The sequence below is a fragment of the Pelophylax lessonae genome, assembly GCF_965119305.1.
Source record: "Pelophylax lessonae genome assembly, chromosome: 5".
In the NCBI taxonomy this organism is placed as follows: Eukaryota; Metazoa; Chordata; class Amphibia; order Anura; family Ranidae; genus Pelophylax; species Pelophylax lessonae.
In genome coordinates this window covers 327,710,349-327,827,215 of record NC_138772.1, presented here as the reverse complement: position 1 = coordinate 327,827,215, position 116,867 = coordinate 327,710,349, and the positions used below count along the sequence as shown (strand labels likewise).

Genomic DNA, 116,867 nt, shown 5'->3' with positions numbered 1-116,867 from the left:
CGGATCTACATACTAGATCCGTGTGATCAGTGTCTTTACAGTGAGGAGAATGACAGGTGGCTTGTTTACACAAGCTGCCTGACATTCTCCCTCTCCCCCGCCGATCGCCGAGTGACCGGCGGACATCGGGTCCGCTGGTCACACGCGCGGGGGGTCCGTGACCGCGCGGGAGCGGGAGCGCGCCTCCGCGGGCGCGCGCTCGCTCCCCAGAGCCTCACAGGCGAGCGACGTAGACCTACGTCACTCTGCCTGTGAGGGGCTGACTACCGCAGTAAATATACTGTGAGCAGTCGGCAAGCGGTTAAGGGGGTGTGGCAGTGGGTATGTCCTATGCCTACATACTTTTCCTAATAGGTGCCCTTCGTTCCCATCTCAACAGTTGTGAGGTATGTAAACATGTGCAGCTTCTGTACTCCTGTACTGGAATACTATCCAATCCTAACCATCACCCCAGGCAGATATCATTAAACAGATGGTAAATCAAACAGATCTCCTCATCCAGGAGATGGTCAGAGAGTGTGCAGACATGATACAGGGGATGGTCAGAGAGGAGAGGGTGCGGACATGGTACAGGAGATGGTCAGAAATGGTGTGGACATGGTACAGGAGTTGGTCAGAAAGGGTGCGGACATGGTACAGGAGATGGTCAGAAAGGGTGCGGACATGGTACAGGAGATGGTCAGAAAGGGTGCGGACATGGTACAGGAGTTGGTCAGAAATGGTGTGGACATGGTACAGCAGTTGGTCAGAAAGGGTGCGGACATGGTACAAGAGATGGTCAGAAAGGGTGCAGACATGGTACAGGAGTTGGTCAGAAAGGGTGCGGACATGGTACAGGAGATGGTCAGAAAGGGTGCGGACATGGTACAGGAGATGGTCAGAAAGGATGCAGACATGGTACGGGAGATGGTCAGAAAGGGTGCAGACATGGTACAGGAGATGGTCAGAAAGGGTGCGGACATGGTACAGGAGATGGTCAGAAAGGGTGCAGACATGGTACGGGAGATGGTCAGAAAGGGTGCGGACATGGTACAGGAGGTGGTCAGAAAGGGTGCGGACATGGTACAGGAGATGGTCAGAAAGGGTGCGGACATGGTACAGGAGATGGTCAGAAAGGGTGCAGACATGGTACAGGAGTTGGTCAGAAAGGGTGCGGACATGGTACAGGAGATGGTCAAAAAGGGTGCGGACATGGTACAGGAGATGGTCAGAAAGGATGCAGACATGGTACGGGAGATGGTCAGAAAGGGTGCAGACATGGTACAGGAGATGGTCAGAAAGGGTGCGGACATGGTACAGGAGATGGTCAGAAAGGGTGCAGACATGGTACGGGAGATGGTCAGAAAGGATGCAGACATGGTACAGGAGATGGTCAGAAAGGGTGCGGACATGGTACAGGAGATGGTCAGAAAGGGTGCGGACATGGTACAGGAGATGGGCAGAAAGGGTGCAGACATGGTACAGGAGATGGTCAGAAAGGATGCGGACATGGTATAGGAGATGGTCAGACAGGGTGCGGACATGGTACAGGAGTCGGTCAGGTAGGGTGCGTACATGGGACAGGAGAAGGTCAGAGAGAGTGCAGACATGGTACAGGAGACAGTCAGGTAGGGTGCGTACATGGTACAGGAGTCGGTCAGGTAGGGTGCGTACATGGTACAGGAGTCAGTCAGGTAGGGTGCGTACATGGTACAGGGGACGGTCAGAAAGGGTGCGGAAATGGTACAGAAGAAAGAGAGGGTGCGAAACTGCGAACATTGTACAGGAGACGGTCAGAGAGTGTGCAGACATGGTACAGGAGACGGTCAGAAAGGGTGCGGACATGGTACAGGAGACAGTCAGAAAGGGTGCGGACATGATACAGGAGACGGTCAGAAAGGGTGCAGGCATGGTACAGGAGACAGTCAGAGAGGGTGCGGACATCGTACAGGAGACGGTCAGAAAGGGTGCAGGCATGGTACAGTAGACAGTCAGAGAGTTTGTGGACATGGTACAGGATTTGATGTGCACCTCCAACCCCAACACACAGAATGTCCACAGCAGATCACCCCATGGCCACTAACCTGAAACAATTGGTGCCTGCAGCATCTCTCCCTGCACCCCTGGCAATTGAGAATGGCTCTAAAAATTGAGAGGGGGGGGGCAGATGGCAGCTCTGTGGTGCTTGCGGGATCACCCTCCGGCTACCAGGTCACTTACCTGTGTATGGTGGAGAGGCGCCTCTGATCCAGCCAGCTAATCGGCTTCAGTGTACAAGTGAATTGCTTTGCTTGTACACTGAAGAGAGAAGCCGATTAGCTGCTCAGGTCAGAGGCCTCTCCACTCTATACACAGGGAAGTGACCCATGGCCATGTTTTCACAGCCAGAAGCTTCGACCGTCCCGGTGATCTGACGGGTCACCCAAAGAACACCACGACAAAGCCAATTTCCTGTGATTTTTCCCGACACAAAGACAGATTGTATCTCTTAGGAGCTGTGTTGACGAGCTTTGAGTTTGTGCATCAGTTGGACATCCATATGAGACACTTAGGAGATCATTTAGAACTAATTGACAGGTGCATGTGACCTCCTTCTGATCTGCGTTTGTCCTTCCTCAGGCAGTTTTTGCTTTATTTATCACATATTTGTATGTGAATGCAAAACCTGCTTGAAGTAAACTAAAGCCCTTCAACATTGGTGCCCTAAAATACAGTACTGCATTGTACAAAAAATTCCCAATAAGTGTTTTATTGATCGGTTTACGCAAAACATTATAGCATCTACAAACTATGGTATATATTTATGGATTTTGGCCGAGATCAGTGACTTATAGCAGGACTGCGGTATTGCGGCAGGCATTTGAACACTAACTGACACTTTGTGGGAACCAGTGATACTAATACAGCGATCAGTGCTAAAAATATGCACTGTCACTGTACTAATGATACTGGCTGGTAGGGAGTTAACATCTAGGGTGATCAAAGGGGTAAATGTGTGCCTAGCCAGTGTTTTTGTGTACTGTATGTGCTGCTTTTACTAGGGGAAGAGATGGATTCCAGTTCCTGCTTTGCAAGAAAACAAAAATCCATTCCTTCCCCCCTGTCAGAACAGAGATCTGCCTCGTTTACATACGCAAGTCCTTGTTCTATGTGGTTTATTGACGATCAGTCGCAGATCGGCTTCTTCTGTGAATAATCACAGCAGAAGTGGCCCGCCAGCAGGTGGAAGTGCAGGATCACTTATATATACTGTATGTGATCCTGCGTAGAGCTGCTGCCCTGTAGCAGTAAAACTGCTATTGGGGGGTCAGAGTGTGGTTAAAGCGATCGGGACATTAAAGTGGAGTTACGCCCAAATGTGGAACTTCCGCTCATTTGCTTCGTCCCCCCCCCCACCAGACTTGTATAAAGTACTCAAAATTTCTACTTGAGTAAAAGTACAAGTGCTCGATCAAAAAGTGACTTGAGTAGAAGTGGAAGTGCTCGCAGAAAAAGTTACTTAAGTAGAAGTACTAAAGTATTCAACATTTTTTTTACTTAAGTATTGCAAGTAGTTTTTTCAAAAAAATTGCTACTTAAGTACTAAAAGTAAAAAGTACCAGTAGTTTTGAAAAAAAATTTCTACTCAAGTACTGAAAGTAGAAGTACAAGTACTGTGTTATGTAGTTATTAAAGAAAGAAGTCAAAAGTTTGAACATCATATTGTTTTTTATTATTTCAAATGATTTATTCAAATGATTAACCTGTGTTTGTTAGTAGTTTCTTGATGCACTTTAAGCGCTGTAGCACCATTTATTTGTTTGTTTCATATTTTCTTTTTATTGGAAAGATTTGGTATAGCAGCTTTTATTATACACAGCCTTTATTTTCGTATGCGCTGATTTACAAATTACATTATACACATTTTTTTTAACTTCATGAAACCTGCCATCTACTGTTCTGGCAGTGGTAATTTTTTTAAAAGTAACGAGTAACTATGCAGCACAAAAAAAAAATACTTGAGTAGAAGTATCAAAATCATCGAAAAAATGTAGTGAAGTAAAAGTAGAAGTAGGAGAAAAAAATTCTACTCTAGGAAAGTACAGATACCGCATTTCGGTACTTAAGTACAGTACTTAAGTAGTTCTACTTCGTTACTATACATCTCTGCCCCCCACCCCCCACCCCCCCCCCTCCGGTGGCACATTTGGCACCTTTCAAGGAGGAGGGGGGAACAGGTACATGTTTTTGACAGGTACCCTTCCCCAGTTCCGGGAACGGCACCGCGGCGAAGTGAGAACCCCTCCTCCTACCCTCTGCCGCCGAGCAAATAGGAATGCGCAGTGCACTTCACGCATGCGCAGTAGGGACCCGTCTGTGAAGCCGCAAGGCTTCACTGCCGGGTTCCCTGACTGGCAATGATGGCGGGAGCACCCAACAGCCGATGGAAACATCGGCTGCGGTGCCGACATCACTGGACTCCAGGACAGGTAAGTGTCCTAATATTAAAGGTCAGCATCTACAGTATGTGTAGCTTCTAACTTTTAATTTTTGGAGGGGGGGCGGAACTCCGCTTTAAATTATTAATTTCAACAAAACTAGTTCAATCACTTTTTTTTTTTAAAAAATTGTCGGTATGTTTTTGTTTATAGCGCAAAAAAATATAAACCGCAGAGGTGATCAAATACCACAGAAAGAAAGAACTATTTGAAGGGGAAAAGGACATAAATTGTATTTGTGTACAGCATTGCAAGACCTTGCAATAGTCAGTTAAAGTAACGCAGTGCTGTATCGCAAAAAAAATGGCCTGGTCATGAAGGGGGGTACATTTTCCAGAGGTCAAGTGATTAAACACACATGCGCACAAAAAGTGCTTGTGCACACTGCACCTCAAGGAAGCTTAAACTGATTGTAAAGTCTCGTTTTAAAAAAAAAAAAAAATAACAAACATGTTATACTTACCTCCTCTATGCAGGTGGTTTTGCACAGAGCTCTTCTCGGGTTCCTCATTCCTGCTCCTGGCCCCTCCCTCCTCTGCCTGTGATCCTCCTATTTAGAGTCACAGGTCTCTGTGTTGATTTCACAAGCCCATCCCCCTCACAGTTAGAAAACACCCCCTAGGCATACACTTAACCCTTTGAACGGCCCTGAGTTAACCCCTTCCCTGCCAGTGACATTATTACAGTAACCGTGCATATTTTTAGCACTGATTACCATAGTAATGTCACTGGTCCCCCCAAAAACATCAAAAATGTCAGTTAGGGGTCCGATCTGTCCGCGGCAATGTCACAGTCCCGCTAATGTATTGCCATACATTTTTTGTTTATAGCGCAAAAAATAAAAATCGCACAGGTGATCAAATACCACCAAAAGAAAGCTCTATTTGTGGGAACAAAAGAACATCAAGTTTATTTGGGTACAGCGTCGCACGACTGCGAAATTGTCCATTAAAGTAACGCAGTACCGAATCGAAAAAAATGACCTGGTCAATAAGGGGGGTAAAATCTTCCGGTCCAGAAGTGGTTAAGATGGTTGTTATTTCAAGTTACAAGAAGAAATGGATAAACATGGACTGAGCAGGTTCACACTGAGGCGATCCGACTTCGGGGGGGCGACCTGTGAAGTCGCGTGCACCGCGACTGCGGCGCGACTTGCAGGGACTTCACATAATGGAAGTCTCTGCAAGTCGCTCTGAGGTCGCCCCAAAGTAGTACAGGACCCTTTTTCTAAGTCGGAGCGACTTGTGTCGCTCCTATTAGAACAGGTCCTGTGCTAATCAATGAACCGCGACCGAGCGCGACTTGTCAGGCTGACAAGTCGCGCTAGTCTGAATGGGCTAAGGCACTAATAATAAATTTAAAAAAATAAATAAATAAAAAATCACAAATTTTTATTTATACAAAGAGTAAAAAACACATTAGATAACGTAAAAGATAAAAAAAAATCACTGCTTTTTATCTTGTATGTGATATGATGTGTTTTTAATATTTGTATAAATAAAAATTTGTGATTTTTTTTATTATTATTAGTGCCTCAAATGTCTATGTTTATCCATTTCTTCTTATAACTTCAGTGATGGGATGTGTGGCACAAACTACTATGTTATGTACACTCGTGGTACCACCCCACGGTTTTGTCTAGGACTAGGTTGTCATTTCACAACAATACATAAAACTTTGAGTTTCCCTGCGTATCAATGACCACAATTCAGATGTGAACAACGTGTAGAAATACGATCTGGTGCCGCGCGAGGGCGCTATATGAAACACTGCAGAGAACTTAGAGCGTCGTTGTCCTAACTCTATAGCAATTGTACGTGGGTAGTGGCACTTGGCGCATGCGCAGAATAAGGGCAGAGCGGTAATCGAGGAGGATTTGCTAAGATGGCTACGTCCCTTGGATCAAATACTTACAACCGGCAGAACTGGGAAGACGCGGTAAGTAGAAAGGTGTATGTGAACTGACGGTGGTCGGTCAGGCATTCTTGATAATAGGAAGTGGCATTGTGAGGCGCTGGGCTCGGTGAAGCCTGAGTTGTAGGCCCCAGCTTGTCTGTGTGCACACATTGTTGCCAGTATGATGGAGCGAGTAGTGTGCATTACATGTGTGGTGCTGAGCAGTCCATGGTTTTCTTTTCTTCTACATACTAGGTGTGCAGGGACCTTCAAAGTCCATGTGTGCTTTATGTGGGTATGGACCCATAACAGGGCTGTGATTGCTTCACCTTTTGACCCATAATCTCAGTTATCGGTATGCAATGATGTATGCTGCCATGATTTTCCCAAGTCCTTACTATTTTAATGAGGAACTTAAGTACCCTGATGGTTTTGGTCTTGCACCACCTTCTTTGAAAATCTCCCATCATCTTTGGGATCAGGTGTTCCGTCAGAATCGGCAACCCGTCAGATTAGGTAACGGTAGTGACGTTCACCGTCACCAGAATACTTACTGCGCATGCACAGGTTTACTAATCTGACTGAACATCTGCAGTCATAAGGCGCCAGCGGACATCTTACTACACCCAGCTACGTCTTGAATTTCACAGTCATTTAACGAATAAAGGCAGCGTATATAAATCAATATAGCATATTGAAAGGCAGCGTATATAAATCAATATAGTATATTGAAAGGCAGCGTATATATATCAATATAGTATATTGAAAGGCAGCGTATATAAATCAATATAGTATATTGAAAGGCAGCGTATATAAATCAATATAGTATATTGAAATGGAGCGTATATAAATCAATATAGTATATTGAAATGGAGCGTATATAAATCAATATAGTATATTGAAATGGAGCGTCTATAAATCAATATAGTATATTGAAATGGAGCGTCTATAAATCAATATAGTATATTGAAATGGAGCGTCTATAAATCAATATAGCATATTGACATGGAGCATATATAAATCAATATAGTATATTAAGATCTGTCAAGCTGTAGTCATGCTACATTTTAAATGCCCAAAGGTTTACCTCTGACCAGTGCGGGGTGTACCAAGATGGCCTCCGCCACCTTCCTACTGCTGGCGTCCAGCTTCTTCCAAAGTTTACCATTCAAAACAGCATCACGGATGTCCATATACTATATCTGTTCAGTTTATTGGTTAAATGACTGTGAAATTCAGGACGTAGCGGAGTGTAGTAACATGTCCGCTGCCACCTTCTGACTTGAGGTGTGCTGTCACATTAGCAAACCTGCGCAGTAAGTATTCAGGTGATGGAACGTTACTTCTGTTACCTAATTCTGACGGAACACTGGTGTTCTGCCGAAAACTCTAACTGACCAAAATCTCGAACCACGTCACTTCCAGGGACTCTCCAGCAGCAATATTTGGAGATTTCGTCGTTGGTGTTTTCACAGAACAGCGGCAGCGTATACACTGTGGTACATGATATAATGAGTGGACATTGTAAGTCCACTCGCTAGTAACAAACAACATGGCCGCAGCAACTTCTCTTCCTCCTTACCCAGTGTTCTGTCACCGGAAGTGACGTGGTTGTAGATTTTGGCGAGTTTGAGTTTTCGGCAGAGATCTGCAGCACTTGTGTGCAGGGGAGGTGTTTCCGGTGTTGTGTGAAAAAACCATAACCGTAAAAATGCCATACCCTCGTCACTTCCGGTGCACCTACATCAGCACCTACGTCATTTAACCAAACAAAAACAAGGTGGAAAAACCACCTATCTCCTGCGCTCAGAAAAGCCGACTCCTTGACTGCTCTGTCCGTGGGACTTTCAAAATGGCGTCTTGGATGGCTAGGATCCTGCTGCCTAAAAGGACTGGGGCAGTCCAACAATACTGCAAACAAGAAACACAAAGAAAGGTGCATTTTACGTCATTTAAAAGCTGAGGAGCTCACTAGTGTGCATGCTCGGAAGGTAGGGAATATTCACAGTAGTGTGTTGTAACGTTACACCGCATCAGCTGTTGCGGCGGTTACATTAAAGGTTACATGAAAACAGCTCGGCTGCAACATGAATCATCTCCGCTCCTACCCCTGTCACTTCCCTGATCTCGGCTACTAAAGGTAAAAGTGGTGGCGCGTCTATGGAAAGATAAATCACGGACCTGAGATCTCCGTGATTTAGATTCATAGACCCGCCGCTGCTTTTTCATTTAGTAGCCGAGATCAGGGAAGTGACAGGGGTAGGAGCGGAGATGATTCATGTTGCAGCCAAGCTGTTTTAATGTACCCGCTGAGGCGGTGTAACGTTACAACACACTACTGTGAAAATTCCATACCCTCCGAGCATGCACACTAGTGAGCTCCTCAGCTGTTCAATGACGTATCCGGAGCTGTGAGCATGCGCACTGCTACGCTGCTCAGCTGTTCCATTACGTTTCTGACAGGAAGTGACTTGGGTATGGAATTTTCACGAGGTATAGTTTTCTAACGTTACACCGGCACATGTGTACTACACATAGCTGGTGACTGATACCTTGATATCTGTGCACATATCTGGTAAACCCTACCCACCGCGCTTCACAGAAATGCTGCAGGTCTCTGCTGGATCCTAAAGACTTGAGCATATCTGTGCATGTGCAGAATCCTACAGCTTTCCGGTATGACCATGGGGAGGAATGAAGGACTAAAAACCTTTAGAAAAAATGAGGAAATAGTTCCAATTTGGGGAGCTGCTTGGAAGAAAAAAAAAGGGTGAAGGTTCCTCTTTAAAGTGGAGTTCCATCTAAAAGTGGAAGCTCCGCTTATCTGACACCCCCCCACACACACACACCTACACCTTCCAGTGCCAAATTTGCTGCTCAAAATGAGAGACTCAGAGCATCAGCCAACATCTCCCCCGGATTGGGACAAACCACCAACTTTTGATGCCCCTGCCTGGAGGGATCCTTCATACTTTGGCATACTCACGTTATATTTATCTGGCCATTTGTCGCTTGTGACATATGCATTACCCGCTTTGGCTCTTATTGGCATCGTTTATCAGACTCATCACAGCACACTCCCTCGTTATGATTTATTTCGTTTTTTACCTTTTCTTGCTCCCATACATGGGCGCGAGTTTACTGTGAATCATCACACGTTTCTATGTGGAGTCTTGTACACCAGTAGCTCCAGAAGAAGCTTGATCTTTCAAGCCAAATATGTAGGGCATCTGGCTACATGAATTTTCCATCGCTCCAGGGTCGCATGAACTGAACTCAGGGACGCTAGTAGCCTTTTTCTGGCACCGTCTTTGAGATTCTCAGGATGTGATATATATTATTATTTCTCTATCACTAACTACTATGTGATATGTATTTATTCACCATACCACTGATGTTTAATGATGCCTGTAATGTCCAGTTACACTTAGGCACTATTTTCCATGTATTGTATGTTTATGCGCATTTATTTGTTTATGCGGGTTTTGCCCTGTTTTTGTTTTTAATTGTTGATCATTAAAGTTTTTTACTCTAAACTCCCATTTGTGCCTATAAAGTCCACTTATCTCCTTTCAATTTTTGACCTCGAATTAGGACGTGGCACATAGTTCTAAAAGCATTGTTGCGCCCTTTTTGTTGCTAAATGGTTGCGCACTCTTTATTTATTCAAGGTGAATATGTGGTTCATCTTCTGTCATTTTCATTGCAATATATTTTATTAGTTGTACTTTGTCAAAATAACTGATAATACATAAATTAGTCATACATAATAAAAATGAAGCAGGGCTCACAGCCCCAGGTTACGGCAAGTGTTAAAGAGGAGTGCCCCCCCCCCCACACTAAAAAATTAAGTCTTCAGCTACAAATACTGTAGCTGGTGACTTAATATTAGGACACTTACCTGTCCAGGGAGCCAGTAATGTTGGCACCCAAGCCGGATTTCCAGTCAGCTCTCGGATGCTACTGCCGCTATTCGTTTTAAGGGCTTCCGGCTTCACAGCTGGTTCCCTGCTGCGCACGCGTGAAGCGCCATGCACTTTGTGAATGGCCCAGCAGCAGGGGGAAGGAGGAGGGGGGCTTAACTTCCACTGACTTCGCCGCAACGATGTCTCCCGGAATTGAGGATGGGTACATGTCAAAAAGCAACAAAGCAGAGCTTCCCCTTTTGTGTGGAGCTACGCTTTAAGACAAAAAAGCGTAAAACATAAAAAACATAAAAAACAAAAACATATATTTATAGTTTAGTATGGTACACAAGACAGACATTATGGCTTAAATTGTAAGGCCTGCGGTGGTCAAAGAAATGGTGTCAGCTCAAAACCAGCTGACGGGACACGATCTGAAAAGGAAATCAAAAAAGAGGAAAAGCTAATAACCAAAAAAAGCCATAGCTGTATGATAGGGTAGAGAAGGGGGTGACAGGTTGCTGAGGACTCCCAATCACCATATGGGTTCCTGACGGGCAATCAAGTGCTATACTGAAAGGGCAGGATGGCGATATCTGATCCATAAATACCAAGTCTTGAGAAATTTGGCATAGTTATTTGTGAGAATGTTCATCAGTTGTTTATGAAGAATCCTTCTAATCTGGTTTCAGCTTTGGATAAACAGGTAGGATGTACTGGGCCCTGTGATGTGTAACAGCAGCCCTGCTAGAAGGCACCAAGTATCATCTAGTTAGGACCGTGTATGCCGACTCAAGAATAGTAGCGTTTTCTGTGATTCTAAAAATGTGTGGAGTGTGTCCTTCCCATATCCTCAAGGTTGGAGGACCGTTGGTTGATGTCGGTGAGCACCAGAGGCTGAGATCGTCCAGCCTCTGCTAATGTTCATGCCATCCTGCATTGTGAACAGGACCATTTGACCACATACCACTAATAATGTTGAACTTAAGGCAACTGAAAGATAGGATGGTCCTGGCCCAGCACCCAGTCACTGCATTCAGAATCCTGGGAGAAAGGTACTTGGTCATTTTTCTGCCACATTGCTAATGTGACACTAAATTCTAGTTAAAAAGGAAAAATATTCAATTTATGTATGGCCTGCTTTAGTGACACTTAACCCCTTTGCCACCAGGTCTGTACAGACCTACAGCACCGTTTCCATTTGGCCAGATCCGTACAATGTATCTACCTGGCATTCCTCCTTTTGCTATAAGCTTGTGGTTGAAGTGACCATGAGCTTACAGAAAAAATGTTCAGCAGACTGTTGAACAACACAATAGCTGATGAGAAAAGGTATTTAGCAGTTTATATTTCCTAAAATAATTGCGTTTCCATGTTCTGTGTACTGTGGGAGACCAGATACAGTGAATGCAGGGTCCTGGGTTTAGTAACACTTTAAGGCAGGGATCCCCAAACTACGGCCCTCCAGCTGTTGCAGAACTACACGTCCCATGAGACATTGTAAAACTCTGACATTCAAGGACATGACAAGGCATGATGGGAATTGTAGTTCCTGAACAACTGGAGGGCCATAGTTTGAAGACCCCTGCTTTAAGGTAACAAAACACTTTAACCATTTCCTGACCGTGCTATAGCCAAGACAGCTACAGTGCTGTCCATGGACATCCTCCCATAACCGTGCGCATCTAGCGTGCCCTGTGATCGCAGCCTCAACTCTGCACATCAGCAAAGAAGAAAAACTACTGCATAATTGTATGACAGAGACTAAGACTTCTTTGTTTAGCAAAAATGATAAAAATGTAAAATGGGTACAGTGTAGCATGATCACACAACTTTCATTCAAAGTGTGATAGCACTGAAAGCTGAAAATTTACATGGGCAGGAAGGGGGCAAAAGTGCCCAGTATTAAAGTGGTTATTTATTTTAGTAAGTGTTGTCACCCTAGTAGAAGTGTGTTTCTGACAGGATCACTAGGTGAAAGTAATGGAGGAAAGGCATGGAAAAAGAAAACTAACGCTGCCACTACTTCTAAAAACTGGAATGCTGCTATGTATTACATTTTCATTTTTATGTTTTATATAAATTAACCTATCATCTATTTCTTGTTGGTGTTTTCTTAGGACTTCCCAATTCTTTGTCAGACATGCCTGGGAGAGAATCCATATATCAGAATGGTAAGACCTTACTAAACATTTGGTGATATTAACTGTGTGACATTGAAGGAATCAATACAACTTCTAATAAAAATTCCAGAAAATTTAGACTATATTCCAGATTTGGCTATTTTTACATAGTTTCATTCAGGGCTCGATTCCTGCGGGAACGCATGGGAACGGCGTTCCTGTACTTATTCTACAGCATGAACGCCGTTCCCGTTCCCCCGAGCCCCGACACAATCCCAGCACCACCTCCTGCTCTGGGATGGTGGGTCGGTAAGCCCAGATTGCGGGTTCCCGACCCATGATCCTGAGCATCGCTGTAAACATAGCCGGCACTACAGCAGAGCCGATGCTTCCTGTATAGCTCTGGCTCCTGTCACAGGCGGAGTGACATCAAATGTACTCTGCCTGTAACAGGGCATAGGAGCCATAGAGGGACGACTCTGCCGATGAGAGAGAGAGGTATATACAGTATACACGAACACACTTTTTTTTTTTGGGGATGGTAATCTTGGGTGAGTTCCCACACTTTATTTCCCAGTACTTGACCCCTGGTTTCATTGATCTAGCTTGGATCAAACAAAGTATTCATGTGCCATCACGAGCCAATTCCCGTGGAAGCTGGAGAACTCTGTAGTTCACGCTGTTATTACAGTGTTTACCCCTGTCTTCCAGGCACCATGCTGAGCGCCTGCCCTGCTGCTTAGTGAATACAGGCAGTCACTTCTGCATGGGCACCAGAGAACACTGCATTTTTTGGCTAAACATCTATGACACCTGCAGAAACATGCAACTGGAAAAGGCAGCCTTCAAATATGAGACAGCTGGAGCAGTTTACTTTAAGAATAGCGGGTCCAGCTATCTGTTGGTAAATCCAGAAGCCTCCTCAACAGCTACAGAAATTGCTTGTTTATAGTCTCTACAGGTCTTTTAAGGTGAAGGGACCTATTATTTTTGTCCATGTCATTTTCATTGTTTTATTATTTAAAATATAAAAAAAATCTAAATAAAAGCAATTCTGATTTTAATAAAGTGTTACTAAAAGCCGTTTTTTAAAATTCAAATAATAAATGTGATCCTCACAAACTCTGTGTAATGGTACCTGCACAGGCACCTGCAGACACTTCCTAAAGGACTGTGTTACTGAGCTGCAGGAAGTATCAATGGACTACAAGCGTACTGATCGATGCAGTCATTGATGAGAATCGACGATGTCACACTGATGATGGTATTGATGGGGCCATTGTCATCACTGATGAAGTCAATAATTATGACAGACGTCATCGATGATGCGTCGCGGAAAATGTAATGGATGTCATCGACAATGGTGGTGTCACCAATTATGCCAATGATGTAGTTGATGGGGTCATCGGTGATGTCATAGATGAGGATGTAATTGTTATGCCAGTGATTTCACCATTGATAATGTCAGATGATGTCACAATTGGTGTCATTGATCACGTGACAGATGACGTCAACTTCGAAGATGTCACCGTTGATGGTGGTGGCATTGAGGAGGATAATGTCATTTATGCTTTCATTCATAACAGCTGTGCTTCCTATAGAGTAGTGCTGTGATTGGCCCACAGCTATCGCAAGGTACCTGGACAATCACCCAGTACCATGTGATAGCTGTAGGCAAGCAGAGCATGTTAACAATAGGCCCAACTGTTATGAATGTAACCAATTCATGAGAGTTCAAACAATTGCTGTTAGTGATATTTACAGTAACGGCAATTACCGTGTAAAAAATCAAAAGCAGCTTACTATGGGGGCATCCGAGCCGAGCTGCAGCTCCGTGGATCCATTCAGATGGAGCTGCCATTCAGTCCCGCCCCCTCTCTCTCCTGATTGGGTAACTGACAATGGTGCCACTGTTGTGTCTCAGCAAATCGGGAGAGAGAGTCCCGGACGGCTGAGGCACTCTTGGGCATTGCGGGATAGAGATGGGGCTCAGGTAAGTATGAGGGGAGCTGCGACACACAGACTTTTTATCTTCATGCATAAAGATAAAAAACCTTCTGACTTTACAACCCCTTAAATATAAAACACTGATTTGGATTATTTATACCAAAGAAATGTAGCAGAATACATTTTCGCCTAAATATATATAAAAAGATTATATATATTTTTTTTTTTCTTCAAAATCTTCGTTTTTTTTTTTTTTTTTTTTAATTTATATAGGAAAAAACCCAGTGGGCCTCAAATACACCAAAAGAAAGTTCTATTTGTGTGTGAAAAAAAAAAAAAGATACAAATTTCATTTGGGTACAGTGTTGCATGTCCAAGCAATTTCCAGTTAAAGTAGCAAAAAATTCACTGGTCATGAAGGGGGTAAAACCTTTGAGGTCAAGTGATGTAAATATGGAATAAACAATGATGAATGCCAATTACTTTGGTCAGTTTCAAGTTATTTTAGAGAAAATAAAAAAAAAAAACCTAAGTGGTTTATCCTTTGAATTGTGTAAAAAGGCTGTTTGATCTTGTAAAAATTGTGGGAAGGGGGGATGGCGCACTGCGGTGTAAAAATTAGCCATACTGCATAAATGAAAATTACTGGCAAAGTGTTAATGAAAAATAGTCATCAAAGTTTTAATGGGTGGGAAAAGGAATTAAAATAACAGCCCAACCAGTCCTGGAGTCTCCGGGACGGTGACGTCATCCAGGCGGCAGTTCCGGCGATTGCGGTGGATCCGGCTCCTAGTCTGTGTAGCGGCCGCACACAGTACCTACTAGGTCCTCTCCAGCCGCATTGATGCCCCCCTGCACCTCCGGGGTTTCACATCATCTCTCCCCTTCTGTTCACCATCTTTGGGTATGGATCATCCTGCTTCCTACAGCATGGGATTCCCACAGCACCCCAGGGAGATACCGGAGACTCCAGGACTGGTTTGGCTGTTATTTTAATTCCTTTTCCCACCAATTAAAACTTTGATGACTATCTTTCATTAACACTTTTTTGCCAGTAATTTATATTTATGCAGTATGGCTAATTTTTTCACCGCAGTGCGCCATCCCCCCCTTCCTACAATTTTAACAGTTTGTACGTCATCCTGTGTTAGGGATTTGGCAGCCTGGGTGTAACAGTATTTATTGGTTTCATTTATCTTTGGCTTTATGCCCCTACAAGAACTTATCCAAAGGACTAGCGCCTGGACCATTTTTTGTTTGTTTGATCTTGTATACTCTTCTTCCATTGACTCCAGAACAGGTCCGGATAAGACAGAGTTACTGGAGTCAGACTAAACATGCTCAGTTTGGTGTATTGCTAGAGAGAGTGCATGTGATCAGCACTGTTCAGAAACATGGATCCTGGATCCTGATAGGACTGCTCAGTGCAGTATGAAAACTCCTCCTACCAACTTTAACCAAAAACTGATAGAAGTCACAAGGCTGCTATATACTGCTGATGAGAAAACGTATTTAGCAGTTTATATCAAAATAATTGCATTTCTATGTTCTAAGTACTGTGGTAGACCAGATTTAGTGAATGCAGGGTCCTGGGTTTAGTAACACTTTAAAGCAGAGCTCCACCCAAAAGGACTCGTCCCCTGCTTCTCTTGCACAATTGGCACTTTTGAGGAGCAGGGGGGAGCTGGTACCAGATTTTGACAGGTACCTGCTTCCCACTTCTGTTCCGCAATGGTAGTTCGCTTTCCCTCCCCCTGCATCCACCACTCAAGATGCGCAATGGGACTTGTGCATGCACAGTGTGCACCTGGCTGTGAAGCCCCAAACTGTAACAGCCAGGTGCCCATAGTGAAGATGCCAGCGCAGGGGACCGAAAACAGCGGGTGAGACCGCCTGGTGTGAGCTCACTGCTGGATCCTGGAACAGGTGTGTTTTTTTGCTTTTAAGTCAGCAGCTACACTTTTTGTAGCAGAAGAATACAACATGCTCGAATTTAAGGTTTGCCACATCATTTTCCCAGAAAAGGTAATTAGTCCTTCATATTTTGGTTTGAAATGGGAACGGCGGCTCTGAAATTAAGAGTTCCTTGTACAGATCCATTGTTGTAGTAAACTCAGGGCTGTATAATTGTAGTTGTTTCTTCAATCTAACCTCATTAATTTCAAAGTGGTTTTTTTTTTTTTTTTTTTTTTTTTACAGACCAAAGAGAAGTATGGAAAAGAATGCAAGGTAGGATACAATCCACTCACAGATTATGAATGCATCCTGTGTGTTTGATATCCTGATAATTACATGCAGCAGGTTGTCTTAATATTGTTGCTAAATGATGAAATTATTTTGGTGAAAGTATCACTTTTTTTTTTTTTTTCCTGTGTGTGTGTTTTTTTTTTTTATACTTGACCTTTTACTATGGGAATTTCGTTTATTTAATATAATCTCTATTTTTCTCGTAAAATACAAAAGTATAAAAAACAATTCAGTGAATGCGTCCCCCATTCAGCATAACCCTTCAGAAAAGGCAGAAGTAATTGTTATCGTACATAAAGTAAGCATGAAACAAACCTATTTCTCTAAGGAGAAAAAGTGCAAATAGCATCTGTGGGTTCTGGTAGTTTTTACAGGCATGTTCATATAGTACACTTCTTAATATAATAAGATAATGTCTCCCATGATGTACCTTTCTCACTCTGGCGACAGGTAGAAACACAGCACAAATGGGATGCAGACCTGTTTATGACTAGTGACCTTTTTGTTACTATAGTCAGCTTCCACAGACAGCAATAGAAGTAGAAAAGAAGGGGTAGGAATCCACCATTGAAGCAAATTTGCACCAGCTGCCTTTCTCCCTGTGTGTTTCTTTTATATTTTTTTTTTTATTTCACAGCGTGAAAGCTACAGAGGATGGAAGGAGGGGTGGAGGGAAGTTGTGGAAGAGGGTGGAGGGAAGTTGTGGAAGAGGGTGGAGGGAAGTTGTGGAAGAGGGTGGAGGGAAGTTGTGGAAGAGGGTGGAGGGAAGTTGTGGAGGGAAGTTGTGGAAGAGGGTGAAGGTCCGCTTTAAAGAGGAAGTAAACCCTCCTCTGCAACTTGTACCTAATAGGTAAGGCTTACCCATAGGTACTGTAAATATCTCCTAAAAATGCACCGTTTAGGCGATATTTACTTTGCATGGAGCCAGTGACATTACTGGCTCATGCGCTCCTTCAGAGCCCTGTGCCATGAACGTTGGCTCCTATGCGCATGCGCGGGAGTGAAGTCATCAGGGCTCCAGCCAATCAGATGGCCGGATGCCGCAAACCCGGAAGAAGGGTGACCGAACATGTCACCCGTGAGACAGGTGAGTGGTCGGCACTGCGGGGCTTCATTCTAAGGTAAGTATTTCCTAATGAGCTAGTATGTGATGCATACTAGCTCATTATGTATTTGTCTTTCAGGTGTTTGTTTTTTTTTGTTAATTTCTGAGGTTTACAACCTCTTTAAACTGATGCACTACGGTCAGCATTCGTTGTGGGAGTGGTGGGCATACGAGAAGACGTGGTAGAGACCCATGGAATATGGAGCTATAATAAATCCTGGTGGCCCAGACTGCATAAAACTTTTCATCGTTCACTTTACATGTAGCCGTCTTTTCCTCAGCACCTTATATATCTGCCACCATCTTTTTTTTTTTTTTTTTTTAAATCAGAAAACATCTTTATTGAGAGAAATTCACAGCACCACAGTAAACAACAATACATGGTACAGGCATAATAGCAAGAAATCACCATCACCATATAGAACAGCATGCATAGCAAATACGTCACAACCCCCCTCAAAGCAGGCAACCCCCAACAACAATGCCAGTTACAGTATTACTTCCCTTCAATCCACCCCCAGAGCATCAAGCAAGCATCCCTCAGCAGCCCCAATCCATCTCCACACATTTAAGATAGTAAACGGTCCAGGATGAGGTCATTAGGAGCCATTCCCGGGCAATTTAACCAAGCACCCCATATTTTAGAGAACTTTTGCGGAGATCCCCTATGTTGGTATATAACCTTTTCCATTCTGAGAGTGCCCCCTATTTGCTCTAGCCACATCCTAAAAGTCGGAGGTTCAGGTGCAGTCCATTGTCGCAATATAAGTAGGCGAGCTTGGGACAGGGCGCGTGAGGCAGCCTCCCGCAGGTATCTGTCTTCCACTTGTTGGTCTAGGATGCCCAGAAGGCAGTGTTTAGGGTCCCCAGGTATATCTATTCCCAAGGTTCTATTAATAGCAGAGCGTACCTCAGTCCAGTACCTGTGCAGCTTTGGACAGTGCCATAGCAGGTGAATCAAGTCACCCACCTCCCTTTGGCAACGGCCGCATATGTCGTCGTCCCGGACACCCATAGAGTACAGGTTCAGAGGAGTATGGTGGACTCTAAGTAAAATGTACAATTGAGATACTTGATGCGAAACATTCAAAGAACAAGTGCGGACCGACTCTTAAGGCCTCCTCCCACTGCTTACCCAGGATCTCTCCCACATCAATGCTCCATTGGTCGCAGGCCCTGCTAGGGTATTTTTCTAATTACGTGCTCAACAGGGAGTTAGAGCAGCTAGATATGAACCCCTTGGTGTCAGTAAACTGTTGCATAAGGTAGAATATAGGAGTAGGTGACAGGCGAAGCTGTCCTGTGGCAGCCTGAGCCCGCAGCGCATGTTGTAACTGTAGGTAGTAGAATTCCATGTGGTCGGGTAAGGAGAATCGCTCCTGTAGCTGCGCAAATGATAGCAGGACCCCTCCGCGGAGGATGTGCCACAAATGAGTCACCCCCAAAGCCCGCCATCTATCTGCCTGATCTAATTTGCACAGTTCCGGGTAAGCGCGGTTACCCCAGATCGCACCATCTTAATCCATGCTAATCAACTAGGCACTTTTGGATCTTTTCCAATAAATTTGGTCCAGATGTCTAGCAGCGTTTAAGAGGTGTGGCAGCACACATTTTTTTTATAATGACTGAGAGGAATAGTGAGGACATGGAGTGGGAAATTCAGGTATGTCCAAATCTAGGATAGATTTAAACTGGGTTCTAATAGCTGACCAACAGGGACAAATTCTGGGGCATTGTCACCATGCAAATTAATTTTTAAGGTCAGCTACACAGTTACTTTGATACACATATACCTTTGCCAGTTATGTTGATCACTCTGCTACTGACTGTTCATTGGGCAGAGATGATATTATTTGATTGCTCAATTGGGTAAACAGGCTGGATGTGGAGAGATGACATAAGCTGCTTTGCGAAACCAAGAAACAACCATGCCGCTGTTAGACTGTTTAGTATGGCAAATGTGTATAATCATAAAGCTGGCTCATCAGAATTGCAAATCTTTGGCAGGTAAAATGCTAATTGTTTGACTCTACTATGTATGTGCTGTTTGCCAAAAATTCCACTTCAAGCTGTGCCAGCCATTTTCCAATAATTTACTACAACTGCCAACCATTACTGCCATACAAATATGTGTGTTTTCTATTGGAACAGTTCAGCTTTTAACTGCCTTATTTCTGCCTTTTCAGATCTGTGCTCGACCATTTACAGTTTTTCGCTGGTGTCCAGGGGTGCGAATGCGTTTTAAGAAGACAGAGGTATGCCAGACATGTAGCAAATTGAAAAATGTCTGTCAGACCTGTCTACTAGATCTGGAGTATGGTGAGTGGCACTTTGGCAAGATAGTAATTGAGTATTTATATATAATCTGCAGTTACTTACTTTGGCCATATAAAAGGAAATTATGGTTTCTGAGCTTTATTTATTCTGAGCATGCAAATATGAAAAATATAGTATTGTGATAATTGTAGGTGCTTAATACATGTATTTAGTATATGAATGCCTATTTCTTCAAATTTAAGTTATCTATACATTTCTTTTTTCGCTCTGCTTTTTTTTACACGCAGACCAAGTGGTGACCTTTTTATTCGTGTTTTATGCTGGGTTCACACTAGTACAAATTGGATGCGGGTTTCACCGCATCCAATTCGCATAACAGGAGTGTGCGCCCAGCTCTCAATGGAGCCGGTTGACAGATCTCTGTGGCGGCTGCGGAGCGGATTGCACAGGGCTTCTGTGCGTCTTTGGCTCTGTTTCAGGTCTGAATTTAGTAAAAAAAATAGCTGCATCAGTATTGGGTGTGAACCCAGCCTTAATCATCTTTTAAATAAACTGCTACTTCAACTTCACAGGCACCTTTTGAAATACTAAGCCTTCATGTGCTTTGGACCAAACAACATAAAATTCAAAGTATTTCCCACTAAAGAGCCACAGGTGCTGCCTACACTCCCCCATAGAACTTAATAGCTGTACGTTGTTAGGCGCTGGTATTCGTGTAAACTTATCTATAGATGTACGAAAATGCATGTCTGTAAGTGTTGGCGTATACCTATGCACAGCCATTGATTTCTGTGACTAGTTGTAAGCAACACTTGTCCATTTGCATAGGACCGTACAATTTGTCCAAAGTGACACTTTTGCTGCACTTTGATCTGTATGTAAATGTAGGGAAAAATAAAGACATGTGAGATAGTATGCAGTACATGAATGAAAATTGTCATTACAACTATGAAGTTTTTTAGAGTTGGCAAAGCTATTTCATTTTGTGTAGCTGCTTCAATATAGATTTACAATGGCATACGTTTATACTGTATATTTTTAAAAAATATTGTAAAATGTTATTCGCTTACAATAAAACGTCGTCGTTTTTTTTTTTTTTTTACAGGACTGCCAATCCAAGTACGCGATGCTGGGGTTTCCCTAAAGGATGACATGCCTAGGTCTGATGTGAACAAAGAATACTACACTCAGAACATGGAGAGAGAGGTAAGTTGAGAGCCATCCTTGAAATTGGCATATATATTTATAACTTTGTGTTATAAAAGACTGAATCAAATAGATTAACTTATGGAAATATGCTAATATAGTAAAGGAAAAAAGAAATGCAGTGCTTGTGCATAACCGATAAAATTTTTTACATATTATTAGCTGTAGGCACACTGAGATTTTTATCACAGAAAATAGCATTTGCAGCACTTTGTTTATAGATGCTAAAATATTAACTGTAGAAAAATATATACAAAGTATATTCCCTGCGCCAAGTTTAGGGTAATCTAAAATTGTGAGGAAATGGAAAGGCAGTATATTATTATAAAATGGGTGAAATAGCTAGTTCAGCAGCTGCTGTAAAAATGAGTAAAATGCCAAAGGAATGGTCTTTATAAAAAAGGCCAAATACAGCGCTTGCTACTTAAATGACAACTAGGATACTATAAATACAATTACCAATAAAAATTAACCTGTGCTTATAAAGTGCCAATGTGTCTCCATAAATACCACTTGAATGGTAAAATCGTATTTAAATAGCATAAAATTGAATATAATTGAGTATTAGAAACATAAAACGTGACGGTGAATCATAATCTAGTATGCATAAGTGACTGTGATTAGAGTAAATAACATCGACCAACAGTGATCTTTAAAAGAGAAAAAAAATATATATGAGTCCAACAGTAAATTGAGGACATTAATTGCCTGAGCATCAATCACAATGAGTGGTTTATCCACAAAAAGTGCAAGTGCTCTGGCTTGGTAGTTCAAAATATCGATTGCTTGTCCCAACAAAAAATAGGATGGGTCACTTACCAGATAACGTGGGTCTTATGTGTCGTATGACACTAAGACCATTCAGGCTTAGGTGGCCCCCTGGGCCAGGTGGCTTTAACTTTTTCGGTGGTCCTGTAGGCTGGTAAAGGCTCCTCTGGACTCCGGAATATAGTAACCAAAAATAATGGAAAGGAGAAAAGAAAGGCTCCAAATAGCGTGATAAAGTCTTATTAAAGTTTTATTACTCATCCACCGGGTTCAGACAAGGTAAAAATCAATTGCACACTATCCCTGGTGGTCAGCGGTGCGGGCTGCGCGTCCTCCTCATGGAATAACGGCTAACTTCCGGCTTGCCAAGTTGTCTGAACCCGATGGATGAGTAATAAAACTTTAATAAGACTTTATTACGCTATTTGGAGCCTTTCTTTTCTCCTTTCCATTATTTTTGGTTACTATATCCCGGAGTCCAGAGGAGCCTTTACCAGCCTACAGGACCACCGAAAAAGTTAAAGCCACCTGGCCCAGGGGGCCACCTAAGCCTGAATGGTCTTAGTGTCATACGACACATAAGACCCACGTTATCTGGTAAGTGACCCATCCTATTTTTTGTTGGGACAAGCAATCGATATTTTGAACTACCAAGCCAGAGCACTTGCACTTTTTGTAGATAAACCACTCATTGAGGACATTAATTGCCTGAGCATCAATCACGATTTTCTGTTGGTTTTATAATATATAAAACATTTTTTTCTCTTTTAAAGATCACTGTTGATCGATGTTATTTACTCTAATCACAATCACTTATGCATACTAGATTATGATTCACCGTCACGTTTTATGTTTCTAATACTCAATTATATTCAATTTTATGCTATTTAAATACGATTTTACCATTCAAGTGGTATTAATGGAGACACATTGGCACTTTAAATACAATTACCAATAAAAATTAACCTGTGCTTATATAGTATCCTAGTTGTCATTTAAGTAGCAAGTGCTGTATTTGGCCTTTTTTATAAAGACCATTCCTTTTGGCAAAATATTAACTGTACCTTAGAACCCCTAGACAGATGAGCTGCTTTAAACAAAGTTATGGTGTGTTCAGTGACATTTGAGAGTGAGACCTGTTTTATGCTAAATCCGTTTTATTTCCTGATAGATTTCAAATTCTGATGGCACTCGCGCAGTTGGAACTTTAGGCAAAGCCACATCAAGCAGTGACATGCTCTTAAAACTGGCTCGTACTACCCCTTACTACAAACGTAACCGTCCACACATCTGTTCATTTTGGGTGAAAGGAGAATGTAAAAGAGGAGAGGAGTGCCCATACAGGTGAGTACAAATGTCAAGCTGTTTGTTTACCGGTAAATACCTTTTTTCTGTCTTTTTTAAAAAATGTGTTATGTTTGATCATCAGTCATACTGCTAATGTCTATAAACATTGTAGCACTTCAAGTCTAAGTTAATTTTCCAAAAGGTAGAACTAAAACGTGTTTTATTCTATTTTATTTTCCCTTAAAGTCTTTCAGGACAGCACCTGAGAGATGGCTCCTCCCACTTGCCAACAGGAAACACCACTTCCACCAAAGCTTCTCCCCACAGCTCATTAGTTTTTGTTTCTTCCAGCCCAGGAACACCTAGTGGAGAGTCAGGAGTTCTTAGGTGCTGTCCTGAAAGACCATGCTTCTTGCTACTCCATAACTGTTGTTCTTTAAGGGAGTCCGTTCCTCCCATACCTCACAAACAGTTAGGATGGGATCCCTCTCCCTCTTCAGAGCTCGGGGACACCCTGTACTGCTCATGGACGCTGCTCCTAGGCGGCGGCTAAAACCGGCGGTGGACATTTCTTTTTTTTCCTGGTCCCGCCCGCCGGTCTATTTGCACAGGTGGCGCCGCCATTTTATCGGTTGCTGAGTGCTAACTCGCTCGGGCAGAAGTGAGGTATCCGGCAAAGGGCAGCGCTCACGGAGCAGGCGCGCAGTGCCACTTCTGCCGGAAAAAACACAGGGGGAGAGGGGAGGAGCAGATCTGGTGCCTAGTTCCCGGTGCAGCGCAGCAGCACTATTGGAGACCGGAACCGGCACAGCCACAGCAAGGCCCAGGTAAGGGGTGGATTGGTCATCTTGCCCTGATTAACTTTGGGGTCTCTCCCCTCCTTTCTTTTTCCCCCTGGTGACTGGGGCCTTGTCTGGGCACATGGAGTTTTATTTATGCTTCCTGTGCACCTGGGGTGACCCTGATGATAACAGGTTGACTCACTGGGATGGTTTGTCTTGTGGTTTTTTTTTTTTTTTTCTGGTTATGGCAGGCTAAGAGCTCTGACCTGGCGGTTATAAAGAAATGCCCTTCATGCAAAACAAAGTTACCTGAAGGTTGGAAGAAAACAAAACACTTTTTTTTTCACTTTCTGCTATATAACATTCCCCAAAAAAGATTTAAAAATCAATTTTTCATCCTTTTTTAGGCCAATTTTGTATTCTGCTACATATGTTTGGTAAAAAAAAAAATCGCAATAAGCGTATTTTGATTGGTTTGCGCAAAAGTTATCGCGTCTACAAACTAGGGGAAAAATTGATGTTGTTTTTATTTTATTTTTTTTAGTAGTAATGGTGACGATATGTGATTTTTAGTGGGAATGCGACATTGCGGCGCACAGATAGGACCCCTAACTGACATTTTTTATGCTTTTGGGGGGGACCAGTGACATTACTACAGTGCTAAAAATATGCACTGTTACAGTAATAATGACACTGGCAGGGAAGGGGTTAACCATGGGGTGATCAAAGGGTTGTGAGCCTAGGGGGAGTGTTTACTAACTGTGGGGGGAGGGACTTGTGAAATTATCAGAGACCTGTGTTCCTATATAGGAGGATCACAGGCGCTCTGTGATCATTTCAGAGAGAAAAACGGTCAGCTGTATTTACAACAGCTGACCAGTGTTCTCTCTCAGCGGGGAGTGATCGTGGGTGCCCGGCGGCAATCGGTGCCACCGGTCCCGTGGATCTGCGTCCCCGCTGCCCAGCAGGGGTGGGAGCGCGTACGCTCGCCCCCAGGAGCGCTTCCGCGGATCACCATACAGGTACGGCAATTCACGCAGCCAAGCCAGCCTGCCGCAGTATATATGCAGCGGGCGGTTTGGTCGGCAAGCGATTCAAATCATGAATATGAATTTGTCGGCCATTATTGGCACCTTTAGCGCAAGAACAGCTCAGGAAAAATTCATCCCTTCAAATTCTATGTAGAGTTGTGCTCATAAGTTTACATACCCTGGCAGAATTTGATTTCTTGGCCATTTTTCAGAGAATATGTTTTTGTGTTACCATTCATTTCTTTCACTCATGGTTAATGTTAGACTGAAGCCATTTATTTTCAACCAACTGTGTTTACTCTTTTTAAATCCTAATAATAAACTACCCAAATGACCCTGATCAAAAGTTTACATACCCCCAGTTCTTAATACCGTATCAATGACCGCTTGAAGTCTTTTGTGGTATTTGTGGATGAGGCTCTTTATCTTAGATGGTAAAGCTGCCCATTCTTCTGGCAAAAAGCCTCCAGTTCCTGTAAATTCTTGGGCTGTCTTGCATGAACTGCACGTTTTAGAGATCTCCCCAGAGTGGCTCAGTGATATTGAGCTCAGGAGACTGAGATGGCCTCTCCAAAACCTTCTCTTGATTCTGCTGTAGCCAATGACAAGTTAACTTGGCCTTGTGTTTAGGATTATTGTCATGTTGGAATGTCCAAGTACGTCCCATGCGTAGCTTCCGGGCTGATAAATGCAAATTTCCCTCCAGTATTTTTTGATAACTTACTGCATTCATCTTGCCATCAATTTTGACCAAATTTTCTGTGCCTTTTTATAGCTCACACATCCCCAAAACATCAGCGATCCACCTCCGTGTTTCACAGAAGGAATGGTGTACCTTTCATCATAGGCCTTGTTGACTCCTCTCCAAATGTAGCGTTTATGGTTGTGGCCAAAAAGCTCAAATTTAGTCTCATCACTCCAAATGACTTTGTGCCAGAAGGTTTGAGGCCTGTCTCTGTGCTTTTTGGTGTATTGTAAGCCGGATACTTTGTGGCATTTGTGTAGTAATGGCTTTATTCTGGCGACTCAACCATGCAGCCCATCATTCTTCAAGTTCCTCCTTATTGTGCATCTTGAAACAGCCACACCTCTTGTTTTCAGAGAGTCCTGTATTTCACCTGAAGTTTATTTGTGAGTTTCTCTTTGCATCCCGAACAATTTTCCTGGCAGTTGTGGCTGAAATTTTAGTTGGTCTAACTGACCGTGGTTTGGTTTCAACAGAACCCCTCATTTTCCACTTCTTGATTACAGTTTGAACACTGCTGATTGGCATTCTCAATTCCTTGGATATCTTTTTATATCCCTTTCCTGTTTTATACGGTTCAGCTACCTTTCCCCGCAGATCCTTTTGACAATTCTTTTGCTTTCCCCATGACTCCATGAATCCAGAAACGTCAGATAAAAGATGCATGGGTCTGTCAGGAGTCCAGAAACTCATTGACCTTTTTAGCGGAGGATCACAGGCGCTCTGTGATCATTTCAGAGAGAACAATGGTCCTCTGTGTTTACAACAGCGGGGAGGGATCGTGGGTGCCCAGCTGCAATCGCGGCCGCTGGCCCCATGGATCAGTATCCCCCTGCCTAGTGAGGGCGGGCACATGGTGTGCACTCGCCCCCAGGAGCGCTCTCACAAACCATTTGCGCAGCCGTGCCAGCCTGCTGCAGTATATCTGCGGTGGGTGGTTGGCAAGTGGTTAAAAATATATGTGCTGCAGCACTTAAAAAGGTTGTAAACCCATACAAAATGTTTTTTTTTTTTTTTGACCTGAAAGAGAAACACATAATGAGCTAGTATGCATCGCATACTAGCTCATTATGAAATACTTAACTTAGAACGAGCCCCCGCCGTGCCGTCCGCTTACCTGTATGATGGGCGACATGTCCAGTAGCCTGTCTTCCGGGATCGCGGCATCCGGCCATCTGATTGGCCGGAGCCGCGGTGATGTCACTCCCGCGCACGCGCGCGGGAGCCAATGGTCACGGCGCGGGCTCTGAAGGAACGACACCAGCGGCCGTTCCTTCAGAGCGCATGCGCCAGTGACGTCACTGGCTGCATGTAAGCTAAATATCTCCTAAACGATGCATGTTTAGGAGATATTTACAGTACCTATAGGTAAGCCTTATCATAGGCTTACCTATAGGTAAAAGTTGCAGAGGAGGGTTTACTTCCTCTTTAATTTGCTCTTAATCTGCTTGCAAACTCCCACAAAATCTGTTGAGTCTGCCCCTGGAGTCCACCCAATGCAGTCGTTATTAGCATTGTCACTGCTGATTCACGAATCCTGTAGTTTGCTAATCAGCGGGTGACAACACCTAGTCCTGCCCACTGCTTTCTGAATTGACAGAACTACCTCTGTTGCTGAAACCCTCCCAGTGTGAGCTGCCTTGAGTGGGATCATGGAATACACAGATGAAGTGTGGAAAGATCTAGATTTTACTTTGTGCATCATATAGTAAATGGATTTGGGATTTGTTTAAACTGTTATACAGAGGTCGTTCTAATTTACTTATAACTATTTAAAAAAAAATATATATGAAAACTTTTTGTTTGTGATTTCTTTTGCAGGCATGAGAAACCAACAGATCCTGATGACCCTCTTGCAGATCAGAATATCAAAGACCGTTATTATGGTATTAATGACCCTGTAGCAGACAAATTATTAAAACGGGCTTCTACAATGCCCCGTCTAGACCCTCCAGAAGACAAAACCATCACCACTCTATATGTTGGAGGGCTAGGTGATAACATCAACGAGTCTGAGCTTAGGTAGGTGTTTGTTTCATCTTTGTCTGTCTTAGATTTTATATAGTCTGGTGGTTTTCTATAGCTGATGAAAAAAATAATGAACACTTTCTTCCCTCACATAGGAATCACTTTTACCAGTTTGGTGAAATTCGAACAATTACAGTAGTTCAACGACAACAGTGTGCCTTTATTCAGTTTGCTACCAGGCAGTCGGCAGAAAGTGCAGCAGAGAAATCCTTTAACAAACTAATAGTTAATGGTCGTCGACTCAATGTCAAGTGGGGAAGGTGAGTGACCTTGGAATGGACACATTAACATTTTAATAACATGTAATGGAAATTAGATATAGGAGATGGCGCTCAGTGTGCATATAGTAACAAACCCCAATATGGACTTAGATGGATAGTCTCATAAACACTTTATTATGATGATCCAAGGGTAGAGCATATTGTGAATAAAACAAGGTCAGTCCTACCGCCCTTTGTAGCCTCTGGACATTCACACCGATGGTAATGGAATCCTGTAGGAGACCGGTGGATAATGTTAGGAGCCGGTTGTCAGATGGGGTCACAGGCAGGAGAGCTCGGTTGGTCTGATGTGCGGCCGCTTCCTCAGACCGGAGCTTCTGTGTCACACTCCCTCGGCACCCGACAAGAGCCTCGGGAGTCGCGCTTTGATGACGTCACTGCACGGGACCGAAGATCCACAGCCAGCCGGCTTAGAGGAATACTAGGATGTCAGCACGGATGGGGGACTGATTGAGTTTGTTTCTGAAGAGCCTCCCGATCGCCACAACGACATGTTTCGCTACAATAGTAGCTTTATCAACTTTGAACTTGATAAAGCTACTATTGTAGCGAAACATGTCGTTGTGGCGATCGGGAGGCTCTTCAGAAACAAACTCAATCAGTCCCCCATCCGTGCTGACATCCTAGTATTCCTCTAAGCCGGCTGGCTGTGGATCTTCGGTCCCGTGCAGTGACGTCATCAAAGCGCGACTCCGAGGCTCTTGTCGGGTGCCGAGGGAGTGTGACACAGAAGCTCCGGTCTGAGGAAGCGGCCGCACATCAGACCAACCGAGCTCTCCTGCCTGTGACCCCATCTGACAACCGGCTCCTAACATTATCCACCGGTCTCCTACAGGATTCCATTACCATCGGTGTGAATGTCCAGAGGCTACAAAGGGCGGTAGGACTGACCTTGTTTTATTCACAATATGCTCTACCCTTGGATCATCATAATAAAGTGTTTATGAGACTATCCATCTAAGTCCATATTGGGGTTTGTTACTATATGCACACTGAGCGCCATCTCCTATATCTAATTTCCATTACATGTTCTATGCTGTCTTACATCAGGAATTGGGCGAACAGTGTTGCTATTCCCATACATCTTCAACACATGAACTTTACAGGTTTTTGTGTATTCTCTGTGAAGGGACATTCCAGGACTTCATCATCTTGGAGTAGCGCCAGAACTTTTTGGTAATAGTTAACATTTTAATAAAACTGTTTTATAGTCAATGCTTTTTAGATGCGAATTTGGGTACAGTAGAGTCTGTTTCTTTATTTCCTCCATACATATTTATTTACACCAATTTAAACGTTTTTCAGCAACAAATAAATATGGACACGTGTCTTGGGTAACTATAGGAGATGCTCTTAACCCCAAATTTTTTATTTAGATATGGATGAAGTAGCCTTAAAGTAATTGTGAACGATCACCTTGTAAAACAACCCATTCCGTTTAAAATAGAAATGAAAGTCAAAACATTTTTGTATAGATCTAAAAAAAAAAGCTGAATAAGAGCTGGGGGGAGGAGAAGCCGCAGCACACTGAGCTTTCCAGTGAATGGCTGTGCAAAGGGGACATGTCAGAACAAGTCGAATCATTGGAGGGGAGTACACATATCAGCGATATGAAGTGTTGGGGTAACAAAAGCTTTAACATTTAATCTGGAATCTTTCCTTTCAAAGTGCAGTTTAAGGTGTTTTTTTGTTTTTTTTTTTTTATTATTTTATTTATTATTAAACTAAGACTAGTCAGCACAGTGGGAAATGTATCAGAATAGATAGCCTGCAATAAACACATTTTTAAAAACTTAACAATAATACTTGTTCACAAAAACAAAGTGATATTTTATTGTGAAGATGATTATAAGGCTCCATGCACTGTAGCTTTTTTTTTTTTTTTAGCTAAAAAAATGCTTGATAAAAATGCTGCTAATAGCTTTTTGTAGTAGTGGTTTAGGAGCAATAAAAAGCATTAGTGTTTTTTGTTTCTTTTAAAAAAAAAATAAAATAAAAAATAAAAGCTCAAACGCTATTAGTAGCATTTAGGGGCGTTTCTGCTGGAAAAATGCTTCAAGAAACTCTACAAACATTTTTTTTATTTTTTCTGCTCCTAGACGTTCAATTAATGCCAATAGCCTAAAGTAGTGTGCATGGACACATAGGATAACATTTATTTAGCTACTAGGAGCAGAAAAAAATAGCTTCTAGGAGCTTAAAAAAAACACTAGTGTGCATGGAGCCTAAATGTGTTTTACGTCATGAGCCATTTTAGAATAAAAGACTGAGAAAATTTAACGTTTTCAAAGATCAAAGGGATGGGTAATTTAGAAGTTAATTGGGTATACCAATGATAAATTGTTTTCAGTCAATGCATTTCATAGGCAGTGCCTCTGAAACATATGTGTACTCCAGTAATTAATAATAAAGCGGTATTAAACCAAAAAGCTAACATATTGCAGGTTACCATTTCTTAGATGCGATGGCTGCATTCGTGTGTTTTGGTTTTTTTTTTGCCTTTCTTTCTTTTATTTTCACCTGGTGATACGGCCAGTATGTCTCTCAACCGAAAAAGCTGTTATGCAGATGTAGCAGTTAGAGGTTTAAGGCAAACCATTTGCCACTGATGGGTGCTTACAATGAACAGCTTTTTAGTTATGTAAAATCTTTTATCCTAAGGAAACATTTGCTGTAATGGATTAAAATGTGTTAGCTGGAGTTCAGCTTCAATTTCTTAAGGCCCGTACACACGTACCGATCGTCGGCATACAAACGTCGGTGGACGAAGGATCTGCCGATTGTACGCGTGTTAGTATGGTGCCTCCGACAGATGTCTGCGCACAATCCGCGGACAAAAGTCTTTCGTGCAAACATGAAAATATTTGTATGCCGACACCAGAACGGACGATTGTTCGCCTGTCAGTACACAATTCGGCCGACAGACCGCAGATTTGCAAGACTGGGCATGCTCAGAAAATAGAAAACACAGGGAAAGTTAACCATTACATGACATCACTTCTGCAGTCGGCGGACAAAATTCTTGTGCTGTCCTTGTGCTGTCTTTGCACTTTTCAGCAGACACCGACATCCCGGGGAGAAAAGAGGAACATTTGTAAGCCGACCATCGGTACGTGTGTACGGGGCTTTAGTGTATATAAATCTGCTAGTGCATCTAACACTCCCCTGCTGTCCAAAGGTTCCCTTGTGCTCCTTCAGTGGAGGCACTACAATACTGAAGGTGCTACTAACCAGATTATTAGGTGAAAACATAGGGGGAAAAAAGCCTAAGAAAACAAATGCAGCCACCACATCTAATGTACATTTTTGGTCTTGGGTTTATTACCGCGTTAAGTTTGCATGGCACTCCATCAGCAGCTGGTTCAAGTATCCTGGTTTTGGTTAAAGTCACACATTCTGATTCACTTTGTTTTTATATTGTAGATCTCAGGCTGCCAGAGGGAAAGAGCGAGAACGAGAAGGTGTTGCGGATTCTGGATTGAAACTTGAACCTGTCCCTGGTCTCCCTGGAGGTATTATTTTGATCAAAATCTTGTCAGTATTTTATTTTTTTTTTTCCTTTTTTTCGCTCATTTTATACTTTTTTGTAGGGAAATGAGTAAACAATGCTGCTGGGGATACTGAGAACAGATATATATTGGCTTTTCCCTTGCAGTCTATATAGAGTACATGTAAGATTGACAGCCTGATACTCATCAACATAGGAACATTGCAACATTAGTTTTCAAGGTAGTAGATTATTATGTGGTTGTCTAATCGAGTATATACACTTGACCGAGTTAGTGCCACAACAGGCTGGATAGAGAGCTACGAGAGCTATAATCTGCAGGAAGGAATGAGAACCAGAGCTATTTATTTGTTAGAATTGATTTTGTCGTGGGATATTGGTGCAGTAAAATCTCAGTATAGATAATGTAAGGAGTTGGGTGCAGAGCCATCAAGCATAGAGGGTAGGTATCCATGTTTAGGGAGTGTTAAATTTGGGGAAGGGTGTTTTTAAAAAGGTTAATGTAGCGTGTTTAGCTAAATGTTCATTAACCGCTTGCCGACCGCAGCACGACTATTTACTGCGGCGGTCAGCCCTGTACAGGCAAAGTGACGTAGGACTACGTCGCTAGCCTGTGAGCCTCTAGGGGGCGAGCGCTCCCGCCCCCCGCTCGTTCCCTAACAAGTCCGCGCGTGTGACCAGGGGACCCAATGTCCGCCGGCCACTCGCAATCGTCTGGTGCAGAGGGAGAAAGGCAGGCGGCTAATGTAAACAAAGGCGCCTGTCATTCTCCCTTGTGTAACTGCAGAGATCATACGGTCCTGCTATGTGGGATCATACATCTCTGTGGTTACACGAAAAACCACGCCCCCTTTACAGTTAGAAACACGCCCCCAGGGACACATTTAACCCCTGCATCTCCAATAAAGTTAACCCCTTCCCTGCCAGTGTCATTTTTACAGTAACAGTGCATATGTATAGCACTGGTTACTGTAGTAATGTCACTGGTACCCCCAAAATTGTCAAAAACGTCAGTAAAGGGTCCGATCTGTGCGCCGCAATGTCGCAGTCCCGCAAAAAAAAAATCACATATCGCCGCCATTACTCGTTAAAAAAAAAAAAAAAAAAAAAAAAAAAAACACCAAAAGTGATAGAAATCTTTCCCTTATTAAACGCAAAAACTTTTGCGCAAACCAATCAAAATACGCTTATTGCAATTTTTTTTTTTTTTTTTTTTTACCAAACATATGTAGGAGAAAACAAATTGGCCAAAAATGTTAAATTATTGATTTTCACTTTTTTTGGGGGGGGGGGGGGATTTCTGGATTATGGAAAATATTGTTATTTTTTCAAAATTGTCGCTCTTTTTTTGTTTATAGCGCAAAAAGTAAAAATCGCACAGGTGATCAAATACCACCAAAAGAAAGCTGTGTTTGTGGGGAAAAAAAAGGAAGTCAATTTTTATTTGGGTACAGCGGCGCACGACCGTGCAATTGTCCGTTTTTAAAGTTTATTTCTTAGTGTTTTCAACCCCAAAAACAAACTAAGATCCTGTTACATTAAGGCAGTGGTTCCCAACTCCGGTCCTCAGGACCCACTAACAGGCCAGGTTTGCAAGATAACTGAAATAAATCACATGTGATATTGTTTGCTGCTCAGTGATTGCAGTACTCTAGTCTGCATCTCCCCTGGGTCCTGAGGACTGGAGTTGAGAACCACTGCATTAAAGCGGAAGTATACTCCGCCATTAAACTTTTACCTACAGGTAAAATTAATATCTCCTAAACCTGCATGCAGCCGCTGACAGTAGCAGCGCATGCCCTCCGAAGGTGCGGCAGACCTTCAGCGCTCTTTCCTGACTCCTTGCTGGAAAGTAAACTCCCGTGCGCATGCGCGGGAGTGACGACATCGCGCCACTTAGCGCCGGAGCCGCCAAACCCGAAAGACGTTGAGGGAACATGACAGCTCCACCAGGGTTGTCCGGGCGACCGTGTCGGGGCTTCGTTCTAAGGTAAGTATTTCATAATTAGCTAGTATGCGATGCATACTAGCTCGTTATGCCTTTATCTTGCAGGTTTTTTTTTTTTGTTTTTTAATGTTGTGAGGATACAACCGCTTTAAGGCATGCTGTATAGCATAGCGCTTCTGCTGTGTCATTTTTCCCTTCCAATCGTGTAAAAAAAAAACCTGGTTGATCCTGCCAGTTCCTGTGTCCCCCTACCTCTGCTGACCACAGTAATTATGGTTGCTGAGCCCTGATTATTGTGGTCCATTTACGTGCCTCCGTGATCCTACTCTCCTCTGACAGTCTTTCCCCTCTCCCCTTTCCTACCTGTCATCATGAGAGCGGCTCTCCTGCCCGCCGCTATTCAGCTGCATAATGCAGCTAATATGCAAGTATCCCCTTCCGGGCATGCTGCCATTCACTACAAATGGATTTGTTTTTTTAGAAATGAAAAGGCTAAATACCTTTTGTCACTCCGCAGCTGTGTGGTCACGTGATTCCCCCTGTGCTGGCTGGCACCAATCTGTGGAGAGAAGCGGGAGAAGCTGAGATTCCCCTTTGCTGGCTGGCGTCACAGGGGAATCTTGGCCCCTCACACTTCTTTCCATAGATGGGGACCGGCCAGCACCGGGATCACGTGACCACACAGCTGCGGTGTGACAGTATTTAGCTATTTTGTTTTGTAAAAAAAACAAATCCACTGTAGTGAATGGCAGCATGCTCAGGAGGGGATACATGTAAAGTCACATAGTGACTTCATAATCACTTTAAGTTGCTTTTAGTGCCTTGCATTAAAACCACTGAAAACTAGGGTACTGCAGTAACCTTCTTCCGTCTACTACAGCACACATTTTTTTTTTCCTGTCACAATTATAGAAGAACTTCTCTTCAGGAATTACTGGCAGGTATCTTGGCCACTAGATCGGTATAACTGCAGTTGTACAACATGTATCAAAATAAATTCGATTTTGGTAGATACCGCTTTGGTGGCTAATGCTGCTGACCGTTGGCTTGCTCTTGTCACCCCCGTTCTTTTCAGTCCTTTATATCTAGTATAAAAACTTCTTTGGGCGAGTTGAATTCAGTCCCCTCTCGTCTACATAACGTTTTCCCAGAATATTTCTCAGGCCTGTACAACTGCCCCCCACTATCCACAGGACGTTACCTCTGAATCCTTTGATGATCGCTTGCATGTTTACATTCACGATACAGCTTTGTCGATGCCCAGGTTTGGGTAGTTCTAGAAGACCTTCAGGGATACTTTAGCTTCTTTTCTATTGCTCATCTTCAACTCTATCTGCTGACACCCCCTTACCTGCTCAGACCCTTGAGGCATATGTCTCTTTGCTTCCCAAACCAGATAAGGTAGATAAATCTTTGTTCTAGCTACTGTTCTGTCTCCTTGGTTGGGGTGGACGTCAAACTCTATGCCAAGATAATTGCATCCCGTCTACAGCCTCTTCTCCCTTATTTGATCCATATAGATCAGGTGGGGTGTGTGCAGGGATGGGAGTCCCGAGAAAATGCCCTGAATACTCTGCTGGTAATGGAACGGGTGCGGTCTGCCAATATCCCTGTCTGTCTGCTCCCCATCGACGCCAAAAAGGCGTTCCATAGAGTGAGCTGGCCGTTTTTTTCTTTTATTTTTCAAATATTTTTTATTAAAGGAATTGCAAAGGCAGAAGTTTTTTTTTTTTTTTTTTTTTTTTTTTTTTTTTAATCTTAATTCATTCTATGCATTAGGATAAAAAAGCCTGTGTGCAGCAGCCTCCTAATACATACCTAAGCCCATCTTTATCCAGCGATGTTGCACGAGTTTCTCAGCTGCCTGGGACTCACCTCTTCATTGGCTAAGACACCAGAGTGGTGCGATTTGGCTCCCGCTGCTGTCAATAAGTCAGTCAGCCAATCGGGAGAGAGAGGGGGCAGGTCCGGGTCACGCCACCGTGTCCAAATGGACACAAGCTGTGACTCGGCTCGGGTGCCCCCATAGCAAGTTGCCAGGAGCACAGAAGAGGGACCTGAGAAGAGGTGTGATGGTCAGTGGGATGAATGCTCCCTAATCTTGTGGACATTGGGAAGAATCCCCTTCTTCCAGATAGCTAAAAAGATCAATTGTGTCATTGGGAACTTATCTGAGAGGCAGAAATTTCTCATTGCTCAAGGAACCCCTAGCAACCTCTGGAGGAACCCTGGTTGAGAACGACTGAGAGGTATAAATTTATTAACGAGAGTTTACAATCAGTTTGATCATACTTAGATATTTGATGCAGTAGGAAAATTGGTGAGGTGCCATTTCTGGCCCAACCGCAGTCAGATTACAACAACAAATCGTGGCACTGTATTCCAATCTGAATGCCTGGATTAGATTTAATGGTTCCATAACCCCTCAGATTTTCTAGAGATTTTTTATGTATTGGCCAGCACTAAAATCGCAGCTGTTACAAAAATCCAGTCCTGAGCCTTGCAATTTCACATCCGAACCGCATCGAAAACGCACCTGAACCGCTAAACAAATGCTTTTTGTTTTTTATTCGCTTTGAAAACTGACATACAATTCACATTGTACATGTGTGAACCCAGCCTAAAAGATCTGTTTTGGATTTATTGTTTATACTGTAAATATTTGTTTTATCTACAGCTTTGCCACCTCCACCAACAGAAGAAGAAGCCACTGCTAATTACTTTAATCTTCCTCCAAGTGGATCTCCTGCTTTAGTTAACATAGCACTGCCACCTCCTGGCTTAACTGGACCACCTCCAGGTAAAATTGTTTTTTTGGTTGCTTCTATTACAGTATGAACCAGAAACCCATCAGTAATTTTAATAACTAGTTTGGTAAATTAAGACAAAGTTTAGGTTATATGAGTTATTATAGTATAAGGTTGTAAAGGTTTTAAAGGGTAATAAAAGAGCTGACATGCTTCACTTTTCTGTAGAAAATGCTCCCTTATCTGCCTTAGTCATTGTGGATTGACCGCACTCAGTTTTTTTGTGGACTGAGAGTTGTCAGCCCTACCAAGTATCTTTTGCTAAACTACTGAACCACTCCTCTCAGATATCCATAGCATAAAGGCTAATCATTCTGTAATCCAGGATGAGAACAAGGAGGACTCTTTAAAAGTGATAAAGTTTTTTTTTTTCTGTTTTAAAAAAGCAAACATGTCATACTTACCTGCTCTGTGCAATGGTTTTGCACAGAGTAGCCTAGATCCTCCTTTTCTAGGGTCCCTCGCTGGCACTCCTGGCCCCTGCCTTTACCAAGTGCACATCAGCAGGCAGCTTACTATGTGGGCATCCGAGCCGAGCCGATGCTCTGTGTGTCCATTCAGAAACTCAGCTTCTGCCCCTCCCCTCTCTCCTCATTGGCTCACTGACTTTGACAGCAGAGGGAGCCAATGGTTCCCACTGCTGTCTCAGCCATCGATCAGGGAAAGTCCCATGCAGCCGAGACACTCGTGCAACATCGCTGAATCTAGATGGGGCTGAGGGGGGGTGCTGCACAAAGAAGATTTTTTTATCTTCATGCATAAAAAGCATGAAGATAAAGACTTTCTGCCTGTAGAACCACTTTAGGATAACAGTCGTAATTGCGTGATGATCGGACAGCTCTGTATTTTTCAGAAAATCAACATTTATTTATTTTTTTGCTCTTTTGAACAGGTTTAACAAAATTCTTCTAGTGGTATATTTGGCAGACTAAAAGGGAGCAAATAAGTAAAGTTAAATGTTAGGGTTTATATACAATTTAACATAACTTTGTGTTGACATATGAGTGTCGTCCACTTTTAGGGTACACCTTAGTCAAATATACTAAAATGCATCTAAACTGATTTAGGAGACACATCATAAACCATTTAACACTGAGAAGGGGTAGCTTACAATGGTCAGCTTGCTTTTTATTAGAACCTTCCCAAAAGGGGAAAAAAATATTTCTGTAACTGCTTAAAAAGTGTTAGCACACTGAGATTTGCATACACAGTGGTAAGAAGCTTTTATTGCAGGAGAGACATAGTATGTATTTTCTGCAATTAAAAGAAATAAATTTCACGTCGTCCTGTGCGTTTTTACAAAAGAATCTATTGAAAATTGAATTTTTATCTTTTTTTTTCTTTTAACAGGATTTAGCCCACATATGTTCCCTCCTATGGCACCCCCTCCATTCCTCCGAGCTCCTGGTCATATTCATTATCCATCTCAAGATCCCCAACGGATGGGTGCACACTCGGGCAAGCCCAGCAGTTCCTAGATATAAGATCTTTTTCTTTGATTCAACTGAATGATGGCTTGGTGATCGAGCATCTGTGCCATTGCAAGCACAGACCTATTCCTTGTAATATAATATCCACTGATGGTGCTGGTGTATTGTCTGTCAGTGTACCACTCTAATAACAGAAGCAAAATAGTGACTTATTTGGGATGCGATGAGCTTTTAAATTTGTTTTCACATCAAGGAGATGCAGAAATTGGAAAACAAGCAGGATGTATTACAGTTGTTGTATTTCAACCTCCCTACTTTGTTTTTTCTCTTGTAATAAATTATCAGAACTTTCATGTCATTTATACTGTTAGTCAATGATCATGCATCAACTTAGTCATTTTATTAAAAAAATACAAAATATGGTTTATCTCAAACTGTTATCTATAGCTAGAATGCACTGTTTTTATTTTTGAGTGTCACGTTTAATGTAGTCATTATTTTTTTTTTTTTTTTCATATTACTTTTTAATTTACATACTTAGTTTTGATTTTTACAAGTAGTTCCTTATGTCTAGAATGTTCTAATATCAGGGTTTCATGACTAAAGGTCACCAAAGCTTCAATGTCTAGACTAAATATCATTGTGTCTGTATGCATAGATGAATTTGACAATAACTGACCTATTAGCCTACCTAAATTTAATTTTTTTGTTTTGTTTATTGGTGGGACACTGGTACACTAACAGATGCTTTTTGCACTTGTATACTTTGACAGTTGTTGATCGTCTGATGTGCAATGGAACACTACTGCAGATGTTTTTGTACACTGGTACACATGTTGATGGGACAGTGATTCTTGGACTGTGTGAGGACTCCTGCAGTTTGTGTGATCTGTGATGGCTCTCTGTGTAAAATCATCCCTTTCACACAGAGCTTTTGGCACAGACTGCAGTCCCCCCCCCCCCCACTTCCCCGTGTGATAGGAGACAGCCATCACGTGATCGGAAGGGCCAATCACAGTGCCCATATCCCGATCTGTTTTTGGCTATTTCAGAAGATCACAGGATCACGTGGGTACCCGTTCTGAGTGATGTATGGGTGCGTTAACTCAGAATGATGTGATAAACTCCACAGACACGACGTGGTTCTGCACTCAGTACTTTCTCCTACACACTAAACAGGAAGGGGAAATACATCATAGAATAGGAGGGAACACTGAAAAAGATGCAGTAACCGAAATGACCACAAGATGGCAGTATATTAAACAACTATATCCCTTGTACATGAAGTTAACAATCTCACTCTCTTCTTAAGATAAATAAAAAAAGAACGGGTGAGTTTGACATAAAACATTGTCACACAAAAATGATTTTCAGAACACAGTAGCATTCAAGTGAGTTTGCGTATTTAAACAAACAAAAAAAATACCAAGATATATGCTCAATGGACCAGATTTTACAGTTTCCATACACCCTCATACAGCGCTTTAAGAAGCATAAGAGAGGAAGCACCTTTTTTTGTCAAACAGTCAGCAAGTTGTGACTTGGCTGTTGACCAACACACTTCTTTGATTTTATTAGCATGTATGAGCTCTTTGACACCGCTTATTTCTAATCTTAGTCTCTTCTCTGTGACCTGTTTTGTAGACTTAAGAGCGTCAAACAGGGAATGGTTATCAGTAACACAGATAAGAGGAAGAGCATTAAGATCAGCAGTAGTGAGTTCAGAGTAGAGCATAGCCAAGAACATAGCATTGTCAATACCATCTGACATGGCAAGGGTTTCTCCTGCCAGTGTGCTTCTTACCACACGTCTAATTTTTTTAGATTGCCAAAACAGTGGGGAGAACTTTCCTGATTTTTCCATGAGGGCAATTAGAGCCCCACCCTGTGTACCTCCATCTGGAAGATTGCCCAGTGAAGCATCACTGAATACTACCAAACTCAAATCCTCACTGTTACCTAAGTATTGAAACTTAAGTGTTACCTTCTCTGACTTAAGTTTACGGAGCACTTTGTTCACTTCATGTATGGATTGAACAGTAGCATTCTTAACGTTGGATGCTAGGCTACATGTGTCAAACATAACATCTGGTCTTGTTTGTTTAGCAACCCACAGAACTTGTCCTATTTTGGATCTGAGTTCTCTTTCTTTCTCATTCAGTGGGGCCTCTCTCTGTACAGCACGTGTTGCCTGCAAATGAATTGGTTGTAGGTTTTCAATATAACTGCTGATGCACCTGTACTACACCACCCACAGTAGCAATGTTCATCCCCACATATGAAAAACTCTCACACTCTTCACGACCCACGTGAAATGCAGATTTAAGCACAGGGATGACATTGGTTACAAAATGCTCTGAACCTGCCCAAAAAAAATCATCCACATGGCATGCCAGTACTCCTGTTACCTCAGACTGCTCATTCTGCCAATAAAACACTGCAGGATCAACCCGTGACATTTTACCCCCACTTTTCAGCATGAGTTCTTTGACCTTGTTGTACCAGTAGAGGGAAGCATCTGCAAGTCCATACACACATTTCTTTAGTTTCCACAACACATTGTCCACGCTCGCTTCTGGTGGGGGACGAATGTAAATGTCTCTTGAGAGTTCCATTCCCTGCAAAAAAGCAGACTTAATATCCATAAAGTTCACTTGCCATTTGTTTTGACAAATAACAGCTAACAGGAGCCTGAGTGATTCTGATGCACATGTGGGAGAATTTTTCTGTAATTCATGCATATTGACTTCTTCAAAACTTCTCGCCACAAGGCGGGCTTTGGGAACAACACCACTAGAAGTTTCCTTTAACGTACAGACCCATCTAGTAGAGATACATTTCTGACCTTTGTGACTTCTTCGTAAACATTATTTTCTCTATCGCTCATTGACAGACGTAGTCCTCGGTGATTCAGCACCTTCGGGTTATGCTGCCCTCCACAGGAGTAGGACTAGACAGGAAATAAAATGCTCTGGCCACACCCTAGGGGCAGTCCCCGAGGGTATATCCTCTCTCTCTCTCTGCCACAGCAAATCATTTTTTTTTCTGTCTAGTCAGGAGTAAGGACCTAGATACCTTGCTGGGATCTTCGGTCCAGGCAGGATTTTTTTCTTAAAAAGATTTTTTAGACAGCTTTTTTTCCCTCCAGTGTTCCTGTGAGATCTTCAAGCAAGAAAGCTGAACTTGGCGACGGGCTGGATGTTTAGATCCGGTGGTCACCCCAGTTCAGCCTACGAGCGCGTGCAGGCCATAGCTCCGCGCTGGGTCGGCCGCGACATAGTCCCACTGGAGGGACTGACCCTGCGAGTTAAACGTCTCGCTGAAACGCCAAGGACCATGAGTCACGGCGTCCGTATTGGTCGACAGCCCTCCCGCCCCGGTGGAGAGGGGTACTGTCAGGAGTTGGTGCCCGCCTGGTTCCGGTATGGTCAGTAGTATGTTCCCCCTTTCCCCTGACGGGTCTTGTGGTGAACACGGGCCCCTCTCTGTATGGTAAGGATGAGTTCCCCTCTATCCTATAACATGGCACAGATCCCCCTACTTTGAGTGTGATTTTTATGTGCAAAAAGCCAGGAGGCTTGGTTTGGGAGCTGACAATCTAATTGTAAATATGTTAAAAGATTGTAATCACTGGCAGTATGGGAATCTTACTGTGATAATATAAGTATCCTACCAGTCAGAAGCCACGGACATGTAGACTGCTTTCCAAGTCAGGTCTCCCGCAATAGCAGGCCTTCCGACGGCCATGCGGTCCGCCAGGGTCCGGTACCGCCGACCAGGCTAAATCCCCATGTAGAGAAGGTGTTGTGATGCTCTGCAGTCACGCCGCTATTCGGTACAACCGCCGCCATTGTTTGCTAGATTGCACGAGGCCGCCATTTTGGCGTAGCCTCGTGTCTCCAGCATGGGGGTGGCCATGTTTGAGGTGACCCAAACACCTCGTGGAGCTAGGGGAGGCGCCGGAAGGCGTATGGAGGGGCGGAGCCGCCTCCTTTCTTCCCGGGCAGCCAGCCAAGAGACTTCCTGTCGATTCGAGACAGTGCTGAGACAAGTGCAGTGGAAAACTCTGAGCATCAAGGATGAATTTTGTTTTTTTACTTCTGTTTTGCTGAGAAAAGCTTAACCTTCTTTTTTTACTAGCTATTTTTTCTTGAATTAAGATTTCTTCCATCATTGCATAGGTGGTCTCTATATGGATCTATCTCGATCATTCTTTTCTGAGCTTCATTTTAGAGTGCCATACCTGGACCCCACTTAACTACATGATGGAGAGCTGGTCTACAATGTGACCTTCAAGCCGTGGGTTTCACTTGTGGCACTTTCCAAACATTTGTGTACTCTTAATAAGTGTTTTCCAAGTCCAGAGTTGTGGCATTGTCTCAGCTCTTGCCCTGTATATGAAGACTAAAGCCCCGTACACACGATCAGATTATCGAACGATCTGTCTTCCGTTTTTTGTGGCATGCTAGTCTTATGTGGAAAGTGAAGAGGTTATTTTCATACGAATTTTCCCATACAACAGAATTCTACTTCAGAAGTGATGTCATGTGCTGGATTGTTTTGTATGTGTTCTTTCGTCTCTGAGCATGCCTAGTCTTGCTCTTAAGATTTTTTCCATCGAAATCTGTACTGAGTCGAAAATCGTACGTTGTTTTGACGGACGACAAAAAATTATATAGCCTGCACATCAGGATTTTGTCCGAAAAGTCGGAGTCGGCTGTCGAAAGCACCATACTAACAATCCGTAAAATCGGCAGATTGGTTGTCGGACGATAGGGCTGCATGATAGGTGGCACAGAGAGGCGGAACTGATAAGTGACACTGATGATGAGGCACTAATGGTTCCTGATTTGCAGTTGGCACTGATGTGCACTGTGTGGGACTGATGTCCCTCTAACAGAAGCTAGTTAATGGCTTTCTTCTTTTCTTCACGTTGACAGCGTGAGGGGAAAAAAAGCCCATAACTGGCTTCTACTTCCGTGATTAGCTGTCATTGACTGACAGCTGATGATGTGGTAAGGGGCCCGCTGTGATTGGGCTTTTAACCCGATCACGGATCAGTTAATCCGATCTCGGATCAGTTGAGTCCCTAGGAGTGCAAGAACGTAAGGGCATCCATGTATGCCCTCCCGACATTTTTCGGCTATAGCGTGGGCGCCAAGTAGTTAAGGGGAGCACAGACCGCAATAAAACCTGGCAGGTGTTCTAATCCTCCATTCCATCCGAAACTGAAAAAAAATGTAGTTATACTTTAAAATCTTTACAAGATTTCCAAAAGTTGAATTCTAAAGATAGTTGGTTGTGCTGCGTTAATTCCTGTATAAGCATTATATGAACTATCAAATTTAACCATGCAATAAATGACAGGGCCATCAGAGTCTTACAATATTAAGCAAAACTATGTGGGAGTAAAATATTCCAATAATGCTTATATGGAATAGTTGAGCAATAGAACCAGAAACACTCATCCAGTGTGTTTGGGTATCAGGGCATAGCCATCTCATATGTGCAATGATCTTTCTCCAACACAACCGCTCAAGCTTTTTAATAAATAGGATATAGAAATAACAGTTAATTAGGAGGGGTAAAAGTACCATATTGTGAACTTTTACATATTTAAAACTCATTTTTAAACAACTGTTGGATTCCTCCTCTAAATGCTATACAATAACTTCATAGTGCAAATGAAATTCTATGTTTACATCATATACTGTACAACTCATGAATGTATGGGGAATTTTCCATCTAAAATTTTTTTATTCAAATATACATACTGTAATTCTTACTCAAGGATTGGTTTGATATTTATAGTCCGTATTCATATGGATCTATTTTAACAAGCAAATTGTTACAACTATGCTAATTGATCATTCTCCTGTGTCAGCCCTCTTCCTTCACGCATCGAACACCACCAAATTGGTGGAAATGGAAATTGAATGAAGCTTTAATTAACTTAATTTGTTTAATGCTCTATTACTACAGACTTGGAACTGTACTTCCAAAATAACACATCAGGCCTAACAGTTGCAATTGCCTGGGAGACACATAAGGCCTTTATCCGTTTAGGAATCCAAGGCATGTTATGTAGAGCAGGATTGCCTAAAGCACATTCTAGATTAACCAACAGTTTATAGTTTCAAACCTATTTCTTAGTCAGTAGTTCTAGTCAAAATTGCTGCTTGGTAATAACCCTAAAATAAGGCAGTGCCGGTCCACCTGTCTGTTTGGACCCTAATTATTTAGTATGGGAGATCACTGGTTTCCTGTAGCTGCAAAATTGTATTGACTAAAGATTGTAGTAGGTACACTCATTGATATCATTCCGAACAAGAATAGTACCCACGGAAAATTATTCATTTTAATCATATTTATTTTGCCAAGCCAAGAATGGTGAAGATGGGCTCAACGTTGGAGATACCTTTTGGATACGATTTAGTAAATATTGGTAACTGATGCCAAATGAATCTGTCGGTGGGTGTGAGAAAAATCCCTAATATTTCCAAGTTTCCAGGTGAGTGGTATGTGGGGTTTAAATTTCTGGACTTCAGAAACAGGCAATATGAAATTCAAAATTAGAATTTGAGTAAGTTAGAAATTCTAAAGTATGGGATATTTCTGAATGAGGTCAATACCATCAACAAATTTGGAAGGGATGTAACATGTTGTACAGTGCCTTAAGAAAGTATTCATACCCTTTGACATTCTGCACATTTTGTCATGTTCCCCATCAAATCTGACAGAGCTTGAGCTATTTTGCTTAGAAGAATGAGTAAAAATTACACTTTCTAGATGTGCAAAGCTGGTAGAGACATCCCCAAAAAGACTTGCAGCTGTAATTGAAGCGAAAGGTGGTTTTACAAAGTATTGACTCGGGGGGGGGGGGGGGGGCTGAATCTAAATACACGCCACGCTTTTCACATTTTTATTTGTAAAAAAAGAAAACCATTTATAATTTTCCTTCCACTGCACAATTATGTGCCACTTTGTGTTGATCTAGCACAAAAAATCCCTCCCAAAAATGTATGTTTTTGGTTGTAACATGAAAAAATTTGGAAAATTTCAAGGGGTAAGAATTACTTTTTCAAGACACTGTATTTAAAGGAGGACATAATCTGCATATGAATTACAAAAGGAGACACAAGCGCACAGCCGCCCTTGCATAATACAGTTTTAATTGGACAACTCTTCTAACAGATACACTCAAATGTTCCAAGATGATAACTGGCACATACAATGATTGATTCCCATTTTCTCCTCTCCCCTGGATGGCCCCTTCAAGTGCTATGGAGCTTGATCGCCGCTCCTGAAGTCTCTGATGACCCGAATCCTCCTTGCTACGGCCCATGCGTTCACAGCCCAGCGCACCCAGATCAGCCGGCTAGTCACCACTGCGCATGGGTGCTGCAGCCCTGCTGGAAGGCTATAGATGGAAGGGGAGTAAAGAACGGGACAGAGCTGCCTGGTTGCTGTGACAATGCGTTTTGGAGGCAGAGCCTCCTTCCTCAGGTCACGCCCACACTATTTCCTAACCTCCTTTTATTTGAAGTGACCCCTCCTATGCCTCTCTACTCAAAGGGGCCATACCAGGAGGAATTTAATCACAGTGGGATGGGGAAAAAAGGGATGAAAGGCAACCTTACAAACAAAGATACAATCAACTATCATAATAGATTATCATATGGATTATCATTATAGATGAATTCATTTTAAAAAAACTTTAAAATAATATTCAAAACATTTTATAAAAATTATTTTAAAAACCTTTTTGATGGCGAAGAATTAGTCCCTCTGATTATAGAATTTATATAGTACTTTTATGTTTGCAAATGATAGAAAAAAAAGGAAAGGCGAATCACATTTTAATCATTATTATTTAAGGATATAAAAACACAATCATTTTCAGATGAGGGTACTGACCTCTAGTTCTTTATTCAACCTCACTGGAGACATGGAGTTGAGTGTGAAGATCCAAGAGGTCTCTTGCCTATATAACAGTGAAAACCTCTCCCCCTCAGGGAGAGACATGGGTATGGCCTCAATACCAAACACTCCAGACCTTCCGTATTGCCTCCATGCACCTTATTGAAGTGCCTAGAAACACTGTGTGTACTTTTTTTGCTCTATATAGCGACGGTGTTCACCAAACCTGGTACGCATGGCCTGGACTGTCCTCCCTACATAGAGCAGACCACATGGGCACTTCAGACCATAGACTACGAACTGAGTACTGCAACAGATAAACCGTTGGATTTTAAAAGACCGTCCATCCTTCAGAATGAACGTATGTTTGCCCTGGTCCATGAAGGAACAGGCCTTACATCTACTCAGCTTACACTTATAGGATCCTGACATATTCAAAAACATGGGAATATCTAACCTGTTGTTGTTGGACCTTAACTCTGCTTGGTGCAACTATGCTCTTTACATTATTAGCTCGTCTGAAGACAACCTTGGGCTTCTTTGGAAGTACTTGGCTGAGGGCAGAGTCCTGTTCCAAAAGGGGCCAATGTTTCTGGACGGCCTTCTTAATGGCCCAGTGTTGGCCATTGAACCCAGTGATAAACAATATATTACGAGGGCCCCGACCAACACTTTGTACCTAGTATTCTCACAGCCATCCAAATACCGATCCCTGGCTCTCTGGATGTGCTCTTTTTGTACCCTTTTTCTATAAATGTATTCATTAGGACTTCTGCCTGAGACAAGTACTCCATAGTATCTGTGCAATTCCTACATAGCCGAAAGAATTTGCTGTACGGAATGTTATCCTTCCACTTGGGAAGATGACAGCTCTTTCGATGTAGGTAGGAATTGCCCGCTGTCTCCTTGAAGTGCGTCCTGGAAACTATCTTGCCATCCACACTTGAAGGGGACGGCGGGCAATTCCTACCTACATTGAAAGAGCTGTAATTTTAATTATTTTTTTATTCATTTTTTTTGTTATCATTTTCTAACGTAAAAGTAATATATATTCTATTTCTATAATCAGAGGGAATAATTCCTCGCCAGCAGAAAGGTTTTTAAAATAATTTTTAAAAAAAAGTTGTGAATATGATTTTAAAGTTTTTTTAAATGTTTTTTGAAATGAATTCATCTATAATGATAATCCGTTATGATAATCTAGTATGAAAGTTGATTGTATCTTTGTTTGTTAGGTTGCCTTTCAGCCCTTTATTCCCCCTCCCACTGTGATTAAATCCCTCCTGGTATGGCCCCTTTAAGTAGAGAGGTATAGGAGGGGTCACTTAAACTAAAAGGAGGTTGGGGAATATTGTGGGTGTAACCTGAGGAAGGAAGCCCCGCTTTCAAAATGCATTGTCTTAGAAACCAAGCAAGCATGCAACATTGTCCTGTTCTTTACTCCCCTTCCATCTATAGCCTTCCAGCATGGCCACAACGCCCATGCGCAGTGGCGACTAGCTGGCTGGTCCGGACGCAGGCGCACTGTACTGTGAACACTGGGCTATAGCAAGAAGGATTTGGGTCATCAGGCACTTCAGGAGCGGCGATCGAGCTCCATAGCACTTGAACGGGCCATCCAGGCGGCTGGACCAGAGTCTTGTAGAGTGGGAGAATTATTGTTTTATCTCTGGAGTGAATCCCCTTTTTAATACATGCCAATATTCTGTTGGCTTTGCTTGCAGCAGCTTGGCATTGCATGCCATTGCTGAGCTTGTCATCTACTAGGACCGCCAGGTCCTTTTCCATCTTTGATTTCCCCAAAGGCTCTCCCCCTAGTGAGTAACTTGCGTATTTCTGGCACAAAAATGCATTACCTTACATTTTTCAACATTAAACCTAATTTGCCATTTAGATGCCAACCCCATTATTTTGTTCAGGTCGTCCTGAGAGATTACCACATCCTTGCGTAGAAGTTATTGCCCTGCTTCATTTAGTATTGTCCGCAAATACGGAGATTGAGCTGTTTATCCTATGCTCTAGGTGGTTTATAAATAATTTATATAGGATTGGTCCCAGGACCGATCCTTGGGGTACCCCCACTTTCCACACCAGACCATTCAGAGTACTCCCTTTTTATCACCACCCTCTGAAGCCAGCTTTTAATCCAGGTACTCACTCTATGGTCCATACCTACGTAGCTTAGTTTGTACAGTGAACATTTGTGAGGAACTGTATCAAATGCCTTTGCAAAATCCAGATACACCACATCCACAGGCCTTCCTTTATCTAAAAGGCAGCTCACTTCTTCATAGAGGGTTAATAGATTGGTCTGGCAAGAGCGATTTTTCATGAATCCATGCTGATTTCTACTAATGATACCATTTTCATTACTAAAGTCTTGTATATAGTCCCTTATCATCCCCTCCAATATCTTACAGACTATTGATGTTGGCTAACTGGCCTGTAGTTCCCCAGGATATATATATCTTGGCCCTTTTTTAAATATTGGTATCACATTGGCTTTTTTCCAACCAGCTGGTACCATTCCTGTAAGTAGACTATCCATAAAAATCAGGAACAACGGTTTGGCTATCACCTGGCTGAGTTCCTTAAGGACCCTCGGGTCCCGGTGACTTATTTGTGTTAAGTTTTTCAAGTCTAGTTCTGAGTCTGTCTTCTGTTTTTTTTTTAATTTATATCTTTATTGGTGATTTTTTATATACACATACATTTCAAACAAACATTGTCATGATCTGACCAAACCCCACCCCCCTTACCTCCCCCTCCCTCCTCCCCCCCACTTAAACCGAAAAACACAAAAAAAAAAAAGTTTTTATACTTTTATGCGCTCATTGCCAACACATCTTCGAATGAAAATGTATTACCGTACGCCAGGAGGGGTATGGGGACCGTCCCCCCGCAGCCCGGTCTAGGCTCCGCCCAGGGTGACCCTCTCTTAAACTCCCTTTAAGAAGAATTGGCTTCCAAGTATTGCACCCAGGGTCTCCATCTCAACTTAACTTGATCCTCTGAATTTCCCAATATGGCGGACAGTTCTTCCATCTTAAAAATCTCGTTGACCTTCCCACACCACAACTCGTAAGTTGGGATCACTGTCTGTTTCCAGAAAATAGGTATGCATGCCCTTGCTGCATTCAACAGACGCAGAGTCATGGACTGCCTGTAGCTCCGCACTGAGCTTCCTGTTAAATGCAGCAAGCACAACGCGGGGTCCTCTAGTATATCCACGTTGGTTATATGTTTTATAGCCACTGCTATCTTATTCCAAATTGGCCGCACTCTTTTACATCCCCAAAAAATATGCACCATATTTCCATCCTCCAATCCACACCGCCAGCATTTTCCTGAGACCGCCTCTTTTATTCTGTGTAATAGTGATGGGACTCTATACCATCTGGTTAGAATTTTATACCCTGTCTCTTGGATCTTACAATCTAGTGACGATTGATGAACTAATCTCAGGATCTTATTTATCTGCTCTTTTGACCACACGGTATTTAACTCCTGCTCCCATTTTTGGATAAACGGCAATTGTTGGTCTCCCTCATCTTCTGACAATTGTGTATAGAACCTTGAGATCAGATGGCCCGTCGCGTTACCTGCGGGGATAAAGGGCACCCCTGCCGTGTGCCATTAGAGATAGGGAAGTAACTTGACCTCCATTCATTTACCCTAACCGCAGCCGTAGGGACTGTATAAAGTGCCAGTATAAATTGCAGCATTTGTGGTCCCAGGCCTATGTATGACAGGGTGGCCCGGATAAAATCCCACGCCACCCTGTCAAAGGCCTTTTCCGCATCTGCTGCGAAGAGAACCATCTTTTCTTACTCCCTATTTCCGTTAGGTTATATAGTGACCGATAGAAAGAGCAGAACTCTTCTGCTATGTCAGCTGAAGTGTGAACCTCCCCACCTTTTGTATTTCTAAGACGTAAAATTTGAGTTCATCTTTTTGGGCCCCTCAATGCTCATGCCAGCATCGCCCCTGGTTTATTTGCATATTCATACAGGTGTCTTTTCAACCATAACATATTTCGTACTGTCTTTTGGAAAAGTATCTGATTCAATTCCTCTCTTACCCGCTTGAGAGGGATCAAGTGAGCTTCCGCAAGCGTTCTCTTATGCTGTCTACTCAGCTGTTCAATTTTAGTTAGATATTCTTTAATTTTCGCCTCCCGCTCTCTTTTACGCTGTGCACCCAACTGTATCAGTACCCCTCTTATCACGCACTTGTGCGCTTCCCAGATCGTGGAAGGTGAGAGCGACTCCGATGTATTTTCTAAAAAGTAGTTATGTAATGCCTCATCTATCTTCCCCTCCGCTTCCGAGGATTGTAATAAGGCCTCATTTATGCGCCATGATCTTGGACTACAATTTTTTGATTCCCATTCTATACTCACATACACCGGAAAATGGTCAGAGATTGAAAAATCTCCGATATCTGAGTCTGTCACTAACGGCAGGTCTGCCTGGGTAACCAGGATTCTGTCTATCCTACTATATGCCTTGTGGATTGGAGAATAGAAAGTGTAATTTCTCTCTCCTGGGTGCATCAGCCTCCATGGATCGATGAGGCCCAGGAGGGAGATCTCTTTTTGCAGCCTTCGTAGTTTAGCAAATTACATATATGAGCTTCTTTTGGAGGTATCTAACAGAGGTTCTGGGGTATAATTAAAGTCACCTCCCATCAGTAAGTGCCCTTCCCGGAATTCCAAGACAACTGGGATCATTTTCTGTAAAAACATTACATGCTCATAATTGGGAAAATAGACATTTACGAGGGTTACCTCGACCCGTCCTATCCACCCCTTCACCAACACGAACCTACCCAGTGGGTCAGCCAATTCCTCTTTTAGGGTCCAATTCATAGCACTTGATATTAAGATGCTCACACCCTTTGATTTAGCAATAGGGGATGTAGCGTGGTAAACCCATGGAAAGTCTTTATTGTACAATTTTGGTACTGCATCTTTACGGAAGTAGGTCTCCTGAATGAAAGCTATTTGTGTAGCATCTCGTTTTAGATCCCCCATAAGTCTCCTACGCTTCTGTGGGGTTGATAGTCCCCTCACATTATAGGTCGTAATCTTACATCCTGCTGTCCCCCCCTGGGTCGCCCCACCTCCAGCCGGCATTGTGGACGGTCCCCCGCCCCCCACGGCCACACAACCTATGTGAGGAAAGAAAAAGAAAAACACATAAAAAAAAAAAATGACAAGAAAAGAAACCCCCCTTCACCCACACAAGTATGTATATACTGTTTAATACCCACTACCCCTACCCCCCTCTAATGGTTATCTAAACCAGCGCAACCAGGCGCTATCTACTGAGGGGGCCGTGGTTCCCAAAACCCCGCGAGCAAGCCACTGTACCTGGACACTCTCCTTCAAGAACAAGAGAGGAAAAAAAAAAGAAAAGGCTAGGCTCCAAAAATTGGAGCTAAGAAAATGGGCTCTACTCCCTCTCACCCCTACCGTGGTGTAAGGATGTAGTCCCTATCTTATCACTGACAGACAGTAAGACTATAGATTTTAAGTGTCCAGCTAGAGGAGCTCTGACTCGGCGGACGATCGCCTCCCTTCACATAATGTCAATGTCCTACTCCCCCCCCCCCGCCCCAGAGACCCCCTCTTACACCTCCCAATCTAATGGACCCTAAGTATGATAATGAACACACTCTAGGTTTGACTTTCCCAGCCTTCCTCCTACAAAAGGTGGCGCGGCCCTGTACGCCCCCAACGTCACCCCTCTCCCCTAGGGGAGCGGTTCTCTCGAGGCCCCGGGGCCCCCTCACCCCCCCTTCTGCAAAACATTTACCCTCCCCTCAACTCCATCTTAACCCTTCAGACTTGAGCTAGGTCCTGGGAGGATCTCTCTTACTCACTTCTAGTTGCTATTAACCATAACTATTCCCTGAGTCACTATACCCTCTGTATACACCCTAATAGTGATTTAAATTCGGTATTATTAAGTCTCACATATCTTCTTTTTTATGTCTTAAGCGTGTCCCGCACGAAGTGAGGGAACACTCTCAAATTACCTCTACCTCAGTGCCCCCTTCCCTCGTGACCCTTAAGATCGTGCTCCGGCCCTCCATGGCTGGCGGGGACAGAAGCAAAAAAAAAACACCTTGTGAAATTATAGTTGATCTCTACAGATACAAATATATAATATCCAACTTTCCTGTGAAGCAAAAATCCAAAAACACACACCACAATGCCCCCATAAGAAAAACACGAAAAAAATAAAACAAATCACACTAAAGGTAACCCCCCCCCCCCTTCCCCTACGAGGGTGACTCAGATAGTAAGGACATATAAAAAATAAAACAGAAAAAATGCAGAAAAAACGCCCATATCTTGACAAAGCAAATGTTCGAGGCGGGTGTGGGGATACCAGGGACCTCCACACATCTTAACTTTCCCCCCTCCCAGAAAGAGAGGGAGAGGAGGAGATAGGGAGAACCCCAAAAACAAAAAAAGGCATGGGAAAAACCGGGAAGATAAATAAAAAAATAAAAAAACATGGAATAGGCCAGGAACCTGTGTGCAGCACTTTTAGGTTCATTATATTAATGTCTCCTTGTCCTGAGCATCTGTTTTGCTCCCACACCTATCTACTCCAAATTTCACCCATGTTGTATGGCTTAATTCATGTAATAGTTCACGGAGTTTCCTAGGACATCTATCCAGTCACTCACATGGATCGGGGCACATCCCAAAAATGTAAAGAGCCCGGGGAGCTGGTCTGGCCATTTCAATAAGAACGTTTCTCTGTCTTTCACCACTTTCAAATGGAAGGGGTGTCCCCAAAAATAGGTTGCTCCCACTTTTCTTATGACCTCTAGGAGGGGTTTAATTGCGGCTCTCATCTTTAGGGTCCCCCGTGAAAGATCTGGCAACAGTTTTAGCTGAGAACCTTCATACTCGATCTGCCCTTTTGCCCATGCTTGTTTCATTATGCCTTCGGGGCGCTTTAACCCTGTGCACTCTGTCAATTTCCATTTTTTCCATTTGGGGTCTCTCCAACAAACCATTCAAAATACCCACTACCGTGGTTCTGAGCTCTGGGCCCTTTACGGATTCCGGCAAGCCCCGCAGTCGAATATTATTCCTCCGGCTGCGGTTCTCACCATCATCCTGCTGCAGCCGCAACCAGGTGACTTGTTTTTGCAGCTGTGCTCGTGAGCTTTCTAATTCAGAGATTCTGACTTCAAAATCACATTGTACTGACTCTGTATTCACCAATCTGCCTTCAATTTGATCAACTTTTTGTTTTAAACCACATATTTCCATTTTAATGTCACTCACGATTGCTGCAGCCATATCTTGGATATCCTGTTTCGTCGGGATCAGCTTTACAAACTCACCCCACTCCGCTGTTGATGATATTTGGGGCTGTTGCGGCATAGTCAGGGACTCTTTGGGCTCTTTGTTTCTTTGTTCCTGCGATATATCCATTACTAAAGGCTTCTTCCCACCAGAAGAGACCCCAATAGATTGAGTGTTTGTAGCTTTGGGCCCTTTCTGCTGAACTGCCATTCCTGAGTTTGTTTGGCGTTTCTGTGATGCCTTGGTCCCAACAGTAATTCGTGATGCCACTGTGTGTCTCAGAAAATATGAGGTAATGTCTGTCCTTCTCTCTAGGACTTGTTTCTGCTCCGGGCTGGCTGCTTGAGTCATATATACAGGGGAGACCAGCGACCTCCGCATCTACTGTCCCAGCTGGCACTCGACCCCGGCTCTCCTCCTCCTCAGCCTCTCAGCCCCGCGCCGACCTGCACGGTCTTTCACCCTATGCTGTACCTCTCTCACTCTGAGGCAGGGTCTCGCACATTCAGCGTATGACCGCCTGCTTCCTTGCCACCACCGCTGCTTTATGGCTCCCCGAGCCTGAATTTCCCCATTACCGTCCTCCGTGAGCCTCGGGCCCCGCTCTGCACCTAGCGGGGGAGGGGGGGGAGCCGACTCACTCACTACACGGCGCTCTCCTCCACCACGCAGAGCTCCTCACTGCTCGGCCTCTCACGGCGCCATTGACGAACCACGCCTGTCTGTCTTCTGTTAACCATGAAGGTGCTTCCTGTGACATGTTATTAACTTTAACGTTACAAGCTGGGTTGATGTAGCCCCCCCAATTCCTTTTTGAAGACCGAGGAGAAGAATTTATTTAGCACCTTCGCCTTCTCTCTTCTCTATGTGCTTTGTAGCCAGATTCCCTTCGTCATACTTTATGGGGCCAATTTGTTCTGGCCTTACTTTCTTACTATTTATATTTTACTATTTATATACTTAAAGAGTTTCATGTGTTTTTTAATCACTTTTTTCTGCTATGCGCCTTTCATGTTCTGTTTTAGCCACCCTAATTTCGCTCTTACATTTCTTATTGCATTCTTTGTAATTTTGGAATTCTGCCAATGACCCCTCAGCATTGTATTTTTTGAAGGCCTTCTCTTTAGTTTTTATATGCATTTTTATGTTAGAGTTTAGCCACCCAGGGTTTATTTTAGCTCTTTTAAACGTGTTCACCGTTGGAATGCACTAGCCAATACCATTATTTAGTATCTTTTTAAAGCACTCCCATTTTTCCCCTGTGTTCTTTGTTCCTAGGATTTTATCCCATTTTATATTGTCTAGCAAGGAGCGCAGTTTAGGAAAATAGGCTCTTTTGAAATTCAGTGTCCTTGTATTACCCTTGTGTTTCCTATTTCTGATTGATACTGAAACGAAGCTGTGGTCACTGTTGCCTAAGTTTCCCTGTATTTCTATATCCGCAATCAGGTCTGTATTGTTAGTAATCAGTAGGTCTAGTAACGCATTGTTTCTTGTTGGTGCGTTCACCATCTGACTCATGAAATTGTCCTGCAAAACATTTAGGCAATGGCGAGCCTTAGATGAATGCGCGGTTCCTTCTGCCCAGTCTATATCCAAATAATTGAAGTCCCCCATTATAAAGACATTTCCCATCCTTGCTGCCATTCGGTACCTTGTCTACTGAAGTTCATCAACAGTATGCCCCAGCTCCAGTGAATCTGAACAGAAGAGGATACTCCACTATTCCTTTAAATAAGAGATATGCTAGAACCAAAACAGTAGAGAATAAATTAAACATTTTTGTGATAAAACAGCGCAGTAACGAACATTGGACCAAGTTGATCTTCTGTTGTGTTAAAACAGAAGGTAATCTAAGGTTTAGAAACCATAACTGCATCTGTTGCTTCTCAAGCAAATACAAGATGTTATACAACTGGAACCAGGAGACCAGAAAGATCTATCCGGTTTTGTGAGAAGCTGGATGGGTCCCAGCATCTCTTCGTGGATGTTTTCTGCCATTGACACTGAGCAAGAGTGATAAAAGTTGGCACTGTGTCATGCCAGCCAGGCAGTGAAGGCAGATGGAGGTGAAGATCAGCACAGAAGGAATCAAATTCCTTAGGAGTTAGAAAAAAATATGATTGACAATCATTGCAAGCATACAGGTAAACTGGGAAACCCCAGCAGAATGGGATGTTTGCGATAAGAAGACTGTCCAGCAGGGGTCACAGCGCTCTATGGCATTCTAAGGTCTCTGACTGGTTCATGAAACAATGCATATGCCCTCAAAATTATTATTGGGATTGTCTCTGAACTTATGCATGACTTCTTTAAGTAGCGGACTTTGGGTTTCCATTTGGATTTTTTCTCCCATTTTTGGGGTAAGCTCTAAAACAAGCAGGGTACTGCCAAGAGACAACCATAGATTGCCAAATGTCTACTAGATAGAACAAAGCAGTAACAATCAAGGTAGTAATTAGTACAATAACCACACTAGAGCAAAAGTCATAGTATTTTCAGCCAAACTCGCACTGACAGTAACTAGCTGAATAAATAGACAGTTGAACAGCCATGCAGGCAGCAAGCCAAGCAAGAGTCATGAGAGCACTGCATTCAGAAGGCAGTGCACTAATGGAGCAGTGGCAAAAAGCAGGAGACTCACAAAAGATTGCTCACACAGTTTGCGTCTGCAGTTAACATTTAGCAGTAGCAAATAATGGTAACGTGGTAGTGGTACCAGATAATTTAGAAAGCATCACTTTAAAAGAAACCTATTATTAGAGATGTTTGTATGCTTCCAATGCTCTCCTCTTCTGAACCTGCATCGTTCTGGCTCAGGCTGAATCTCTTGCTTAAAGCTCAGCTGATTTTTAACCCAGTTGTATGCATCAAAACAAAAGGTGTTCAAAATCCTACAGTACGATTTCTTTAGCAGACACAATCTGAGCAGGATTCCTATTTTCTGTGTGGGGACAGTGGTCCCTCTGCAGAGGTCTGATATGCCCCTTTGTGAATCAGAACCAGAGCTGTCCAATCAGCAGATAACATGAGCTTTAATAATTGCAGAGCTATAGGTATGACTCAGTAGAAGGCATTGGACCTCTGCAAAAAGACCACTGCTTCCACACATAAGATATGGGTCTTTCTCTGCCATGTTCTGGCTGGGGACAGGTGTTTCTACTAAGGCTGTTAAAAAATATATATATATATATATATATATATATATATATATATATATATATATACACAGTATATACCGCAGCAAAAATTATACCATCTGGCAAGATCAGCAGGCAGTTCAGCTTCTGAATACAATCCATTCACGTGAATGGGGCCGAGCCACAACTGCCCTGCAACTGCGTACAATGCATATAGTTGCGACATGGTGGTGTGGGGTTAAAGCGGTGTTCCATCTGGGGAAAAAAAAAATAAAAAATCAGCAGCCACAAATACTGTAGCTGCTGACTTGTAATATATATATATATATATATATATATATACAGTGCCTTGCGAAAGTATTCGCCCCCTTGAGTATCTCGGTCCTGCCTGGTGTGTTCCTTGTTTTTCATGATGCTCTCTGCGCTTTAAACGGACCTCTGAGACTATCACAGTGCAGGTGCATTTATACAGAGACTTGATTACACACAGGTGGATTCTATTTATCATCATTAGTCATTTAGGTCAACATTGGATCATTCAGAGATCCTCACTGAACTTCTGGAAAGAGTTTGCTGCACTGAAAGTAAAGGGGCTGAAAAATTTTGCACGCCCAATTTTTCAGTTTTTAACAAAGTTTAAATATCCAATAAATTTCGTGATTGTGTCCCACTTGTTGTTGATTCTTCACAAAAATTTACAGTTTTATATCTTTATGTTTGAAGCCTGAAATGTTGCAAAAGGTCGAAAAGTTCAAGGGGGCCGAATACTTTCGCAAGGCACTGTATATATATATATATATATATATATATATATATACATACACACAGTATCTCACAAAAGTGAGTACACCTCCCACATTTTTGTAAATATTTTATTCTATTTTTTCATGTGACAATACTGAAGAAATTACACTTTACTACAATGTAAAGCAGTGAGTGTACAGCTTGTATAACAGTGTAAATTTTCTGTCCCCTCAAAATAACTCCACAAACAGCCATTAATGTCTAAACCGCTGGCAACAAAAGTGAGTACACCCCTAAGTCAAAATGTCCAAATCGGGCCCAATTAGCCATTTTCCCTCCCCGGTGTCATGTGACTCATTAGTGTTACAAGGTCTCAGGCATGAATAGGGACCAGGTGTGTTAAATTTGGTGTTATCGCTCTCATACTGGTCACTGGAAGTTCAACATGGCACCTCATGGCAAAGAACCCCCTAAGGATCTGAAAAAAAGAATTGTTGCTCTACATTTAGATGGCCTAGGCTATAAAAAGATTGCCAAGACCCTGAAACTGAGCTGTAGCACGGTTGCGAAGACCATACAGCGGTTTGACAGGACAGGTTCCACTCAGAACGGGCCTCGCCATGGTCGACCAAAGAAGCTGAGTGCACATGCTTAGCATCAAATCCAGAGGTTGTCTTTGAGAAATAGACTTAAGAGTGCTGCCAGCATTGCTGCAGAGGTTGAAGGGGTAGGGGATCAGCCTGTCAGTGCTCAGACCAAACGCTGCACACTGCAACAAATTGGTCTGCGTGGCTTTCGTCCCAGAAGGAAGACTCTTCTAAAGATGATGCACAAGAAAGCCCACAAACAGTTTGCTGAAGACAAGCATACTAAGGACATGGATTACTGGAACCATGTCCTGTGGTCTGATGAGACCAAGATAAACCTATTTGGTTCAGATGGTGTCAAGCGTGTGTGGCGGCAACCAGGTGAGGAGTGCAAAGTCAAGTGTGTCTTGCCTACAGTCAAGCATGGTGGTGGAAATGTCATGGTCTGGGGCTGCATGAGAGCTGCTGGCACTTGGGAGCTACTGTTCATTGAGGGTACCATGAATGCCAATGTGTACTGTGACATACTGAAGCAGAGCATGATTCCCTTTCTTCGAAGACTGGGCCGCAGGGCAGTATTCTAACATGATAACGACCCCCAAACACACATCCAAGACGACCACTGCCTTGCTAAAGAAGCTGAGGGCAAAGGTGATGGACTGACCAAGTATGTCTCCAGACCTAAACCTTTAGAGCATCTGTGGGGCAACCTCAAAAGGAAGGCGAGGAGCGCAAGGTCTCTAACATCCACCAGCTCTGTGATGTCATCATGGAGGATTGGGAGTGGCAACCTGTGAAGCTCTGGTGAACTCCATGCCCAAGAGAGTTAAGGTAGTGCTGGAAAATAATGGTGGCCACACAAAATATTGACACTTTGGGCCCAGTTTAAACATTCTCACTTAGGAGTGTTCTCTCTCTGTTACCAGCAGTTTAGACATTAATGGCCGTGTGTTGAGTTATTTTGAGGGAACATCAAATGTACACTGGTATGCAAGCTGTACACTCGCTACATAACATTGTAGCAAAGTGTAATTTCTTCAGTGTTGTCACATGAAAAGGTGTAATAAAATATTTACAAAAATGTGAGGGGTGTACTCACTTTTGTGAGATACTGTATATTTCTTCAGTGTTGTCACATGAAAAGGTGTAATAAAATATTTACAAAAATGTGAGGGGTGTACTCACTTTTGTGAGATACTGTATATATATATATATATATATATATTATACACTTACATGTCCAGGGAGCCCACGATGTCGGCACCCCAGCTGATTGTTGGATCTGCTGCCGGGTGCTGCCGCCGTCATTTGTTGTAAGAGAAACCGGCAATGAAGATTTTTGGCTTCAGGTTCCTACTGCACATGTGTGACGCACGCTGCGCTTTCTTATTGGCCCGGCGGTGGGGGAAGGAGGAAGGGGGCCTGAACATCCGAGGGACGGCACTGTCTCCCAGAAGTGGGGAATGGTAGTTGTCAAAAACAGGTACCTGTTCCCCCCCTCCCCCCTGAAAGGGGCCAAATGTGGCAACGGAGGTGGGGAGGAAGCACATCAGCGGAAGTTCCACTTTTGGGTGGAACTCCACTTTATATCAGTGGTGAAGAAGTGACATATTGCCTACTCACTGCCTTTCAAACGCCTTTGAAAAGTGATTTACCGCAGATCACCTTTCAGAGAGAAGGCAAGGTTTGCTGCAAGTGTAAACTTAGCATAAGACACTGAACACTTTTTATTGTACCTGGAATGTATTTAGCTGGTTTACACTGAAGGTTCAATTGGGCTTTAAAGAGAAACTCAGCCACATGGTCTACCCAGCTCCCTCCAGGCATGAATAATTACCCAACCATATTCCCTTACCAGCGCTCCGCTTTGCCAGAGCCAGTGTCTTTGCTATGCAGAAATTTTAAGGCCCCATACACACTTATACCTTGCAGTGATGCGTGCATTACTGCAACACACCATACATGTGTTCCAATCATTTTCAGTGGCACCCCAACATAGTAAAGGAGCACACATACTGTAATATACTACAATGCATTGAAGTGAGCTGCATTACAAAAATGATGCATTTTTAGAGGGGTTTCCCACACGGAAGAAAAATATATTTAAAATATATTTAAAAAAAACACATTTTTTTAATTTTCCCAAATATATTGAAAATATATTTGAAATGCTACAATTTTGGCCATATTCAAGATATTTCTATTTTTTTTCCCCTAAATATATTGGAAATATATTTTTCTTCCATATGGGTTGACAGGCGTTGAGGAAGCAGTATATTACCTCTTTAATGACTGTTTTAACCATGTAAATGCCACATCACCGTTCATTGGGGAAATGCACCATGTACTTGCATGAGTCGCATTTGGAAGTTGGCATTTGCTGAATGTGACATGCTGTTTCAACTTTGGGTTTCCGTGGAGAAATGCCTGGCAGGCCATAATTTATCCTATGCCCCATGGTTGCCCCAAGAATACAGATGACTGTCAACGACAATATCTCCACTAATGATTCACACTTTTCCAGTCTGGGATCGACTTAACCAATTTCTCTCTCTGGCTCCCTCTGTATCCCCCTTGGCCCCTTTAGGAGTTTTTTTGTGGTTCCCCCTTGGGGAATGCATGGACCGTGGGATGCCAATGGCAATCCTAGCTGTGGTCAATTTTAAAAGACGGTAGGCTACTCTCCATGGAAACCCTTAGGGTGAGAGTTGGAGGTTTATCCATGGATTTTTGGCGCCATAGGTAATTGCAACATTTCTTTGCCACCTGTGAATGCTCTATAAGGGCACTATCTATCCTTACACCATTTGAGTGATCGTTTATAGAAAAAGAGCCCTTAGTCTCAAAAATCGATAAACTACTGAGTTCAACCTCTGCTGCCGCAAAACCTGCTTTCATTTGAGAATGGGAGCACGACCTCAGGACAGAGTTTTCTGCTGTCCAAATTACACATCTCTACCAATTAACCCATTCCAGCTTCATTGACTCCAAGACTCAGGAGACCATTATAAGTTGGTATTGTGTACCTACAGCTTTGTCACATATATACCCTTCAGTTACAGATCTTCGCTGGAGAGGTTGCAGCCAGCATGACACACTTATTCACCTGTGGTAGGAGTGTCCTGTGATTAAAATTTTTAGGTCAAATATTAAAGATCAGATAAAAGCTGTCTTGGATGCAGACATCCTATTGCCCCCAGTTAACTTCCTGCTCCATATCTCAACCCTTCTGCTTAGTCGTTATAAGCAAAGTACCTTACAGCACCTTTTAAATGCAGCTAAGAGACTGATTCCTATTTGCTGGAAAAGGGCTCAGGCTCCCAATAGGGAAGAATGAATCAGGAAGGTGAATGAAATCATGGAAGTGGCGGAGTGGGTGGCAACATATAAGGACAGACGAGAGTGCTTCTCTAGTGTTTGGGCGACATAGTAAGATTACACCTCTGACCCTGCTCTGGTCACGTCTAGTTTAGACATTGTTTTGTTGGAGTTAGGAGAGCCCTCGTTGAAGGTACCTACTGTACTTAACAAACGCAGCCATTACTGAGTTTTGTTTTTGTACTTTTCTTAGTTTGTTACTGCTTTTTTAATTTCTTCCAGCCTCCCGGATTGGTGTGGGTGCTCGCAGTCCTAGCACATTTTGAATAAGGCCTTTCTGGTTATGTACTATGTTGTTATGCCCTTTTTTTTTCTCCTTGTTATGTTTTAATGTTAACAGTATCTCATTAAATCTTGAAACAGATAGTCCAGGCCCCCATGCTTTTCTGCCGCTGAGCTGTCCCTCGTGAGAGGATGGCCCGCCCACTTTGGGCGGGCTCTCTTTCCGCAGATGGGCAGCTTCAATCCTCAGTTATAATTTTTACGCACCCTGGGGTACTGAGGTTGCGGAAGCTATGGTACCTGCGAACGCATATTTGCGCTTTAACTTTGATTTTCTTTTCATAGCAAATGGTACAGCCTTGTTACTGAGGTTGAACATTGACATTCTCTTGATACCTTCTAATGTTCCTTTTTTCTCTATGTATTACCCTGTTCATGTTTGCTGTGTGGCATGTGTTGCTCTTTTTTTCTTTTGTATGAAAACTGTTCCTAAATAAAGATTACATAAAAAAGGAATGGAAGGTTGCAGAAAGAAAACCATTCTTTTCCAGATCTCTCAAGAGGAAATTTCTATTCAGTGACAATACATATTTTGTGTGGAATAAGAGTCCAAAGCTGAATGTGCCTTTTTTCGCAGGTGTCAAAAAATACTGACTTGGCCTTTGAAGATATACTGTAGGGTACTGAAAGACGCATTATATAAGAGGATGGAGTCCTTATTAGGAAAAACTTGGGATTCCACTATTGCAAATGTGAAGCCAGCCATGGCTACGACATGGTGGCTAGGAATATGGAATACTGGTTAACACAACTTAAAGCTCATTTTGAGGCAGGTACCCCAAGAGATCAAATTTTAGCCTCCTTTCCTACACTTCTGCTGGGTATAGGGTACATTGCAGATGCTTCTGCAGAATCAATCTGCATGTTGGCAAGATCTTCAATCTGTACGGCAAATGGTACAGCATTGTGGCTGAAGACTTGCTTCAATCCTCAGTTACAATTTTTACGCACCCTGGGGTACTGAGGTTGCGGAAGCTATGGTACCTACGAACGCATATTTGCGCTTTAACTTTGATTTTCTTTTCATAGCAAATGGTACAGCCTTGTTACTGAGGTTGAACATTGACATTCTCTTGATACCTTCTAATGTTCCTTTTTTCTCTATGTATTACCCTGTTCATGTTTGCTGTGTGGCATGTATCGCTCTTTTTTCTTTTGTATGAAAACTGTTCCTAAATAAAGATTACATAAAAAAGGAATGGAAGGTTGCAGAAAGAAAACCATTCTTTTCCAGATCTCTCAAGAGGAAATTTCTATTCAGTGACAATACATATTTTGTGTGGAATAAGAGTCCAAAGCTGAATGTGCCTTTTTTCGCAGGTGTCAAAAAATACTGACTTGGCCTTTGAAGATATACTGTAGGGTACTGAAAGACGCATTATATAAGAGGATGGAGTCCTTATTAGGAAAAACTTGGGATTCCACTATTGCAAATGTGAAGCCAGCCATGGCTACGACATGGTGGCTAGGAATATGGAATACTGGTTAACACAACTTAAAGCTCATATTGAGGCAGGTACCCCAAGAGATCAAATTTTAGCCTCCTTTCCTACACTTCTGCTGGGTATAGGGTACATTGCAGATGCTTCTGCAGAATCAATCTGCATGTTGGCAAGATCTTCAATCTGTACGGCAAATGGTACAGCATTGTGGCTGAAGACTTGCTAAGGGGACTTGCCGTCTGGATCCTGTAGTGATGCTAGAGTGCACCTCGGACAAGAAGAAAGCATTCCCAGCTAAACATAAGAAGAATATGCAGGGAACGAAATACTTTTCGCAGAAAAGCAGAAGCGATTTCAGCCCAATAGAGAAGGTAGCCAAACCAAGCCTTGGGGCACGTAGAAGGGGAAAGGTAAAGAAGGAACTATTTTTTTCTCCTTCTCACCAGTCTCAGAAAGCTTAGTGATGCCATCCCACCTGTGGGAGGAAGGTTGGGGTTGTTTCTCCCACAGTAGGAAGCAGTGACCTTAAACCCTTTCATGTTGGGGATTATCAGAAAGGGATACCACTTAGTATTTGCAAAGACCCCATCAAGGAGACTGTTTGTTATGGAGCTCCCAAAATGTACACAAAAGATTTTAGCTTTAGCCTCTCTGTTGTAGGGCTTAAAGTGATACTAAAAAAATACAATTTAATTTACATTGTGCCTTCAATTTCTGTATAGGGATGATGGCATTATAATTATTTTAATAAAAAAGCTGTCACAAGAACCAGCTTTTTTGGAATACAGAGTAAAAATACATTTTTTAATATCAATAAACTGTTTTAAATTGTCATACAAATATATATTTGAAATCAAATCTTTATTGTTGTGTGGAAATAACATGGTGTTGGCGGATTACTGCCAGTCACAGGCTCTGTCACGCCGCTCCAGCCTGTGTCTTAGAATAACAGGGAGGCAAAGCCTCCATTAATCTACATTTATTATCCTGCCCCCATTGTGTTTAGCTCGTTAGTGGGCATGTAGGAAGAGGGCGGGAGTGGGCTGTCATGTACCACTGTGTATATGCCCACATGTGTGACTCTATAATCACATGGGCTGCTAAGATGTGATAGGGAGGAAATGCTTAGCATAGAAACTCACTAAAAAAAGTTGCCACCGCAGCTGCAAAATCCCTCCCTGGGGGACATGAACAGAAGGTGAAGATAGAGAACAGCAGGTTTAACCAGGTTTTGTGCAGAATACAGAAAATGAATCTCACAATGTCTGAGTGAGTATGAACAACATGTAATACACCATTTATGGATAGTTATTTATGATGTGATTTTAGTGCCACATTAAGGGGACAGAATGTGGTGGTTCCAGTCCCCCCTGAGGAGATGGGTGAGGGTTTTATTCCCAAATTTTTGTGGTTAAAAAAAAACCCAGGGAAGTTCAGGTTGATATTAAACAGGACAAGAGGTTCAAGATGGACTCAATGTTTACAGTCAAAGGTTTTCTTCCCCCAGGTTGTTATATTGCCTTCATAAATCTAGTGGCAAATGAACCTCAGGTTGGCTTTAAGGACAAAGGGGATTTGTATTTGCAGTTCAAGCCGTTTCCTTTTGGCCTCTCCTTGTCCCCCTGGATTTTTACAAAAGTGATGCCAGAGACATTAACCTTTTTATCCCTAAAAGGGGTTGTGCAGGTGGATGATTCAAAATTATATGAAGAATGTCTTGCTGTTAAATCTGACAAACCCAAAAAATTCCATAGCATATGGGACATATGGCCCAAACCACACTTGTAACAAAACCAACCCAAAATAACTCTAACCGTACCAATTTAATCCTGCTATACTCCAGTTATTTTTTTCAGTTTCCTATTCAATGCATCTGTGTAACCAACGCCTGTTTATAAAATGTTTCATCTATATAATGTCAGTGCTTGATTGGACGTGCTGACTCCCCCCAGGACACAGTTTGTTCCCAAAGGGGTGTCTGGGGATGGAGAAAGTCACCCCCAGCGCAATTTAGCACATTAAATTATTCCAGATGTACAAGTCTAATTGTGACTGAAATATAACATTGTATCCATACTAAATTTTCTGGTGATATGTCTTTTAGTTCTCCCCTATACAAGTGTATGCATGCTTTTGTATACTGTACAGACGTTTACCATGCTATTTACACTCCCTCTTAGCACTATAGTTGTTAACAATGTTCTTGTTTGTTTAATATCATATGATCTCTAGACTTTGTTTGATCTGCATAATTTGTTGTACTATGGTCGCTGCGTCCGCTTATGTCCTTGTTACTCTCTTTTCTTACAAAAACCCAATAAAAACAAATGTGAAAAAACAAAAAAAGTGCAGGTGGAGGTGCTGAGTGTGTTCTTAGAGTGGCCTTTTTTCAGGGATCCTCTAGTAATGCATTTTTTTAAGGCCTTGTCTAGGCAGAAAAAGGCCCTGTCAAGGCCCTTTCCCAAGTGGGATCGGTCAGCAGTGGGCTGCAACTAACAATTATTTATAATTCATAATTTATTTGTTGGCTGATTACTGTTTTAATTAATCCGATAAAAACCTTAAAAAAAGTTTGGTGTATAATTTAGTCAAGATGTAAAGTTTTAGAAAAGACAATTTATTCTGGAATATCTATACAGTGGGAAAAATAATTATTTGATCCCCTGCAGATTTTGTAAGTTTGCCCAATTACAAAGAAATTAAGGGTCTGTAATTTATATCATAGGTGTGTTTTAAATGATAGAGACAGAATATCAACCAAAAATCCAAAAAAACACATGATACAAATGTTATAAATTGAGTTGCAGTTCAGTAATTAAAATAAGTATTTGATTCCCAAGCAAAACATGACTTAGTAGTTGATGGAAAAACCCTAATTGGCAAGCAAAGAGGTTTCTTGTAGTTAGTGACCAGATTTGCAAACATCTCAGGAGGGATTTTGGTCCACTTTTTTTTTACAGATCTTCTCTAAATCCTTAAGGTTTCTGGCTGTCGCTTAGCAACTCAAAGTTTTATCTCCCTCCATACATTTTCTATAGGATTAAGGTCTGGAGACTGGCTAGGCCACTCCATGACCTTAATATGCTTCTTCTTCTTCAGTGTTCTGGCTGAGGGAAGAAGGTTCTCATCCAAGATTTTACAATACATGGCCCCATCCATTGGCCCCTCAATGAGGCAAAGTTGGCCTGTACCTTTAGCAGAGAAACAGCTCCAAAGCATAATGTTTTCACCTGGTGTTTGACTGTAGGAATGGTGTTCTTAGGGTCATAGTCAGCATTTTTCTTCCTCCAAACACGGCAACTCCCCTTCCTCAAAAAAGGGACATGTACAGTCATGCCAGTGAACATCTAAATGATTCAGAGAAGAATTGAGAGAAAGTGCTGTGATCAGATGAGACCAAAATTGAGCTCTAGCATTAACTAGACTCGCCATGTTGGGAGGAAGAAAAATGCTGACAGAAGGGTTACATGTATATATATATATGTATATATATATACATATATATATATTGTAACGTTTCGGGGCGATTCAACTCAAGTGGTACATGCGATTTGAACCAGTCCAGACTGCATTTTTAAGGGCACGGCAACCCACTTTTATTTAAAGGCATAAAGAAAGTTCACAAAACAGCAATGTTCCCTCACAGGGGTTCCACCATTACTGTATATTTGTTAAATTCAACCTCCTGGCTTACTCAAATGCCGCATGGCTGCTTCAGGCCTCACACCTAGGCCTTAGGTCTGCTCCTCAGACCAACACAAGTGTCCTTTGGTCAAGCTCCCTTGGGATCAGCTTCCTACTGCTCTGTTGCGGAATACATCTGCCTCCTGCAGACCTGTAAGCTCTGGCTGCCAACTGCAGCCTCTCTTTCTCTCTCAGGGACGGTGGGAGCCCTCCTGACTCCCGTACACAGACCTCGTGTCTGCCGGTTGGAATCCTCCTGACTCCTGGGCCACATCTCATGTCTGTCCGGGTGCAGCTGTCTCCAACTGGGAGCTCTGAGTACTAACCCTGGGAATAATATGAACCCAGCCCACAGGTGTGCAATCAGCAGGCCTGTCTTAATCAAAACCAGGCATAGATTGCTAACACACACAGTGACCCTGGGTCGCCTCTCTACTATATATATATACAGTGGGTACGGAACCTCAGACCTCAGACTGGGCCGAAGGTTTACCTTCCAACAAGACAATGACCCTAAGCACACAGCTAAAATAACGAAGGAGTGGCTTCACAACAACTCCGTGACTGTTCTTGAATGGCCCAGCCAGAGCCCTGACTTAAACCCAATTGAGCATCTCTGGAGAGACCTAAAAATGGCTGTCCACCAACGTTTACCATCCAACCTGACAGAACTGGAGAGGATCTGCAAGGAGCAATGGCAGAGGATCCCCAAATCCAGGTGTGAAAGACTTGTTGCATCTTTCCCAAAAAGACTCCTGGCTGTATTAGATCAAAAGGGGGCTTCTACTAAATACTGAGCAAAGGGTCTGAATACTTAGGACCATGTGATATTTCAATTTTTCTTTTTTAATAAATCTGCAACAATGTCAACAATTCTGTGTTTTTCTGTCAGTATGGGGTGCTATGTGTACATTCATGAGGAAGAAGAATGAACTTAAACGATTTTAGCAAATGGCTGCAATATAACAAAGAGTGAAAAATTTAAGGGGGTCTGAATACTTTCCGTACCCACTGTATATATATATATATATATATATTTTTTTTTTTATATATATATTATCTCACAAAAGTGGATACACCTCTCACATTTATGTAAATATTTTATGAAATCTTTTCATGTGACAACGTTGAAGAAATTACACTTTGCTACAGTGTCAATTTGCTGTCCCCTCAAAATAACTCAACACACAGCCATTAATGTCTAAACCGCAGGCAACAAAAGTGAGTACACCCCTAAGTGAAAATGTCTAAATTGGATCCAAAGTTTCATTATTTTGTGTGGCCACCATTATTTTCCAGCACTGCCTTAACCCTCTTGGACATGGAGTTCACTAGATCTTCACAGATTGCCACTAGAGTCCTCTTCCACTCCTCCATGACGACATCACAAAGCTGGTGGATGTTAGAGACCTTGCGCTCCTCCACCTTGCGTTTGAGGATGCCCCACAGATGCTCAATAGGGCTTAGGTCTGGAGACATGCTTGGCCAGTCCATCACCTTTACCCTCAGCTTCTTTAGCAAGGCAGTGGTCGTCTTGGATGTGTGTTTGGGGTCGTTATCATGTTTGAATACTGCCCTGCGGCCCAGTCTCCAAAGGGAGGGGATCATGCTCTGCTTCAGTATGTCACAGTACATGTTGGCATTCATGGTTCCCTCAATGAACAGTAGCTCCCCAGTGCCAGTGTTCTAAAATTTTGTCGGACCCATGAAAATTCCGGACCTCGTCACTTCCGGTGACGCTACGTCATAACCCAGCTGGTGCGAGCCCCCGTGCGCATGCGCACAAGACATTTTCAAGGTCCGATGAAATTCTAAGACTTAGCGAACAGCTGATTGAGAGGAGGAGGGGCTGAGGTGGGACGCACACACCGCCACGGGAAAATTGCTGTCACGGGCAAACCAAAGATGCTGGAGACCCCAAAATTGTATCGCAGGTAGCCAAGATGCTTCCCTACAGCTCAAAATTTGGGGTCTCGGGGATGAAAGGGCGTGGAGCAGTGACCCCCGAGAACAGCTGTAGGGGAGCGTCTTGGCTACCTGCGATACAATTTTGGGGTCTCCAGCATCTTTGGTTCGCCCGTGACAGCTTTTTTTCCCGCGGCGGTGTGTGCGTCCCACCTCAGCCCCTCCTCCTCTCAATCAGCTGTTTGCTAAGTCTTCAAATTTCATCGGACCTTGAAATTGTCTTGTGCGCATGTGCACCGGGGCTCGCACCAGCCGGAAGTGACGAAGTCCGGAATTTTCATGGGTCCGACAAAATTTTAGAACACCAGCACCACTCATGCAGCCCCAGACCATGACACTCCCACCACCATGCTTGACTGTAGGCAAGACATACTTATCTTTGTACTCCTCACCTGGTTGCCGCCACACACGCTTGACACCATCTAAACCAAATAAGTTTATCTTGGTCTCATCAGACCACAGGACATGGTTCCAGTTATCCATGTCCCTAGTCTGCTTGTCTTCAGCAAACTGCAGGCTTTCTTGTGCATCATCTTAAGAAGAGGTTTCCTTCTGGGATGACAGCCATGCAGACTAGATTGATGCAGTGTGCAGCGTATGGTCTGAGCACTGACAGGATGGCACCCCACCCCATCAACCTCTGCAGCAATGCTGGCAGCACTCATACGTATTTCTCCCGAAGACAACCTCTGGATATGACGCTGAGAATGTGCACTCAACTTTTTGGTCGACCATAGCGAGACCTGTTCTGAGTGGAACCTGTCCTTTTAAACCACTGTATGGTCCTGGCCACTGTGAAGAAGCTCAGTTTCAGGGTCTTGGCAATCTTCTCATAGCCTAGGCCATCTTTATGTAGAGCAACAATTATTTTTTCAGATCCTCAGAGAATTCTTTGCCATCAGGTGCCATGTCGAATTTCCAGTGACCAGTATGAGAGAGTGAGAGCGATAACACCAAATTTAACACACCTGCTCCCTATTCACAGCTGAGACCTTGTAACACTAACGAGTCACATGACACCGGGGAGGGAACATGGCTAATTGGGCCCAATTTGGGCATTTTCACTTAGGGGTGTACTCACTTTTATTGCCAGCGGTTTAGACATTAACGGCTGTGTGTTGAGTTATTTTGAGGGGACAGCAAATTTACACTGGTATACAAGCTGTACACTCACTACTTTACATTGTAGCAAAGTGTCATTTCTTTAGTGTTGTCTCATGAAAAGATATAATAAAATATTTACAAAAATGTAAGGGGTGTACTCAATTTTGTGAGATACCATATATATACTGTATCTATATAAATATACACAGTATTGGTTGGTGTTGAGGCTAAATAATTAAATTTTAGTCTCATTTGACCATATTTTGACCTCACAATCTTCAAGGTACATTTTGGCAAAGCTCAATCGTGACTGCATGTGGCCTTTCTTGAGTGGCTTTTTTTTTTTTGCAACCATCCCATACAAGCCACATTTGTTGAGAATTTGTGATATTGTTGTCACATACACACAATGACCACTCTTTATCAGAAATTCCTGCAACTGCTTCAGAGTTGCTGTAGGCCTCTTAGTAGCCTCTCTGACCAGTTTCCTACTGGCCCTTTCATCCAGTTTGGAGCAACGTCCTGATCCAGGGAGGGTCTGTGTTGCACCAAATATCTTCCACTTATTATTTATAGATTTCACTGTGCTTCTAGGCATTGATAAAGCCTTTGAAGTTTTTTTGTAGCTATCTCCTGACTTGTGCTTGTCCACAACTTTTTACCCCCTATCTCTCGACAGTGCCTTGCCACCCATTGTTCATTGTTTGCTTCAGTTGCACTACCAGCAGGGACTGAAATGCTCCAGGAAAGCTCTTTTCATGCTGAGCTAATCAAAATGACCATAGCTGATCACAGTTAAAAGTCAGATGGCTTTGTGTGCCATTGAGAAGGTGATTAGCTACACTTGATTGAGTTTACAAGTCATTTTTAGGACGGGGTAATCCTTTTTCCAACTCAGTGATTCTATTTTTTTTTTCTGGCATGTTGGTGTTATATCTTTCACTTGGATGTTATACATTGCACTGAGTAAATACAGCTGGATTTAAAAAAAACGAACAAAACAAACAGTGTCTGCCTTAATTTCAGACTGCAAAGCAACAAAATGTGATTATTTTAAAGGGGGGGGGGGGGGTAGGGGACGACTTTATATACCCACTGTATATATATTACAATTTTTAGCATAGGCTTACTTTTCTATTTTAACATCTTGCTGACAGCCCCATGTACATTTACTGTGAGGCAGCAGCATCTCTGCGAAGAATCATGTACAGGTACGTTATTCTGCCTTCTGGGTCTGGGGTGCGCCATCAGTGACCCACTCCCACTGTGATTAGACACAGCGGGAGCCAATCAGTGGGTCCAGCAGATGCAATGTCCACCGGGTCCCGCCGATCATTTGAGGCACAGGCAGAATGGCAATCTGCCTATGTAAACAAGGCAGATCGCTGTTCTGTGACAAGGGAAGGCAGTAATCTTGTGTTTCTGTAAAGCAGGAACATGGATTTCTGCCTTGCCACAGTTCAATCACCCCCACACATTTAGAAAGCACTTCCTAGGAACATATTTAACCTTTTGATCGCTCCTGATGTTAACCCCTTCCCAGCCAGTGTCATTAGTACAGTGATAGTGCATATTTTTAGCACTGATCACTGTATTGCAGTCACGGGTTCCAAAATAAGTGTCAGTTAGTGTCTGATTTATCAGCAGTATATCGCAGTCCCACTACGAGTCGCTGATCGCGGCCATTGCTAGTAAAAAAATAAATAAATAAAAATTCCATAAATCTTTCCCCTAGTTTGTAGACGCTATAACTTTTGCGCAAACCAATCAATATACGCCTATTGGGATTTTTTTTACCAAGAATATGTAGCAGAATTCATATTGGCCTAAATTGATAAAGAAGGTAGATTTCTTTTTACATTTTATTATTGGATGCGTGATGCTTTTTTTTTTCAAAATTATTATTTTTTTTTTTTTTATAGTGCATCAAATAGCACCAAAAGAATGCTTTATTTGTCAGAAAAAAAGGACATACATTTTATTTGACGGCGGAGCAGTGCAGCTCTCGTTCTGGGATGCCGTCATATGGCGGCGCACCAGAACAGCCTCTCTCGGGCGCCCGCGGGGGCGTGCAGTGCAGCGATCGTGGCGTCGTGTTGCTAGGATATGGCGCAACCCCGATCTTGGTAAAGACCCAATGACTTGGCTCTTTACCCAGTCCAATCATAGCCGATCACATGTAAATGAGGAAGTGCCGTTTATCAGTTCTCCTTGCCTCACACTGTCAGAGTGTGTGGCGAGGAGAGCTGATCAGCAGCTCCTCCTCAAAGGGAAGCCTAGGAAAGGTAATCAGGGCACTGATTATTAGTGCCCTGATTTCTGTAAAGTAAAAAAGAGTGCCCATAAGTCCCCCCCCCCCAAGTGTTTCCAGTCAGTGCCTGCTCATCTGTGCTGCCCATCAATATCAGTTCCCATCAGTGCTCGTCAGTGCCACCTATTAGTGCCCATCAGTGCAGCATATTAGTACCTCATCAGTGCCACCTCATCAGTGCCCATAAGTGCCACCTCATCAGTGACAATAAATGCAGCCTATCAGTGCCAATCAGTGCCGTCTCATCAGCGCACATCAGTGAAGGAGAAAAACTATTTATTTTTAAAATTTACTCACAGAAAATAAGAAAAACTTTTTCTTTTTTTAATTTTCTGTCTTTTTTTTGTAAGAAAAAAAAACCCAGCGGTGATTAAATACCACCAAAGGAAAGCTCTATTTGTGTGAAAAAAAATGATAAAAAAAAAAAATTCATATGGCTACAGTGTAGCATGACTGCGCAATTGTCATTCAAATTGTGACAGCACTGAAAGCTGAAAATTGGCCTGGGCAGGAAGGGGGTGAAATGCTAGTTGCCTGGCAGTTCTTTTCAAAATGCACATGACTGTAAACAAGGATGGGGGTGAAATGCCTTGGATAAAACGGCTCCCCTTCATAAAATAAAAACACGAGTAACACGGACTATTATCGCGTAGAATTCTGCCCAAATGGCAATTTGCACCGTGCATCTTCTACGGGAGCCTGGATTCGTCTATTTCTCATTGGCTGGTGATTATGTCAGTCATTTTGCTGTGACTGAAAGACCCCGCCTCCTCCAGCTTGCGGCTTCTACCAGCCGAGACAGCCACGTCCGCTTCCCCTCGGCACCCGGAAGAGGCAGCTCCAGTTTGGAGCCTCTACCTGGCCACGCCCAGCCCCTCCCATATTTTGAGGATACGTATCACGTCGCCATTGACTGGGGTCTTGCTACTCTTTCTGGAGGCGGCGAGATACAGACCCTCCACCCCCTTCTAGGTTCTTTCTGACGAGACGGCAGTGACCGGACACCGACATGAAAATGCTCCGTAACCTGCTTTTCCTGCTGCTGCTGGCCTTCCCGGTCACACTGCTAGGCAATGGTAGAGGTGAGGGCGCCTCCTGGCCGTGTGCGTGCGTGTGTGTGTGGTGTGTGTTCGTGTGTCACCCTCTCTGTGCTTTACTTTCCTCCTGTGTTATTCCAGTCATAGAACAGGCTTCCTGCTGGAGCGGAGTGCGCATTGTATACATCAGGCCTATGGCTGACGTGTCATTCTGCGTCTGCTACTCATTCATTCTATGGCTCCTCCCTATACATAGCTAGGCATGCCACTGATGGATAGGGGGTGCTCTGCACTTTTCCCATCAATTCTCAATGGCGTGTGACATACAGCAGGGAAGAACGCCAAATGCTATAGAACAGCAACCCCAGAGGAACCCTGACTTAACTTTAAGGGCCTTTGGGGGGAGCCTTGGCAAAATTCATTTCATCAGCTCCCTTCCCCCCCCAGCTCTCTGCCCCCAGAAAGTATTCTTCTGCCTCCCAGCCCTCTGCCCCTCAGCCCTCTGCCCCCAGAGGGCATTCTTCTGCCTCCCAGCCCTCTGCCCCTCAGCTCTCTGCCCCCAGAGGGCATTCTTCTGCCTCCCAGCCCTCTGCCCCCAAAGGGCATTCCTCTGCTCTTCTGCCCCTCAGGTCTCTGCCCTCAGAGGGCATTCTTCTGCCTCCCAGCCCTCTGCCCCTCAGCTCTCTGCCCCCAGAGGGCATTCTTCTGCCTCCCAGCCCTCTGCCCCCAAAGGGCATTCCTCTGCTCTTCTGCCCCTCAGGTCTCTGCCCTCAGAGGGCATTCTTCTGCCTCCCAGCCCTCTGCCCCCAAAGGGCATTCCTCTGCTCTTCTGCCCCTCAGGTCTCTGCCCCCAGAGGGCATTCTTCTGCCTCCCAGCCCTCTGCCCCTCTGCTCTCTGCCCCCAGAGGACATTCTTCTGCCTCCCAGCCCTCTGCCCCCAAAGGGCATTCCTCTGCTCTTCTGCCTCCCAGCCCTCTACCCCCTCAAGTCTCTGCCCCCGGAGGGCATTCCTCGGCTCTTCTGCCCATCAGGTCTCTGCCCCCAGAGGGCATTCCTCTGCCCCCCAGCTCTCTGCCCCCCGAGGGCATTCTGCCTCCCAGCCCTCTGCCAACAAAGGGCATTCTTCTGCCTCCCAGCCCTCAGCTCTCTGTCCCCAGAGGGCATTCCTCTGCTCTTCTGCCCCTCAGGCCTCTGCTCCCAGAGGGCATTCCTCTGCCCTCAGAGGGAATTCTTCTGCCTCCCAGCCCTCTGCCCCCAGAGTGAATTATTTTGCCTCCCAGCCCTCTGCCCCTCAGCTCTCTGCCCCCAGAGGGCATTCCTCTGCCCCTCAGCTCTCTGCCCCCAAAGGGCATTGCTCTGCCCCTCAGCCCCGGAGGGCATACCTCTGCCCTCGTTTACGTTGATTGTGGCTTTGAAATTGTGCGACTTCATCTGAAATTGCACAATTTCAAAACTGCACGTCAATGCGACTTGGGGTGCAGCTTCATGGAAATCACCAAAAGTAGTGCATGGACTATTTTTTTTTTTTTTTTTTTCAAATCGATGTGGCACCGCAAAGTCAGTGTCGCACTGATGTAAGAAGTGCAATTGCTGGCAATAAGATGTGACTTGGTCAAGTCGCTCCAATGTGAACGAGGGCTTCCAGTGGTAGCCAATAGAAAGACATCTCCTTGGGGGGATCATTTGCTTTAGCAGTTGAGGGGCTTTAAAACCCCTGTAGTTAAGCTGCGCTTTTACCATCTCCTGACCGCGGCCTCCTCTAGCTGCAGTTGCCAGAGGGTAGTACACGTTCCATGAGGCCTTCCTTTGCCGAAATGATACCCCCTGCAAGCTTGTGACTGATGTGGCGCCAGCCATATGCCATACATTCAAGACCATTACTCACGACTGTCAAGGGGTAAATCAGGCAGTCAGGAGTCAATACAAGCTGCTTCACCACCTGCCAAATGCTCTCTGAAGAGCGATCTGAATGAGCAAAACTTGTGTGAACGAGTCCTTATACTGGTGGTTAGAATCCCCCCCTATAAACAGTATAATTGCTGTCCTGCTGAATGACTCTGCCAAGTGGCATTCGACCCCATAAATATTCAGTCCCCCTCTGATAGGTCAGTCAGCCACAGCTTGAGGAAGCCTAGTTTTTAACCCTGGCGGCTCTGTAATGAAAACACATTCTAACTTCATTCATATCATGGATACATTATCTGGAAACAGTGCCCAAACATTTACCACCTCATGCACTTTAGACCTGTGTGCCTCTTTGCATGTGATTTTTGGCGTTTTCATGTGGGTAGAAGGCACAGGTGCATGGTTTAGCCTTGGTGCCAGTAGCCTGATAAACTTTGGGAGGCTGAAAGCTGCTGCGGCTGGATGGTGCACAAAGTTGTACAAGTGTTTTAGGGTATTATGTTACCTGGGGTGAATGTCTGAAAACAGACTGAATGATGCCTTTCAAAGCCTGCATGAAAATGCCAGAATCTCATGAACAGTGGCTAAGGCCCCCTTTACACTTTCGTGACCGAAAGTCACGTGACCTAAAGCAATGCCTGTGTAATCTTGAGTTCTATGGACCTTAAAACGCACCAAAGTCAGCCCAAAGTAGTGCAGGGACCACTTTGAAGTTGAGACTTGAAGTCGTACAGATATGAACGGTACTCTTGAAAATCATGGAGTACGACTTGTCATGTGACTTTACAGTCCCAAGGCGCACAAGTTGGAAAGTAGCCTAAATGCCCCGTGTCCATGAGGCCTAACCCTTAACATTCTGCATGTGTGTGTGTGTACAGGATCATTGGTTTTCTTTGCTAGTAAGCTTAATTTTAATTTATTTCTAAAGCCCAAACTTATTTTGTTTTGATTTTGGATAGAGTAGAATAGTTTAAGTGCCGGTTCACATATGTGCGGCTGCGGCGATCGCATATAATATCGGAGCGCACTGCTCCTTCATTACATGCGATCGGATGTGCGGTGCGAATTCAACCATACACTTTGTATGGCTAAATTCGCACTGCACCCGCAGTAAAGTCGCACATGACCCTTTTTTTTGAGCCGCATCAGGATCGGATCGCACAGTGGTTCACACTTGTGCCATCCGATCCTGTGCGAACTGTAAGGATCGCACTGCGATATGCGATCAAACTGGGGGTGTCGTTAACATTACATTGACACCCCCAGCGTATCGCATATGGCAGTGTGAACTGCCAATGGTGCGTTTGCGATGCGGGAACAGGCTGCGAATTCGCAGCCTTCCCGCATCACATAAGTGTGAACCGAGCCTAAAACTGCTGTCAGTAGTATTTTTTTGCCTCCTGTGTCTTATTAGGGAAATTTGCCTTCACTTCCTGTACTGTAGACACAATAGAAAGTGACAGTGAATTGTCACAGGAACAAGCGTCCCCATTGGAAGGTTCCCCCTGTATTGCCATTCTGGGGGCATCTCCGAGTTTGGATTTGTCATTCATTCCCAAGTGATCAGAACAATTCTCTAAAGGGCGCATAGACAGTAATAAAAACCTGAAAGTGGCTCTAAACTTCTTAGCACTCTATTCAATTCTTAAAAACCTTTTAGTTAGGGCTTATGCCCATGGGCACAATCTGCTGCACTCAGACTGGTAATGCTTAGTTTTTTTTTTTTTTTTCCATGTGCACAGCTCCGTAATCTGGAGCAGCATTCAGTTGCATAAATAAAATCTGCTGTCCTGCATATCCACTGTAGGCATCTTTACTTTTGTGCTAACGTTTATGTGCATACAGACTTTAACATGAATGTAGGCTATTGTCCTTGAAACCCATATGTGCTATATGCATGTTAACATTTAGTGTCAAAATTAAATGCCTACGGTGTACAGAAAAGATTTTACAAAGGATCTTGATGCAGGATTCTATGTAAAATCATCCTGCCTCGTGCTCGAGTCCTATCCCTTATCTTAAGGTGGAATTCAGGCCTAAAACTGGCCATACGTTATACATTTCCTTTAGATATACCTTCAACTATGTAAGGCTAGAGCCTGCCTGATTGCATACAAATTGAAATTGTTTAGGTTTGACTTCATATTATATGGTTTTGGTAAATCTAAAGGAAATTTGTATAATGTATGGCCAGCTTTACACTATTAAAATGTTCCCTCCTCCCGTGTAGCTGTCACTCACTGACACAAGGTAGTCGCTGCTTTTTGCAGGGTCATGCTATTTGACCAGAGTGGATTAAAAATATGGGATGTACAGCAATGTAATCTTTGCTCACGTGGTCACTAAAAACAGGGTAGAATGAATATAGGACAGAAAAATAAAGAAGATTTTTACTGTCTGTGGATAAGTGCTTGCTTTTGTACTGAAGCTGCAAAATGGTAACACTTAAGGACAGGTTTGGGTAACTGGTGCAAGGACAGGTATGGCAGGTGGAGCATGAACACTTGGAACGCCTAAAAGCCTTCAGTAGTGTTTCTCAAACTTTGCTTAGTTGTGTGCCACTATTGGAATATTTTGCTTTTAATCACCTGTACATTTTAGACCCCATGCACACTTGGCGCTTAGCTACGATGCGTAGTACTCTAGTGTTTAGGTGCGGACAAAAGACACAGGTGTCCTGACTAGCCATGCTGCAAAAACTGTCAAATTCTGAGAGGCTGACAGCTGCTGCAGTTGGGACAGGGTACCTAGCTATACATTTTGGCAGTATGCACCCCTGCACAAATCCCCGGAATACTGCAAATCTGTGTTCATGGCATTTGTCCCTAGGCGCATACTGCCCTAAATGCTAATACCGCTGGGTGCCCTATTAAGCATCTGTCAGACTCTCATAGGATGACAGGCTGCCAGCAATGGGGCTGGATGGGAGACCTCTGCCCTCCACCTGCACTTAAATGGTAGAGACCCATGCACAGGGGAGGGCATGTTGCCTAAGAAGTACCATATGGTCAGACACATTGAAATTGTCAAACATTCTGTACGTTTTAGCTTCTCTTAAATATACAGTGCAACATTTGCATGCCTATATTTTGAGGAGCATGTTGAAAAGATTGGATCTGCCAATGGTGGCTTATACTGTAGTAAATGTATTCTCACATCACACATGGCAGCTTTGTGCTAAACTCCTGAGCTCATTTAGTCACTAACTTAAATATCTTTATTTGATTTAGAGGCTGCACTTACAAAAAAAAAAAAAAAAAAAAGTGTGTATACATATATAGTTGCTAGGGACAGCAATTTTTTTTTTGCAGGTGATAAATAGGCGGTCCCAGGTGTCAGCTTAGTGTGTCTTTATCCCACAGAGTGAAGTTTGTCATGCACAACATATCTCTATCTGAGCCAGAAAGTTTATTTTTGACTTTCTTGGATGTCCTTCAACTAGTACATAGTGTGCACAGCTTATCTTATCGAGGTGTATTCACTTCTTGGCAGTTTTCTGCAACTTTTTTTTTTATCTCCATAATCTCTTTTGAACTTATCACATTCCAATTTGCACCTTTTTTTGGGCTACTCTCACTTTTGTTTTGTAAAGACTAATTTGGATGAATTGTTAAATTCTTGGATAAGACTTGCATAAATGCCTTTATAACACTCCTCAGGACCTTTTGCTGCTGCTCAAGATGCAACCGAAGATGAAGAAGCCCTAGATGACTCAGTTGTTGAAGATGATGATGACGAGGCTGAAGTAGAAGAAGATGAATCAACAGATCTGGTAATTTTTGTTAATAGGATATTTTGAGCGGCATCTAATCTTGAGGTACACATCTTCACTGGTCATATGATTATCCTGTCAATGATTCGATTCTGCGCTGCATCAGAATAGCTGCCAATGGTTTTCATCAAAAAATTCAAGCAGGCAGAAAAGTTTTTTTTTTTTTTTTTTTACTTTATCGGCTCTAAAAAAGACACTTCCTTCATGTAGCAAAGTCTGAACACCGCAGACAACAGTATTTATTTAGAACAATAAATACTAAATGCCATCAAACTGTTGCTAAGTAGTAGTGCAGTGTACTTCTTTGTAAAAGAAAATGATTTAAATGTAAACCATAACAATCTACAGCTGGCTTTTGTCAATAGTCCATGAGGGGCTCATGATGCAAACAATTTTTGTTTCTAATTTTTCTGTATTTCACTAAATATGCACATGACAAATCCCCTTTTTATAGCCTTCAATTCAGGGTCTTTTATATAATTTACTAATCTAAGGTGATGTAACTTTGCAGAACAATTTTGCAAATACATTTTTGGTAGGGATGCACTGATGCAGAGTATTTTCACGAGTACTTGTGAAAATGCTCCAGATACAGAAAACTATACTTTTCAGTGTGATTTGCGTCAACGTGTAACGAACGGGCGCAAATCGCACTGCAAAGAATTGCATGCAATTTGGACAGGAACGCGGTGCAAATCCTGTTCAAACCACATGTGTTTTCCCCCACCGTTCCTGTGTACCCAGTATTGAAAGGGAAGCACTATCTAGTTGGGTAGTTTATTAACCACTTTCCTACAGTGCACTTTCACCACCTTCCTGCCCAGACCGATTTTCAGCGCTCTCACACTTTGAATGACAATTACTCAGTCAGGCAACACTGTACCCATAAAAAAATTGTGTCCTTTTTTTCACACAAAGAGCTTTCTTTTGATGGTATTTAATCACTACTGGGTTTTTTATTTTTTGTGCTATAAATAAAAAAAAAAAAAAGACTTAAAATATTGTGAAAAAAACACATTTTTCTTTGTTTCCGTCATAAAATTTTGCAAATTAGTCATTTTTCTTCAAAAATTTTGGCCAAAATTTTATACTGCTACATATCTTTGGTAAAAATAACCCAAATACGTGTATATTATTTGGTCTTTGTGAAAGTTATAGAGTCCACAAGTTATGGTGCTAATCATTGAAAATTTATCACACTTGATCACACCTGATGTACTGAAGGCCTATCTCATTTCTTGAGACACTAAAAAGTCTGGAAAGTACAGATGCCCCCCAAATGACCCCTTTTTGGAAAGTAGACATTCCAAGGTATTTAATAAAGGGCATGGTGAGTTTTTTGAAGTTGTAATTTTTTTCCCACAACTCTTTGCAAAATGAAGATTTTTTTTTTTTTTTACAAATTGACGTATTAACAGGTTATTTCTCTCTCACAGCATATGTATACTTGCAACTACACCCCAAAACACATTCTACTACTCCTCCTGAGTATGGCGATACCACATGTGAGACTTTTTCACAGCCTAGCCACATACAGAGGCCTAACATCTAAGTAGCACCGTCCGGCATTCTAGGAGCACAAATTACACACATAATTTCCTGACAACCTATCGCACTTTTAAAGGCCCTGGAGCACCAGGACAATGGAAACCCCCCATAAAATGACCCCATTTTGGAAAGCAAACAGCCCAACGTATAATTTTTGAGGCATAATGAGTCTTTTGAATATGTCATTTTTTTTCCACAAAGCTGTCCATTTATGCAATATTTCTAACACCTAGCCACATACAGAGGCCTAACATCCAAGTAGCACTTTACACAAAGTTGTCCATTTATCTACTTTAAGACTGGGCCTATTTTTAACACTTGGTGTTTACAAGCTAAAATCATTTTTTTGCTAGAAAACTACTTAGAACCCCCAAACATTATATATTTTTTTTTTTAGCAGAGACCCTTGAGAATAAAATGGAGATCGTTGCAATATTTTTTATCGCACCATATTTGCTAAGCAGTCTTCCCAATGTAATTTTTTTTCTTTTTTTTTTTGAAAAAAAATTCCCTTTTTTTAATTAAAAAATAAGAAAACCGTAAATTTAGCCCAATTTTTTTCCATAATGTGAAAGATAATGTTACGCCGAGTAATTAGATACCAAACGTGTCATGCTTCAAAATTGCGCACGCTCACAGAATGGCGCCAAACATTGGTACTTAAAAATCCCCATAGGCAACATTTTAAAAAATTCTACAGGTTACCAGCTTAGAGTTACAGAGGAGGTCTATGGCTCAAATTATTGCTCTTGCTCTAACGATTGCGGCGATACCTCACATGTGTGGTTTGAACACCGTTTACATATGTGGGCGGGACTTGCGTATGCGTTCACTTCTGCGCGCGAGCTAACGGGGACAGGACGCTTTCATCTTTTTGCTCTATTTATTTTATTATTTTTTTTTTATTTTTGGTTTTAAAAAAAAAAAAGTTTTGATCATTTTTATTCCTATTACAAGGAATGTAAACATCCCTTGTAATAGAAATAGGCATGGCAGGTCCTCTTTATTGTGAGATGTGGGGTCAAAAAGACCTCACAACTACACTAAAAAGAAAAAAAAAAATTGTTGAAAGGAAAAAAAAAAGCGGCCCTTTAAACCGGTTGCTAGGCAACGACTTTTGACGTAGCTCCGGTCCTCCAAGACCATAGAGTCGAGTAAGGGCCATCTTGCCCTCACTCGACTTCCTGTCTCTGAGGATCCGGGACCGGTGTAACGTTAAAAAACCATACCCCGTGGAGAAACCATACCCTCGTCACTTCCAGGCTGAAACAGCTGAGCAGCTCAGCAGTGCGCATGCTCAGAGCCCCGGATACGTGATTGAACATTAAAGAATTAGACAAGTGCGCATGCTCGGTGGGCATGAAATTCTCACGGCACTGTGTATAATGTAAAACTTGCGGCGCTTACATTAAAACAGCTAATCTGAAACGTAAATCATCTCCGCTCTTCGCCCTGTCACTGCCCTCATCTCCGGTAATAAATATAAAAGCGGTGGCGGGAGTATGAGATGTAAATGTGACGGCGATCGCGGCTCCGTGATCCGCTTTTATATTACCGGAGATGAGGGCAGTGACAGGGCGAAGAGCGGAGATGATTTACGTTTCAGAGGAGGTGTTTTAATGTAAGCGCCGCAAGTTTAACTACCGTGAGAAATCCATACCCTCCGTAGCGGAACCGGAAGTGACGAGGGTATGGTTTTCTCACGGGTATGGATTTTTCACGGAACAACGGTAAGCTGGGAAAACGTCTGGGACGCGGCAGGAGGGGGGGGGGGGCACCTATTCCCCTGCAATGTAGGGGTAATTCCGCAGCGAATCCGCCACTGGGACCACCCTTATCTGAAAGCCGACCGCCCGCCGTTTAAAAAAATACCGGGGTTATGGCAGCTATCTGCTGCCGTAACCCCAGTATTTAGTTTTTAATGGCCGACGTATATAGTCGGTAAGTGGTTGCATGTATATAGCAAAAATTGCACCCCAAAATACATTCTATAAAGGAAAGTGTACAGGAATAGTCCGAGTCCATCTCCGATCCGCTATTAGCGATTTCAAATTCCAAATCGGATACGGAATTGGATTCGGATACTGAGAGCTCCCAGGTGCTCTCATCAGTCACGGAGAGGACTTGAAGGGCCTCCTCGCTGCTGTACATCCTTTTTGACATGCTGGCTGTGATGGGCTGGGTGACGGTGGACTGCGGATGATAACTGATGGGTGGCAGGTGATGGTGACTGATGGGGTGACTATGACTGATGGGGTGACGGGCGATGGTCACCGATGGGTGACGGGCGTTGGTGCACGGCGGTACTGATGGCAGTCTCTGGTGACCGGTGAACTTTAGACATGTTCACATGTCAGCGTAGCGATCGCGGGCAGAATCACCGCGATTCTGCCCGTGATCTGGAAATCATTGCAAATCGCGAGACGCCTGTGCGTTGCCCGTGATTTGCAATAGCATCCCAAGCACTGTGCGATGTTGCCGCGATTTCCGCCTGCTGAATCGCAGTAACATCGCGCAAACAACGCATGACACCCAAAAAAGGTACAAGAGCTTCTTTGGGGCGTCATGCGATGTTACCGCGATTCGGCAGGCGGAAATCACGGCAACATCGCACAGCATTTGGGGTGCTATTGCAATGCACAGGCGTCCCACGATTTGCCATGATTTCCAGATCGCAATTTCTGGGCACTGATGAGGTGACGGTTGGGTGACAGGTGCAATTGGGGGGGGGGGGGGGCTGAGGACTGTGTAGGGACATTTATTGCTGTGATTTTACTTTTACAGGTACACAGAGCAGTAACTCTCTGTTTCTGGCTCTGCTCTCCTCACACTGCAAACTGTGTGAGGGGAGAAGAGCTAGTGACAGGGAGTTACTGCTGTGTTTACATTTTGTGATCGGCTGGGAATGGATTCCCAGCCGATCACATAGTAAACAGCCACTGTCAGTGGCTATTTACTACCGCCGGTGATTAGCTGTGTTCCTAGGGAACACAGAGCCACTGACATGACCGCGCTGCGCGCTCCCGATTGCGCATGCGCGGTCTTCTTTCGGGCTTTGCTATTGTGATCGGCTGTGTCATTGGAACATAGCCGATCATGTGGGAAACAGCCATGCCCATTGGCTGTTTTCCCCCCTGCCGGTGACGGGCTGTGTCCTGGGGACACGCCGACGCCGGCAGGGCGGCACGCACACGATCGCGCGCCTGCCCTGCTTGAATGGGCCGACGTCGTATGACGTCCGCCCAGAACAATGGTCGCACCGTCCCGCCGTCATTTGACGGTGGGCAGGCGGCAACTGGTTAAAAATGTTATAACTCGCAATAAATTGCATATCTAGTCAAATCCAATATTGCATAGTGTCCCCGTCCTGCCGATTTCTAGAAAAGCACTGCTTCTGGAGGTGCTCACAGGGCTGGAGGAGAGATGTATGGGCAACTTCCCCCAAGCTGACATCACTTCTGCTCTATAGCCACAGGGGTTCCGGAACGTCTCCTCCAACATGGGGGAGGGGCAGTTATGGCGATTACCAGGTTGAGCTGTGAGTATGAATTGTCCGGAGAAGAGGGTACAGATGGATTAGGTGGTGGAGAGGTAGGTGGGGGATATGAGAATTTTGGAATACGCCAGTCAGGGGAACCCAGCCCCTACTTCTTGGTGGTATTCGGGTAAAATAATTGAGGTAAGATAAGGTAACACAAGTTTAAGGGCCATTTAAAAAGGAAGGTAGGTAAATGGAAAACTGTTTGTTAGATATCTAGTTGGTATTTGTGTTGGGATGTGTTTGTAGGATCTTTTTGTATTATTGCAAGCTGTGGCCAAGTCTCTTTATCCATTATATGGGACGAGCATGGACAGACTGTTTTTCCTGTGGCAGAAAATATTTTTGTGAATAGAATTATGCTATTGGCTTATTTAAAAATGTAATTTTATTAATATTTGTCTTGGTCTTTTATGTCTCCTTTACAAAAGTAGTCTTGCCCAAAGTACTAATTAAATTTTCTTAATCTGTGCTTTTTTTTTTTTTTTTCGTGGATCCCTAGGTAGAAGAAAAAGAAGAGGAAGAAGATTTGAGTTCTGGTGAACCGAAAGCCTCTCCCAATGCCGACACCACTATTTTGTTTGTTAAAGGAGAAGGTAATTCCATTTTCTACCACTTTTGTGTGTGAAATTATCTGAAGATCATTATTGTGCATTCTTGTATTATCTGCCTTAGAACTACTCTGCCACTGTCATTCTGCTCTAGGACCCCCAAAACCCAGGGCAGAAATAGGGCCATAGCTCCCTGGTCAAGCTGCATATGCATTTTTTTTTGTCCTTTTTTTCATTTTTTGGTAGCCCATTCAAATGAATTGACCGCCTAAGGCCCCTTTCACACGGGCTTTCCGATCAGGTCCGTCTGTCAGTTTTTCAGGCGGATCTGATCGAATGCTCCATCTACCTCCTATGGAGCAGCAGATGTCAGCTATTTATTTTATTTATTTTATTTTTATTTTTACAAAAAAAAAAAAAAAAAAATTGATCATTTTTATTTCTATTACAAGAAATGTAAACATTACTTGTAATAGAAAAAGGCATGACAGGACCTCCTTTTTTTGTGAGATCTGGGGTCAAAAAGTCTTCAGATCTCACAAGTACACTAAAAGATAGAAAAAATAAAAAAAAAATTAATTAAGCTTGCCCTCACTCGACATCCTGTCTGTGAGGATCCGGGACCGGATAGTTTTCCCCGCTGCCGGCGGGGCCGGTAAGCGGGGAAAAGGACCAGAATGCGGCGGGAGGGGGCACCTCTTCCGCCACCCCGGAAGGGTGATCCCGCGGCGAATCCGCAGCTGGGACCACCCTTATCAGAAAGCCAACCGTCCACCGTTTAAAAAAATACCAGGGTTATGGCAGCTATCTGCTGCCATAACACCGGTATTTAGGTTTAAACGGAGGACGTATATAAACCTTTTTGGACTTGGACATGGTGGCTGTATGAAGGGTGGCAGGTACTCGGGTACTTTGCTGGGCAGGTGACAGGTACTCTGGTACTGATGAGCAAGTGGCAGGTACTCGAGTACTCTTATGGGCAGGTGATAGGTACTAATACTGATAGGTGATACTGATACTGTACTGATGGGTACGGATGATCGGTACTGATGGGTAGTGATGGGTACTGATGAGCAGGTGGCAAGTACTCAGGTACTTCAGGTGTGAGGTACTCTGATGGGTAGGTGACAGATACTCGGGTACTCTGTTGGGTAAGTGACAGGTACTCCGATGACGGGTACTCAAAGTATCAGAGTACCCGTCATCAGAGTACCCGTCATCAGAGTACCCGTCATCAGAGTACCCGTCATCAGAGTACCCGTCATCAGAGTACCCGTCATCAGAGTACCCGTCATCAGAGTACCCGTCATCAGAGTACCCGTCATCAGAGTACCCGTCATCAGAGTACCCGTCATCAGAGTACCCGTCATCAGAGTACCCGTGTACCCGTCACCTACCCATCAGAGTACTTTGATGGGCTGGTGACAGGTACTCGGGTACTTTGATGGGCTAGTGACAGGTGCTCTTTATTGGGGGGGGGCGCAATCAGTGTGTTTGGGGTGCACTGTATTTGGTAACTAGCTGTTACCACAATCTCCTTCTCACACAGGATCAGTGTGTGAGGAGGAGAACACGGTGACAGCTAGTTACCGTGTTCTCTGTTGACATTTGTGACCGGCTGTGATTGGACACAGCCGGTCACGTGGTAAAGAGCCAATTTCATTGGCTCTTTACCTAGATCGGGGATGGGCTATGTCCGAGGGACGAGCCTCGTCCCCGATCGGCGCGCCCCCGGGGGGCGTGCATTGAGAAGGGAATGAGCGGCTCGCGCTGGAGCCGCTCATGTGATCGGCTGTGATTGACACAGCCGATCACGTGGTAAACAGCCAGTTTCATTGGCTGTTTACCGTGATCGGGGTTGGGCTCAGTCCAAGGGATGAGCCTCACCCCCGATCGCCGCGCGCAGTAGCGGGGAGATCCGGGCGCCGTCATATGACGTCCGCCCGGATCGAGAAAGTAAAATGACGGCGGCAGGAATCCTATGGCGCGGTATGGAAGGGGTTAAAATACTCATGTGTATGTTCGCGCAGCTAGACTGTTATTTGTTTGAAAAAAAATTTTCCCCTTGCTATTCTAAAAACATAGCTTGCCTTTTTTTTTTTTTTAATCTGAGGTTACTGGGGCTCTGCATTCCACACAATCTGCAAATACTGTTAATGCAGATATTCCCTAGCCCACTGCTAGGACATTGTTGTGTTTGAGCTTATTAAAGAGAGTTTTAGCAGGGGCACAGTGTTTTTAAACAAATAAAGCCTTCAGCTCATGGGTGCCCAACCAGTGGCCCGCAACCTAGTTTCGGTCGACAAGTCCAGATCCCGGGTTGCCGGCCTAGCATCCCAGAGCATCAATGTTGTGGAAGGAGTCGGCAGTAGAGAAACCAAGCGTCTGCAAAGGGAGAAGAACTGCATAGGCTGATGCTTCCTTAATAGCGCTGGCTCTTTACCCAGGCAGAGTGATCCCAAATGCACTTTGCCTTGGACAGCAAGACTACAGCTGGCGATGCCTGCAGATCAGAAAGTGGAGGAATAAATTAAAGGGCCGTGTAATTGTCACTCACGGTTTAACAATGGGAAAATGATCAATGTTATCAGTTCTACCTTGGTTATTAGCCTGCTTTCAAACTGATCCACAGACACGGTGCGGTTTGCCTACACCGCAAGTGCAGAGAGAGAGCGCGGTTTACCTGCACAGATGTTCCATGCATTCCTTGTGCAGGCTGAACGGACAGTGTGAATTCAGGGATGCACCCACATGGATGTCCAATTGGGAGCAGCGACTGTCTGAGAAGCCGATGCGTCCCAGTTGACATCAGTGGGACAGGATGCACAGAACACCTTAGCATTTTTATGTATTGCAATAATATAAAAAAACATCCTAGTGTGCCCAAACGCTTGCCTCTGGTGTCCCTGATCTCTGCCACAGGTTTTGAGTGTATAGTGCAGCTTCCCTGAGCTTTCCATTAAAGGGAGTGGGAGCCCTGTGTATGTTGCATGCATTTATAAGCAAGGGGCAGCAGGGGAGTGGCTTGCCACCCAGCTGTCTTTTCTGTGGGCTCATGTAGGTGCCATGGGGCACAGGCATACAAAGGTCTTATAGGTCCCTATACCAAGGACCAAGATGGCTTAAAAAAAGCAGGAAAGCGTCAATAATGTGTTTGGGCATGTGTTTCTGTTTTAAATTTCGAAAACCTCAGGGGAGGGTATGTCTAGGTGTGAATTGGTCCCAATGATCAGTAGCTGCTTTGTTAAGCAGCTAATTACCCGCATACATTCCCTTTTAAAGTGAAAGCCATTGGGATAGCCATTCTTAACCACTTAAAGTGGTTGTGAACTCTACACTTCAGCACATTGCAATCCTCATTATCATTGCTGCCTGTAAAAGTGTCCTTACTTGTTTCATCCTCTTGCAATCTGCCCACTAACGTTTGATTACGTCACTGGCGCATGCACTTCCGTCCTGTGATTTACGGCACACTCTGTGTGCTGTCTCTCCATTAACAGCATGCCTTATACAAAAGTTCTGCTGTCCTGCAGCACAGCTTTGAAGACTCGCAAGGCTGGGCATTCATTCACAGCTTTCTGGTTCTCTTCTTGTGACCACGTGATGTCACACGGGAAGTAAACCAGGGCATCCTAGAGACTCCTATAGCTCCAATCCTCTGCAGCTTACAGCCTTGAATGACAGCCGCAAAACAAAGTGGGTAAAACATGGCTGAGCTTCGTTGCCGTAGTAACATCGGGTTAAGAAAGGCTTTGATAATACACGGTTGCGCATGCGCAAGATTTAAGCAGGGGATACAAGGAAGGGCGAAAATGACATCCAAAGCAGAATCGGAGAACAGTACTCAAGATGGCGCAGCCTAGTCCCGGAAGACACATTTTTTACAAACTACTAAAAAATAGTAAGAAGAAATTGTGCATACATTTTACTATGCAATGATTGTAAATGCATTTTCATATCAGTAGAAGAAAATCGCGATGGGGTATGCAGAGTTTACTTCCTCTAACTGTTTATAGGGAAAGATCTGTAAAACTTGAAACTGTATGAGCAAATGCCTGAAATGCTTGGATATAATGGTCAGTAAGCAGACAACAGTGCTGTTATGATTATCCAGGTTTTGACTTTAAGGAAAAAAAGATGAAATTACTTCTTTTGACCTGCAATAACCATTTGGTAAAGAAAGTACGTTCCAGTGTCTGAAATTTGTATGTTTAAAAATTTGTTTGTTTTAAAATTTGTTTAATTTTACAAAAAAATTGTTTTTTTTTTTTTTTCGCCCAGACTTCCCTGCTAATGAAATTGTGAAGTTCTTGGTAGGCTTCACAAATAAGGGTACCGAAGACTTTGTTGTTGAATCACTGGATGCCTCTTTCCGTTACCCTCAAGATTACCAATTTTATATACAGAATTTCACTGCTTTGCCGTTAAACACACTTGTTCCTCCTCAAAGACAAGCCACCTTTGAATACTCCTTCATTCCTGCAGAGCCAATGGGTGGTCGTCCCTTTGGACTGGTTATTAATTTGAACTACAAGGATGCCAATGTAAGATTTCTGATATTGAAGAAAATGCACAAGTATTATAAATCTCATGTTGAAATTTGTGTTAAACAGGAACATTCTATTCCTGTAAGGCACCCATTTATTTTCCTAGTACAAAATAGGATGAACTGTCATGTGTGACTTTAGGTGCTGAAAATAAGAATTAAATGCGTGCAGCTATGTCCCAACCTAATCCCTTTTCCCCACTGTAAAAAAATATGCTGCTTAACCAAACAACTTCACCTAACAGTTTAAAATGTACTTGACAATGGCAGATCTCCTAATTCTATCCTGATAGGTCCACATGAAAACTAAATGTTTCTGTTTTTTCTATAAGCACTTGTACCTTGCAGCAGAGAACCATGTACAACTGATTAGGCGTTAAGTCGCCTGCCCCCTGCTTATTTTAACCCCATACATTCATGCCTCAGCACTGTTGTGGTGCAGCTCCATACAGTTGAATAGATTTGTATTTGGCAGGTGGTACTGCCCACTGAGTATGACAATGGAGATAAATCTTTTCTATCCCACAATGCAAAACCTTACGGATGCAGCATATGTACTCCTCTCAAGTTGACTGTAATAGTGTTAATTTAGTCAACTAAATTGACACTGACGTAAACAACCTAATGGAATTGATTTAGTACAACTGGAGAGTGCAAAATCTGGTGCAGCTGTGCATAGAAACCAAACTACATCCAAGCTGAAGTTAGAAGCTGATCACCTACACCAGATTTTGCACTTCAGATTTTTCAAATCAACCTGTTTCTGGTCTGAAATTGCAGAGAGATTTGGGGTCTTTTAGACTCCAGATCCCTCTGTAAAGAGTGTACCTGTTGCTGGATATTACTGTCACAAGGGATGTTTACATTCTTTGTGACAGCAATAAATATAAGAAAATATTTTTAAAGTGCCCTGTCCTCGTGCGCAGAAGCGAACAAATACGCTCATCGCATCTGCATATGTAAACAGTGTTCAAACAACACATGGGAGGTATCGCTGCGATCGTTGAAGTGAGAGCAACAATTCTATCCCTAGACCTCTGTAACTCAACTTGTAACCTGTAGAAATTTTTAAAGCATTGCCTATGGAGATTTTTTTTTTTTTTTTTGTACCAAAGTTTGTCGCCTTTCCACGAGTGTTTGCAATTTAAAGCATGACATGTTCGGTATCTATTTACTTGGTGTAACATCATCTTTGACATTCTACAAAAAAAATTGGGCTAACTTTAAAAAAAAAATAAAAAAAAAAAAGTTAATTCATGAAAGTGTAGTTCTTCCCCAAAAATTGCATTTGAAAGACCTCTGCTCAAATACAGTGTGACATAAAATATTGCAACGATCACTATTTTATTCTCTAGGGTCTCTGCTAAAAAGCGTGTGTAATATATATTGTGTATTGTTTGGGAGTTCTAAGTTATTTTCTAGCAAATACTGATTTTAACTTGTAAGCAACAGATGTTAGAAAAAGGCTTAGTCTTCAAGGGGTTAATGTATTCGCTGCATAAAGATAACAAACCTGAAAAAGTAATCCTGCCCTTCCATTCTTCAACGGGCAGCGCTGTACATTACCTACAAATGCCTATAGAGTGCCCCGGAAGTCCCAAAAGCCCTGGTTATTCCAGTGTGCACATAGCAACCAGCTTCTTTAGTTGCTGGTTCTGGATACCTACTGGTACCAAAGGATTCTGCTCAAAAATCCCACAGCGTCAAGTTGTCTATACTATTTTATATATTGAAAGATTCAGGCTGGGTTCACACTGATGTGCAGAGTGGCTCACAGCAGGGGACTGGTGCGTCCATGCTCTCAGTTTCAGGGATGAATCAGGCTGGATAGGGACCTGAAACAGATCAGAAGATGCTCAGGACTCTTTTGCAAACCGCTCTGCAGCCATCCCGGAGCTGTTGAACCGGTCTACTGACATGCGAATTGAATGCGGAAAACCCGCATCAAATTTGCATTAGTGTAAACCCAGCCTCTAGTTTGAGAGAGGCAACATTTTGATGTGTGTATTTGTTCTTCCAGGGAAATGCGTTCCAAGATGCTGTGTTTAATCAGACGGTCACCATAATTGAGAGAGAAGATGGGCTGGATGGAGAGACGTGAGTTTATACAGTTTAAGCCAAAAAAATATATGGCCCATATACCTGTGGATGTATTTATGCCCTGCCTTATAATGGCAGAGATGACCTAATTTGCAGAATTTCCCTTAGTGGGCAATAAGAAATCTTCCTTAAATGGTTTTTGTTGTGTGTTTTTTTTTTTTTTTTTTTTTTAATCATTCATCCTAACCTTTAATACCTCCAACATTGGTTTACCTTTTTTCTTCAGAATCTTCATGTACTTGTTCCTCGGTGGGCTTGGCTTACTTGTGATTGTTGGTCTGCATCAACTTCTAGAGTCCAGAAAGGTAAATGCTTGTTTTATGTCTGTGTATTACTGTATGCCTTCATAGTATTAAAATGACTCTTCTTAAATGGACATTCCCATTTTAATCTTACTTGGTATTTGCTGGGCCTTCTGATTTTTTATTTATATATATACATACATACATACATACATACATACATACATACATACATACATACATACATACATACATACATACAAGGTTTTATTCTAAGAGGTGACTTTTTTTTTTTTTTTTTAGTTGCCTGTACAGATCAATAGGTTAGAAAAATCTGTTAATTGATTGGTTCATAGCAACTAATCACTATTCATACAAAAAATGATATATATAATTACTCCTAAGTTTGAGAAGCTGGTATCTATCATCATTTGTTTTCCATGTGTGGTTGGCTTTGTATGCAGCATTCTTCTGTCCCTCCCTCCCCCCCCCCCATGTTTAAACTCTTCATTCTGTGGTACCTTAACAAATCAGACTCTTTCGATCATATACACACACTGGCACTGGAAGTGATCTGTTATGTATAAAGACATTTTTATGCTTCCAGATTACTTTTTTCCTGATTTTATATGTTCCACTTTAAAGCTGTTAGCCAGGCTTGGATGCGTTGGGCTACGTTTTTATTAATGCCCCATACACACGTGCAGATTATCTGCAGACTTTTGTCTGCAGACTTACCAAAACCATATAATATGAGGTCAAACCTAAACACTTTCAATTTGTATGCAATCCGGCAGGCCCTTGCACTACATAGAAAAGGTAAATCTGCAGACAAAAGTCTGCAGATAATCTGCACGTGTGTATGGGGCATTAGTGTCTATTCAGATTTTTTTTTTTTTTTCTGCCTAGTCAGAGTAAGGACCTAGTTCTTGCTGGGATCTCTGGTCCTGATTGTTTTCTTTTTAAAGCAGAGTTCCACCGAAAAGTGGAACCTCCGCCTCTATGCCTCACCTCCCCCCCCCCCCCCTCCGGTGCCACATTTGACACCCTTCAGGGGGGGAGGGACAGGTCCCCTTCCCCACTTCAGCGCTGTCCCTCGAAGTTCGCCTCCTTCCGCCGCCGGGCCAATTACAAAGCGCAGCTTTGAAGTCGAAAGGCTTCACTGCCGGGTTCCCTTACCCTGAATGCCGGCAGCAGCACCCGAGAGCCGATACGAAAATCGGCTATGAGTGCCGACGTCGCAGGAACGCTGGACAAGTAAGTTTCCCTTTTACCTCCTATTTTGACAGATGTGTCGCAAAAGAGTGGAAATGTACAAAACGTCCCTTTGTGGTTCCTAAACTCCTTGCAATGAGGTACCCTTTGAAGAGTCCCTCCTTAAAATGTGGACTGTTCCACTGGTGGTGGCCCTCCCCAATTTGCAAGTTAAGTAGGGCGACCATGATCCTGGTGGAGTGAACACCAGCCTTTTAGGATCCAGCTGACAGAAAAACAGAGGCTGTTGCCCGCAATATGTTCACTGTTGTGGGTTCGGTGCTTTAGCCGGTCTTCACCATTGCCCTGGTTTTGCAAACTCTGACCGAGCGGGCAAAACTTTTACGCGGTCACCCAGAGGGTGAGAGCTGAGCTGGCAGACCAGTTGGTCCAGGGACTACAGTTTTATCTGTGATGCTTCTTTGGATGTGGCTCCCCTGATTTCTAGACTGTCTGTTTTGGCAGTAGTACTTGTACGTGTGTTGTTGGTCGTTAGTGCTCTGGTCTGCAGACCAAAACAAGGCCTTAACTGATCTCTTTTCAGGGAGATTGCCTGTTTGGGGATGACAGGAGTCTCACAGGGGAGAAGAGTACTTTTTTCTTCTGCAGGCCTGAAAGGGTAAAGAACCTCATCACAGACGTGGCCCATCCTTTTCAGCTCACAAGGAAGTTTCTTCGTTTTTTGATTCTCCAAACCCGTGGACAAGGCTCCTTCAGCATGACTGTGCCCGCACCTGGGGTGGGGGGCACATCTTTGCTGGTTTTCGGCCCGTGGACCACCTTGGTGCAAGACAAATGGGTCCACAAAGTGATACGGTCTGGCTACAAGATTGAGTTTCATTCTTACCCTCCCAGAAAGGTTCTGTCCTTCCAATGTGCGCCTTTCTCCAGACCCATTGCGAGCTCTTTTGGGCGGTGCAAGACCTGTTGCTTTAGGGTGTGATTTTTCCCGGTTCCAATCTCTGAACGGTTTCAGGGTTTTTATTTGAACCGGTTCACGGTTCCAAAGAAAGGGGGCAGGGGGGTACAATTCTGGATCTCAAGGCCCTGAACTGCTTTGTGCAAGTATGGAATGGAGTCTATTCGCAGGGTAGTGGCGTCCCTTCATTAGGGGGATGGTCTTGCCTCTATTGACATCAAGGGTCTTTACTTGCACATTCCAATCTGTGCCAGTTACCAGCGCTTCCTCTGCTTTGCTGTAGGAGAGGAGCATTATCAGTTTTTGGCATTACCCTTTGGTCTCGCCTTTGCTCCTTGGATCTTAACAAAAGTGTTGGCCCCGGTTCTGGCATTGCTGCGTTAGTAGGAGATCGCAGTACTGGGCTACCTGAACTACCACCTCCTGCGATGCAGACTCCTCTGCTTCTCTGGGGGATGAGGTGGAGATCACTTTACAGACACTGAGTTTGGCTGGTTTCTGAATTAACCGAAGTCTGCTCTGATTCCTTCCAGAAAATTGTATTGTCTGGGTCTGACTCTGGATAAACTCCAGAAGTTGCATGCTGTGTTTCATCTGCTGTCCAGATTGTCATTCCTCCGGACTTGCATGCTGGACCTGATGGTATCTGCCTTCGCAACGGTTCAGTTTTGCACCGTTCCGTACGCGGTCCCTGCAAAGGGAGTGGCAAAAAGTCTCTGGAAGATCAGTGCCATGAAGCCAAAGGGTCTCTGGTTTAGTGGCTTCGCTCTCCGGCTCTTCGACAGAGCAAATCCTTTCTCCCCTTGTATTGGACAGTGGTCACCACAGATGCTAGTCTGTCCTGTGGGGAAGTGTCCTGGGTAGGAGCGCCATTCAGGGTGTTTGGACACTGGAATAGTCCAGACTACTTATTAAATGTCCTGTAACTTCAAGTGATCAGGCTGTGCCTGGATCACTGGACGGATAGTCTTCAGGGGTATCCAGTGCAGATTCTGTCGGACAACACCACGGCCGTGTCAATCACCAGGGTGGACCAAGAGGTGTTAGCAACTCTGGAAGTTGCTGGCATTCTACAGTGGACAGAACGTTTCGTTCCAGCCCTCTCTGCCGTACACATTGCAGGGGTTGAAAACTGGCAAGCGGATTATCTGTCAGCAGGTGCTGGCCCAAAGGGAGTGGTCCCTCCACCCGGACGTGATTCATCAGATATGTCTCCGATGTGGCATCCTTTAGTTGGATCTGTTGATGTCTCTGCTCAGCCGAAAGGTTGAGGTTTAGCATGGTCACAGGATTCTCTGGCGGACGTGCTGGTGGGACCAGTATCCTCTGATCTACGCTCCCCCCCCCCCCCCCTTCTTCTGCCGAGGCTCTTGCGCAGGATCAAAGAATTCTGGTTATTCTAGTGGCCCTGGACTGGCTACGCCGACCTGGTGCAGCTGGTCACTGACGTCCCTTGGAGACTGCCTCTCAGGGAGTATCTGGTGTCCCAAGGGCCATTCTTCCATCCTGCTTTAGTTGCTGGCTTTGACAGCTTTGAAAGCTAGGTGCTGAAGGATAGAAGTTTGCCTGGGTCAGTGATTCAGACACTGCTGAAAGCTAGGAAGTCTACCTCTAGGAAGATCTAACATCGTACACGGAATGCATACATTTGCGGTGTAAGTTGCTTGTTTTTCACTTTCTCGTGGCTTGGGTCTTGACCTATCTTCAATGGGGAGTTGAGCAGAAATTGGCCTTGAATACAATCAAGGGCCAGGTCTTGGCGGTCTTCTTTCAATGACCCCTGGCCACGCTCTCCCTGGTGCGTACCTTTTTTTTTTTTTTTTTTTTTTTTTTTTTTTTCCAAGGGGTTCGACATCTCACTCCATCAGTGCGGTGTCCTCTACCGCCTTGGATTATGAACTTGGTGTTTTCGGTCCCCCAGAAGCCTCCCTTGTGAAAATATTCAGGAGATTCCCCTGCTTACACTGTCCCAAAAGGTGGCCTTTCTGGTGGCGATTACCTCTGCTCGAAGGGTGTCGGAATTGGCAGAGTTGTCTTGTCGCACCCCTTACTTGGTGTTGCACAAAGCTAATGTGGTTCTTCTCCCCTGTCTGTTGTTCCTTCCAAAAGTGGTCTCTGATTTTCTAATTAAATGAAGACATTGTGTTGCCTTCCCTGTGTCCCAGGCCAAAACATCCTAAGGAAATTGGGTTGCATGCCCCGGTATGGTTCGGGCGATTCAGGTATATTTGGTGGCTACGGAGTCTTTTCGCAAGTCAAGAAGACTCAAGTTTTGTGCTTACGGATGGGCCTCAAAGACTGTCCGGTTCTTCTGCGACCATTTGTAGATGGATCAGACAGATGTGGCCTATTTGATCAAGGGTCCTGTTTCTCCTTTCCCTGTAAAGGTGCACTCTACTCGGGCGCCCAGTGCTTCTTGGGCTTTCTGTCATCAGGCATCAGTGAAGCAGGTTTGCAAGGCAGCCACTTGGTCGTCAGTGCACACTTTCACAAAATTCAATAAAGTGGATGTGTTGGCATCTGTGGCTGCTTCATTTGGCCACAAGATTTTGCAGGCTGCTGTTTAGAGGGTATTTTCCCTCTTTGGGGGGAGTATTTGTTAAGGTGGGCTCTAGTTGTTCGTTTTTGTTGCGCTCCTGTTTCCTGGTTGGCTACGCTTTAGCCTTGGGGATTTTTTTTGCTGTTTCCACCCCTCATGTTTGACACTGCTTTGGGAAGTCCCACTGGTCAAGAATCCTAAGGAGCTGTGTCCGTCAATGAAAGAAAATCCATTTCTCTGATGTTCACTGATGGACACAGCACCCACTCCTCTATGTAGTTGTAATACTTCTGACACTGCTTGTAACAGAGTACCTATAGCAAAGCAGGGAGTATACCTCCTGGGACTGCCTATAGGTGTAGTCAAGTTCTTTCTGCCTAATGTCCTACTCTTGTAGGGGGCAGTATAACCCACTGGTCAAGAATCCTAGGGAGTTGTGTCCATCAATGAACATCAGAGAAATAGGTTTTACGGTTAATCAAAAATCCCTTCGTTTTATTGGAAGAAAAAAAACAAACCTGTTAAACTTACCTGCTCTGTGCATTTGGTTTTGCACAAAGCAGCCTTGACCCTCTTCTTCTTGGGTTCCTCTTTGGCTACCCTGTCCCCCCTCCCTTTGAGTGCCCCCACAGCAAGCGGCTTGCTATGGGGACACCCGACATTAATCGCAGCCCTGTGTATCCATTCAGACAGCTGTGGTTGCCCCCCATTGGCTAGCTGACTTTGACAGACTTTGACAGTCATGGCCCTCGTTAGATCAAGATGGGGCTCAGGTAAGCATGGGGGGGGGGGGGCATTTGCACACAGGTTTTATATATTGGTGCATTAGGATTTAAAAAAAAAACCTGCTGACTTTACAATCCCTTTACTCATTGACATTGCATGGCTTTTCTAAAAAAATGTCCTCTTAAGACACGTTTGACAATACCCGCGTGAATGAGGCCCTAGTGCCCTGAGCCTGATTTATATTTATTTACTGTATGTTTCCAGAAATTAAATTGACCCTCTGCATCAGAAAATTCATTTTAATAGTGGCTACAGTAATAAAAGGAAGTACTTAGCCCAACGTTCACCAAAGTGAATGTCTGCTCAACAAGTTATTTTTAGAGAGAATTTGGCCTTTTTGTGGCCCCATAGACTTCAATGGGGGTGCCTGGTACCTGAAGAGAACACCTTGTCTCCCTTTGCCAAGCCCAAGGAAACACCTGAAGCTTGATACATGTGCATAAATCTTGTAAAGCGATTCAAAAACCAGTTTGCATGCACAAAGAACATGCCAAAAAAGGCTTAACCTCCAGAAGTCTCCCTGCTCAGGTCTAAGTACAGGGCTAAAAGCCATGGATGTGCCAACAGTTAGACTGTCCTGTTTCAAAGACTAGTCTCTGAACTGAAATAAAGTGCAAAAAGGGTTTGACCTCATTCACACAGTTAATTAGGGCCAGAGGTACAGAAAAAAATCAGTTGGGATCACAGGTGTATGTAATCAGCTGCAACCCGGTCACCTGTACAGATCATAGAAGCTGTGGATGTTTGTATGTAGACCATAGCTTTGTAACCGTACACACGAACAGCCATGGCACCTGTCAGCCTGTCCTAGATTTATACAGGTTTCCTAGCCGCTGCTGATTGCTAACACCTATGAGGCCCCCAGATCCAGATTTACGCAGATTCTTAAGGCAATACAACCCAAAATCAGCCTTGTGAATGAGACCTTGTGCTATAGCAACATGAATATTGGTGTATAATGCATCGTTTTGGTTTCTACAGAGAAAAAGGCCAGCCCAGAAAGTGGAAATGGGTACATCTAACCAAAATGATGTTGATATGAGCTGGATTCCTCCCGAGACTTTGAGCCAGATAAGTAAGTATTCAGTCTGTCTGTCTGTAAATTGTTGGCTGTCCCATTACATTATAGAACAAACCCTTGTAGGTGATCAACAATGTGACATTTTGGTAAGAATGTTAGTGCGTCTGACCTGTCTGATGCTTTTCATATTTGACAAGCTGAGCTGATAGGTGGGATTTTACTTCATAGGCCAAGAGGAGTAAAGGGTCTGTTTTTAGTAATTTAGTTATTCTAATGGGGATTTTTGAGAGTTAGAACAACCTATACCAAAAGAAATCAATTCTGCTCCCCTAAAGTGATACATAGGAGTGGCAAAATAAAGTCCTTGCCTTTTTTTTCTGTTTAAAACCAGTGCTTTGTTTTCCCTGCTGATTTTTAAATTATGTAATAGCTGTAGAACGGGCTTGGAGAACTGATTGGACAAACAATCTGCAACTCTGATTTCTGGTAACTCCCATTCTGTTAAAGCAGAGCCTCCAAAACAACCCCCCCCCCAGATTTTGCACCTTTCGGGGGGGGGGGGGGGGGGAGCGGTAGTTCCTGGTTTTGAGCGCCCGCCACCAAGGCCATTCACAGAGCACAGCATGCTTGTGCTGCAGGGAATCTGCTGTGAAGCCTCAAGGCTTCATTGCTGGTTTCCATTACCTGAGATGACGGTGGCAGCACCCAAGAGCTGATTGAAAAATCGGCTTGAGTAAAGACACCGCTGGATTCGTGGACAGGTAAGTGTCCTAATACTTCTTTTTTTTTTTTTTTTTTTTTTTTTTTTTTGCAGAAGGAGCTTAGCTTTTAAGGTCATGATAGATAGATAGATACAACTTTATTGTCATTGCATAGTACAGGTACACAGCAACGAGATGCAATCAGCTTTGATGCAGATTTCTATGGCATAAGGAGATGACCTTTTATTGTGGTAATGATTTTGCAGCTGGGGAGCTGCAATTTTTTTACGCACAATAAAGATTTTATTTTGTTAATTTCCTTTTTTAAACCAAAGTAAAATTCCTATTTCTGAACTGTACTGTTTTTAGTCTGTGCAAAGTTTAAATTTTAAGGAGCTGGGTGGGAGGCAAATGAACTTCTGGCTGTTTACACCCGCTTACCCCCGATTCGGATAAGGTCCAGGCAGACCAGATTGGAGGTAGCCTGATGTAAATGGACAGGGTAGTCTATTTAACATCTGATGCCCATAGAGCTCATTGGGACCTGCCTGTGTCCTGCTCTGCATAAACTGAATGGACATGATGTAACATCCATCCCGCCTGCTCATAGATCCTCTGCTGATTGAAGCAGACTCCGCTCTGTGTGGCACGTGCCTTGACGATTCTTCACCTCTCTATCAGTACAACTAAGCATTTTTCTTTGTTTCAGTGACTTTCTTCTGGGCCTTTAAGGCGTTTTCCAGTAATCCAAGAAAGGCTTTGATTTTTACCTATTGTCTTTTCTAAAGTATTCCTTTAAATATTTTGCTTGTTTCTTATTGCACTCTGTCCTGTAATTGCTTTTTTTTTTTTTTTTCTAATACATCTTGCTGTCTTTTTTGCTTCCTTGCAACCTCAGTGCAAAGTAGACGAGGTGAGACCACTTGATTTTCTCTAAGTATTATTCACCTGCATCGGTTGTGTGTTCTGATTTGTGATGAAAGGACTGTATTAAAGTAGAACTCTGCCACTTTTTTTTTTTCTTCCTGATACAATGGGATAACTTTGTCCTTACTGCTGTCTGACTCTGATGGAAAGATTTCACTATGGGGTCATATGCAGAAATGAGAACCCAGTAGGGGATCCACCCAATACTACGACAATAAGGGGTGGAGTTCCACTTTTGAGATCATTTCATGAAATTAATTAGGAATGCAAGTAGCTATTAACTATTTTTTAAAAGAAATTTTAACTGCAGAAGTAGATTTGTTTGTGTCTCATACAACTAATTCTCAGGTATCTTGTATTATGTGGACATTTGTATTGTAACAGAACTGGAATCCATGAGATGACCGCATGAACTATGCATGTCTAGAATATAGCTTCACGTGTCACATCACTTGAGTCCTACTGATATGCTAATGGGAGTATAGTTTGTCGCCACTCTTCACAATGTTCTATGAAACTGTTTTCTAGCGGTGTCAGAAAACCTGCATAATTGGTAAAAATGGTTAGCCTTAGTATATGCATACACTTGTGTTCTTTCACCCAGAAAGACGCTTACTGGTAATCACCAAGTTTTAGGTGTCTGGAACCTTTTTATTAGTGATCTAATGTTATGGCTGGGACAAACCTATTAGGCCAGACTTTAAAAAAAATTAATTTTAAATGCTTCAACTCTTTCACTGCCTATTTTCCATAGGCAAAGCTTTAAAAGTGCCCCCCCATAGGTCCTCAATTTAGCATTATGGAGGAGGTCTGGTGCTAGACATTTTGCTCTCTCTAGCGTGCATGGCAATATGTAATGTGCATTGAAATCTAAAGTTTTTCGACAATTGAAGGACCTCTGTTCCAGTTGTGAGATCTACTCTGAAGATGTGGGAGTTGGGCTCAGACGTCTTAGAGTAATTTTACAGCGCACTGGCCTGTGTTTTGTCCTAATTAGAAAATGCAGGCCACTGCAGAGAATTCTATGATTGGAATAGAGCCTGGTAAACTGACTTCCTCAGATCATGTGGCTGGGCTTTCCTATTTTAACACTTTTTTTTTTTTTTTTTCCTTTCTCATTTTGACTAGCCATTCTCCTTCAGAGCCCTTAAGCAAGTTTAGTGTATTTTTGAATCCTACCAATTGCGCTTTATAAATGAGCCTTTAAAGTGGTAAGGCTATAACTGGCACCCCTGGTAACAGTGCACCCAGAATTGGAGATGGGTGGAGAGGGGCCTTTTCCAGCTCATACATTTAATGGAAGGTGCGTTTGGGATGCAGGTCACTTCTACACCTAGGAAACTGGTGTGATGTGCAGTGCAGAATGTCTGCATTTTTCAATAGCAAACTCAAAGGCACCACGGGTCACTGCTCTGTTCAAAGACCTAAATAAAGTTTCACTATTTGACACTTCAAATAAATTTAAAAGCTGGAGCTCACACTGTTGCCCATACAGCAAAATACTACATTTTACTGTATGGGCTAGTATTAATTGGGCCTTAGTGAATCCTAACCTCTTCCTGCCTGCCCTGGCATCCCTTTACAGTTTTGGAAATGCCCAGGGATAGGAAGCATCAGCAATCATGGTGACCTGATCAGAAGCTGGTCCTGACAACTACAGATCTGTAGCCGGACCAAGTGCTGTCAGCGACACAGCCTCCCCTTTTTTTTTTTTTTTTTTTTCCCCTCCTTCCGTACATGTGTTGGGTGGTAGAGGGGTTAAATAAATTTGCTGCAAAAAGGTCTTTTTTTGTTTTATTACAAAAGGTAATGTAAGCGCTTGGGTGACCCTAGCAGATACATTCACGTTATGGGGACATGAACATCATTGGCAATGCAACGGATGTATTGAACCCCGCCCTTTTTTACAGAAAAAAGTATAGCCAAAGCTCGTTTGGCTGTACTTCTCCTATGGATCACAGGAGCGCAGTTTGTTTTGCACTCTTGTGACCCGTTTTCAGCAGAGAGGGGGCTGAGGTCTGCTCTCTGCTGACATCACAGAAGTCAGTCCAGGCACCGTGTCATCACGACAGTGGAAGTCTGAATCCGCCAGGTGTCTGGACTGACACCCAGCTCAGCCTCAGTGACCCGTTGAGCGACTGAGCCGGCCGCTCCCTGCCTCTCCACAGCTCAGCACTCCAATGAGGGAGGAGGCAGAGCGGAGAGCTGCTGATTGTCTGCAGCTCTCTGCTCGGGAAGCTGTTAGAACCAAGCCATCGGGGGTGTTCAATCGCTCGGTTCTCAGTGTAGAGGCACCGGGACCAATGCTGCATCCACCTAGGTAAGTACAACTTGGGGGAAAAACACCAAAAGCTGTACTTCTCTTTTAATTAGTGCCTGAATAATTTCAACTGCAAAACACATTTTGTTCAAGATGTAACATTTTCTTTCTTTGTTAACCTCCTTTAATAGATAAAGCTTCCCCGAGGAGATCTCCACGTAAACGAGCCCAGAAGCGATCAGCAGGTTCTGATGAATGAACAGACTTTGATCAGCAATCTATACTGTCCACTAGTGCTGTCCTCTTCTGACCAGGATGGATGGTATTTGACATCCACAATGGCAAATTGGAGTGGGAAACGACTCTTTGTTAAACATTCAGACTGCAGAAACACATTAATTCTCCCCTCGTCTTTTTTTTTTTTTTTTTTTTTTTTTTGTTAAAGAAGCTCAAGCCCAGAATATCCTCACAGTGCATATATCGGGATTTTACATTGCAGCCTTGAGGACACAGCTGTGAAGTCCTAGGCTGCACCCTCATATTATCTGACTGGTGCATTTTCTGATTTATGCTCGCCTTCTGAGAGAAATGTGACTTTTTTTTTTTTTTTTTTTTTATTTCTAAGTTGGCATGAGTAGAGACTTGTGCTCACATCAGTATACATGTGATCTTAAGGCCTGGGTCACACACAGTGCATTGTGCTGCTATATAATATACGTAGATCAGGGAAGGGAAAGCACAAAGCTTTTTGGCCTGCCTGTTTGCAGCTTATGTACCATCTTCACCAATGTGTATTTTTGCTAACACTTCAAGAAGTATGGATATCTTGGTTTGGGTAATGACTGATTTGTGTGGAATATTATACAAGGGGATTTTACAAAGGTTGTCATTAATCAGTAAAGTAAAAATGTCCAAGTGGTTAGGCAGATGGCTGTACAAAAGAGGGAAGGTTTTTTGTTTTTGTTTTTTCTTTTTGTAAATGGACAAAACGTCTTCAAACTGTCTGCCTGCAATTGTACAAAAGAATAAATTCTTAAATAAAAAGGTAATACTTTTCCTACTTTGCCTAGCTTGTCACTTTTTGTCTGTAATTTCTGCATTCGAAATATAAATCTAGGTACTTTAAATAAAAAAATGGCCAGTTTCAGTATCTTGACAAGCAAATTTTAGAATCTGTATGAATTTTCATTTTTTTTTTCCTAGACACAAACTTTTATTTTACACTCCTTCAATTCATTACTGATCTCTGTAGTAATGATTTTCCGCCAGTCTCCATGTTGAATGACCACCAGTGTCATTCAATCTACTTCTTTTTGAGTCCAGGTTGTCATGGAGATATACCCTTGAAGGGGTCATCATGCCAGCCTGGGTTCAGAGTATAACTGCACAGTTTTCACATGTCATTTAGTGGAGGAGTAGGGACCGCCCAATATTGGAGGAAAGACTCATGAGGTCACTGGACAAAGTTAATTGTCACTTCTGCACAGACTGCTTCTCCACCAGCACTACTAAAATGACTGTTTGTAATGTTGCATATCTCAAATGACTGCACTAAAACATTTATACTAGTAAGAATATTTTTAGGAATTGGGTATGTCGGGGCTCTCTGTTGCTATTGAGATCTCTCTGGTGTACTGTAGGATTGCTCATGGTGCCTCTACCACTTCAGATCGAGGCAGAGGTTTTGGGGGCAACATGTACAGAATGTCAGAATGGATGATGAATCACCCCCGTTTTGGTATTCAAATACTCGTAGCATTGTTTGATTTGGGTTTTTGGGGAATGTTTCTTTTGATTATACATCTGTGTTGGTGACCCCCCCTAAAATTTTTTAAATTTGATGGTGAATCTAGACCGAGCACTATTGCCAGGAAAGTCTATTTAAATTGTGAAAGCGGACATTTAAAGGGTCTGTGTACCTTGTGTATGCCAGGGGTTACACTTGCACAGGCTCTAAAATCTATAGAAAGTGATGGAAGAACTGGTTAAGCAGCTGGCTTTGAAAAACATGGAAATACAGACCTGGCAAAAGAAGGCTCTGGTGCAACAGGCTGTGATGCAGGCAGTTGCAACTCTACTAAAATGCCAAATTGGGTGGATTCTTGCTAGGCTGTCAAACACCTTTTACAGAAAGTAGTGCATCAGGTCTTTTGAGGATATGAGCAATTAGCCGTTCTCCACCCATCCCATCCATCCCAAATATGTGCTACTCTCCAGGGTTCTACACCTACATGGAGACTGGGTCCTGCTCAGACTGGGGTGTCCCCTACAGAAAGGACCTATGCAATGCAGAGTGTGTGAGTCTTGGCCTATGCAAGGACAGGTTAACAAGTCAGGCAGCATTTTAAAGATTGTGAATGCCAGACGGTGGGGGGGTTGATGTCATCTGACATTGCTGATGCTGTCTTTATATGCCCAACACTTACAATGTAAAGGGGAAGATAGTACTGTTAAATTCATGTTAAGCTCAAATGTTAAGTTTAAACCATGAAATAATCTACGCCAATCAGGTTTGCATCTGTTCAGGTAAACTTTACTGAGATTATTTGCGCAATGACCACATCTCATACAGAAGAAAGAGAATGTGATGCCTTATACATTTTTGATACATGCTTTTATAGAGATTTATCACACTATGGCGGGCATAAGTTTTACTGTGATAAATCTCTATAAAAGCATGTATCAAAAATGTATAAGGCATCACATTCTCTTTCTTCTGTATGAGATGTGGTCATTGCGCAAATCTCAGTAAAGCTTACCTGAACAGATGCAAACCTGATTGGCGTAGATTATTTCATGGCTCAAACTTAACATTTGAGCTTAACATGAATTTAACATTTGGTGACCCCTCGAACCGTGTCTTTCTATCTGCATCTCAAAACCGCCTGTGAGCACCCCACAACAGGAGGGACAGCACAGAGGCCTCAGGTGAGAAAACCTTTTTTTATTTCTCATGATGAAACTGTCTTTATCTGATGTGTGGTGGTGTGTCGGTTGGGGGAAATGCGGCTACGAAAGGTAACACGTATCCTTTGAATTTAATTGCATTCTGTCTGTGTATGTTTACTGAGATTATTAAATGGTACCAATAGGAAATACTATGTATGAAAAATATTATTTTCTAGAAAAAAAATATATTTCTTTAATTCTCCTTATTACAAGAAATGTGTGTGTGTGTATGTATTAGGCATGTGACGATATCAGATTTCCATGCTGCGATTAATTGATTAAGGTTTTGTCACGGTATACGGTATTATCACGGTATACAATTAAACTTATTAAATTTCTACCTCACTTCAATTTCATTGCTGAATTTAGGGACTTTGGTTGACTTTTGCACATAATTATATAGTCAGTCAGTACAGACTCTGTGAACCAGGCCTAAAATAAGCCATCAAGCAGTGTCTGGCCTACCTGGGGAGGACTGGTCCTGGTGCTCGGCTCCGATCCGATGGCCTGGTCATTAGGGGCTAAATCCTTGCGGCCCAGAAGTGGTTAAACCTGCAGGAGGAGCGGTGTTTTTATTTGTAAATTACTTTTCACATGCTTTAGGCCTAGTTCACATGTATGTGGGTTGGCGGTTCACATGTATGCGGGTTGGCGGCCCACATTTGCACAGGCATAGCAGCCCATTGATTTGAATGGGCTGCTATGCCCTCATTTTACGCAGAAAAAAGGTGCATGCAGCATTTTAAAAAAAAATGCAGTGGCCTTTAAATCCATCCTACTTCTGCACCATGCGACTTACCTGCAGTTCCTGCTCTGGCAAGCTTTCTGCGTTTTTAAATACATGGGCCCAGCATTTAAAAACAGTTTGCGTGTGCAGGAACTGCAAGTAAGTCGCATGGTGCAAAAGCAGGATGGGGTTCATGGCCACTGCATTTTTTAGAATTCTGCATGCGGCTTTTTTCAGCTGAAAACACAGGCATAGCAGCCCAACCCCATTCAAATCAATGGGCTGCCATCCCTATCCCTGTGCAAATCCCTGAGCGCCAGGACCAGTCATCACCAGGTAGGCCAGACACTGCTTGATGGCTATATACTAATGTAATGTGGGCTGCTATGCCTGTGCATCTATATATATATATATATATATATATATATATATATATATATATATATATATATATATATATATATATATATATATATATATATATATATATATATATATATATATATATATAATTATATTGCTATGCCCGTGTATGTATAGCTGTCTCTCCATCTAGCTGTCTCTCCATCTAGCTGTCTCTCCATCTAGCTGTCTCTCCATCTAGCTGTCTCTCCATCTAGCTGTCTCTCCATCTAGCTGTCTCTCCATCTAGCTGTCTCTCCATCTAGCTGTCTCTCCATCTAGCTGTCTCTCCATCTAGCTGTCTCTCCATCTAGCTGTCTCTCCATCTAGCTGTCTCTCCATCTAGCTGTCTCTCCATCTAGCTGTCTCCCCATCTAGCTGTCTCCCCATCTAGCTAGTGACAGTGTATGGTAAAAAAAACTTGCAGACACTTGCTTGTAGAAGGCAGTGTGTCTCTCTGAGCCAGGGAAGGAAGCATGTGGGTGTGTGCTGAGTGGGAGCCGTCTGATTGGTTACAGGGAGGTGCTAAGTCTCTCACTCTAGGATCATATTACCAGAGCTGTTTTCTATTGAGTGAGTGAACTGCTGAGTGAGGAATGAGTCATCCAAATGTATCAACTCACAAGTCAGACTGAGGAGCAGAGAAACTCAGTATTTTAAAAATGCCACAATAACAATACCGTGGGTATGCAATACCGCGATATATCGAATTACCGAAAACCGGCATATGTCTAGTGTGTGTGTGTGTGTGTGTGTGTGTGTGTGTGTGTGTAATAAATATATATATATATATATATATATATATATATATATATATATATATATATATATATATAAATGTTTTGCCCATTATGAAAAATTTCGGGCTTACAAAAACTAAAGCAAAAAAATTAATAAAAATAGCAAAGAAAACAGGCTTAAATGTTGCTAAATTGCATTCAGATGCACCCATCGTTAAGATGATGGTGAGTGGTGATCCAGACGCCCTCAAACATCATGTGAAATGGTGCAGAATTACAAAAAAGCGTATGAAGAGGATCCCTCTAAATGGTGGCCACCAGAGGGCTATTTTGAGTACGCCTAAAAATTAATGCTTTGTTTAACTTGCTATTTAAAATGTCTGATTGTGGGGGAATTAAATGTCTAGCAGCATGGGAAGAAAAATGTATAGGTGAAGCCCCTCCCTATAAAATGTGTTCAGAAAAAACTGCTTTAACATATAGATAAGGAACAGTAATAGAAACAATTTTATCAGGGAAAACGTAGTTCGCTGTAGTTGGCAGGACACTTTGAGGTTATTTTTATATATAGAATTATAGATAATGAGAATTTACATTTTGCTCATAAGTCCCTGTATGAAATGGAGCTCTGCTGCAAAATGTTGAAAATTGGCTACATGCCAATTAAGGGTTCAACAGTAAAAAATCTTCAGTTCCGTTATAGATATGGAATTTATTTTTGCACAGAAAGGGTTACCGCAATTAGTGTGACCATTGGACCCTGTTGGCACCGAGCCAAAAGTTTTAAATCACATTAACTTTTCATCTGATTATAGTTTTTGAATAGTATTTTAGGGGTGTCCTCTATTGAAAGAGGGGAACCTCTGGTCAGATTTTTGTAAAAATGACACTAAAAAGAAAAAAACAAAGTTTTTTTTTTTTTTTTTTTTTTTTTGTAAATTTGGCATGGAGCCAAAAGTTTTATAGTTTTAACTGATTTTAGCATACAAGTGGTATCTGATGTGCCATCTTTACTGATGGCCATACCATCTGATGCTACTCACTTTTACAGGGAAGTAATGCATTTTTTTTAGCGTCCTAGTGGACGAGGAGACAAAGCCATCTTAGTTTCTTGTTTTTCAGTCCAGGTAACTGACCTGGTGTAGAAATGCCCTTAAAAATAGGTGATGGAGGTTAGTATACAGCAAGGATAGGGAAAGTGTATGTCCCTTAGAAACCCCAAGAAATTAGGGCAATTGTAGAAGATCTCCCAAACATTGCCAAGAGTCTTAAAAGAAATGGTACAAAAGGTTGATGTGAATGGAGAAAACTCAGCAAGCTACATATAGATATGTGGATTTTGATTGGTTGTGCAGTACCGGAAAAAAATGTGTATGTATGGAACACATTTGCAATAGATAAATAAGTATGCATGAATCAGGGATATTGAGGATACAGGCACATGGCCAAAATACGTATGAAACAAAGATTGATACAATAAAATTCCAAAGAAATGGGTAACAAGTATGTTTGATAAAGGACAGGATATACGAATGTTATTGGATGTGGTTTAGAAGGAAGGTGAGAATATGTTGAACTATTGGAATAGATTCAAAGATGCTATATAGAAGCACAGTGATTGGGTGACTGAAAGTGAAGATGACATGAAACAACCTAAAGTGATAAATATTTTTGTAAGTGGATTGTTGGAGATTAGAAAAGAAAATGGAGCTCCGCATAGTGGGCTGGAGAATTAAACCTGTCCCTGAGTTGGTTGACATAGCACAGATTGCTTGTGAAGTGTTAATGAAAAAATAGAGAGAGGAAAAAACTAAAATAATGAAAATGCAAGTCCCTGAGGTTAAAGAAAAGGTTATTAAACCCAGGGGAATGCTGGTTTCTACAGTACAGGTGACGGAACCCCCTTATCCCCGTCAGGAATAGTGTACATTTCCAATTTGGGGTCCCCTAGGCCAAAAGGGAGAACTGGAGATCCAAAGAGGGGCAGTGTAGGACCCCTACAGGAATTGTTGAAGGGACAAACAGAAAGCGATTATAAATTCACTTCGGAAGAGTTAACCCCTTCAGTTATGGAAGCATTTAAACAAATCAAGCAATCTTTGCTAACAGTCTTGGTTTGTCAGACTATAGCAAAGATTTCTATTTATTTTGCACAGAAATAAATGGACATGCGAATGGGGTGTTAACGCAACACTTCTGTGCCAGACATCGCCCATGGGGTACTACAGTTACCCATTGGACAATGTTGCCAGAGGGCTACCTGGATGTCTAAAAGCAGTAGCGGCGGCTGCCCTACTGGTTGAAAAAAAAAAAACTGTAGACATTGTATTGGGCAACACTTTGTATTTGATTTGCCCCCGTGATTTGAAGGCTATGTTAAATAGTGCCTATACTAAACACTTCGCAGTACAAAGGATAGCACGTTATCATTTGATTTTGTTACCAGCTTCTAATCTAAAAATTCAGCGCTGTCAGACTCTGAATCCGGCTACTTTTCTATCGGAAGCTGACAGTGAGGAGGTTGATGATTCTGAATACCTAATACATGATTGTGCTGCCTCTATTGATGAAGTAACAAACCCCAGATCTGATCTTCAGGATGAATCCATTGCTGGTCTGCCTGTATGTGCAGACTTGTTGGTAGATGGCTCATCCCTTAGACGACCTGATGGATTAACATTAGCTGCTTGTGTGGTAGTAAACAGTGAACAGTAAACAGTGAGAGCCGACTACTGCATACTGAAATTCTGCTAAAATTCTAAGTCAGCGCAGGCTGCGGAAATTACAGCTCTCTGTGTTGCATTGGAGCTAGCAGAATGAGATACGGTAAATATCTACAGTGATTCTGCTTATGCTGTGGGTATATTGCACAGTTTTGCACAATTATGGCAGGAAAGGGGTTACCTGATAGCAACAGGAACACCCATTCAACACAAAGAGTTAATTGACAGACTGTTGTTTGCAGTCCAATCGCCTCTTAAAGTAACTGTAATTAAATGTAAAGTACATACCAGGTTTAATGACAGTGTATCGGTTGGGAATGTTTTGGCAGATAAATATGCAAAAGAAGCTATTCATTCTTATCAGCCACATGTAGTCCCTATATTTTTGGTCACAAATCTTCAAGTGGACCATGGGGTTGTCAAGGCCCTACAGGAAAGTTCACCCCACTGATCCACTTGGTCTACAAAGAGAACTGTTTGCGGACCAGATGGCCTGTGGAGGTTGAATGATAAACTGGTTGCTCCACAGACTTTTCTCCTTCATTGTTGGCCTTGAGCCATGGGCCTTGCCATGTCTCAACAGGAGGGATTGTGAACAAACAGTGGTGGGCACCAGGGTTTTACACATATGCTGCTAAACAGGGTAATGAATGTGCTGTATGTCAAATGCATAAAATGGGTAAACCAGTGCCTACCCCTATGAAACACATTCCGCATACTGAGGAGCCGTATCAAAATTGTGCAGATTGACTTCTCAGATATGCCCCCTTGTGGCCGATTTTAAGTATCTTTTGGTTTGCGAATAAGGATGCCAGAACAGTAGTTAAGTGTCTTACTAGAGAATTGATTCCTAGGTTTGGTATGGGAGCTGTGATCTCTTTAGACAGAGGTACACACTTTGATAACAAACTTAATAGCAGAGGTAGTAGATATCTTAGGTCTGAAACAACAGTTACACACCACATATAGACCACAGGTTAGTGGGATGGTGGAACGCAGTAATCAAACCCTAAAGAGGTATCTGGCCAAGATGACTACTAATGGAAAGAGCACATGGGTAGAAGCATTGCCTATAGCCCTAGCAACTATCAGGACTACCCCAAAGGAGAAGATGTATTGTTTGGGCGCCCTCCTAAAAGACTTCCTACAGCTTCTGTAACATTGGAAACAGTGACATTAAGACTTTAACACAAATGTGTTTTCTGATACTTTTTCCAAAGCAGGACAACCAGTGGACCTAAGTGAAAAGACTCATGGACTAAAAACTGGAGAGTGGGTGTACATCAAGAATCACACCCCAAAGACTACTCTGTCCCCTAAGTGGAAGGGACCGTTCCAGATTATTCTTGTGTCTCCCACAGCTGTAAAGCTAAAGGACTACAAGTATTGGGTGCATGGTTCACATTGTAAGAAAGCAGTAGCTTTGAACAAACATACAAGCCAGTGTACTGCTGGCAAGGACTTTTTTTTGTACCTTTACCTCCTAGGTCATCTCCATCATTGACTCGGGCTCGAGCCAGAAGACTACGAATACGGAAGAATGTCTCTTACAGTACCTAGAGCTGATATGCATCTCTGAGGAATTATCCTGAGTGGAGAAGCTTTGGTGTGGATCACGGTCATGATGTATGAATGGACTCGCATGATAAAAAAAGGTGAGACGCATGATACCTTTTTCCTCAATGCTACTGTAATGACTAAAAAGTTACACATTACCACAGAATCTGGATTTGATCAAAGGCTGAAGAGAGACTTGCATGCTAAGTTGAGACAACCCTTCTATAATTCCTTTGTGGCTATGCAGTTGCAAGCTGCCAAGAAGTTGGAAATCACTAAGTGTTGGATATGCACACATTCACCTATCTCACACAAGACTTTGCCCTTACTAGGTATACCCAGTACCCTAGCTGAGATAGAAGACGGTGCTCACTTTAGCAATATCAGTGCTAAGATGGTTGACAAGGCCATTTCACTGATACTATTTACCAAGGCCCCAATGAGAATACCAGCAGTATGTATTAACTTCACCCGTATTTATCCGCCAGAACTACTTGAGAAAGGTTTCAAGAATACTGAACGAGCAATTGGAGACTCTCAGTGCATGGATCATGCGGATGTCAGGTATTGGTTTCATGGTAAAGATGTAACATGGAGCACAGACCGATATCAGGAATTGCATGATTTCACACACCGCCAGCATTCACGCCAGAACAATTTGAAGTTATTAATGTGCCTGGTACATGAGTGACAATGAGTTTAGAGACACAATTGCATAAAATTCCTGCCCATTTCTTCAAAAGAGCCCTCACTGAACAGGATATTCCAGTACAGGCTACCCTCGGACAAGTGGCAGATGACACTGAAGAAGAGACTAATCTTGAAATACTAACACCTATTCCAACCCAGAATGAAAGCCCAGAAAGAAATGATGATGATATTAATGTTGAGTCCCATGATAAAGAGATAAGACCAATATTTCCTATACCTTGGGTGAATAGATGTTGTATTAAAAAAGCCTTCAGTTTTATTATAGATTTAGCTGACCTAATGGATAGCATAACTGCTCTGTATAACAGAAATTTCATATTAATGGCCACTGAATTAAAAATGGTTAAAAAGGAGGTTTTGCAACACAGGCTGGTGTTGGATTACCTTACTGCTAGTCAGGGAGGAATGTGTACCGTAGTGGGAACCTCATGCTGCAATTACATAGGAAATGATACAAAAGCTGAAGATGCAATCATTTCTCATGTATAAAGGGCGCAGCAATTGAAGCTTTTTATTTTTGTAAGGAACATACCGAAACCGCTTGGATTGGAGGTAGCTGGGAAAGTTGACTCTCTTGGCTAAAACCTGTCAACTGGTTTACTGGTATTGGAGGGTGGTTCGCAGGTATATTGCATGGTATCCTGTATATTGTTGGAGTTATAGTATTGATCATACTGGTAGTTAAATGTGTACCAATGCTATGCAAGTGTTGTATGAAAATCGCTACTGCTCATACTAATACTGGTTCTTTTGAGCTCTCGAGGTCTCGCATAAAGACGGCCCATGAGATGGTTACCCGCATACCTGAAAACCAACCTAAAGACACAGAAGAAGTTTAAAAGTATAAAAGAAAAGACACAGATGAATTCTAAACTCATGAGGGACCTGTCAAGATGAAAATATATCGAGGACTCTTAAAGACTTTTATATTATGTATTCATGTATCAGTATAGCAGTCTAGAGTCCCCTTTAAATCCCTGAATATATTTAAACATCGTAGTTTTAGAAATTCAGTCTTTAGTCTAATTATGTTGTCTTTATTATGAATATGTGTCAACTATAACATGAGATGTCCGGCCAAGAGAACTTCCCTAACTTTCCGGAATAACAGATAAACAAATATATTGGCTTAGATAATGATAGTTCCAGTAACCAGCCATTAATTGCATATTATCCATTTTTTATTGTCATATACCCTTCCTGCTCCTAGAGCAAGATGACCAAGAACTTTGCTAAATAATCAACAAAGGCTGTATTATGGCTGTTATTGAAATATTGTGTAATCTTTTATGACTATGTTTTTGGACCTATGCCCGCCATAGGTTTTACTGTGATAAATCTCTATAAAAGCATGTATCAAAAATGTATAAGGCATCACATTCTCTTTCTTCTGTATGAGATGTGGTCATTGCGCAAATAATCTCAGTAAAGCTTACCTGAACAGATGCAAACCTGATTGGCGTAGATTATTTCATGGCTCAAACTTAACTAAGTTAAGTTTGGGGTTTCATTTCAATATGCTGCTTCATTAGTTAAGAAGCAGCATATTTTTTTAACATACAGATCCTCCTGCATATCTTGTATCTGTCAAAGAGTCTGTCACTGCACAAATGTGAGATCTCACGTTGGTAAATGTTAGAGAGCAGATTACAGTTGTCATTAGAGTACCATAAGATGCCTGATGCTGACTAGAATGGTCTTCATTTTGCAAATACTTGATGATGACCAAATAACAAGTCTGCAGTGGAGTTGTAGAGCACTTGCTGGTCCTGCAGCTCTATAGGTGGATGTTGCTTGATTTACCTAACAATATAGCACTGGGGAAAACGCCTGGGAAGGTAAAGACGCAGTAAACTAAAAATACGTTCCTTAGCCTCAAGAGTAAACCGTATCTTGTGAACTTGTTGAAACTCTGTAAGCCAGGAACAGCTGTCTGCTCTGGTTGATGGCAGCTTGCTATTACCGATGAGGTCAGGAAACAAAGGCCTTTACAGAGAAACAAGGAAATCTTTTCAGACCTAACTTGTCTCATGAATGTCATTGAGCATGATATTGACACAACCAATGTAAAGGTCTAAGTAAAAGTATATGTCCCTGAATCTCCTAGAACGGCCATGTTCAAAGTAGTTGGAATAGTGTTAGAACTTGTCCATAAAGTGTGTATTTAAAGTGAAGCCCAATGGCAATGACTTGAGGAAAATGTATTTAGGTTTGATACGTATCCAATGCTACAGGGGTGGAAAATAAGGAAATTGGGACCAGCCTAATACATCACCACCCATAACCTGACCAGAGGTGGTACTAGCCAATATCCTAGCCAAGGGAGCAAGGAAAGTTTCTTTAATTGTACGTCACATAACATAGGGCATATCCTATTCATGACTGCTTGAATTGAGTTGCCACCATCAGGGAAATGGCTATTGCCCCGCTAGGCATACCCCCCTCTTAGCCTCTGTTTTTAGCTAGTGTCCCAAGGTAATGGATGTTTTACATCCAAAATTTTGATTAAAAAATTCCCAATAAAACTAAAAATGCCTATATACATGAACAAATGGAAAGGCTGACCGCAAATTGTAGGAGGAATCTTGCCCCATAAATACCTGCACTCAACCCTCCCATCTTGTCGACGTTACCTTTCATGTTGCTGGTTCTGGACATCAGGACCCCGACACTACCACAAGGTTTCCTTCACCGCAGTAGTCTGCACTAGGGATCAACCGATTATTGTTTTCAGGACTGATGCCAATTTTCTTGCCACCCTTCAGGCCGATAGCCGATATTAGGTGCTGATATTCTGCACATTTAAATTTATTTTTATTTTTTTTTGTTTAATTTTTGATCATTTTTATTACTGTCGCAAGGAATGTACACATCCCGTGTGCCAGGTACTCTTTATGGAGGGATCAGGGGTCTAAAAGACCCCAAACCCCTCCTCTCCCCTTAAAAGCATTTAACCACTTGCTGACCGCCTCCTGTATATTTACTGCGGCAGTCAGCCGCTTACAGACAAAGCAACGTACTACTACGTCGGACGCTCACGAGCCTGTAGGGCGCAAGCACGCGCCGCCCCCGCTCGTTCCCTGCTGAGCCAGCGTGTGTGACCGACGGCCGCCGGGCACTCGCGATCTCCCGCCGAAGAGGGAGAAAGACAGACGGCTGATGTAAACACAGCCGTCTGTCATTCTCTGAAGTAGGCACAGAGGCTATGCGATCCTTCTATATAGGATCACATGTCTCTGTGGTTACTTCGCTATCCAAGCCCCCTAACAGTTAGGATCATGCCCCTAGGGACATACTTAACCCCTTTAGAATGTGCAAAAATCTGTCAGCGCAATAATATAGTGACACAGTGACCACAAGGTGTCCGGCTGCTAACACTACTTGTGTTCCCACTTTACAATAACAAATCAATAAATAACCAAAAGTGGTCTTTGAGCAGCCAAATCCTCCTTGGCTTAAGTGGTTAAAATGTTTGTTTTTAAATCTGGCGCCTTTTTAAAGGCTCCTGTACCCTGAAGTGATGTCATGACATCGCTTTTGGGTTTTTACATCAGAGACCTGATCAGAGCCAAATGCAGCTTTGTTTGGGTCTTCAGGCCAGCTGGCGGACGTGCACACTGGTTGTTCGGGCCTCCTGGTGGTACCGGAGCCCCAGGCAAGCTGCTTAAGGTGACCTTAGGGGGTGGACGTCCCCTCCCTCTCCTTGTAATGACAATTGAATGGCTGCTCAGCCTCATCAGTTGTCATTACAAGAAAGCTGACTGTTGGCTCTGATCAACGGTACCGGGGTTATGCCTCTAGCTGCAGGCATCACTCCGGTACAACCACCTAAAGAAAAATCAGTCATATGGGCAAGTTTGTGGCTGATACTGATTCTTCAAAAGAATTGAATATCGGCCCCACTGATCGGTTGATCCCTAGTCCGCACGACTCTTCTACAAAAAATTCAAGTTTTCCCCAAATTGGGCACTGGTTTTGCCACGATTTTTCGCAGATTACTGCTATCGGTTTGGTTCATTCCTGGTACACTTGCATTTCAATGGTTTCGTTTCAGCATGGGTATGCTACCAAAATCTTGTGCTTTTTTCAAAAGGATTTCTTCACATCTGCCTCTTCATGCTTTCCATTCATACGATTTTGAATGTTCTACACGCAGTATTAACAAAATCACAGTTACTTACTTTTACTTTCTAGATTCAACCTCCCTGAACTCTTTACTAAGCGTTTAGCAAATTACAAATACGTCAATATTTTTGTACAATGTCATTTTTTTGTTGCTTATGATATTCATACATCATATTTACGCATTTGCCTTTATTTCTTTTTGGTTATGTCCGTGGCTGCTGCGATATCTGTTCCATTTGATATGTTCCTCAGTGTACACAATTTACACCTTGTAACATATTTAACCACTTGCCGACCGCCGCAAGTACATTTACTGTGGCGGTCAGCCCCTCCCGGGCAAAGTGACGTAGTACTACGTCACTCGCCCAGGACCCTGTAGGGGGCGAGCTCCCGCTCGTTCACTGAGGTCCCCGCGAGTGACCGGCGGTTCTGATGTCTGCCGGCCACTCGCGCTCTCCCGCTGGAGAAAGGCAGGCGGCTAATGTAAACAAAGCAGCATGTCATTCTCCCTGGTGTAACAGCAGAGATCATACGATCCTGCTATGTAGGATCGTATGTCTCTGTGGTTACATCAAAAGCCACGCCCCTCTACAGTTAGAAGCACGCCCCTAGGGACACTTAACCCCTTGATCTCTAATAAAGTTAACCCCTTCCCTGCCAGTGTCATTTTTACAGTAACAGTGCATATGTATAGCACTGATTACTGTAGTAATGTCACTGGTACTCCCAAAAGTGTCAAAAATGATAGTCAGGGGTCTGATCTGTCCGCCGCAATGTCGCAGTCCCACAAAAAAAAAAATCGCAGATCGCCACCATTACTAGTTAAAAAAAAAATAAAAATGACAAATCTTTCCTTTAGTTAGTAAACGCAATAACTTTTGCGCAAACCAATCAAAATGCGCCCATTGCGATTTTGGGGAATTTCATATAAATAAAAAGATAAAAATATAATTTTTTCAAAATTGACGCTTTTTTGTTTTTTAATAGCGCAAAAAGTAAAAATTGCACAGGTGATCAAATACCACCAAAAGAAAGCTCTGTTTGTGGGGGAAGAAAAAAGGATGTCAATTTCATTTGGGTACATCGTTGCACGCGCAATTGTCCATTAAAGTCACGCAGTGCCGAATCGCAAAATTGGGCCTGATCTTTGAGCAGCCAAATCCTCCGGGGCTTAAGTGGTTAAGGTACGGTTTGTTAAATATCCAGCGGCAGTTACAGATACTCCTCGCTTAAATTGTATAATGGTCATACTTTACATATTGTCTGGTTGCTTAGACACTTGCACTCTGGGTACAGCTTGTTACTTAACCACTTGCCGACCGCCCGCCGCAGTTTTTCAGCGGCAGGCTGGCTCAGCTGCGTGAAACTACATAGCCCTACGTCAGTCGCGCTAGTGGTGCTGGGGGGCGAGTGCGCACCCGCGACCACTCCCTGCTGAGAGAGGACATTCAGCTGTTGTAAACACAGCTGACCGTTCTCTCTGAAATGATCACAGAGCACCTGTGTTCCTTCTATATATGTGTCATTTCACAAGCCCCTCCCCCCACAGTTAGTAAACACTCCCCTAGGCTCACACTTAACCCTTTAATCACCCCTAGCGTAACCCCTGCCAATGTGAT

The 116,867-nt window shown here is 43.0% G+C and overlaps 2 protein-coding genes across 3 annotated transcripts; both read left to right on the top strand.

Moving 5' to 3' along the window:
* Positions 1–6,290: 6,290 nt before the first annotated feature.
* On the top strand, positions 6,291–38,098 carry RBM22 (RNA binding motif protein 22). Its single transcript, XM_082259871.1, has 11 exons — positions 6,291–6,395; positions 12,379–12,432; positions 16,528–16,557; positions 19,867–19,999; positions 21,063–21,163; positions 23,103–23,275; positions 27,598–27,798; positions 27,900–28,064; positions 31,509–31,597; positions 36,219–36,341; positions 37,699–38,098. Exons 1-11 carry the CDS (start codon positions 6,342–6,344, stop codon positions 37,824–37,826), a joined length of 1,251 nt encoding a protein of 416 aa, XP_082115997.1. The 5' UTR covers positions 6,291–6,341; the 3' UTR covers positions 37,827–38,098.
* A 34,431-nt stretch (positions 38,099–72,529) lies between these two features.
* Positions 72,530–102,374, top strand: SSR1 (signal sequence receptor subunit 1). Of its 2 annotated transcripts, none has more exons than XM_082259386.1 (8): positions 72,530–72,750; positions 78,270–78,382; positions 83,971–84,064; positions 88,301–88,563; positions 90,586–90,662; positions 90,892–90,970; positions 97,387–97,495; positions 101,506–102,374. In XM_082259386.1, exons 1-8 carry the CDS (start codon positions 72,678–72,680, stop codon positions 101,571–101,573), a joined length of 876 nt encoding a protein of 291 aa, XP_082115512.1. In that variant the 5' UTR covers positions 72,530–72,677; the 3' UTR covers positions 101,574–102,374. The 2 variants fall into 2 exon arrangements, with proteins under 2 accessions (XP_082115512.1, XP_082115513.1); XM_082259387.1 differs by having other exon boundaries at positions 72,533–72,750; positions 97,387–97,480.
* Positions 102,375–116,867: the final 14,493 nt, after the last annotated feature.

What these genes read in the sequence shown, in the direction of transcription:
- RBM22 (XM_082259871.1), top strand. Translation starts at nt 6,342, where the DNA reads ATGGCTACGTCCCTTGGATCAAATACTTACAACCGGCAGAACTGGGAA. An exon ending in TCTACTAGATCTGGAGTATG is followed by an intron (nt 20,000 to 21,062) that starts GTGAGTGGCACT and finishes TTTTTTTTACAG; the next exon opens with GACTGCCAATCCAAGTACGC. An exon ending in ATCAACGAGTCTGAGCTTAG is followed by an intron (nt 27,799 to 27,899) that starts GTAGGTGTTTGT and finishes TCCCTCACATAG; the next exon opens with GAATCACTTTTACCAGTTTG.
- SSR1 (XM_082259386.1), top strand. Translation starts at nt 72,678, where the DNA reads ATGAAAATGCTCCGTAACCTGCTTTTCCTGCTGCTGCTGGCCTTCCCG. An exon ending in ACTGCTAGGCAATGGTAGAG is followed by an intron (nt 72,751 to 78,269) that starts GTGAGGGCGCCT and finishes AACACTCCTCAG; the next exon opens with GACCTTTTGCTGCTGCTCAA. An exon ending in GATAAGTAAGTATTCAGTCT is followed by an intron (nt 97,496 to 101,505) that starts GTCTGTCTGTAA and finishes CTCCTTTAATAG; the next exon opens with ATAAAGCTTCCCCGAGGAGA.